The sequence below is a fragment of the Podarcis liolepis genome, assembly GCF_965112155.1.
Source record: "Podarcis liolepis genome assembly, chromosome: 14".
Lineage (NCBI taxonomy): Eukaryota > Metazoa > Chordata > Lepidosauria > Squamata > Lacertidae > Podarcis > Podarcis liolepis.
Genome location: NC_139569.1, coordinates 36,866,662 through 37,010,840, shown reverse-complemented (window position 1 = coordinate 37,010,840; position 144,179 = coordinate 36,866,662). Strand labels below are relative to the sequence as shown.

General features: G+C 44.3%; 3 protein-coding genes across 9 annotated transcripts; 2 read left to right on the top strand and 1 right to left on the bottom strand.

Moving 5' to 3' along the window:
• Positions 1-70,690: 70,690 nt before the first annotated feature.
• Positions 70,691-103,728, bottom strand: WDR93 (WD repeat domain 93). 5 transcript variants are annotated; one of them, XM_083475342.1, is made up of 19 exons: positions 103,607-103,660; positions 102,592-102,759; positions 101,049-101,377; positions 100,408-100,618; positions 98,571-98,635; positions 96,697-96,775; positions 94,490-94,662; positions 92,843-92,884; positions 91,644-91,731; positions 90,387-90,570; positions 84,366-84,436; positions 84,042-84,128; positions 82,090-82,221; positions 81,058-81,265; positions 80,159-80,219; positions 78,888-79,044; positions 74,926-75,079; positions 72,589-72,708; positions 70,691-71,305 (listed from the first exon to the last, which is right to left on the bottom strand). In XM_083475342.1, the coding sequence occupies exons 3-19, from the start codon at positions 101,313-101,315 to the stop codon at positions 71,287-71,289; spliced, it is 2,118 nt and encodes a 705-aa protein (XP_083331468.1). In that variant the 5' UTR covers positions 101,316-101,377; positions 102,592-102,759; positions 103,607-103,660; the 3' UTR covers positions 70,691-71,286. The 5 variants fall into 5 exon arrangements, with proteins under 5 accessions (XP_083331468.1, XP_083331467.1, XP_083331470.1 ...); XM_083475341.1 differs by lacking the exon at positions 102,592-102,759 and having other exon boundaries at positions 103,659-103,728; XM_083475344.1 differs by lacking the exon at positions 102,592-102,759 and having other exon boundaries at positions 94,490-94,659; positions 103,659-103,695.
• PEX11A (peroxisomal biogenesis factor 11 alpha) lies at positions 96,931-116,621 on the top strand. Of its 2 annotated transcripts, none has more exons than XM_083475379.1 (3): positions 96,931-97,233; positions 108,282-108,397; positions 112,729-116,621. In XM_083475379.1, exons 2-3 carry the CDS (start codon positions 108,301-108,303, stop codon positions 113,283-113,285), a joined length of 654 nt encoding a protein of 217 aa, XP_083331505.1. In that variant the 5' UTR covers positions 96,931-97,233; positions 108,282-108,300; the 3' UTR covers positions 113,286-116,621. The 2 variants fall into 2 exon arrangements, with proteins under 2 accessions (XP_083331505.1, XP_083331504.1); XM_083475378.1 differs by lacking the exon at positions 96,931-97,233 and adding an exon at positions 103,806-103,945.
• A 5,918-nt stretch (positions 116,622-122,539) lies between these two features.
• PLIN1 (perilipin 1) lies at positions 122,540-143,816 on the top strand. 2 transcript variants are annotated; one of them, XM_083475351.1, is made up of 9 exons: positions 122,557-122,729; positions 123,703-123,766; positions 126,618-126,822; positions 127,974-128,056; positions 129,328-129,580; positions 133,125-133,279; positions 137,105-137,248; positions 140,974-141,219; positions 143,288-143,816. In XM_083475351.1, the coding sequence occupies exons 2-9, from the start codon at positions 123,722-123,724 to the stop codon at positions 143,690-143,692; spliced, it is 1,536 nt and encodes a 511-aa protein (XP_083331477.1). In that variant the 5' UTR covers positions 122,557-122,729; positions 123,703-123,721; the 3' UTR covers positions 143,693-143,816. The 2 variants fall into 2 exon arrangements, with proteins under 2 accessions (XP_083331478.1, XP_083331477.1); XM_083475352.1 differs by lacking the exon at positions 140,974-141,219 and having other exon boundaries at positions 122,540-122,729.
• Positions 143,817-144,179: the final 363 nt, after the last annotated feature.

Genomic DNA, 144,179 nt, shown 5'->3' with positions numbered 1-144,179 from the left:
GGTGGGACTTTACTCGGAGCAATGCCATTACAGTGGTACCACGGGTTACATACGCTTCAGGTTACATACGCTTCAGGTTACAGACTCCGCTAACCCAGAAATATGACCTCGGGTTAAGAACTTTGCTTCAGGATGAGAACAGAAATTGTGCTCCGGCGGCACGGCGGCAGCGGGAGGCCCCATTAGCTAAAGTGGTGCTTCAGGTTAATAACAGTTTTAGGTTAAGTACGGACCTCCGGAATGAATTAAGTACTTAACCCGAGGTACCACTTTATCTGAGAGGGGGTACCATCCATCTCTCTCTGTGAATATTGAATAAAATACCATGGTAATAACTTATTGTTTTCCCATTTATGGCTGCCAGCCATGAGGGAGGGGGATTGGATTCCCTGAAGCCTGGCACCATGCCTACTCAGACCTAAGTCCTGTTGAGCTCACTGAGACTTGCTCCCAGATAAATGGCCATAAGATTGTCACCGTCGCGCTCTTAGTTTTGGATTGCGACTTTCATGGCCTGTAAATCAGGTGGTCTGGCTTTCAAAGTGAACCTCCTAGGGAAGATTTTTGTCCTGGAAAGTGACAAATCTTTGAAAAGGAAACGCATAAAAGCAGCTCTACACACAACTGGTAGAAATCTCCTGCTGATTAATGAAAGGTGATTGTTGTCATCCCTTCCATTACTAGAACGCAGTGCGTGACGTTTTGCTGTTGTTGCCTGGACCAGCGCGGGTCTAATGAGGGGAAATGAGAGAGATGGTGGCGGCTCCTTAGCAGGCAATTAATTGCTTTTAGAAAGGGATCCAGATTCTTGGTGAAAACCTCCAACATTTACATTTCTAAATCAGCAAATATAGCCAGAACGGCAGCCCTAATTGCAATGTGCTCCAGGCGCTGGTGTGACTACAGCTGCACACCCGTTCCTCAAGTCCCACTGGAGCAGCCGCTACATATTCCAAGGATTTCAAGAGCAGGAGAGAAAAGCGGGAGACTGAGCTTTGTGAAGAGGGTGCAGTTGCGGCAGGGCTATTAAAAGCCTAGTTTTGGGGTCGCCTGCCAATCTGCTTCCACTCCAGGCTCAATTTATTCTTTCTCCACCATAGCTGTTGACTTGCTTTCAAAACACAATTTGCTTTGTGCTCTTTTGCAAGGCAGGCCTGGGCCCTGATCCATTCCAAGTTGTCTGTGCCACAGTGACAGGAACAGAAGAAGTCTTGTTATCGTCAGTTGTGCCATTGGACTATCTATTTCAGCATTGCCTACACTGACTGGCAGAAGCTCTCCCAGGTTGCAGACAGAGGGCTATTCCAGTCCTGCCTGGAGATGCTGGGAATCAGGTTAGCTACCTGTTCTAGATGGGGTTGTAGTCTCTCTGAAGAAACATGGGATGAAGTCTAGGGATCCTTCTGTATCCATCTCTGACCTCGGGGTCTTTTATCAGTTCCAGCCATTCCTTGGGCCAAGATAGCTTGGCAACTGTGGTCTTGGTAAGCTTAAGAACGGAATAATGTGTCAGGGAACTGCCATCAGTGTCGGAGGGAGAGAGCAAGCTCCAGAGGGATCCCAGAGAGCGTCCCGGGATTGGGAGAGGCAGCCCATCTTCTGGGGAAGGGAATCAGCATAGCTCCAGTGGAGAAGGGGGGCAGATGGGGGAATCAGAGAGGCGGTCACATGACTCGTTGCCGGGGACCAGCGGGGAGAGGAAGGGTCCTCCGCTGCCTACGCCCTCCTTGCACAGAAGGCTTCTGCGCAGGGAGAGTAGGAGGAGACTGGGCATCAAAGAGCTTCTTTGCTGGAAGAAGTTTAAGAAACGCCCACTGATGGATTCTGCCAGCGATTAAGACAGCCACGGGTGAGTGGCTGTCCGGACAGGAAAGGTTCACTCAGGCAACCCAGCCAGGTGTTGGCACAGGCTTACGCACGAGCAACCCCTAGAACCATTACATAATGCAATGCATTTTGTTTTTCGTTTTTATAAATTTATTTATTTGGTTTTCACATAAAAAATTTACAGTCACATATCCAACATAGATCATAGAAACAAGATTCCAGACAATCTCCTGGTCTTCTCTCCTCCCTTTTGTGGGCCCTATTTTTAATCGTTTCTTCCTGCATCTTTTATAATAATTTTACCTTTCCGTTGTATCCAAAATTCACCATTAAACCACAACTGTTATTCCAATCCTTCTAACAATTTTAACTGTTTACGGTTTTTAAGATAAGTTATAATTCCCCCCCATTCCTTATTAAAATTTTGGTCTTTCTGATTTCTGATTCTTCCGGTCATTTTAGCCATTTCGGCATAGTCCATCAACTTCATCTTCTCTGGTTGGGACTTTATCTTCTTTCCTTCTCTGAGCCTATAACATCTGCGCAGCCGTGGTTGCATACATAAAAGGTCTTTTCTGCTCCCTTGGGATTTCGGCAACTAGAATTCCTAAAAGAAAGGCTTCAGGGTTTGTTTGTTTTTTAGAAAAGGTTATTTTAAACATTATTTTTTTTCCAATTCATAAGATATCATTTCCCCAAATCCTTTTACTACCTTACATTTCCACCACATATGATAAAAGGTGCCTTCGTAATGCAATGCATTCTGTGTGGGACCGGCTTCCCCTGGGCTTAGTCTGGAAGCTGCAGCCAGTGCAGAATGCAGCAGCTAAGCCTGCGATGCATCCTACTTTATATAAGGGAGACCTTTTCAACCTTTTGGGGTCCACGGCTCCCTAGACCAACTACATTCTTTCTGCAGCACCCCTGTAGGGCTCAGAAGCCCAGTTGTGTCACCCCTTGCCTGCAGAGCTGGCAGCCTCTCGCCCTTTTTCAGAAACTCTCCCTTGCGGAGGATTCCTTCAGCCTCTTCTCTCTCCTTGGGAGTCCTCTGGGCAGCTGCAGCTGCCACCCTGGTCTCTGAGCTGGCCCCCTTGCCCCAAAGAGAGGTGCCTCCTCACACTGCGCCACAGAGGCCTGGGAAGCACCCATTGGCCAGCCCCAGAGCCTGCTGAGCTTGTAGCCAGGGCTGCAGCAACAAACAGCTGTGCAAGCCTTTGGGAGGCAAAGATGTGAGAGGGCATCAGAGGAGGGAGGGAAGGAAAGAGGGACAGAGGCCAGTGTTGCCCACAGCACCTCTGACCGCCATTCAAGGCATCCCTGGTTGAAAACCACTGGCATAAGGCATTCCTCTCTTGCAGCAGTTCTCAACCTGTGGGTCCCCAGATGTTGTTGGACTACAACTCCCATCATCCCTGAGCTCTGGCCTTGTTAGCTAGGGGTGATGGGAGTTGTAGTTCAACAACATCTGGGGACCCACGGGTTGAGAAAGGCTGCGTGTTGGAAGGAGTCCTTTGTTTGAAGCCACCCTCTATTTGTAGGGCTCCCGGGGTCTAAGTTTGGCATGAATAAGTGTGAAGTGTTTAGGCAATACCTGCAATACAGAGATGTGACTGGGGGAAATTTTCAGTGCCTTGAGGGTTAGGCTCCCCTGCCTTAAAAGGGGCTTTCCCCATGACTAATACAACCAGAACGGATGGTGTAAAAATATTAAAAAGTTCAGATGAAAGGGAGGCAAGCTTGAAGCAATGATGTGGTTGCTAGCATTATGTTGACTTGATTGATAGCTGCTGTTTTTGACATTTCATTATGTGATGTCAACTATTTTAATGACTTTTCCCTTTTTTTAAAAAAAATGACTTTTTGTGGCTGCCTAGAATTGCTCTCCTGGAGGAAAGTAGGGGTGTAAATGTATTTGCGTGGGCAGGCGGAGCCCCCCAACCCCAGGCGACCCCCGAGTGGAATAATGACTCAAGACAACGTGCTACGGGATTAAAATTGGCCACAACCTTATTAAGTTTCAGGTGTAGGGAGACCTTGGCTCAGGCATTGGGCGTTTATCCTTCCCAGTCCCCAGACAGGGATCTGGGAGACATCAGGGTTATCCAGAACGTGTGGGGATTGGGCTGGCTCTGGAGAACATATGTTCAAGTAGAGAGCCCGCCCCCTGTTTTGCCACCATTGGAGGGGAGAGCAATGACAACCTCTTGGCGTATGGCCAATGCCACCCCTCAAGACCCCCTTAACGGGGAACCCTGGGATCACCACCACAAGGGGGGCATGGGTCACCGCTTCACCACCACCCCATTTAGGGAAGATAGACTAAAGGATTCCACCCAAGGCCTGAAACCACCAAAGTTGTGACGTTTTGCTACGGGAAACGCAAAACCTGCCAATGCAGGGAAATTCCTTTCCGGCCCTTCAGCAGCGACCCTGATGTAGCAGCATCTGCGTACCTGTGGAAAAGAAGTTAACCTGCAAAAAGAGACTTAAGTGAGGGAGGGCAGGGTGGGAGAAGCTCTGGAGCCAACTGACACTTTGCAGGTAAGATTCACCTTCTGTTGTGTGGGCAGGGCGGTCCCTCCCCTTACCTGGCCAATCCCCTGGTAATGCCTCCCCAGGCAGGATTGGGTGATTGGCTGAGGTAGGCAGAGACCTCCAGGTATCCAGCCTGGGGAAGATGAAGCCAGCCCAAACTACCAGGGGCGCACTGGGATTTGGGGGTCTGCGTACGACCATACAAAAGGCACCCCCCCAATTGATGTGGGGAGCCATCACTATTGGAATAAATGAATTAAATAATAGAATTAATAACCATCTGTTTAATTATCGTTTAGTCATTCACCATCACTTTTGTAGGCATTTGCACAATTTTCAATTCAGTGTGTATATGTTAAAAAAAAACCTGAATTGCTGAGGAAAAACTACAGAAACCTCCCCCCCCCCTCCCCGAGCTTGCCCTAGCAAAGAAGCATTATGCATTTGTTTTCAGCCAGTGTTTAGGACTGAATTAATTTCCCTCTAGCTTTTTTGATATCCTTTCAAGAGTATCAAAGCCAGTGGTGTCAGTCATATAGCTTTTTTCCCTGTGATAAACACATTTCCACCTTGCAACTCAATGGTCCAGACATACAAAAGGTAAAATTAGGCCCATTTGTCAAAGCCAAACTAGAAATGTAGAATTATATTAATGAATAATGCATAATAGGCAATAATGATTTCTGCAGACCCTCGAGGGACAGTCGTATCTCATTGCTGTCCTTCTCACTGAAGGAACAGGAATGAAATTGAACAGGTTAAACTTATGTTCTTCTTACAAAGAGGCCTAGTGTCCAGGTAACCCTAGTTTTCAGGTAATCCAAGCCAAGGCATGGTTTTAGCTATTTTGCTCCTCCTCCAATCCTGCAGCTGTGAGCAGTGCCATGGTTTGGTACAGCATTACATCTGGACTGTTTGTTTTGTGAGATTATTTGCACTTCTGTGTGCTTTTCTAAGAAGACTCAATGTTCTCACCCTTTCTCATTGAGGGATGGCTTGTATCAAATTTTCTGGCACGCTGACCAAAGCTGATGAAAGATCAGATCAATATTAATAATATTTCTTAAGCTACAAGCTTGCTCTAAACATATACTAGACATCAGTGAGAGTTCTACCAGGAATTCACTTCTGCCCACCTCTGTAGTTGCATGGAAGCAGGTATATTTATTTATTGTATATATATATTCCAGCTTTCTTCTACGATGCACCTAGTTCACACTTTCCAAAATGATATGCAAACTGAAACACAGCTGTCTTTCTAAATTCGCAATTCTCTGACTTTTGCAATTCAATTCTCCAACCATGTAGTGTGTCCAAAAATGCACACGCTATAAATGCAAATATTTATGAAAACAACATACAGAAATGCATTATATGTTAGGAATCTGCATTGCAAAAATGTGTATAGGGGGGGTTTGCAATGAAATGCTGATGGCTTTTCACGAGGACTCTTTAAAACTGAACAAAAAAATTGCAAACTGATGTGCAGAACTGCATTATACGTAGGGCTGCGTCTGAAGACCGGTAGGAAACTTCAGCTGGTGCAGAATTCAGCTGCCAGGTGGCTCACTGGAGCAAGACGGTTTGAGCATATTACACCCATCCTGGTCTGACTGCACTGGCTACCAATTAGTTTCCTGGTCCAATTCAAAGTGCTGGTTTTGACCTATAAAGCCTTAAATGGCTCAGGACTGCAATACCTCAAGGACTGCCTCTTCCCATATGAACCTACTTGGACCTTAAGATCATCTTCTGAGGCCCTTCTTCATGTGCCTCCTCTACTTGAGGTCCGGAGGGTGGCAACATGAGAACGGGGTCTTCTCTGCAGTGGCTCCCCATCTGTGGAATGCTCTCCCCAGGCAAGTTCGCCGGGTGCCTTCATTATACACCTTTAGGCACCAGGCAAAAACATTCCTTTTTAACCAGGCCTTTGGTTGACCTGATCAACACTTTATACTCTTTAAAATATGGCTCTTTTGGGATAGGCATTATTGGGTGGTTGTTTTTATTTTTATTTTATATATTGTGATCTTTTTTTGGGAACCGCCCTGAGTCTATAAATTCAATAAATGAAATGAGAACAGAACTTAAAAAGGAGGAACAGAGAGAAGCCAAAAACTGAGAGATTCACAAATCTCTAGCCCCAGGCCACCCAGTAAGGTCTGCGGCTGCATCAATATTTGAACTTTGGTCTCCCCACTCCCAGAGTGACACTCTAACCACCATGCCACACTCAGTGGATCTCCTGGGTTAAATATAATGTGAGCCTTAATCCTCTGACTCAGAGCTCATCTCTGGGGAGTTATCACTTGGATAAGTTGTATTTTAGGATTAAGCCTCCCCGTTAATGTTAGGACCTGCAAATAAACTCAGGGCTCACGCTTTCCATAAGGTGAAGGAAGGCAGAGCAAGAGAATGGGTTAAAAAAATAAAAAAACACCCTATAGAAATAAAACATGAATGGAATTATGGAGGCAATAAACATTATGAGTCATCTTTCCAATTCTGGCAAAAGGCTGTTTCGAACTGGCACATTTGATCGCGAGTGAGATGCCTTTAAAAAGAGAGTGAGCTTATGAATATGCATTCGCAGACTCACCACCCTCTTCTCATAGTTGAAACAGAAAAAAAAGTTTTTATCACAGCAGAGGAAAAGGCAACAACTCGGAAGCGGAACGAGTAATGATTAAGATTGTGCAATTAAAAAGACCCTTGAAGAGACCCCAATATAAATTGGCTCCTGTGAGACTACTCTGGTCTTTAAAGGACACCTGCGTTTTGAACTTTGGCATGCGAAGGATGCAACATTTCATCATTTATTGATGGGAAATGCTCCTGATCAGAGGAATGGCTGCGATTTGAATTTCTCCCTGGGACACGGGTCTGTCTGAAGATGGCAAGTTCACCCCATGAGAATGAACATGTCACACATGCCACAGTTTCTGGCTTCCTTTGGCACAGCTTAGAGGGCTTATGACAGAGGTTGCCAATGCAATGCTCTACAGATGCCATTGGACTACAACTCCCATCATCCTTGACCGTTGGCTATGCCAGCTGGAGTTGATGGGAGTTCAGTTCAACAACTGCAGGAGGTCTGCAGGTTCAAAGGGAACACCTGGAATTCAGAAACACCTGAAGGGCACCATATTGGATGTCCCTGCCTTATGCCCTATGCAGCCCGAGATATTTTGCTGCCTGAAGCAAAGGCCTTCTCCCAGTCAAGACACAGAAGGCAACAGCAGGGTCAGGATAAAGTACCGGGGCAACTGCTACTGCCCACCCCTGCATCTGCTGCCTGGGGCGACTTGCTCACTCTGCCTAATGGCAGGGCCAGCTATGATGGTTCCAAGTTAACACTGTTAGAACAGAATGCAGTCACACTCACGCTGAAAACCTCCTGCAGTTTGGCTTAAGGCTCTACTCCAATTCACACCTATTAGCTGTAATTTGCTATTATTTTTAGGCCCTGTTGCTGAGGTGCAACCAAAATCCAATAAGGTATGTTAAAAGCGTGTCCAATTTAGCAGCCGTTCTATTCTTATTACTTCTCCCTCTATTATCTACAACGGAAGCAATCCAACAGCATCGGAAGCCAAACCAGTTAATCCACTGGCGTGTCCCGCCCCCGCCCCCCAATTCTTCTTCTTCTCTTTTTAAAGCATTAGGGAACATAAATTAATTGGCACTTTAAAAAATGTAATGGCGTTTTATCTATTTCCATTTCTCCTAAAACCGCATCCTGCAGTGACAAAATAGCTCACAATGGCACGCTCCGAGCCCCCTTTTATAGCAAGCTCTTGGCTGTTCTTGACTTGTGAATTAAGCACAGTGTGAATTGGGTTTTCAGGGAAATCCCAAGCAGAGACGATGATCACGGTTGAGTTTTGCTCATATAATGAAGGGCTACCTTCTACACTTTAGTCAAAGCAATGGTCCAAGAAAGGTACGGTTCTGGGAACGTTTTGCTCAGAAGTGCGTCCCTCTGGGATCAGTGTGGTAAGAAAGAGGCATCAGGGATCCATTTGGCATGGAAATAGGGGTGCTTTGAATATTCTCCTCGTCCACATTTTTCTACAGGTCATGTCCATCCCTACCATTAGGCAGGATGAGATTGCTGCCTCAGATGGTAGACGCTCAGAGGTGGCAGTGACAGCTTCTCACAGACATCCCTCCTGAGCTTCTTGGGCACGTCCCACAGGGACATAGGAAGCTGCCATGTACTGAGTCAGACCATTGGTCCATTTTCCTCAGGACCAGGGCTTTTTTTCAGCCAAAACTCACCGGAACTGAGTTCCTCTACCTCTTTGGTGTGTTCTGGCACCTCTTTTTAGCATACTGGCAGCTGTATAGTGGCACGGCAGGCATAGCTGTGTGTCGGAGGCTTCGGGCTGCATGCCGCTCATGGCTTTGTGTCGGAGGCTGTGGGGCAGTGTGTCAGAGGTGATGCTGTAATGTGGCTGCATGGGAGAGCAATGGGGAGCAGCAGCAGCATTATCACGTGGGGGGGCACGTTGGCATCAGATGCTGAGGAATATAAAATTCAGGATCCTTAAATACACACACACACACAGAGACACAATCTCCCCCTCCAATTTTTAATAAATCTTAAAATATTCCTTAATGCAAATTTTTAACTACAAGTTTTATGTCAATCCTTTGCAGAACTCAGACCATATCCAGTCTTTATTGAGCATTTGTTGTGATTTGCAAATTGCTGCATAGATGTGAAGACCTGAACTTAAAACTGGGGGTGGGGGGGGTTGGAAACTGAGAGATCCAAAACTGAGAAATCTGCCCATCTCATCTCATCTCATCTGTCCCCCCAACCTGGATACGCTACCCACTCTGCAACTGTTTGCCTGCAAATTGGCATGAGGGTTCAGCTTCTATCTTGTGGTGCTCACCAGGAATGTCCCCCCCCAGTGGTACCCAGGGTGGGTGGGGGCAGCCGCGATGGCACCCCACCAGGATTGTGCTGCCAGGGGCGATGTGCTCCCCCCGCACCCCTCTTCCTCTGCCACTGCCCCCTCTAGCAGCCCTCAGTGGCAAACTCTGGGAGCCTTCCAGGGAGCTGACAGAGGTGCCTCTACTGATGGTTGTGGCAGTTCTGTAAAATAAATAATAAGTATATATATAAAAAAGACGAGGTCCATAACACGTACGACCGATCCTTGGGAACAGCTACAGCAAAGGACGGCCAATGCAATGTTTTTCTCTCTCCCCCCCCCCAAAGCAAAGGAAGTCATAAACACTTCAAGCCCATCATATGCTTCATTAACTCGGTGGCTTCAGAAAAGAACACAGGGGAAGGCAGGGAACGAAGGAATAGGGCAGAGGAGAGGTCGGGGAACGAGAGGAGACGAAAGCAGAGGAACATCAAAACTGACAGAGGAAAGATACAAAGAATACTGTAAGCACTGAGTCAAGACCAAGTTTGGGAGGTGCAAGAATATGGCAATGATCTCAGGTCTGCTGCCACTGGTAGACCAGGCTGAGCACTCTTGCTGCTGTCCCGGAAATTGCCCTGAGATCTACAAGTAGGTCCCAATCTGCATTCTTCCCACCCCTGATTTACTCTAACATCCTGCAAGATGGTGCCCTTCATGGCCATGCTGTATTGGAGAGTGGGGGAGCTGATGGGACTTATAGTCCATAGTGTCTGGAGGGTACAGTGGTACCTCGGGTTACGAACACTTCAACTTACGTTTTTTCAGGTTACAAACGATTGTAACCCGGAAGTAAGTTGTCCAAGCTCTTGGAGGCCTCGCCGCTGCCTGGAGGCAAACCCAGACACTGGTGGGGCCAACAGAGCTCTCTGAGGCCTCCGCGAATGCCGGGAGCAAAGCCCCAACATCCACGGGGCCTGCAGAGGCTCTGTGACTGGGCTTCAGCCGCAGGAGCTCTCTGAGGCCTCCACGAATGCCAGGAGCCAAGCCGATTGTGACTGTGGAAGAGGACCCTGAGCCCCCTCCAAACAGTGAGTTTGGAAATAAAAAAATTTCCCATCTAAAATACTGTCTTATTTATTTTATAGTACAGTACATTAATTATTGCCTTCATTTTATGGATCAATGGTCTCGTGAAACAGTAAAATTTGTGTTGAATTGCTGTTTTAGGGGGTGTTTTTCATCGTCTGGAATGGATCGATCCACTTTCCATTACTTTCAGTGGGAAAGTCCGCTTCAGGTTAAGAACTCTTTAGGTTAAGTACAGACTTCCGGAACCAATTAAGTACTTAACCTGAGGTACCACTGTACAAGTTTGGAGAAGGCTGCTCTGCATTGACTTGCAATGGCTCTCCAGGGTCTCGTCTCGGACAAGCCGCCTGTCTCAGTCTTACTTGGAGGCGCCAGGGATTGAACCTGACACCTTTTGTGCACAAAGCATGTGCTCTACTCCTGAGCTGTGGCTCTTCATACTTGGTAACAGATGGGCAAATCTCTCTATTTCAGTCACTCTCAGTTTCTCATTTTTCCAGTCTTCAGCTCTCTACATTTCCACATCATTTTGCATTTTTTTTAAAAAAAAAATCCTCATGAAAATCCATCACAAATTTAGTGCAAATTCCTCCTTGTATACACATTTTTGCAAAGGAATTTCTCCTAACATAATGCATTTTTTAAAGTTATTTCCTCTAAGAGATGCATTCTTTACTCAAGTAAAGTAACTTTTGCTCATATTTCTTGTCTGGAGAAATGCATTGCAAAATTCTGAGAAGTGTGAATTTTCTAGGATAGCTGTGTTTCTATTGATGCATTGTTTTCAGAAATTGCAAACTGAGTAGCTTTGTCTTTAAATGTGAACTGAATCAAATTTCTTCCCCGTCTCTATGCACCACACAAGGGCAAACCTGGATTTGCCACCAAGAACATCCTTAACAGAAAGCTGCAGGCAAACCATTCATTTGTTCATAAATTCATTCCATATACAGTGGTGCCCCGCAAGACGAATGCCTCGCAAGACGGAAAACTCGCTAGACGAAAGAGTTTTCCGTTTTGGAGGTGCTTCGCAAAACGAATTTCCTATGGGCTTGCTTCACAAGACGACAATGCCTTGTGAGTTCCTGCTGGTTTTTTTCCCTTTCCCCCCTCTTTTTCTAAGCCGCTAAGCTGCTTATCAGCTGATCCGATCAGCAGATAAGCCGCTAAAAAGCCGCTAATAGCGCTAATAGCGCTAATCCGCTAATCTGTCAATGGGCTTGCTTCGCAAGACGAAAAAACCGCTAGACGAAGAGAATCACAGAACGGATTCTTTTCGTCTTGCGAGGCACCACTGTATGCATCTTGCCTTTCCATCCTAAAAACAGGACCCTTTAGGCAGATAAGAACCATTGGTAAAACTATCATTTAAAACAAATAGCTAAGAACAAACACCAGCAGCAATAATAATTTAGCCAAGTATCCTCCTGAAAGGCATGTATCAATAAGGCCATATATTTAAAGTACAGTGGAACCTCGGAAGCCGAACAGAATCAGTTCCAGAAATCCGTTCAACTTCCAAAATGTTCAGAAACCAAGGTGTGGCTTCCAATTGGCTGCAGGAAGCCACATCGGACATCTGGGTTCCAAAGAACGTTCGCAAACTGGAACACTCGCTTCCAGGTTTGCAGCGTTTGGGAGCCAAAATGTTCAAGTGCCAAGGTGTTTGGCTTCCAAGGTACGACTGTGCTATGTTACCACTTGGAATTGTCATAGCTTGCCCTAAAGAATCCTGGGATCTGTAGTTTTTTTAAGGGTGCTTGGGTTGTCAAGAGACTCCTCTTTCCCTCACAGAGCCACAGTTCCCTGGGAAGAGGCAGGAGTGGACTTTGGTTTTCAAATGTGTGTGTGCCAAAATTCAGAGCCCCTGCCTCACACTTTCTGCTCTGCTGAATTCACTACGTCATAGTTGTGATATCCTGAAGCATCCCCTAGACTTGGCACCCAGTGTTGGGAAACCACTGTGGCACCCAAGGATCACTAAACCACTCCTGGCACTTAGTGGCACTGGCTAGGATGGAATGAAAAGGTGAATATTCACACTAAGTGTCTCGGGAAAACATTTCTAATCCCCTCCCAAAAAATCATTATTTTAGACTGACTCTCAAAACTGCAACCCTATCAAATATTTGCATCACTAATAGAAACTATTTGGTATTTATTATGTGTAGCCTTTCACTTGCACATGTGTGAATGAGTTTGCCAAGGCAGTGCTACTGCCTAATTCTCCTGGGAAGCAGCCTGATTCCAGGATCTCCACTTTTTAACGATGAACGCTGCCTGCTTATTCTTATTTTTATAGACACCTGAAGGAGAAAGGTGAGAGAGAACGATACGGAATACAGATGAGTTCTGCAGGAGAATTTGCAATATTTATTAAGACCTTCCAGTATAATGTACTCCTCTAAGAATACTCCAGAAACTAATAAATGTGCTAGGCAAATGAGTGATGTGGACAGAGGAAGAAGGAAAGCATCCTGCCTAATTTGCTCATGGTTTTACTGAGAGCTTTCACAAAATGGGGAATGGAATTATCCTGGGTTAGGTCTTTTGCTTGTGGAACACGTGCAATGGCAAAATAACGCCAGAAACGATTTTAATAAAATGAAATGAAATGAATACATCTTATTTTTTCCCAGTATTGGAGCTTAAAATGTTAGATATTTTAAAAACGAATTGCTGTTTTGTTTTAGACTGCGATCCTATGGCCCTTGAGAGGGAAAGCCATAAGATACAATGGAGGTTTCTCCCAGATTCATCAGAAGCTGTCTTATACAGAGTCAGACCCATTTGTAGGACTAACGGAGATGACAGGAGGTTGGATGCAGGTGAGCTGTGAAGAAGCACGCTGGCAAGCATGCTCCAAGCAAGCTGCCGACTAGCTCTGCCAAAGCTCCTTTTATTAGAAGTCAACAATTGGAAACAGAAATGAAACCACCCTGAACTTAACGTATTTTCATCTAAGCACATTTCCAGCATTAGCAAATACTGTATTTTTCGCTCTATAAGATGCACTTTTCCCCCTTCAAAAATTAAGGGGAAATGTGTGTGCATCTTATGGAGCGAATGCAGGCTCCATGGCTTCAGCGATAGCAACGCAAAGCCTCCGAAGCGCAGAGGGAGCGCTCCCACCGTGCTCCGGAGGCTTCGCGTTGCTTTCGCTGAAGCTGCCTGAAGCCTCCGGAGCATAGCGGGAGCGCCTGCTGCGCTCCGAAGGCTTTGAGTTGCCTTCACTGAAGCCTGGAGAGCAAGAGGGGTCGGTGTACACCGATCCCTCTTGCTCTCCAGGCTTTGCTTCGCTGGAGAGGCGCTGCACAGTTTTCCCTCCCTGGGCAGCGCCCCTTCAGTGAAGCGGGAGGAGAAATGGAAGGGGCTCCGTTTCTCCTGCCACTTCGCTGAAGGGACACTGAGCAGAGAGGGGGAGAATTTTTTCCCCTGTTCTCCCCCTCTAAAACAAAGTGCGTCCTATGGTCAGGTGCACCCTATAGAGTGAAAATTATGGTACATGTGTCGGCAGGTGTTTCCCTAAAATGTTCCCCCCGAAACTTGATTACATCTTTGTCCCCGGTCATGCTCCAGCCAAGAGATATGTCTAACAAACAAATTGTGAGAGGACCAAAGGTCAGGGGGAACTCCTTGTTTTCTAGCCAAGAAGGTAAAATGTCAGGGGAAGCAAGCGCAGCGCTCCTTGACATACTGTTGTACGTCTGGTGCGAGGTTTGTCTTCGCAAAGCAGAGCGTTACCTCCGCTCCCATTGGTCCATCCAGCTCAGTGTTTCCCAAACCTGGGTCTCCAGCTGTTTTTGGACTACAACTCCCATCATCCCTAGCTCACAGGTCAGGGATGATGGGAACTGTAGTCCAAAACCATCTGGAGACCCAAGTTTGGGAAGCTCTGCCCTAGAGCTTCCACTTCCCACACCATACAACTACCCAGCTTGCTTTTCACCTTCCCCACCCCATTTCTGAAGCCATTTCTCTGTTCTATTCTGCAGCCCCCCCTTTGTACCACTGCTTTCTCCTTCAGCCCCACGCCTCCCATGCCTCCTTGGTCACTGTGAGCCGAGGATGCGGGAGTTACATTCTTCTCATGTTCCTTGTAGACTCCATTTGACTTTGATTCAGTGGCAGCAACTAAAGGAGGCAAGGCAAAATCCCGCTACCCTGCAGGTTAAAAAGAAAAGAATGCCCATTGTTTATCATGACAAATATTTTTTGCTTCAGTTTACGGGCTAGCAAAACAACTCGGGCTTTTGCAAGAGTCTGCTGCCAAGCAGTTATTAGGCTTGGAGGCATACGTCTTGTTTTGTTTGCAAACTGATAATTTGCTCTACGAGAGGAAAAATACACCCTTCCGCTCTGCCAAAATGAAAATAAAAAGCTCTGTGATGGCCTGTGCATTGAAGGCAATAATCTATGGCCAAGCAGTAATTTGGAATCTGCAGCAGGTTTTTGAGGATCTAGGTTTTCAACAATGGAAAAAGAGGAAAAGTGATGGATTTTAAGTAGCTTTCGCACACATGGGAAAATGAGAGTGAGTGAATGGACATATGCTTTGCTTGCAGAAGGCCCAGTTTACTCTGCAGTGTCTCCAGGGCAAAGTGAGGCAACGGTTAAAGTCATATATTATAATGCAATTTTGCTACCTTTTTAAGAAGTTTGGAACTTCAGTACAATATTCATCAAAGTGTAAAATTCAGTGGAACGTTCTGTTCCACACAATTTGTAGAGACTGAGGATGATAACAAACATTGGTCCTACACTGAGTAGACTTATTGAAGTTAAAGTACACAACTTACTTGGGTCTATAAATTTCAATCGATCTACACTGAGCAGAGTTAGTTGGCAATACAATGGTACCTCGGGTTCGATACGCTTCAGATTACATATGCTTCAGGTTACAGACTCCGCTAACCCAGAAATAGTACCTCGGGTTAAGAACTTTGCTTCAGGATGAGAACAGAAATCATGCCCCAGCAGCGGTGCAGCAGCAGCAGGAGGCCCCATTAGCTAAAGTGGTGCTTCAGGTTAAGAACAGTTTCAGGTTAAGAACAGACCTCCAGAACGAATTAAGTTCTTAACCTGAGGTACCACTGTACTCCCAGATTCCTCAAGCATGCATTTTTAAAACATCTAAATTCATGGAGAATTCAAATGAGAATAATTTTGTAAACAATGTTGCAGAGCAACTCTTATTTCAGTCTTCTAGTCTGATCAGCTCTCCTCAGAAGGCTTTTAAAAAACCTGACACTTCCTGCATATTCCTTCCTTAAAATAAAGAAAAAAATACATCCTATTTACTGGAAACTAATAAGGGCTTCAGTTAGAGGAATTTTTTTAAAAAGGAAGGAAAGGAGATATTTTTATATGGGAGATTTTATTTTTATTTTTTTTGGAAGATTGCTTTAAAAGAAACAGTTCTCTAATTTGAAATGAATATGCTAGTTCTGCACCACCAGCTGTTTATAAAGTCTTGATTGAGGGCCTGACAATACGTAATTGCTTGTTCTCCCTAATATATGGTGAGACATATTATTTTCCTGACTTTGCATGTATCATTGATGAAAAGCCTGGAGACTGAAGGCAAAATGTTGATGGCTGGATTTGATTGGTTTAAGATAGCACACTTTCACAACAGCGCCAGATCAGCTGTCTTCTGTAATTTAAGCGCCTCACTCTAGCCAATTTCATTAAGAATACTAAATTGCAAAGTGAAAGGATGGTGGAGTGGATCTTGCAGGCTGTTCAAGGGGCGTTGGTGAGATTTAGACGGCATCTGCGCTAAAGTTTAATAAAATCTATTGGCAGAAGGAAAGAAAAAGACTTCATCTGCACTATGCATTTAAACCAGTACCTCCTCCTCCTTTTTCTTTGGCGATCACTCGTAACTGAGTAAGATTGTCTTCCATAAACATAGTTTTAACAGTGAGTCCGTAAGTGACTGAGGAGGCCAATTCTGGATTCACACATCCTTCCACAGTGGGGACATAGGTTTCTGGGCGGGAGTTGATCATGGTGAGGGTGAGCCAAGCATGCCTTCCTCTTAGCGCGTTTCTCCCTTTCGTCCTGAGTTCGAACGTCTTCAAAATGCATAACACCTTTGGTAAAGGCTGTTATCCAATTGGAGCATTCACAGGCCAGTGTTTCCCAGTTGTTGGAATTTACTTTTTAAATATTTGCCTTGAGAGAGTCTTTGAATCTCTTTTGTTGACCACCGGCATTACGCTTTCCATTTTTAAGTTCGGAGTAGAGTAGTTGCTTTGGAAGACGATCATCAGGCCAGGACACAACATGACCAGTCCAACGAAGTTGACATTGAAGAATCATTGCTTCAACACTGGTGATCTTTGCTTCTTCCAGTACACTAGAAAAATGCAACCTGGGCCGCTAATAAAGATAGTGCAACTCGTACAGCACGTTGGCGACAAATATTCACACAGTTGTTCAAAAATAATTTTACACCATTTATCAAATATGTGAGAAAGAGACAATTACATACAGAGTGCAAGGAAGACTTACAAACTACCTAAAATAAAGTGAACTTGCAATATCAGATTTTACTAGGTTCTTACAAATTCTTGACTCAGTTTTTCGTTTTTTTTCCTAACCCAGAAATAGTACCTCAAGTTAAGAACTTTGCTTCAGGATGAGAACAGAAATCGTGCTCCAGCAGCGCAGCGGCAGCAGGAGGCCCCATTAGCTAAAGTGGTGCTTCAGGTTAAGAACAGTTTCAGGTTAAGAACGGACCTCTGAAACAAATTAAGTACTTAACTTGAGGTACCACTGTACATTTGAACTGAGGGCTTTCTATCATACTCTTAGTCAGTCTCCTTCCACGACTCTTAAAAGGAAGCTAGTTTTGTTTTTTTCATTTCCCCTGATTTTTTTTCTTTTCTGACCCTTTCCCATAGGCTGCAAAGTTGTAACAGACAGTAAAAGTGGGTGTGAGGGAGCAGCGGAAGGGAGAGGAGAAAAACCCGTAAAACAGAAGCAATAAAATGATTGTGGTAGCCAGAGGTCTCACCCTCAATGAAGCTGCCAGATCATCCATCAACACAATAGCAACACTGAAGTGGGTTTTTTTTATTATTATTTTTAAGAAAACTATAGCAGCCGATCTCTCTGAAGTATAAATGAAATTACCTGCTGTCCAGCTGGAGGATATATCCTTCTGGTCTACTTTGTGGCACACTGGACACCAGTTTGTATGATTTGATTGTAAGTCACCTGATGCAGGGACATTTTTTAAAGCCCAATTTGTCAAGAGACCGTGGCAATTGCGGTTTGCTTCCCTCCCCTTCCCCGCTCTTATTTTATTTCCCCCTTCCCCTTCTTGAGTTCACAACAACAACAAGCTTCAGAAAAGCAGTCTCTGGACTCAGCTATGCAGCTACAAATAAAACGTTTTAAATCTGTTTTGTAAAGTGCAATATACAAATGGGACACTACAAGGCAACACTGAGCTACACCAAATTCAATGTATTTTCAAAACTTTTTTAAAAAGCATTTTCATAGTGTGTTTTTTTATATGTGTGCAGATTCCACCTCTCCCACAGGTACTTCATAAGTTGCTACCTTCCTTATAAACCATAATTCTGGGCCTTTAACAGTTTCTTGACAGTTTTTTTTTTAAAAAAACCAATAGGGGTGAGTTTCCCTGTCATGGAGACACATTGTTGAAACAAAAACTCACATTGATGTGTGCCTGTTATATAGCTGTTGGGGGCCCTTTGGTCATTCTGTCAAGAAGTGGGACCCTAGACATCTGCCCCAAAGTCCTAACTTAACAAGACCACTGACCATTTATTGAACTTCCTACCCATATCAGTCCCCCAGGACCCTACATTGTTAGTATTTGGGGGAGTTCATGAGCCCCCAAAGGCTTGTGCGCAGCTCAGTTTACCGACAGCCCATAACTTGCCATGCAACTGAGAAAATAGTGTGCAAGCACCGCATAGCAAAATCTGTCAGGGTTTGGAGCAGAACAAACCTAGAACATGAGGTTTCTAAAGAGGAGTGGGTCTAAATTCCCCCAGAAGATTCCCCACATTGCCAGTGATCCAGAAGAGCTGTTGGAACCAGACAGCTCTGTTTTAGGGGTAGCAATAATAAAAATAATATTCCAACACAACACTAAAAACAGAATAAAACATCAAACACTAAAAACTTCCCTGAACAGGACTGCCTTCAGATGTTTTCTAGAAGTCAGATACAGTGGTACCTCGGGTTAAGAACTTAATTCATTCTGGAGGTCCGTTCTTAACCTGAAACTGTACTTAACCTGAAGCACCACTTTAGCTAATGGGGCCTCCCTCTGCCACTGCGCGATTTCTGTTCTCATCCTGAAGCAAAGTTCTTAACCCGAGGTACTATTTCTGGATTAGCGAAGTCTGTAACCTGAAGTGTCTGTAACCTGAAGCGTCTGTAACCCGAGGTAGCACTGTAGTTGTTTATTTCCTTGACATCTGATGGGAGGGCATTCCACAGGGTGGGTGCCACTACCAAGAAGGCCCTCAGCCTGGTTCCCTGTAACCTCACTTCTTGCAGAGAGGGAACCGCCAGAAGGCCCTCGGGGCAGGACCTCAGTGTCTAGGCTGAATGATGGGGGTGGAGACACTCATTCAGGTATACAGGACCGAGGCTGTTTAGGGCTTTAAAGGTCAGCACCAACACTTTGAATTGTGTTCAGAAACATACTGGGAGCCAGTGCAAGTCTTTCAGGACTGGTGTTATGTAGAAGTCACCACACCAGCTTTGTGGGTTGCTAGTTGACTCCCTCATGTCCACAGGAGCAGAGGAGGCAGTGAGCCAAACAGGAACTTCTGGCCACAGCTGTAGTGGCTATCCCGTGACACACAAGGAGGGGGCAGAAAGCATGGAAGCAGTTTCCTGAGAGCCAGGAAGGGGCGGAGTCTCCAACTTCTATATATAGGGAGCTGGTGTCCGCAAACGTGACATGAAGGTTGGCAACAACAATCCCACTGCGTGGGAATCCCATGCAGAAGACCGCTGTGCCTGGGGACCATCAGTCAGGTTGCACATCCATAGCAGGGGCCAGAGGAAGAACGACCGCTGGGAGGAGCACAGAGAGAAGGGAGGCCATGGTGCAACGGCAGCAGCCCAACCAGATACCTTCATCTGTCTCAGCTGCAACAAAACATGTCTCTCCTTTATCAGTGTCTACAGCCACAGCAGGCACTGTAACTCTCCTATGGTCGGACTTCACTTCCAAAGGCACACTCCTCCATTGTCTCCAGAGACAGATGGAGGCCAACAACATTTTCAGTTTCTCTTTCTCTCACCTTTCCCTGTCTTAATTTCAGCTCTTCACAATTCCACATCAGTTGTTGTTGCTGCTGCTGCTGCTGCTGTTGCTGTTGCTGTTGCTGTTGCTGCTGCTACTGCTGCTGTTAGTCCTCATAAGAATTCATTAGCATTTCAGTGCAAATTTCTCCTAGCAGACACATTTTTGCAAAGCAGTGTTCCATAATATAATAACATTTGGTACATGATATTTCCATCAATACAGGTTTTTCTGCCCTGGTGGGCATTTTTGTACATACCGTTTGACTGGAGGCCTGCATTGCAAAATTTTGTAAATTTCAAATTTGGATAGATGGCTATGCTTTGGTTTCACATATTCTTTTGAAAAGTGTGGATTTAGTAAGTTCGCCTTTAAATAGGAACTGAATTAAATTTCTCCCCCTTCCAAGCCATATTTAAGGTCCTGTTCTGAGGTGCTTCAGGGCTTATGTAAGAGCACCAAGCCCTAGCCTTCCTGAACCCGGGGAATAAACAGTATCTTAGAAGCTGAGGAAGAACAGAGAACTGGATTTCCAATAGGCCTGGATGACTCCCCCCCCCCCCATAAGAAAAAGGTAACAAACAACAGAATGAGTTATGCAAGAGAACCATAACAGTGACACTTGACATCTGATAAAATAAGGTTTTATTAATACTATGGTACATGTGTTATAATCCAGTGCACAAGGAACTGGATTGATTACAAAGAGGGAAGTAATTGAGCTGGAGTTCATTAAGGGCTGAGCACACGGCGGCCCAATGACCTCGTAAATGTCAGTAAACAAATATAACGTGTCTTTGGTTTCAACACTATTTTTAATTCCGCAGATTTCATTGTCCAGCCTTGGAACATAATCACATCTCTGCTGTAGAAGGATATGTGGAACAGGAATTAGAAAACCCAAAGGAAATTAATTTGCACATCCATCAAACCAGCCCAAGGAGAAATGTCATAAACCTTCAGATGGGTAACTATCCGCTGAGTGTCCCATTGCAATAAGCCTGTCCTCTCTCTTGGTTTTACCAAACTGGAAACGACGTCTTTCAGACATCTGAATTGCAATGAGGGACCCACAAAGAAATATAGGCTAATTAACCTGCCTATGTATTTGATGTGTATCTTTTGCTATGCAAAACAGGCAGAAGAAAATATTTCTTCACACAGCATAGTTAAGCCATGCAATTTGCTCCCACAAGCTGTGGTGATGGCCACCATCTTGTGTGGCTTTAAAATGTGGTATTCCAGGCCTCCTTAGCTGACCCTCAAGACTGTCCCTAAGCCACACCCCATCCCATGGCCACATCCTCCTCTTCCCAGGCCAGTGTCAGTTTGCATTTCTTAGTACAGAAATTATGGATCTGATGTGCAGAGATCTTTCCTGTTCTGCTTAGTTCAAGAAGGTTCTGGAGGCTTCTCTGTGTGAAAGAAGCCAGCAGAAGGTTCCTGATGTTTGGGTTATTCCTTCAGAGAAGCTGAGTACAGCTGGTTTCAACTGGTTCTCTTATCTCTTCTGTCAAAGGTCATGCTGACTCTATAAGTAAGGCCAGAAGGAGCCTGGGTTTTACTTTCTCTTTCTATCTCTTTTCCTTCTGGTGTGGTGTTCTGTACACAGTATGCTTAGTGTTAAGTTTTAGTCTTGTTACAAGTTTGTAAGTTAGGTCTGCTGCAACTGGATTTCTTATGGACAGTGCCAATCCTGAATGTATTGGATTTGTGACCATTATGCTCATTTGCCTTCAGTAGCAGTAAAGCTCTGCTAGATGTAATACAATTGCCTCTAGTCTATTTTGGGGAAACTCTGCAATGTGTTTAAGTTTTTCCCTCCTCTGGACAACAGCCACTGGTCCTGCTCCAGTTGTCCCTTTTCTAGGGAGACGTGTCCGTGAACTGTATAATATGGTTACCAGATTTTTTTCAATGAATCCGGGGATCCCCTTTTTTTTCTTTTTCTTTTTCTTTTTCTTTTCTTTTTTTTTTTTTTTTTTTTGAAGCTGTATGGAAGTGAGAGCTGGACCATAAAGAAGGCTAATCGTAGAAGAATTGATGCTTTTGAATTATGGTGCTGGAGGAGACTCTTGAGAGTCCCATGGACTGCAAGAAGATGAAACCTATCCATTCTTAAAGAAATCAGCCCTGAGTGCTCACTGGAAGGACAGATCCTGAAGCTGAGGCTCCAATACTTTGGACACCTCATGAGAAGAGAAGACTCCCTGGAAAAGACCCTGATGTTGGGAAAGATGGAGGGCACAAGGAGAAGGGGACGACAGAGGACGAGATGGTTGGACAGTGTTCTTGAAGCTACCAGCATGAGTTTGACCAAACTGCAGGAGGCAGTGGAAGACAGGAGTGCCTGGCATGCTCTGGTTCATGGGGTTGCGAAGAGTTGGACACGACTAAATGACTAAACAACAGCAACAGGGAGTCGGTTGTGGAGATGGTGAGGCAAAAGACCCTGGGCCCAAGCACACATGCATATTGTGTAAAGGTGCAAAGCCCTTCCTTCGTTCCCTGTGAAACATAAACGCACAGATGTTTTTTTAAAAGAAAAAATGGGCAACGGCGCGCCATGTGCCCATGACTCCCAAGCCTTCCCTGTTCTCCTTCCCCCTTTGTTTTCACAGATCAGGGGAGGCTCGGGAGTCACGGGCGGACGGGCGTTGCCCAGGAGGGGCCAGCCTGGTAGTGCAGTTGGCTCTGGCTGGCTTCAGGAGCTGCTCGCTGCCATGGCGCAGGAAAAATGGCGGGCGCCACAGCAGCCAGCAGCTCCTGAAGCCAGCCAGAGCCAACTGCGCTAACAGGCTGGTTCTGGGCTGCTGAGGCTGCCGCTGCCACGTTTCCCGGGGACAGATTTGCAAATCTGGGGACATTCCAGGGACAGAATTTGTCTATAGACAGATCTGCAAATCCGGGGACTGTCCCCGGGAACCGGGGACGTCTGGTAACCCTACTGTATAATAGCTCTTCCTGGCCTCAGTAGAGAGATGTGTCTGTAGGAGCCTCTCACTTTGCATGGCTGGGATGCAGCCTCCTTCCTGTACAGATGTGTCACATGTATTGCACCACCCACCTTTGCCTCAGGCCCTGCCCACCACTGACGTGCAGTCTTTGGAAGGCTGCTTGCAAGGCCTTGGGCTGAAAAGCGTTCCCCATCCCTGCTTCTCCCACAAAGTAGAAGGGAGCAAGGAACCTGTCTGGAGGCAGCAAGTGCTACTGATACCAGCTGACACACACCATCGATTTAAGAATGCAATAAATTACATTATAGATTGGATTATGGATTATATATTAAGCTACCCACGGAAACAATGGCATTTCTATTGGGTTCCTGCCAAGGGCAAATTAATTACCACGAAAGGGGGAAAAGCTCCATGCTAACAGCTAGTAGAACTTCAGTTAAATAATAGGGAGGGGGGAATATGAATTTCTTCAATGCAAGAAGCTGGAAGAGAGAATAAGTTGGCAAGTCACACAGCAACGGCTGAATTAGCAGAAGACATCATTTTGTATTAGAACATGTATTCAGCTGCAGCTGAATCCCAAGAAAGCAACTGACATCGAAATTCACATATGAAATAATGCATTCAATGAGGATTTGGAGAAATGGGTTTGTAGAGTTTGTGCCTATGAAAGTCAGATTTCACTATGAAACCTGAGTACTGAAATAAAATAAAAAATCAAAGAATTCACTGACCGCCCTCCCCCCCCAAAAAAAAACCCTTTTCAATTTAACATGTTGTGCTAAGGGTTTCTTAAGTTCACTGAGGGCTCCCAAATGCTGTGAAATTACAGTTGCTATAGGGATAGGATATCCTATGCCCGGGGTCAGTAACCTTTTTCAGCCGTGGGCTGTCCCTCAGACCATGTGGTGGGTCGGACTATATTTTGGAAAAAAATAATGAATGAATTCCTATGCCTCACAAATAACCCAGAGACGCATTTTAAATAAAAGGATACATTCTACTCATGTAAAAACATGCTGATTCCTTGACTGTCTGTGGGCCGGATTTAGAAGGTGATTGGGCCGCATCTGGCCCCCGGGCCTTAGTTTGCCTACCCCTGTCCTATGCATCCTATGGCTGTTATTTAAGGAATATGGATGAGGTATGGTACCCAGCTTCCTGTGGTTAGTGCCAGCTTCACCACTGCCCTGAAAATGGATGGCAGTCAGTAGAGGTAAAGGTAAATGACCCTGGATGGTTACGTCCAGTCAAAGGCAGCTATGGGTTGCACTGGGACAGAGCAACGGGAGCTAACTCCGTCACTTGGATTTGAACCGCCGACCTTCAGATCAGCAAACCCAAGAGGCTCAGTGGTTTAGACCACAGTGCCACTCACCCCCTATGGCGGTCAGTAGCAAAATGGTAGAGCCAAGACCTGGATTTGTCTGTTCACTTGAAAAGGCACATGGAATCCATGCAACTGAAGCTACCATTCCACGTTACAAGTACCCAACTGGCAACCCATAATATCCCCATAGAATGAGAGAGTTGGAAGTGACCTTGAAGGCTGTCTAGTCGACAAATGGCAAGGATTATTTATTTATTTATTTATTTAGACAATTTATATACCACTTAATCGCAATCATCCCTAAGCAGTGTGTAAATTCTTAATACAATAAATAGAAATGTGAGTTAAAATCATTCAATCACACTGCGGTCTGCGTTTTGTTAGCCCAAAAATGGAAAATGAGTGAGGTCCCAACTAAAGAAGAATGGCTGCTTAAACTGATAGAATATGCACAGCTTGCAGATTTGACATATAGAATAAGAGAACAAGAAGAATGTACGTTTAAAGAAGACTGGAAAATGTTTACTGAATATATGAAGGGTTGTGCTTATTTTAAAACACTGGTAGCAATGAGATAAATTCAACAGTGTAAATAAGTTTTGATGGATGTAACAATGGATTACTGAATGGTTTGGTTCATGTAAAATATGCAGGGATGTGTGGTATGCAAAATGAACCACGGAAAGAGAAGAAGGGAAATCATTGATTTAAGGTTGTTTAAATGAATATTTTGAAATGTAAATTAGAAAATTTAATAAAAATTATATACAAAATAAATAAATCATGAAATCAGAATCCAGTTAAAATGCATGATGATTAAGAAAAAAAACATATTCAGCTTTTAACATGGAGAGGGCGTGCCTGACCCCAAATGGAAGGGGTTTCCATCAAAGTGGTCCCACAATACTATTCGACCCCAAACTTTTAATGACTGCAAGCAATGACATTGTATAGCTGTATTGGAACACTCCCAAGTGACCAACTGTTTCCTTCAGGGGGAGTACGATTTTGTCAAGCGCAGGATGACGATCACTCCCTTGGGTAGACAAAATACCCACAGGAATGGACTGAGCGATTTGTTTCTAGTATGCGGTGAGTTTGCATGTGCTTCCAGTTGTTCAGCATTAATATGAAGTTTAAAACAACAAAGCAAAATCTGCACAAATATTCATAAATATAGGTTTTCACAAGAGTCATATTTCACTATGTATTTTATCTTTCTAAGCATGCTTTATCACAGAATAAGTGTTTTTGACATAGTCCGGCTCATCATTGGAGCCAAGTACTGCATTGCAAAATGCAGAGGTGCAAAAATCTGAAAGATAATTATGTTATGGTCAACACATTGGCCAAGGATTGAGGCCTCAGCTCAGTTTACACCAGAATTGCAAGTCAAATCCCCCAAAGACCTTCTAACTTCCCACACAGCCATCTAAAGTACCTCTCTCTCAACTGCATTGGCCCTCAGTCAATAAGGTTTCACTGAATTTGAAAGCAATTCCCCTTTGCTCCCAATTTTTGGCAAGTTCTAATACAGTGGTGCCCCGCAAGACGAAATTAATTCGTTCCGCAAGTTTTGTCGTCTAGCGAATTTTTCATCTTGCGAATCACGAAATCCCATAGGAATGCATTGAAAATCAATTAATGCGTTCCTATGGTGAAAAAAAGTCCAAACAAAGCCAAATTTGGTACAACAACAGTTTATTAACTGCTCTTTAAAGTCACACATACTGTAAAGAGCAGTTCAAAAATTGAAGGGAAAATAAATTAACTTTATAAACAAAACATGTCTTTGTTTTTAGACAAAGGAAACAAAGTCGCGAGACGTTTTCGTCTTGCGAAACAAGCCCATAGGGAAATTCGTCTTGCGAGGCAAATCGAAAACGGAAAAACCTTTCGTCTAGCGAGTTTTTTGTCTTGCGAGGCATTCGTCTTGCGAGGTACCACTGTAAAGGTAAAAGAATGAGGTACTGTCCAACGGGTTTAGCTGGAGTGCTTGGAACTGAAGGGGGCTAACATTTTAGTCAACAGATCCAATACGTGTTGTCACATGGTAGGGATGGAAGGCTCTGTCAATTTTGGTTCTCCCAGTTTCTCGTTATTCTTCTCTTAAATTCAGTTCTCTACATTTTGTAGCAATTTGCATTTAAAAAAATTAATCTCGTGAAAGTTCATCACCATCTTAGTGTGAATTTCTCTTGCTAAACACGTTTTTATATGCAGGATTGACTAATGTACATATTTTTGCAAGTGGTTTCCCCTAATACAACACATCTTGTATGTTATTTTCACTAATAGTTTCATTTTAAGTAGACTTGCCCCAATATATGCATTTTTGTAAACAGAACTGTGTCGCAACATTTGGATAAGTGCTTATGTCAAAGGACAGCTGTGTTTATGTTCATATATTGTTTAGGAAACGTGAATTTTGATAGATTCAGATTTAAATGTGTACTAAATTAATTTTCTCCTCCATCCATGTGGGGTGGACACCATGCAATTCTAAATACAAGGGCCTTTTTAGAAATCCTTAAAACTGGTGGAGATGCCATATTTTGAAAAATGAGAAAGACCTTCCAGTCTTCACCCAGGAAATATCACCCTTTCAAAAGTGTTTACTGAAAATTGTTCTCATTCAGAAAGCTATAATTTTATCTCAGATGAAATCTTTACTGAAGAGGAACCATAGAAATTGTTGTATGGAGAAATACCTGACTGACAAGCAAACAGTGTTCAGTGTCTCAATGATAATGACAAACCATTCAGATATGGTACTTTTTACAACAGTCTTTGCTAAAAACAACAACAGGAAAAGCCCAAACATGCATGTATATGCTCTGAAATTATTTTGTACCAAGTCACTCCACATTCTGGATAAAGTAAAAATGAATTCTGCAACACTATGCAGATAAAACAAATTTGCATGTTTCCTTTTATTTAATAATCATTAAAAAATTCATATAGAAAGTTACATTTGTTACTCAAATTTACTGTATTTTTCTGTGTATAAGACGCCCCCATGTATAAGACAACCCCTATTTTTTAAAACCCAAAATTAAGAAAATGCACTATGCACTATCCGTGTATAAGACAACCGCTTATATTAAACTTCAAAAATTTAGGAAAAAATATAGTCTTCTACATGAAAAAATACAGTATATTTCAAGTCAACAAAACTGGTGACTTCCCGATATCCAAACATTCATGTTTATAACCCAGATTATGTACAATTGCGTTTTAAGGCTCTATTTTATCTAATTTCATCCTCGCTAACATGTTTCTTAATATATTCTGCTAAAAAAATCCACCTGAAAATTCATTAGCTTTGTAGTGTGAATTTTTTCAGGTGCACCCATTTTTGTATGCAGTTTTCCTCTAACGCAGTGTGTTTTTGAATTTCAGTTCTGCTAACATGTGCAATTGTTTGCACAGTTTACTCTGGCATGTGCATTTTTGAACACACGCTTTGGTTTGAGAACTTGCATTGCAAAATTCATAGAAAAGCAATTTTCGAAGAATGGCTGTAAATTAGGCAAGCTGGTCTTTCAATGCAAACTGAATCAGATCTCTCTCTCTCTCTCTCATCCCTAGTTTTAAGCCTTCTAAAACTAGGACCTGGCACTGTTTTTTCAACAACTTAGCCTTGTTCTGCACAGAGATCTCCCTGGCTTGGCTGTGGAGCTTGGTTGTCTGTAACCGAAGCTTTACAGTCAAGTCCACACTTGAGTTATCGAAGGTGAACAAGACAGGATGTCAGCGTGTCGCCACCTCCAGAGACACAATACACTTTGACAGACAACTTCAATTTCCCAAAGCGCCTCGCTTGCTGGCAAAGCTGATTTTCACTAACACCGCCAGTCCATGCTACTAGAAAGCGGAGGGGGTAGGGAGAGGGAGGAACCGTTTTCATCATCTTCTGAAAACAGGTGGAAATCTTTCCAAAGTAACTAGGATGAATGTCAGAGGAGCAGCACAGTCCAAAATGAGAAACCACTGTCACTGGGGGCCATTAGCCCTCCGGCGCTATGTACTAATAGTTAAGGTTTAACTGGAACACAGTGTGATTGAAGCGTTCCAGAAAGAAGCCTGAAGTCACAATCAAGTTACTCTCTGTAAAGACTGCATGCAAATATTTGAATGAAAGGAATCAAATTCTGTTTCAGAGACAGTCGATTGCACTGAGGGTTCCTCCATCCACCAGCATTCCTATTACTTTCAGCGCAATTTTAGCACGTGTTTAGTGCTTCATTTTGTTATCTGATTATTTCAACCAGTCGTATGCGGCTTAATCACCATCGCCTTTAAGAGGCGCGCAGGGGACTCAATGCAATAAGGCTTAAGAAATAAGTTTAAGGAATAAAATCAGAATTCAATAAAAAGCCTGCTGAAGTACAAAATGTATCCAAGAAGCAGAAGAATGTCAAGACGAAAGGGGATCGTCTGTCCCCAGCTGGGAGTATCACAATATTGGGCCCAAAATACTGAATTCTGGAGATATGAGACATGTATATCCACTAGTAGTGGCTCCCTGAAAGACCTCAGGGATCGAGCAGGGATATAAGGGATATAAGTTGGGAAGGTTGCTTGGAATTCGTCTGCCTCGGGAGACAATTGAAGAGTGCACCTTTGAGGGCAAAGTCAAATTGTTGAAGAGTTACAGTGCCTGCTGTGGCTGTAAACGTAAAGGTAAAGGGACCCCTGACCATTAGGTCCAGTCGTGGCCAACTCTGGGGTTGCGGTGCTCATCTCACTTTATTGGCCGAGGAAGCTGGTGTACAGCTTCCGGGTCATGTGGCCAGCATTACTAAGCCGCTTCTGGCAAACCAGAGCAGCACACGGAAATGCCATTTACCTTCCCGCCGGAGCGGTACCTATTTATCTACTTGCACTTTGACGTGCTTTCGATCTGCTAGGCTGGCAGGAGCAAGGACTGAGCATCGGGAGCTCACCCCGTCGCAGGGATTCGAAATTCCGACCTTCTAATCGGCAAGTCCTAGGCTCTGTGGTATAACCCACAGCGCCACCCACATCCCTGTTGCGGCTGTAGGGCCTTGTAAATTCATGCAAGAACCTTGGACCTAGGGCATTAATGTATGGGCAGCCCGTGCAGGCTGTTGAGAACCAGGGTTATGTGCTGGGCGATAGCTGGTCTCCAACTACAGTCTAGCCACCAAGCTGGAGCCTCTGGATCTGGTGCAAGGGGAGCCCCATGTACAGCACATGGCAATAATCGAGTCACCATGGCCTGATTATCCAATAATGGCTGCAGTTGGTATACCAGCCATAGCTGGTCAACGGGACTCCTAGCTACTGAGGTTCTCTTAAAAGCATTTATGTAGTGCTTCACCAACCGGGTGCTCTCCCAAAGGTTTTGGACAACAATTCCCCTCAGCTCCAACCAGCTGTCATTGGACATTGCCATTGCTACCACCACCTTATCTGGACACACATGTTTCTATTACCCCATGATTCCCCCTGAAAACAGCAGGAAAGAACTGTAGGCCACTACCTCAGATTTCTTTTTATATTTATGTATCTAATTTTTATTAAATTTTCTGTTTTACAATTTAGAATATTCATTTAACAAACCTTAAAATATCAATGACTTCCCTTCTTCTCCTTCCATGGTTCAATTTGCATAACACAAATCCCTGCATATTTTAAATAAACCAAGCCATTCAGTATTCCATTATTATATCCATCAAAACTTATTTACACAATTGAATTTATCTTAATACTTCCAACGTTTTCAGCCAGTACCTCAGATTTCATCTCTTTACTCTTAGAATTTTTCAGGTTGAGGCAGCTGCAAACAGATTTTTTTTCCTGGAATCAAATAACACAGAAAACATAGAATAATAGAACTGTAGAGTTGGAAGAGATTCTGATGAACATCTAGTCCAACCCCCTGCAATGGAAGGATCTCAATAACTTCAGTAAGTGCTAAACATGCACTATGTTCCATTAGTTTTCTGGAAGTAACATTTACCGTATTTTTTGCCCCATAGGACGCACCGGCCCATAGGACGCATCATGTTTTTTTTGGGGGGGGGGGAATAAAGGAAAAAAAATTGTTTCCCCCCAGGCGCTTGTGGGGCCGGAAGCGGGGAGAAGCGCTCTTCTCCCCGCCGCCCGCCTTCAGATCGGGTCCGGGGACAGCGGGGAGACGCGCTGCGCCTCCCAGCTGTCCCCGGAGCTTGCGTGGCAGGCAGCGGGGAGAAGCGCTCTTCTTTTCCCCTTCATTTTTGGAGGGGAAAAAGGGCGTCCTATAGGGCGAAAAATACGGTATGTCATGTGAAAGTTCAAACACAAAGGATTAAACCACAGAGCCTAGGACTTGCCGATCAGAAGGTTGGCGGTTCAAATCGCCACAACGGGGTGAGCTCCCATTGCTCTGTCCCAGCTCCTGCCAACCTAGCAGTTCAAAAGCACGTCAAAGTGCAAGTAGATAAATAGGTACCGCTCTGGTGGGAAGGTAAACGGTGTTTCCGTGTGCTGCTCTGGTTCGCCAGAAGCAGCTTATTCATGCTGGCCACATGACCCGGAAGCTGTATGCCGGCTCCCTCGGCCAATAAAACGAGATGAGCGCCGCAACCCCAGAGTCGATCACGGCAGGACCTAATGGTCAGGGGTCCCTTTACCTTTACTTTTTTTACAGTTAGGAAAATATCAGGAAAGCAGGAAAACCTGTCGAACGGATGCTGTTTATATCTGGGTTTCCGTGGTTCACCATCCAAGGATCACCAGGCCACACATAATAATAATAATAATAATAATAATAATAATAATAATAATTTATTTATACCCCACCCATCTGCCTGGGTTTCCCCAGCCACTCTGGGCAGCTCCCAACAGAATATTAAAAACATGATAAAATATCAAACATTAAAAACTCCCTAAACAGGGCTGCCTTCAGATGTCTTCTAAAAGTCAGATAGTTGTTTGCAGTGGTACCTCGGGTTAAGTACTTAATTCATTCCAGAGGACTGTACTTAACCTGAAACTGTTCTTAACTTGAAGCACCACTTTAGCTAATGGGGCCTCCTGCTGCTGTCGTGCCGCCGGAGCACAATTTTTGTTCTCATCCTGAAGCAAAGTTCGTAACCTGAAGCACTTTTTCTGGGTTAGCGGAGTCTGTAACCTGAAGTGTATGTAACCTGAAGCGTATGTAACCTGAGGTATCATTGTATTTCCTTCACATCTGATGGGGGGGCATTCCACAAGGCACATTAAGTTCTCCCAGACCTCTCACCTGGCCATTGGCCTCTCTCTTTCAATCGGCAGCCAAACATCGAAATTCTAAGCCACCGGCCCACAACAAGCAATTGGCATCCTTAATCTTGACTGCCATCATCTAATGCCTTTCTCCGTGCCTATTGTTCCCAGATTTGCCTGAGCTTGATGGACAGGAGACTGCTGGCTGGGGAGGGGGAGGGGAACCAATTTCCACAGAATTTGGCTTTAATTATAAAACCTGCGTAGCCAACTGGAAAATTAAGAGCTGTCTTTGTCTTGGATTTATTAAAGCTGAAGTGGTCTTTGCAAGATACCTCCTAACAGGCAGGCAAACCAGAGATAAATGATGGGCTTGGGGAAGTTCTTGTTTTACTCCGTACAAGAACGCAGTAATTAATGACATTGTTGTGGGCGAGGAACAATTGTCGGCGAACGGCTGTCATAACACTCAAATTAGTCTGCTGAGTTTTTAATTAATGTGAGCTATTACTCCCCCCCCCCCATTTATATCCTCCCCTAAATCACCATGTTTGTTTATTTGGTTAAATAGATGCTCTCATTTCATACTAAACCTGCGCCCTCTTACTACCATGGATATGTCATTTAAAATATTGGAAGGGTCTTTGCTGCTTCATTTCTTGTGACTTAGATTTGTGTGGTTGAGGAATACAGGGTTCGAGAACCTGAAGTCCTCCAGATGTTGTTGGACTACCATTCCCATCACCCCCCAGCCACTGACCATCATTGATGGCTGATGGGAGTTTAAGTCAAGTAACACCTGGAGACCCCCAGTTTCCCCAATCCCTGGAACAAGGTCTCCTTTGTAAGAACAGTGCTTAAGGGAGAACTGACCCATGAGCAGCAATTTGGGATGTGTGAGGATTGAGGGGGACACGGGTGGAGCTGTGGTCTAAACCACAGAGCCTAGGGATTGCCGGTTAGAAGGTCGGCAGTTTGAATCCCTGTGACAGGGTGAGCTCCCGTTGCTTGGTCCCAGCTCCTGCCCACCTAGCAGTTTGAAAGCACATAAAAGTGCAAGTAGATAAATAGGTACCGCTCCAGCGGGAAGGTGAACGGCATTTCCATGCGCTGCTCTGGTTCGCCAGAAGTGGCTTACTCATGCTGGCCACATGACCCAGAAGCTGTCTGCGGACAAACGCCGGCTCCCTTGGCCTATAGAGTGAAAAACCTGAAAAATCAAAATAAAAAAGAAGAAGAGAAAGAGAAAACATAATCTGAGTTTTGCAATCTGGAGGGCGGCAATTGCTGTTTTCGACACCAACAAAGAGCTTAGCAGAGAGATGGTTCTGCTTGAATTAGCCTTCCGGTGTCATCCTCTTCCTGCATTTGGTTTGTCCAATTTCTGCTGCTGGCTCTCGAGAAATTTATTTTGGAATCCATAGGCGGCCAATGCCTTCGATTAGCCCAAGCAGAGCGTCACAAAATAGCAGGTGAGCTTTTGACTTTCCTAGAAGGCTTTTTCAGGCTGGATGTTAAGCAAAGAGAGAAAGAAGTGAGGGAGACAGTGAAGCTGGCTTTGTCTTAAAGCCATAAGGTCTGCATTGGTCTTAAGATGGAGAGTCGGAAGAGGTACCAGACTTGATAGATTAGAAGCTATGCAGGTGTCAGGTTACATCTACGGAAATTGGAATGAAGAAAAAGAGAATGTCCGGTGTCTGAAAACCGATTGCAAGACTTTCCTGATGAGTGATTGGCTTCGCAGCTTATTGATTCTTCCAAGCTCCCTCTATCAATAGCTTCATTATTTCAACAGGCAATCAGGCAGAAGGCCTCAACAACAACATCCCCCCTCCTTTAAGCTTCTGGGGCTTGTTTTAATTATAAGACGGTAACTTAAACTTTCCTAATACCCTAGAAACATCTCAAATACAGTCATACCTCGGGTTACAGATGCTTCTTGCGTTTTTTAGGGTTACAGACGCGCCGAAACCTGGAAGTACTGGAACGGGTTACTTCTGGGTTTCAGCGCTCGCGCATGTGCAGAAACACTAAATCGCGTTTTGTGCATGCGCAGAAGTACTGAATTGCAACCCGCGCGTGCGCAGACGCAGCGCTGTGGGTTGTGAACGCTGCAGGTTGCGAACGTGCCTCCCGCACAGATCACGTTCACAATCCGAGCATCCACTGTACAAGTTTTTAAAGATCAAATCAAATTCATTTATTTGTTTCTAGTCATTAAAGGGAAAGGTAAAGGGACCCCTGACCATTAGGTCCAGTCGTGACCAACTCTGGGGTTGCGGCGCTCATCTCACTTTATTGACCAAGGGAGCCGGCGTACAGCTTCCGGGTCATGTCGCCAGCATGACTAAGCCGCTTCTGGCGAACCAGAGCAGCACACGGAAACGCCATTTACCTTCCCACCGGAGCAGCACACGGAAACGCCATTTACCTTCCCACCTATTTATCTACTTGCACTTTGACGTGCTTTCGAACTGCTAGGTGGGCAGGAGCAGGGACCGAGCAACGGGAGCTCACCCTGTTGCGGGGATTCGAACTGCCGACCTTCTGATCGGCAAGCCCTAGGCTCTGTGGTTTAACCCACAGCGCCACCCACGTCCCACCTTCTAGTCATTAGGCCATGACAAAAAGAAACCAGTTTAACAATATAAAAGTTTTTTTAAGGCAACAGAAATAGAAACTAACTTGGACACAAATAAGCTACAACATGAACAAACTCGGAATGCTTATTTCCTTGGCAAATCACATCTTGCTAGCTATTTAGGCAGCTGACTATTAGGCAGCTGACTATTCTCCAACCCAAATGCCAAGGGTTTCTTTTGAATTCCCTTCCAGTATGTAGAAAGACAGTTCAATACAATAAGCAAATGAATCATAAAGCATCACTCTCCTGTTGGAAATAAACGAGCCCTGGTCCTAAAATATGGAGACCTCTAAAGCCCATCATTTTCACATCCCCTGTTTCACATTGGGTAATTCCTTCTCGCTGCTCGTGCAACATACTGTCATTCCGAAGGGAACCTGAAATGTCAGCGATATTGCTGGCTGCAACTGGAGCAGCTTAAGTGATCCATGCAGTCACTATATAACGTCTGACTTACAGATCATGGTGCCGCAGCTCTAAATACAGAGTTAAAGAGTGTGAGATTTCAAGCTCCCTGGGCAAGATAAGTTATCTCCAGTACAGGTGGCGAGGCAGATAATTTGCTGCATTAATTTCTGACTCCGGAGCCCTTATTAAAACATATTTTTGCAATAAAATCCCAGGTGACGTGGGGCTGACTCAACACCAGTAGGCATCTGCCAGCCACATGCCAGTCAACAGCAAAGAGAGGAAATGGACACATTGTCAATTTTACATTGAGGGGAAACTGGAGGCAGCGGCCAGCTATTTTCCTTTATTATGATTATTATTTTTAAATGGGTCATGCCAAGAGTGGGTGATTTGGTTTGATTTGTTCTATTTCAATGCAGCTTGCAAACCATAAATAACAATAGCATAACAGAACATAATAGAACATCACAATTACAGCATAGACCATATAAAATAATTAACAAATCAACAAAACCATTACAATCTACAAAAAACCCCACATTAACTAAACAGCAACTAAAAAAAATAAGCTAAACATCACAACTGCAGTGAAAGCAATACAGTGGTACCTCAGGTTAAGTACTTAATTCGTTCCGGAGGTCCGTACTTAACCTGAAACTGTTCTTAACCTGAAGCACCACTTTAGTTAATGGGGCCTCCTGCTGCTGCTGCACCGCCACTGCACAATTTCTGTTCTCATCCTGAATCAAAGTTCTTAACCCGAGGTACTATTTCTGGGTTAGCGGAGTCTGTAACCTGAAGCGTATGTAACCTGAAGCGTATGTAACCTGAGGTACCACTGTATTCTGTTATTAACGGATCAATACAGCATTTATAATCTATAAAGCAATATTAACAAAATAGCAACTAAAAAAAGAAGCTAAGCCTGTTAAGTTCATGCACATAGTCTCCATGCCCCCAGGACTCATAATCTTTTTAAAATAATATTTTTATTAAGTTTTCAACAAAAGTAACCAAAAAAACAAAAAGTAACAAATGTAATAACATCCATAAACAAAGAAAATTATACATAAAACCACATCACGTCCATAAAGTGGGATTCTCTGCATACCATGACTTCCCTCCCCCCTCCAATTCCTGGTTCCCTAAATTTCTTATCAACTGCATATCATTTCATAATCTTTTACTCTACTCATGATGCCTGTTGTTAAGCCAGCTCAGCCAGACACTGGACTCAGCTACGTGTGTGTGTGTACACACACATCATTTTAAATGTGTTATTAACATGCAACACGAGATGGCACTATAGAGCACAAAATGTTTCTATGCAATTTTACATAGAGCTTCTTTTCCTTTGTTATAACAATTTAATTTATCACTTATTTATAGCAGTTTTTCCTGTGTGTAGATCCACCCACTGGGCTGACTGGGCAGGGGACCATGCTGGAGACAAGGGTGCATAGGGCTCTGCAACTGTTCTGGCCAAATCTCAGATTCCGAACCCGATCAGGGTGGTTGAAGTCTGCCAAGGATTCAGCCAGAGCAAGCTGAGACAGTTCTGGAATGTCTGAGGTCAGCTCAGGTCCACCTGGAGCAATCCAGGTCTGTCAAAAGGGAGGTGGTACAGAAGTAAGGACGAGAAAAGGCAAGAGAAAGAAGGCAGTTTACCTGCAGCTCCTTCTCCCACACTCTCCCAACTGCATGTTTAAGACCCCAATTAAGCACTGTGAAAGGTCCCATTTCAGTTCAGGGCTCAGGGAAAGGCTGGCCTGGCCTCAAATTGGATTGAGGATGCTCCAAAGTGCTGGACTAGGTCCAGATCAAACTGAAGTGGGGCTCTGTTCAGCCCTAGTGTGTAACCTTTTTGCCCCATGAGCCACAAGTTTAGTTTTTTTAAAAAAAAATTCTCTTCAAATAGCACCTGACTTGACCCAAAGATACCAGGTCAATTCTGTGTCCAGGGCAGCTGTCTACCAGCTCCATCTGGTACGCAGGCTGAGACCCTACCTGCCCGTAGACTGTCTCGCCAGAGTGGTGCATGCTCTGGTTATCTCCCGCTTGGACTACTGCAATGCACTCTACGTGGGACTACCTTTGAAGGTGACCCGGAAACTACAACTAGTCCAGAATGCGGCAGCTAGACTGGTGACTGGGTGTGGCCACCAAGACCATATAGCACTGGCCCTGAAAGACCTACATTGGCTCTCAGTATGTTTCCGAGCACTGACCTTTAAAGCCCTAAACGGCCTCGGCCCAGTATATCTGAAGGAGCATCTCCACCCCATCACTCAGACTGGACATCGAGGTCCAGCTCTGAGGGCCTTCTGGTGGTTCCCTCCCTGCAAGAAGGGAACCAGGCAGAGGGTCTTCTCGGTAGTGGTGCCCACCCTGTAGAACACCCTCCCATCAGATGTCAAGGAAATAAACAACTATTTGACTTATAGAAAACATCTGAAGGCAGCCCTGTTTAGGGAAGTTTTAAATGTTGATAAATGTTTTAATCTGTTGGGAGCCGCACAGAATGGCTGGGGAAACCCAGCCAGATGGGAGTATAAATAATAAATTGTTGTTGTTGTGTTGTTGTTGTTGTTTTTGAAAATTGCCACGCTCCACAATTTCACATCAATCTGGGGAGTAGGGATGGAAAGATCAGTCACTTTTGGTTTCTCTGAGTTTCTTGTTTTTCCAATAATGATTCCCTTTGTGTGTTATTTTAACAAACATACGCATTTGTATGCATACTTTACCCTGGTATATGCTTTTCTTGCACACATTACTTGGCTGGAGAACTGCACTACAAAATTCAGAAATGCGCAAATTTGGGTGTATTTCAGTACGCCTGTTGTTTCGGGAAGTGTGCATCAGGTAAGTTCACCTTAAAATGAAAACTGAACCAGATTTCACCCCCATCGCTACCTTCAAACTAGAGAATGCTTAGATGAGAAGCCCCCCTTTTTTTGGAGGGGACTTGAACAGTATTGGAGGGGGCTGTCTAGTGTGGCTAATGCTTGCCAAAATACAGGAAAATAGGATCAGAGGTTTTTGTTCGGGGCACCTTTAAACTTCTATTTGTGATGATCTAAAAGAGATTAGATTAGATGTATGGAAGTGAAAGCTGGACCATAAAGAAGGCTGATCTCCGAAGAATTGATGCTTTTGAATTATGGTGCTGGAGGAGACTCTTGAGAGTCCCATGGACTGCACGAAGATCAAACCTATCCATTCTGAAGGAAATCAGCCCTGAGTGCTCACTGGAAGGACAGATCCTGAAGCTGAGGCTCCAATACTGTGGCCACCTCATGAGAAGAGAAGACTCCCTGGAAGAGACCCTGATGTTGGGAAAGATGGAGGGCACAAGGAGAAGGGGATGACAGAGGACGAGATGGTTAGACAGTGTTCTCGAAGCTACCAGCATGAGTTTGACCAAACTGCGGGAGGCAGTGGAAGACAGAAGTGCCTGGCATGTTCTGGTCCATGGGGTCACGAAGAGTCGGACACGACTAAACGACTAAACAACAACAACAACAACAACAACAAAAGAGATTAGATATTCCCTGTACAAATGCTCCACCCTGGCATTATAGTGTTATGGTGAGCTTAGAGACATTGCTTTTGCTCGTAACAGACATTTGTCTGCAGCATTTAAAAAATAATAATGTGTGGATTACTATGAAACACTTTGAAGGTCCCGGTTTCTACTTATTTTGCATTGTGCAAATCCCATTACATAATTGACAAGCCCCAAATGCCTCCAAGGTACCCCACTTCAGCTTGGGATTCATCTGAATTCAATGCACAACCTTATTAAATATGTTTTTCATCTCAGTGCATGCATTTCTGAAGGTATCTTTCCCTAAAATATGCATTTTGATACATTTATTGAGCTGAGAAGCGCGTTGCACAATTCAGAAAAGAGCAAAATCTGAACTGCACATACCGTATTGGCCCGAATATAAGCCTCACTTTCCCCCCAGATTCTGACCATGAAAAGTTAACGTGTGGCTTATATTTGCAACCTTACAGTATGCAGCCAGAAGCACGGGGCAAACAGCGCCAGGAGCACGGCAAAGTGGTGTCTGCCCTTTGCATAGTCCCCCATCCTCTCCCCCAAGGCTGGGAGGGGAGAGAGCGAGGAAGGGGATAGGCCGCTGGCAATGCAGTGTGGCTCCTCCCTGGCCAGTATGCAGCCAGCAGCAGCGTGGAATGGAGCGGCTTATATTAGGGTATTTTTTCTTTTTTTCTTTTAGGCCCTTCAATTTTAAAGGTGCGGCTGATATTCGGGTGCAGCTTATATTCAGGCCAATATGGTACCTGATGGAGAGTCTCCACCCCCATCGTTCAGCCCAGACACTGAGGTCCAGTTCCAAGGGCCTTCTGGCGGTTCCCTCCCTGCGAGAAGTGAAGCTACAGGGAACCAGGCAGAGGGCCTTCTCGGTAGTGGTGCCTGCCCTGTGGAATGCCCTCCCATCAGATGTCAAGGAAATATAGTGGTACCTCGGGTTAAGAACTTAATTCATTCTGGAGGTCCATTCTTAACCTGAAACTGTTCTTAACCTGAAGCACCACTTTAGCTAATGGGGCCTCCCACATGATTTCTGTTCTCATCCTGAAGCAAAGTTCTTAACCCAAGGTACTATTTCTGGGTTAGCAGAGTCTGTAACCTGAAGCGTCTGTAACCTGTAGTGTCTGTAACCCAAGGTACCACTGTGAACAACTATCTGACTTTTAGAAAACATCTGAAGTTAGCCCTGTTTAGGGAAGTTTTTTATGTTTGATGTTTTATCGTGCTTTTAATATTCTGTTGGTAGCCGCCCAGAGTGGCTGGGTATAAATAAATTATTATTATTATTATTATTATTATTATTATTATTATTATTATTAGTCTGGAAGGTATGGACCAGGTCCGTTTACATCAGAATCCACAGGAAGTGAATTCCTCAAGCGCTTGAGGCTGGGTGTCAGGGAGCAGCAGGATGCTGACAGGTGAGCACCGGGAGGAGGGCTGGAGCCTGACTCAGAAGAGGGGGGGTGGTTTGTGGAGTCGTGTACCATCTGGGAGGCAAGAATCAGAGGCAGGGAAAGCTTCAGAGCTTGAGGAAGAGGAGGAAGTGGTAGGCCAGGCAAGTGAAGGGCTGGGTACTTCCCCACCCTCTCCTGCACCACTGTCTCCCAGAACCAGGAGAGAATTGAAGCGGGGAGAGCAGAGGCAGTTTCCACGCAGCTGGTGGAGGGAGAATGGTACCCGGCTGCTGCTACTGCTCCATACAGCCCGGACCTGGGAGTAGCTGCCTAGATGCTAGACTGATGTGTGTGCATATCCAGAGCTGTAGAAGCGACTGTACAAGTTTTACCTTTGACAATAAAGAGTGAAGTCTCTGCTGTGTACATTCCTTTGGCTGGAAGCGCCCTTGACACTGGGGGTTTAAAAAGGGGGTCCCATCAGGAGAGACGTGGGGTGGTTGTGGAGAAACCTTTGCCTCGTGAGCCATGGAAGCTGAATCTTCAACAAATAAACAGTATTCAAAAGCTGGTGATTGACACAAGTGACTGAATCCATCCTTATCTTTTTGTGTACCGTGCAACCCAAAACAAGATTAAAACTGTCTGTTCGTATTATTCTGAAATTCAAGAAACCTCTTCCATATTTATTTATTTCAATCTAATTTGGGCAACTCATTTTCTTTTAATGCGATTGTTCACCTCAAATTCTGATGACAATCAGTGGTGACAAATGTTTATTCTCTTGCCTACAGGAAACCCATCTCCATAAAGGAAATCATCATACATTACTGATGAGAATAAACTCCTTTCAAACACGCGTTTGTCTTAGCCAAACTGGATTGGAATCACAAGGACAGGAGTGCTGTTTTAAACATCCCTAGATGTGCTATTGAAGCACATCCAACAGGAATAGCCTTGTGCATACCACAAGAATCATCACAGGACCCAGGACCCTCAGATTAAACTGAACGTTTGAATATTCAGGACAGACAAAAGGAAGCAAATATTCACATAGTACATACTGGTAATTATCTTCTTCTTCTTGGGTGATCACTCATAGCTGAGTAGGATTGTCTTCCATAAACACAGTTTTAAAAGTGAGTCCATAAGTGACAGTGGGGGCCAATTCTGGACTCACACATCCTTCCTTCCATAGTGGGGACATAGGTTTCTCGGTGGGAGTTGATCATGGTGAGGGTTTGCCAAGGGGCACCTGGAGAAGACATCAAATTATGAAGGCAGGGTCCAAGTGGGTTCATATGGGGAGAGGCAGTCCTTGAGGTATTGGGGTCCTGACCCGCATAAGGCTTTAGAGGCCCAAGCTCCTGTTCCCTTTACAAGCAGACAGGAAGTCCCCCTGCAAGGGAATGACAACGTGAGGTAGAAGAGTCAGTAAAGTTAAAATCAATCAAAGCCAAGGGCACATCTAGAAACCAGCATATCTCTGTAGGCATGAACAGGCCAAGAGTTACCTTTTTAACTTTGAGACTCTCCCCCCCCCCCCACCAAAGTTTATTAAATCAAAGCAAATTAAGCAGGTCGTTCAAGCCAACAACTCGTTTCACTCTGTGGAATAAGCGGATTATGTGCACCGTATTTTTGTCTTCCTATATAAGGCAAGCATTCTAAGGGCCCAAAAAAGTTGGCACAAAATGTCACCAGGGCAATTAGGTTGTCTCTCTGCTGGCTCTCTGACAGATCTCAAGGTGTCTGTCTTGAGCTGAAAAGGACTTTCTTGATAAGGATAACTAGAGTTGCTTACGGAATCCACTTCAACCTGATTCCAGCCTGAATTTTGCAGTTCTGCATGTGTGACATCATTTTCACATAGGAACTTGATGATTCAGAATCCATTTGGATTCTGAATATTTCTTAGAATTTTTTCCAGGTTAGAATGTTGAAATAAATGTTTTGTTTATTTATTTTCCCCTTTGTTTACTATTGATGGGTTGATTATTATCATATAATTGGATTATTTAGCAAAATGACAATATGGGGTAATGGTGTAATTCGAAGAGAATGCAGACCCAACAACATCTGAGGGGCACAGGAGAGCAACCCAGTCCTGAAGACATTCTTGCCCCAAGGATCTTGAAAGAAGGAATTTTCCGAGTTACAGCCTCTTTCAAGCTCACTGTTTCTTGCATGGTAATATTGTGACAATGCAATTGTGGGATATACACACATGTACTTTTATGGAATTTGCACATGAGCAGAATTCCACCACGTATGTTCCAAAATCTAACTCCCTAACTCTAATTAATAACACTGATCTGTTCCTCAAATAACTCCTTGGTTCAACCTGAAGCATGAAAATATCCTCCTGTTATAGAAAGGAAAGGCATACATGATCAGTTCAGAATTGTGATTAATCAGTCAAAATTGTGATTAACCAGTCAAACATTCTATTGCATCAACAAAGGTCATAGCAGGTACAGAATCTCTCGTGGAGAAATTAAATTCATTTCCAGAGTACCACAGGTGTACACACAAATGAAGAAGAAGAAGAAGAAGAAGAAGAAGAAGAAGAAGAAGAAGAGGAGGAGGAGGAGGAGGAGGAGGAGGAGGAGTTTGGATTTGATATCCCGCTTTATCACTACCTGAAGGAGTCTCAAAGCGGCTAACATTCTCCTTTCCCTTCCTCCCTCACAACAAACACTCTGTGACGTGAGTGGGGCTGAGAGACTTCAGAGAAGTGTGACTAGCCCAAGGTCACCCAGCAGCTGCATGTGGAGGAGCGGAGACGCGAACCCGGTTCACCAGATTACGAGACTACCGCTCTTAACCACTACACCACACTGGTTCTAATGACCAAAACATACCCCGTTTATGTGTCATCAACTCCTTTATCAACCACTGTCCTGAGGGTAACATTGCCCCCTCATATGTAGTGTTTTACATTTCCCCAAATGACAGTCATGTGATAATATAGGAGAAAATAAAATGGCCCACGCAATGACATCATTGGGGGTGGATGTCTAAACCTGCCCCCAGCTCCTGTTGATTTGGGTTTAAGGCCAATCAACTGTGGCCAAGATTACAATCTGTTTACTGTGTCCTGTGAGAACTAAGATATATCTCTTTGTATAGCCATATGTAAGTAAATTGCTTTATTGTTGTGCTAGCCAAAAGCCCTGACAAATCGAAAAGCAGAACACAAGGATGGGACGCATTGCATACAACTAGGGCCGTCAAGCCATAGCCATATGTGTTTTGGTTGAATGGACAGCAGATCTCTGAGCTCACAAGTATTTTTCAGTGTTGCTTCCGAGCCCCATCCAGCATTGGCATGTGGCCCCCAGAAGCAAATGTGGCCCCCAGGCTGTAAAAAGTTCACCACTCCCCACTCTAGATGTTTCAGGGGAGAGAAGGATCTTATTGTGATGATGGCTTCCTCTCTGTCTCTTTTTTTCATTCGATGTTCAAGAAGCGGCACCCATTGAAGCTGCAGCAGCTCTTTAAAAAGAAGTTGAAAACTGTTGTGGGGTGGCAGTGAGCCAGAGCATAGCTCTAGTCACAGTGTCCCTCCTTAGTTTTCCACCAAATGCCTATGGGGTGATATATATATGTACCTAAACAGCATTATGTCATAAAATGAGCATTGGCATAACGAAAGCACTCATAACGATGACATCCTGAATGAATTTCGCCTAAATATTTCATGGCTTCCCCTTTGAGTTATGAACTTCTTATATACGAAACAGCCAAAGAGTCTATAAATCATCCCGACCTGTCGTAATTTTGGGAAAAAAGAAGTGGAAAAATAAATAAGTAAAAATTGGAGAAAACTTAACATGTAAATTATCAAACCACTTTGTCATCTGGCCAGTACGTCTATAACTATTAAAGGTGAGCCATTCATTTAAGTCTGATATTATATTAATTTTGACGTTGTATGTCATCGTTGCGCTACTTTTTTACAGCTTCTGGCTTAATGGAATGAAACAACTTGGAGGATCTGGCTGTTTGTCACAGTTGGCATCTATGCATGACCTGCCAAAAGTGAGTGCTTGGCAATGCGTGGTGTGCATTTTGTAATTCATTGAGGTAGTTGTCGATAAACATTTGCTTTGGAAGAGCGATGCACCACAGAGAAGGCCGACGGGAGCAGGGGACGCGTGACCATCAGGCTGCAATTGGTATAAATTACATACCGTAGAAAAGATAAATCCTGACTAGAGACGCTCAGCAGCAATATCTGCTCTGTGACATATCAAACGCCAAGTCGCTCTGCAGACCTTGGGAAATTACAGATTATGTTATTTACAGTTCTCTCGCGGAAAGTCTTTGGTGACACCAGTACAAGCTATAATGAATAGAATTCCAGAAAATGCTCCGTTACAAAGAAGGCTTGGGTCAGTGTGAGGTTTGCATACAATGGAATGAAGGAGGTAAAAAATACCACTGTTTTCCATTCAGGTTCTGAAGCCTGAAAGGACAGCTGAAAGGGTCAAGCAGGTTTCTTTGTAATATAATTACTTTGGCTGGCCAGTTAAGTACAGTTGTACCTTGGAAGTTGAACAGATTCCGTTCCGGAAGTCTGTTCGACTTCCAAAATGTTTGGAAACCTGGCCACCAGGCCTCCATAAGTTGGTTTTCACCATAAACGTGACGTCGCCCGATTCACTCGAAAATGGTGACGAACAGCTACAAATTGCCCCTGCAGCATTTGGCGGTGCAATCGCCACATTTCCCAGTAGGTCAAAAAAGGAGCCCTCAGCACCATGACCTGTAAATGGTGACAAACACCTGCAAATTGCCCCCTGGGACTTTTGCGGTGGAAATGCAGGTAGGTCTAAAAATGAGCCCTCTAAGGTAAGGACGGTGAGGGCTCATTTTTTTTGGCCTACCTGGAAACACAGTGTTTGCACCGACAAATGTTGCAGGGGGCAATTTGCAGTTGGTTGGCACCATTTCCTAGTGAATTGGAGGACGTCGGATTTTGGCGAAAACCGTGACAGGGCACTGAGGGTTCATTTTTTGGCTTACCTGGAAATGTGGCGCTTGTACCACTAAACATTGCAGGGGGTTTACGGTGCCAATCATCTGACGTCTTCCGATTCACTTGAAAACGGTGCCAAGCACCAACAAATTGCCCCCTGCAATATTTGGTGGTGCAAACGCTGCTCTTTCAGGTCGACCAGAAAATGAGCTCTCGGCATCCTTACCTTGAGGCTCGTTGACATAATGAACAGTATTGGCATTTAGGCACAAGTTGCCTTTCGGGATATTCTGCCTAGGTTCTTCCAATGTAGGGAACACATGGAAATATAAACACCATCTCCCTCGTTTAGTCTCTCACTAGATTGCTTTTCATAACTTCCTAAGACAGTGACGGAGAACGTGTTGGATGCCACCTACTTACCTGGAGGCAGTATGCAAATTATTTCAATCTGTGAGCTCTCTGCTCAAATCAGAAGAGGCATGAGGAGTTCCCCAGTTCTATTCCGTTATTATCCTCCGGTTTGCTCTGCTGGGCGTTCCACTCCTGCATTCTGGTTTACATGATCTAAAATAAATTCCTGAACTGGAACACATAGAGTTTCCTGCAGTGCTTGAGCACCCTGCCACGATGATCAGTTAGATTTCTGGGTACCAAAGGCAGAGCCTTTTTGAAGTGGCACCACACCTCTGGAATCCCCATTGTGCATGCCCCGTCACCAGTTCAGTTGCTGCCTGCAGCAGAAGACGAAATGGTGGGTTCACAATTCAATGTGCAGAACATGACAGGACTGGCAGGTGAATCTTATTCCGTACATCAGAATGGGACACTGTACCTGAAGGCAGAAAACTATCTTAGAGCAGGCTAGCTGAGGAGGATTCTGGGAGGAACTATGGCCATCCTTGGCACTGTCCTCCTGAGGCCATTGTCTCACTTTGCCAATGAGCTGCCCTGCCCTTTCCACCACTGGCACAGTTGGCAGCAAAAGCAAACAAACAAAAAAGTCCCAAGTGAAAAAGAAAAGACCCACACGTGGTACTGCCAGATATGTGGTAAATGTGCTGGCAATGATACTCTTCTCAGCAGCTACCTCTTGGCTGCTGTTGTTGTCCCCACATTATGTTGGAAGCTGAGGTGCAACTCAGCTTGCTCAGAAGGGTGTGCATGAAGTTAAGACAAAGTGGGGGACCTCCAGGTGCCTAAACTGTCTCCATCTCTTTGGTCTCTGTGCTGACTTATCCATTGAAGGCAAAGTGATGTGTTAAGCGGGATACTCTCTCACTTCTGCCTCGCCTCTCATGCTTTCTCTGGACCTCAAGTGAGGAGGTATCTTCTGACAGCAAAGGGGCAATCAGGGCTTCTTTGTTTCACCACCAAGTTAGTCAGCTGTTACTGCAGAATTCTGTCCTACAAGGAATGTCCTGTAAGTAGCTACATGTAAGGTAAAGGACAAAGGACCCCTGGATGGTTAAGTCCAGCTGAATTCAACTATGGGGTTGTGGCGCTCATCTCACTTTCAGGCTGAGGGAGCCAGTGTTTGTCCGCAGACAGCTTTCCGGGTCATGTGGCTAGCAAGGCTAAACCGCTTCTGGTGCAACGGGACAACGGAACAGAAGCCAGAGCACATGGAAAAGCCATTTATTTATTTTAGTTATTTATTTCATCAGTTTATACACCGCCCTATACCTGGAGGTCTCAAGGTGGTTCACAAACAAGACCACAACACATAAAATCAAACCAAAAACAATAACCCAATAAACCCCCCCCCCGAAAAAGAGCCACTTTCTAAAAGGGTGTTGGATGTCAATAAGATCAACCCAAGGCCTGGTTAAAAAGGAACGTTTTTGCCTGGCGCCTAAAGGTGTATAGAGAAGGCGCCTGGCAAACTTCCCTGGGGAGAGCATTCTACAGATGGGGAGCCACTGCAGAGAAGACCTGTTCTCATGTTGCCACCCCTCTGGACCTCTTGACGAGACGGCACACAATGGAGGGCTTCGGAAGATGATCTCAGGGTCCAGGTAGGTTCATATGGGATTTACCTTCCGGCCACAGCAGTGCCTATTTATCTACTTGTGCTGGTATGCTTTTGAACTGCTAGGTTGGCAGGAGCTGGGACAGAGCAACAGGAGCTCACCCCATCATGCATATTCGAACTGCCAACCTTATGACTGGCAAGCCCAAGAGGCTCGGTGGTTTAGACCAGAGCCCATCCTGTTAAGTATAATTGCTTAATTGACACTGAAATGGAGAATGCCTGTGTGTATTGCTGAGAAAGGTTTAACGTGGGGAAATTCCCCCGGAGTATACCAAGTGCTCTCTGAGCTCCTCAAAGGGTTGAAAATTCACTGTTAGTTGTTCTCTGGTAGCTAACATGTGAATGTTTCACTTTAGGCCAAGTGAAATGGGAAGCAGTTGAAGTGGAATCTCACCATCATGGAAGTGGGGTGGCTGAATCTTTGTTCTCGGGCTTTGTGGGAGTAAGGATGTGTAAATGACCCTCTCCGGTGAGTGAATACAGCTCCAGGCAGAATGGAGACGGCAAGGAGAGCAGACCTCTGATTTTAGATCTGTTTGGAGTATTTCATATTTTATAAGAAGCCGAGCCTGTGCTGGACTGGCACATGATCTTACTGATATTTTGGGTGTATCATTTACTGTTTTTTGTCCCGTTTTGAAGAAAGTTCTGCAAGTAAAGCTTTAATTAAACATATGGGCCCCGACAACGTTTCTCTTCCAAAAGGAGTCAGGTTTTTATGCTCACAGTTGCTTCAAGATGCACAATATTAATGTCTGCACTATGTCCTTCTTACAAGAAGCCTCAGCTTTCTTGTTTTATGACAAATCTCTTCCAGTTGAAGGTGTGCTCCAAGCAAGGATTCATTTCACTAAAGTTCTGCATGCAACAGCAGAAGTTAACACAATACAGTCATACCTTGGTTTTCAAACAGCCTAGTTCTCAAACGTTTTGGCTCTCAAATGCTCGAAACCCAGAAGTGACTGTTCCGGTTTTCGAACATTCTTTTGGAAGCTGAACATCCGATGTGGCTTCTGCAGCTTCCAATTGGCTGCAGGAGCTTCCTTCAGCCAATCAGAAGCCGCGCTTTGGTTTTTCAATGCTTTGGAAGTCAAATGGGCTTCCGGAACGGATTCTGTTCGACTGGCAAGGTATGACTGTACAGAGTCATCTGAGAGTGCTCAGAGGCAGGGTGGGGGGAGAGAATGATGAGTTGACAGTAGGAGCTGCCCCCCTCCCCAATTGCCTTGGAGGTTTAGCTGAAATGCCTCCACAATTCTCAGCCACCCAATGGAGGGGCATGTGTCTGTTTATGCAGGGATGTTCATGCTCAGAACCAGCTTCTCCCACTACAGCTAGTCTCAGTCTTTTCATGCTCACTATAGCAATCCTGCACTCTTTAAATATAAATTGCTTGGCTAGCGTGGTGCCATTTCCCTGTAGTTTGTCAAGATTTATATCACATTTTAACATTCCGCATTCTGTCCTGAATTGACCAATTTTTCAGTATTCTATAATCATCTCTCCAGGAAATGGCGATTACCTCTGCCTGCTTTCCTGCTGTTCCTCTGAAAATGCTGCCCCGCCCTCTATTCTACTGCTGCTGCAGAGAAGGGAAAAAAATCCCATATAGGGCCCTGTTGACTTCCTTCCTTCCTTGCTTTCTCTTACTTCCTCTTATGTTTATTTTTTATCAGTTTGTTCACTTGTTTATTTAGATGCAGCCCCTCCAAATGCTCCAGGCAGGTTGCAAATCTTTGATTAAAAACCTTCCAAAATGACCGTTCCCTGCTTAAAACGGGGGGCGCCCATTGCGTGGACGCGCGCAGCCCCTAGATCTGGAGCGGCTCCAACAGCATAGGCTTGGTTTGCCTTCCCTCAGGTGGGATACCTGGAGGTCTCCGCCTTCCTCAGTCAGTTGTCCAATCCCACCTGGGGGAAGCGTTGCCAAGGAGACCAGGCCAGGTAGGGGAGGGATTACCTGCCCACACAATAGAGGGAGGATCTTACCTGGGAATCCTCACTTGGCTCCAGAGCTTCTCCCACCCTACCCACCCTCAGTTAATGTCTTATTTGCAGGTTAACTTTTCTTCACAGGTTTTGCAGGTTAACTTTTCTTCACAGGTATGCGGGCGCTGCTACGTTAAGGTCGCTGTTAAAGGGCCGGAAAGGAATTTCCCTGCATTGGCAGGTTTCGCCTTTCCCGTAGCAAAACATCACAACTTTGGCAGTATCAGGCCTTGGGCGGAATCCTTTAGTCCATCTTCCTCTTTGCGGCGGCGATACCAGGGTTCCCCGTTAAAGGGGTTTCTGAAGGGAGTCTTTGACCATACGCCGAAAGGTCGTCATTGCTCTCCCCTGCGGTGGCGGCGTAACGGGGGCGGCTATCTCTGCTTGAACATATGTTCTCCAGAGCTGGCCCATCTCCCCCCCACACACACTGGATAACCCTGATGCTCCCTAGGTCCCCGGCTGGGGACTGGGGAGGGAGAACGCCCAATGCCTGAGCCAAGGTCTACCCTCATTTGAAATTTAATAAAGTTGTGGCCAATTTAATCCCATAGCACGTTGTCTTGAGTCGTTATTTCACATGACGGGGGGGGGGGGACCGCGCGGGATCTGGGGACTCCGCCTGTCCACACAAACCTAAACACTACTAAAAACAAGATCCAAAAATCAAACTAATGGCAGATAGTGACAACATAACCTAGCTAGATGATTTAAAAACAAAACAAAACCTCAGAGACTGTGTGCAACTAACTAGGCTTCTCTTCGCTACCTTTTGGGAAATGAAAAGGAAGGAGCCCAGAATCCATCTTCCCTAGGTCAGTCCATAGCCTTGGGGCAAATGCAGAAAAGGCCCTGCTCTGTCTCAGTTTCATTAGTCATGGGTTCTTTGAACTGAGCCTACCCTGCAGATCTTGACTCAGCACATGTCTAGATGAGGGCCGAGAAACTGTAGGTCAAGGACCAAGAATCACTTGTGCTGTTGACCAAAGGATTGGAGATTTTGCCAATTTGGAATTGCGTTGCACTTCCCTTGAGCACTTCATCAGAGACTCTGATTGGTGTCACCCCATTCGCCAAGGTTTGCATTGTTTTGTTTGTTATTATGTTATAATGTTATGTATTTTATACTGTAAACCACCCTGTGATTCTTGGATGAAGGTGAATGAATGAATGCAGTGGTACCTTGGCACTCAAAAGACTTGGCTCCCAAACAAATTGGCTACTGAACGCCGCAAACCCGGAAGTGAGTGTTCTGCTTTGCGAACATTTTTCAGAAGTCGAACGTCCAATGCAGCTTCCATGGCTACTGACTGAGTGCAGGAAGCTTCTGCAGCCAGTTGGAAGCCATGCCTTGGTTTTCGAACCATTTCGGGAGTCGAACAGACTCCCAGAAAGGATTAAGTTCAAGAACCAAGGTGCCACTGTATGCCCAACACTGTATGTGTTGGGGGTTATTGGGTTGTTGTTTTATTATATTTGCTGGTTTTATATTCTGATTTTATCCCGTGAACCGCCCTGAGACCTACGTGTATAGGGTGGTATATAATATTAATAAATAATTGTAATGCAAATAATAATAAATAAAGTTAGGTAGCGGGGGGGGGGAGCTTAGGAACATAGGGGGCTGCCTAATCCTAAATCAGACTACTGGTCAGGCTACAGTGTCAGGATGGGGCCCTCTCCAAGCATACTGCTTGAGCCCGCCCCATCCTTCTTGTTTAGCACCATGGGACTTGTGACAATAACAAATTAAAGGTTTTTGGAGTAAGTTTCAGATGACCTTTCCTTCACAAAGAATTACCTGTAACTAAAGGTTTTGTGTCAATGCACACACTTTGCATGCAGAATGTCTCAGGTTCAATCTCTGGCATCTCCAGCTGAAGGAATCTGATTGTGCTGGGCCCGGGGGTAACCCGAGAATCCGGTCCAGAATCTGAAGGTTCTGCTGGGAAGAAGGGTTTGGATTTGATATCCCACTTTATCACTACCCGAAGGAGTCTCAAAGTGGCTCACAATCTCCTTTCCCTTCCTCCCCCACAACAAACACTCTGTGAGGTGAGTGGGGCTGAGAGACTTCAAAGAAGTGTGACTAGCCCAAGGTCACCCAGCAGCTGCATGTGGAGGAGCGGGGAAGCGAACCCGGTTCCCCAGATTACGAGACTACCGCTCTTAACCACTACACCACACTGGCTCTCATGGGAGACAGTCTAACAGGGCCAAGGCAGGACACGAGGCAGGAAACCAGGCAAGGACAGGTACAGGATCTCAGGCAGGATCTAGAATACACAATGTTGCTCCCACAACCTGGGGCAGGGTCCAACAACCTTTTATCTTTGTTGGGGTAACGGCCGGTCCTGATCCCCCGGTGACTCACCTCCCTGTTTCGCCCGAAGGCGAGCACTCCTCCTGTGAGCACTCAGGTCTCTCCTTCTCTCAGACCTTAGTCTCTGCAGCTCAGGAGACGTCAGTGGGTTACTCTTCCCAGGGGCTGCCTCAGCCTTCCCCGACCCAGCCAGTAGTGGAGCAGCTGTAAGTGATGGCTTAGCTGAAGGCAATGAGGTAATCCCCACATCTGGAGTCAGGGCAGGCTCAGGCCCCTGACTCGGCTCAGCTGGTGTTTGTTGCAGGGGAACCTGTGCAAACTGGGACTCTTCAGGACCAGGCCCCAGACTTGGTTCAGATGATGCCTGAGGCAAAGGATCAGGTGCAGATGGAGTCTCCTCTGGTTCTGAGTCCAAGCCCAAGTCCCAGGCCATCACACTGGTAAGAGGAGATAGAAAAGACCTCTGTCTGAGGGCCTGGAGAGCTGTTGCCTATCAGAGTGGGAATACTGGGTTACATGGACAGATAGGCTGACCTAGTAGGAGGCAGCTTCCTATGTCCTCACTAGAGGCGGAGGAATTTGTCACTTTTGTTTCTCATGTTTCCAGACTTAAATTTAGTTCTCTGCATTTCCACATCAGCTTGTTGTTGTTGTTGTTGTTTTAAAAAAGTCTTTGTAATTCATCAACATTTTACTACAAATTTCCCAATTATACATTTTGCATGCACTTTTGCCAAATATACACTGTTATGCAAAGCATTGTTTCCTTAATAAAATGCAATGTTGTGCCTTATCTTCACTAATATATGCATTTTAATGCACAATTTAGTACATGCATTTTTGTGCGTATTGCCTGGCGGGACAACTGGGTTGCAAAATTCAGAGAAGTGGGATTTCGAAAGGGCCGTGTTTCCGTTTGCAGTTTCAGGATGTGCAAATTGGGTAAGTTCTGCACTCATCCTCCATAACGCTCCTTTGACACTGCAGTGCTTAGAGTGGGTACCAAACATAATAATTAAAAATGCTGCCATTGTTTCTGCATTTAGAAGAAGGTCACTGCACCACTGCTTTTTTAAATTCCCAGAACTGAAATTTGCACACAGTTCAAAATGGCACAAGGAGTTCTGCTTTGTCTCCCTAAAGAAAGGGTTGTATGTGTGCGGGACGTGTGTGTGTGTGTGTGTGTTTCTTCCCACTAAGGAGATTGCCTCTGCTTAGTAATTACAAAATAGAAATGTCACTGCTGTCAAATGAGATAATACACCTCACGCATCAAGACACACACTGCTTAAAAATCAAAATGAGTAGAATAAAGAGGCTGCCGGGTGAATATGCATTGATTAAATTTACAGGCATTAATCACTTTGAATCAAAACTGAATCCCGTCAAGGAGGTGGTAAATGTGCAGGGAGAGATCAAAAAAATGGAAATGATCCCCCAACAAGGCTGTATTCCAATCATTACTGGGAACAGCTTTGAAAGTCACTTCGTTCAAGATCAGCCTGGGCTTTAATTTCATGTCCTTTATAATAGGAAACCCAGCTGGTGAGTGCCAGGGAAACTCCTGGGGTTTCCAGAAGTAGAAAAATATTTTTAAAAAACAAAAGCAAAATGGCGGGGGTGGGGGATTTACAGGCACAAGGGTTGACAGAGGCACTCCACATCCCCTCAAATATTAACCTCAGATGAAAATAGAGACATATTCTACATCATGGCCCCGGCACATCCCCCTCAGAGCCAAGCAATCGCAACAGTCTTTTTTTGTGACCCTCCTCTGCGAGAGGTCAAGAGAACAGGCCTTTTCTGTGGTTGCTCCCTGTCTGTGAATGATACCCCCAGAGAAGCTCCCTTGGCGCCGTCATTACATATCTCTAGGCACCAGCCAAATACATCCCAGGCCTTTAGCTAATTAAACAATCTATGGCCTTTTCGACTGGATGGGGTAGGTGGGTATTGTTTTTGTTTGTTGCTGTGGTATGTATTTTTGTGTTATTTTATTGTAAACTGCCCTGTGATCCTCAGATGTATAGAAATGTAATTAATTAATTAAAGCAGTTTCTAGACTGTATTATTATTATTATTATTATTATTATTATTATTATTAAACTAATTAATCTCTGCCTCAGTGTTCCTCATCTGTATAGTGGGTATATGTTTTCTAGTTGTCACTCCCCAGCACAAGGCTCCCTGCAGAGTGACAGCACATAATCAAGTACAGTGGTACCTCAGGTTACATACACTTCAGGTTACAGAAGCTTCAGGTTACACACTCCACTAAGCCAGAAATAGTGCTTCAGGTTAAGAACTTTGCTTCAGGATAAGAAGAGAAATCAGGCTCTGGCGGCGTGGCGGCAGCGGGAGGCCCCATTAGCTAAAGTGGTGCTTCGGGTTAAGAACAGTTTCAGGTTAAGAACGGACCTCCGGAATGAATTAAGTACTTAACCCGAGGTACCACTGTAATGTATGAGAAGGACCATTGCTCAGTGACAAGAGAATCTGCTTTGCTTGCAGAAGGCCCCAGGCTCAATTTCCAGGTATGGCATCCCTATCTTGAAAGATTGGAGAGTTGGTCCCAGTTACTGCAGGCAATACTGAACGAGGTGGACCAAGGATCTGTCTCATTGTAATGCACTGTCTTCTGTTACTATGGGGGCACTACTACAAAGGAATGAGTTTGGTGGCAGTGGTAGGAGCCCCATGCACTGGCTAGCCACTCATCTAGGTGAACAGAAAAAGCAGCTCTCTAAAACGGTGTGTGATGCAAACAGATGTGTGTGTGTGTGTGTGTGCGTGTGTGTGTGTGTGTGTGAGAGAGAGAGAGAGAGAGAGAGAGAGAGAGAGAGAGAGAGAACGCTCCTTATGCTATTAGTAATTCCATTCCTACTAAGGGAATGGGGAAACTTAAGTTATACCATTCACAGGTTGCAGTCGTATATTATTATTAATAATAATAACTTAGTTCCCAAATGTTTTGGCTCCCGAACATCACAAACCCGGAAGTGACTGTTACATTTTGCGAACTATATTTGGAAGCCGAACGTCCGACGGGGCTTCCATGGCTTCTGATTGGCTGCAGGAGCTTCCTGCAGCCAATCAGAAGCTGCGATTTGGTTTTTGAACATTTTGGAAGTTGAACGGACTTCTGGAACGGATTTGACTTACAAGGTACGACAATAATAATAATAATAATAATAATAATAATAATAATAATAAATACACAATTACACAATGGCAACTCGGTGAGACTTATTTCCGAGTAGACAGACACCCACGGGGCTGTGCTGCAAGTTCTTTTGCATTTGGATGAAGCCGCAGTTGTAGACAAGAGCCGGGAATTGGCATCATGATTTATTGCATCCGTCCCACCGCCGAATCCGATTTGCACATATGCCTCTGCAAAATGCTCACCTTGGCAGCCATCCCATTTCCACCCCAGCCTGCCAGCCCCACCTCAACTGCAAATATAGCTAAGGACATCAACAGCCGATGGAATTTGCAACATCGAGTTAACTGTCTCATCCATCTCCCTCACCATATTTTCATATCTTGTCCTGGGGTTCTTCTGCTCCCACCTCCTCTTTCTTCTTTGTAAATGCGTTGGGGGGGGACATTTGTAAAATATTTGTCAAAAGAGCAAAAAAACGAAAGGCCAGTGGGCACAGATAATAATATTTGTTCCCCACCGACAATGTACTTGAATGTACAAGTGGAGGCAGAAAGAAAAATGGAGCTTACAGCTACATTTCGACAACAAGAGAAAGACAAAAAGGAATAGGCCAAGGAAACAAAAGGTGCATCCGAATAAATGCTGTTGGGCTCATTGCACTAGACAATTAAAGCCATATCAGAACACTTTAAGCAATTACAGTGGTACCTCAGGTTACATACGCTTCAGGTAACAGACGCTTCAGGTTACAGACTCTGCTAACCCAGAAATAGTACCTCGGGTTAAGAACTTTGCTTCAGGATGAGAACAGAAATCGCGCGGCGGCGGCAGCAGGAGGCCCCATTAGCTAAAGTGGTACCTCAGGTTAAGAACAGTTTCAGGTTCAGAACGGATCTCCGGAACAAATTAAGTACGTAACCAGAGGTACCACTGTATGGCTTCCCCAAAGAATCCTGGGAACTGTAGTTTGTTAAGGGTCCCGAAAGTTGCTAGGATGAAACCCTGTTCCCCTCATGAATCTACAATTCTCAGAGTCCGCTGGGATTGAGGAGTGCTAGACACCCCCCCCCCCAATCTGTTGCAGAAAACACAACTGTATGGAGGGACCTATAAGACCCTTCCTTTAAGGAAACCTGTGTTTCCTTCAATGCATTATTGCATATTTCTTTCTTTGATATAAGTTCTTTATTTTAAAGTTATTGTGACTCTTTATATAGGATCTGATTGTTACTATTCGTGTTTGATGTTTTATTATTATTGTTGTTGTGTGTGCTGGAAGCCGCCCAGAGTGGCTGGGGCATTATTATTATTATTATTATTATTATTATTATTATTATTATTATTATTATTTCAGGTTCTGTTGGACCACAACTCCCATCAGCCCCAGCTAGCATGACAAGTGATAATGGGAGTCTTAGTCGTAGGATGGCCATGATCCTACTTTTAAGGTGGGTGTTTACACATCTTCCTATTAGTCATACCTTTCAATGCATTTTCCCATCATTTTCCAAACCAAAGTATTAGTAGTAGTAGTAGTAGTAGTAGTAGTAGTAGTAGTAGACTACACCACACTGGCTCTCTACTATTACTATTATTATTATTACTAGTAGTAGTAGTAGTAGTAGTAGTAGTAGAGAGCCAGTGCGGTGTAGTGGTTAAGAGCGATAGACTTGTAATCTGGGGAACGGGGTTCGCGTCTCCGCTCCTCCACATGCAGCTGCTGGGTGACCTTGGGCTAGTCACACTTCTCTGAAGTCTCTCAGCCCCACTCACCTCACAGAGTGTTTGTTGTGGGGGAGGAAGGGAAAGGAGAATGTGAGCTGCTTTGAGACTCCTGAAAGGGAGTGAAAGGCGGGATATCAAATACAAACTCCTCTTCTTTTTCTTCCTCTTCTTCTTCTTCTTCTTCTTCTTCTTCTTCTTCTTCTTCTTCTTCTTCTTCTTCTTCTTCTTCTTCTTCTTCCTAACCCTTCTTTTAGTTTCTTTTAGATTCTTCCTATAGTCTTTTAGATATAGGTAAAGGTAAAGGGACCCCTGACCATTAGGTCCAGTCGTGACCGACTCTGGGGTTGAGGCGCTCATCTCGCTTTATTGGCCGAGGGAGCTGGCGTACAGCTTCCAGGTCATGTGGCCAGCATGACTAAGCCACTTCTGGCGAACCAGAGCAGCGCACGGAAACACCGTTTACCTTCCCGCCAGAGTGATACCTATATATCTACTTGCACTTTGACATGCTTTCGAACTGCTAGGTTGGCAGGAGCAGGGACCGAGCAATGGGAGCTCACCCCATCGCGGGGATTCGAACCACCGACCTTCTGATCGGCAAGCCCTAGGCTCTGTGGTTTAACCCACAGTGCCACCCGCATCCCTACACACAGTATACAGGGGTGGATTTAGGATAGTGGGACTGGTTCAGGCGCACTGTGCATGAAGCCTCAGGGGCAGCACAACTATGAAGTAGAATGGAAGGCGAGAGGCAGGAGGACACATTTTTGTGTTGCGTCACTGAGATTTGAGACTCCAAGAGCCACCTCTGCAGTACACTGTATAGATTCAAGGGGATCTGTTGAACTAAGGCAGCAGTGTGCATTCATCTACTTGAAATGCATAAACCTGGTAGGTTTATCGAGCTCATTGTTAACTAAAGTGCTTGCACCCGATTCAAAGGCCACTCCCTTTTCATTTCCCTCTGTATAGCATAAGAATCTTGGTGCTTCCCTGCAGAATGCATTTATTTCACTTCCTTTTTAAACCAAATCCCTTAATAATCAACATTTTTGAAAAACCCTCTTAATTAATAGAGTTGCTAAAAGCCACTCCGGCACACGGAGCAAAACACAACAAGAGACATTAGTTTGGCGGAAATGTAATAATGCAATCACACACAAATTACAGCGTGGCTAGAAATTATAAGCCACAGCTGGTTTCAATTTGTTGTTTTGACCTTTAACTGAAAAATGAATTTTAATTGGCAATTGGCTTCGACAATGTGTTTGGTTTCCAAAGCAATATCGGAACGCAACGGTTAAGTGGTTTAAATAATTGAGGTTCAGCCTAGTCTAATCTTTTGAGGTTCAGTTTAGATCTTGAGCAGGGGGCGAAACCCTTTTTCCTGCGGTCTTTCCAACAAGAGGCGCTCTCAGAACAAGGTAAACAGCATGGCAGTTAGGTCTTTAGGTATAAGAGAAGCGACTGGATCGGCATTTAGTGGAAGAAGGGCCAGAGCATGGTTTGAGTTCAATGGTTTGCCAACAATATGAGAAACATCAAAAATGCTTTGCCGAAACCCAGTAAGCTTGCCACACTCCCACCATAAATGTACGTAGCCAAAAAATGTTAGGCTACACCAGGGTTTCCCAAATTTGGGTTTCTGGGCTACAGTTCCCACCATCCCTGACTGCTGGTTCTGCTAGCTAGGGATGATGGGAGTTGTGGTCCAACAAACCGTGTTCTCACTAATAGAGAGCACATGTTACGGTAGGGTCTAGCAGGCCACCCCACTGTTGCTGGGCTGATCTGTTTGGATGGCCACAGGCTGTGATTGGTTACTTGTGTTTCTGGGGAGAATTTGATGTATCCAATTTGTGGGTTGGGCTAAAAAGTTTTAAATACTGGGCAAGCAGCTTTGAGCATCCTCTTTTGCTGTGTGCACTGGCTCACCCGCCCACCGAACCTGAAATGGGGATTTTGCTCTTGACCTTGCTATGCCTGTCATGGGGTCGCCTACTTTTGGGGCAGGGGCCTGGTAGGAATTTTGTCCTATGGCTGATTGGCTGGAGCCATTTGGTTTTTGCCTACTGCGTAGCAAATCGTCACAACTTGTAAGGTTTGCGGGTAGGCATTGGTTAAAAAATTGGCTGGTGGAGGGGTAAGTGCCTACCCCTCCAATGCTGGTGCTGCAAGGGAATTCCGTTAAAGGAATCCGGGGGCTTGCCATGTTTTCGTCCAAGTCCCTGGCATCGGGCTTGGGCCGTGCAAGGCCTCTGGGAGCATGTGGGGAGAGGTGAGGGTCTGGTGCCCAGCTTCATTTCTCCCCAATATTGTTTTCCCTGACTGGCTTCCGCTGAAATCCAGATGTCAGTTCTGTCCCTGGGCGGGGGGATAGATAGTCGGAACCAATGCCTAAGCAACCACTCACAGTTGTGTATTTAAATAAAGTTGTGGCCAAAATTATGCCAAAAACCTTAAACAAAAATTACGTGTGATGTGTGAGTTATTGGGGTGGCTTGGGGACCTCAACACGCAACAGCTGGAGATCCAGCTGGGCTATACCATTCATACACCAATTCTTGTCTTCCATCTTCCACCCCACATGGTGTCAACTGAAGTAGGTTCACTTCACCCTGCTGCATGGCAGGGATGCTGCTGCCATGTTTTGGGTTTTCCCTCAGGTTCTAACTTGTATCTGGAGTCATCCTGGCAAAAGAAAAAAGAAGAAACAGCACAGCACAGCAAAACAAGCAGGCAGCAGCAACCACACAAGGAAAACAGTCATATTTCTTCTCCTCCCCTCCCTTCTCGTCTTCCTACGGAGTGAAATGCTTCCCTAGTGACACAGTTTGAAGTGCGGACCAGGGTGTTTTCCACCACAGCTGTTCCTTTGACTTTTTATCTTGCATTGTGATTTCTTTTTCTCCTTTTCAAAGGCCTCACTACAAAGAAGTCTATGTAAACTAATGAGAAAAATATTACATCCCCCATCGTCGGGGAAGAGTGACAAACCGATCCCATTATTTTTCTTGCGGACTCCAGTCTCCCACTCCCAGCGCACGCTTTCCCTGCATTCCTGAGCAAAATGGAATGATTTTATTACCCGTGTTCCGCATGAGTTCCAGGATCTCATCAGTTTCCGAAATGCTACCACACGGCCTTCTCGGGAACATAGATTAACCTGCCTTTTGCTTCGAGAGGGGGAATAATGAATACATTTTTTCCCCTTTGGCAAACACAGAGTTTTAAGGCCATTTGGTAAAAGACCTGTAGTATTTATAAAATGTGAGTGCTTGTTGGCTTTAAGCAAAGCCTAGCCAGCTCAGGGTCTGAAGGCCATGCCATGGATTATTTCAGGGAGAGGTCAATGTGGTGCTTTTGATATGTTGCTGATGATAATTCCCATCAGCCTCAGCAGAGTCAATTGTCAGGGATGATGGGACTTGTAGTTCATAATGATGGGAGCATTATAGTCCATAAGGCCTGGAGGCAGTGGCATAGCGTGGGGGGTGCAGGGGGGGCCGGCCGCACCGGGCGCAACATCGGGGGGGCACACTCGCACTCGCAGCGCTAAAATCCACGGGTTAGGGGGCGCGAATTACTTGCCTTGCCCTGGGTGCTGACAACCCACGCTACGCCACTGCCTGGAGGGCACCATGTTGATTACTACGGCTGTGAATACCCCACCTGTTTTGATTCAGGGCCTGTTCTGGTGCTCCAAAGTGGCCTGAATTTAACCTGGAATGATTCAGGACCAACCAACCTGAATCTAAACTCCAAATCAGACAATGGTTTCTTTTTTTCTTTCATTCTCTATGCTAGTCTGAAAGCAAAATAAAGTTTGATACCACATTCTCCTCCATTCTACTTTTATCCACTACGGATTTATGCCATGAGCTGCAGTCTGTAAGGTCAACTAGGGTATGGAAGATGAGAGAGGGATGTTAATTTTCTGCATTTAAGGTCTTATGCTCTTTTACTCAGATGATGATGATGATGGTGATAATTTTATTATTTATACCCCGCCCATCTGGCTGGGGGGCTCCCAACAGAACAATAAAAACAGAATAAAATTTCAAATATTAAAAACTTCCCTAAACAGAGCTGCCTTCAGATATCTTCTAAAAGTCAGATAGTTGTTTATTTCCTTGACATCTGTTTTTTTTAAATGATATTTATTAAAGTTTCAAAAAAGGTTACAAAAATAAGAAAAAGAAAAGAAAAGAAAAGAAAAAATACAAAATACAGAAAAATAAAAACATTTAAAAACAAATCAATCTTTCCATGTCTTGTCTTTCATTTACTTGTTTCCCTGACCTCCTCACACCTCCCTTTTTTGTATTCCAGTTCAGTTAGTTAATTCAGCAAATCCTTTCCCTCTTTGTTTTTATCCTAATCCTTTAACTTAATATATTGTAACTTTGGATTCTCACCTGTTAACAAACCATTTTTACATACTCCTTTGTAACAGTGCTGCTAAAACCACTTAACTTCATTCTGACATCATTCTAACATTCATTAATTTTGCAATATTTCTGTAAATAGCCTTTAAATCTTCTTCCACCGACTCTTCTGCCTGGTCTCGGATTCTGCCAGTCATTTCCGCCAGTTCCATGTAGTCCATCACCTTCATCTGCCATTCTTCCCGGGTGGGTAGATCTTGTGTCTTCCAATACTTTGCGATGAGTATTCTTGCTGCTGTTGTGGCATACATAAAGAAAGTTCTATCCTTCTTTGGCACCAATTGGCCTATTTCCTTGACATCTGATGGGAGGGCGCCACTACTGAGAAGGCCCTCTGTCTGGTTCCCTGTAACCTCACTTCTCACAGGGAGGGAACCGCCAGATAAATATAATATAAATATCAATAATTATCAATAAAATAAAATAGAATCAGAGATAAGAAAGCTCATTTGATCTGAAAATTTTTGTTTATGCTACAATACAGATTAAGGAGAAATAATTCACACTGAAGCATGCTTTCATGTTGCAATGAAGTTCAGATAATCAGAAACATTAGCATTAGGGTGTTTTTTTAAGTAGACAAACTTTATTTTTGAAAAACAGCTTTTCCAGCCTTCTTGTGAAAAATTTCAAATCACATCATGAAAATTAATTGTTGTGGTAATGTTTGATTCAATACTTAGCCTGGCCAAATCCACAAGACATTGCTGAGACATTGTAAACCTTAAATGATTCTTAAATGGCTTAGGTTTGCTAAATGACCTCTCCCCAGAAGCTACTGTTGCTGGAATTTTTAATAGTATTCTTAGGATGACACAAACAATTGGAAACAGGTCACCAAGTCTGTACTCTGTTAACAAGTTCAGATCTAATGGCTTTAACTGTGCATTTACAACATTTGCTTTACGTACGGAGGGTAAATGTTGCGTTTCTTTTCCAAAATCATCACCATTAAGGTCAGCAGGATATTGCTCTGATGAAGATTTCCTCACTTTCAAACATGGTGAGAGATAAGTATCTCAAATGAAAGATTGTTTTCTGGTGTGGAGTCTACTATTTCTGCAAAGTACTTTGCAGGTTGCCCCTCAAGCAAAATGTGTTGTTTCACAAGATTGGAGGATTCTGCAATAAAATTCATTTTGTGAGTCAGGCGACATATAAAGAACTCGAGTCACTCCTTTTCTGTGACTCCTCTACACTTAGCACCTGTTCCAGTTTAGGGAAGTTTTTAATGTTTGATATCTTATTGTGTTTTTAATATCCTGTTGGAAGCCGCCCAGAGTGGCTGGGGAGGCCCAGCCAGATGGACAGGGTATAAATAATAAATCTGTTGTTGTTTTTGTTGTTGTTACTATTATTATTCCTGAAGGATGGGGTCTCACCTGGAGAGCAGTTCAATGAGTCCTAAATGTGTTGGGATAAACCATTAAATACTAGGCCATCTTCTCCCAAGAAGAATACAACATTGATGATGCATTTTAAAAAGGTTGTTCCATTTCACAGCTTCAGTTTTGATTATTCTTCTAAGATGATGTCAGCTCCTGTCTCAGACAGCGGGTGCCTTTCTAGTAACCACCAAGCTAAGTACTGTAACAGTCTCTGTGACTATTGCCTTTTTCATGTTCTGAGATCTTGTAGGAAAGTTTCTGCCGCTTCCCATTAGAATCCCTTGTTGTTGTTGTTTAGTCGTTTCGTCGTGTCCGACTCTTTGTGACCCCATGGACCAGAGCACGCCAGGCACTCCTGTCTTCCACTGCCTCCCGCAGTTTGGTCAAACTCATGCTGGTAGCTTCGAGAACACTATCCGACAAAGACAACAGGCATTAGAATCCCAGTCTTCAGCAAATATCAGTGCAGATGTAGAGGCAGAAGTGCTAGTCTTGACTGTTTGGTATCAAAACAATTGACGTGGAAAGCAATATAAGGCTATATCTGTTGACTTCAGGCAAGCCACTGTGTTAAATGCACTTCTCCATTAGTGCTTTGAAATTTCAGTATGTATTTGCAGTGGCACTGTTGAGATGTGACTAGCCCTTTTATCTGCTGTAACATACTTCATGCTATAACTGATCTCCCTCTGTTCAACTTTAAAAATGCTCTCCGGGCTTCACCATTCTTTCTGTCAGGTTCAGCCTTGTTTGTAATCAATATTACAAATGTAAGTAGAAATCGTAGCACCTAGCTATGCTTGCTTGCTCAAAACAACAACAAGAGAGCCCCTGAAAACTTTGCCTTGTTGCAAGTTGGCCGAAATAACTTGAGTTGTGCTTTAAAATTCTCCGTTCATTATATCTGAGCAACACCGTTTCTCAGGTTAACCAATAATTCCAAATTAACAGGACAGAGATGAAAAATTAGCCAGTCTTAACAGGGCCAGATTTAGGTTTGACGAGGCCCTAAGCTACTGAAGGTAATGGGGCCCTTTATATGTCCAGGTGTCCTTTGTCAACAACAAATTGCCGCTGTTTTTTGTGTTGAGTATATGCTATATGGTAATTTATGGACCTAATGGGTATCTAATGCCATTTTATTTGTTTTTTATCTTATATTTTGGAAATGTATGTTTTTGAGACTACAATTCCCATCATCCCTGACCACTGGTCCTGCTAGCTAGGGGTGGATGGTGGGAGTTGTAGTCCAAAAATAGCTGGAGGAGACCCAAGTTTGGGAAACATTGGCCTAAATTAAGAGAACTCCTGGTGAGTTTCGGCACCTCTTTTTCTAGAAAGATAACAATGCTCAAGCCTACATATACCTTCCTCTTTTGTGTCATTTTGACTTCATAAGCAGCGGCACTCACATCTGAACATGAGAAACAGAGAGAATGCTATATTGCTTTACAGCCTCCCCCCAAGTGGTTTATAAAATGCCGATACGCTTATCAATGAAAAAAGGATTAATGCAGCATAATAGGGAAGCATGACAGAAAAACATTTAAAACAACAACAACATATAAACTAATTGGTCCCAACAAAACCCAGGTGATATTTTCTAAAACACACTGAAAAGATAAGGGACTGCACCAGGTGAGCTTTGCTGGGTATTATGAAAGATGGAGACAAACTACACTTTCTCTGTGCCGTGCAGAATATGATATACCTCTGTAATTTCAAGAACTTCAAAACTGAGAACTAGTGCTTGATGTTATGTTTTTCTTCTCTCTCCCAATCAATTTTCCTTTTCTGTTGTGTCTTTTATATTGTAACCCTGAGGGCAAGGACTATCTTATTACTGGAGACTCCGGCTAAACATCAGGAAGAACTCCCTGGCAGTAAGAGCTGTTTGACGGTGGAACAGATTCTCTTTGTAGGAAGGTTTTTAAGCAGAGATTGGATGGCCACCTGTCATCCATGACTTAGTTGAGATTCCTGCATTGCAGGGAGTTGCGACCAGCGTCCCTTCCGACTCTACAATTCTATAATTCCATGATTCTGTGATTCTATGATTCTATGATTGTTAAGAGCCTTCTTTAGTTGAAGAGTGGGATAAAAATGCTTCATATCAACTGAGAAATAATATTCTGACCTAAGACAAATGGCCCAAGAAATAAATAACACCAGAACTGTCCAATTCCCCCTGCTTCTGCCCTTTCTGAAACGATCACACACAATTTCACGTTCTGTCATCACAATAGCATATTGCTTGTGTCATTTCAAAACCGTGAATCCCACCTCCTTGCCAAAATGCTTATCTTTTCCCCTTCATTCCTCAATAAACCATAACAGAAACTAAGCCAAACATACCCCACTGTTTTGCTACTTGAGCCAGGAACGGCAGGAACCAAGGAAAACATTGGCAAGTTTAATTAAAAACTTAGCAATGTGGTTTAGAGTGGGCCATAACAGTGCAGATAGCATTGCAATAACCCTTTCCCATATTAAATATGGCTTCAATATTGTTCAACAGAGAGTAGGTCATTAGCACAAGTAATCATCCCTGCCCAGTCAGGGTTAAGGGGAATTTGCTATAGCTAGAAAGGTTGTTTATATAATATTTCTTATATTTAATTTAATACCATTTCAGCACCGTCCTTTGGCCCAAAGTACAAAACAGAATTAAAATCAAGGGGGGGGGGAGAGAGACAAAAATAAATTAAAAAATCAAATCGCACTGAAAGACAACAATTAAAAGCAGCAGCTACGATTGTACACATACACACAAACACATATACACATAACAGGTAAGTGTGTGTTTTTCCCCAAAAGGTCCTCCCCTGATGTCAAAATGAGAGCACAAAGGAATTTCTACCCGAACAGACAGGATAATTGGAAAATGAAAATGTGCGATCAAACCTAAAGGCACATACAGTCGTACCTTGGCTCCCGAATGCCTTGGAAGTTGAACGTTCTGGCTCCCAAATGATCAAAAACCGGAAGTGAGTGTTCCGGCTTTTGAACATCTTTTCAGAAGCCAATTATCCAATGGGGCTTCCACGGCTTATGATTGGCTGCAGGAACTTCCAGCAGCTAATCAGAAGCCGTGCTTTGAAAGTTGAACGTTTCAGAAGTTGATTGGACTTCTGGAACGGATTCAGTTTGACTTCCAAGGTACGACTGTACACTTGAGCTTAAGTGGTTTCTGAACAGCAATTACAAAAGATACTTAGGGTGCAGTAAGTGAACAGAACTGAACAATGTGCAATGTTCTGTGTACAATGGCATTTCAAACATGATCCTTCCATTCCAGATTGTCCTTAAAGATTTGGTTAAGTTCATGAAGATTTCAGAAGGTTTTGCTGATTTTCACAGCCTTTTTAAAAGGATAATTGTGACAAAGGCAAAGTTAGAAGCTTGTTAGCAGTCTTGCTGATTTTCAAGACCCTATTTGCTTTCGATGTGGCAAAATGATGTTAGGGCAGGGAAATTTGGCCTTCCAGATGATGTAAGATCTAGCTCAGCGACAACTGGGGGGCTAAAGGTTCCCAACACCTGTGTTAGGGGGACACTTGCAGAGAACAGGCAGGTTTGCGGGAAGCCCCTCAAAGCCCTTCCCTCACCCGGGTTCTCCATGGCAAGTCCTCCCCACAGCTGCTTTTCCTGCCAACCCAGGGAACTCATTTGGCAACTAAAGTTTGACAAAGCTCTAATTTGGTTTGCTATCCCCTTGCAGGCAATTACATGGTTTTAACAAGGAAAAACCTCAGTAAATATTATGCCGCAGTGAGATGTGTTACTGAGAAGCATGGTTCGGCTAGAACTCTGCACGTCCCCTGGAGTTATGTAGCTATTTTGGCTGCGATCTGAGCAGTTAGTGTGGTGCCACTGCAAAGCAACAAAGCAGCATTTGTCTAAGCTGGAAAATCTGCTTTAGCAGCTAGGAATGGGATTGCACAGCAACATCAGTTGAAATGTGTGTGTGTGTGTGTGTGTGTGTGTGTGTAGCCCAATTACACCCTGGAACTCTGCCATATTTAATGAAAGTACTTACCTCTCTCGGAGTATGGATTAACTCTGGCAAGAACAAGAGGCTTCCTTCCAGCAAGCCATCTTCCACTAGCAATCATATGGAGTCTAAGTTTCCATTTTCTGGGCTAACGTCACCACTTTTCTTCAATGTGGGGAACTTTGGATCAGTGTCCTAATTAGCTAAGGAACCATCCATGACCATTCAGTTATTCTGTGTTGTTATGCTTGCTGACAGTTTACCTGTGTCCATGGGCAAATGTCTCTTTCAGCCATATCGCCAACATTATTATCTATTGTCTTAGTTCTAATGCCCGTCAGGAAGATTGTTTCCTATAAATGAGCAGCTCAGGGATCCCCAAAAATGTGCACTGCATGAGTTTAATGCTTGCTAGGCTGCTCCATGTTTTCCTTCAAGTCTGCTTTACTCCATGGATGACTCTCCCCCCCCCCCCCAATAATCTTTATTAGTTTTCCGGTTACATACTCCACATACACATACTGTAATGTGTTGCATTTTACATTTATACTTGCTCCTAAGCGCTGACTTCCCTCCTTCCTTCTTCTGGTTTTTTATATCACATATAATTTTATCACATTATTTTCATCCATTTTGTATATTGTTATTCATTTTCCATATTTGTCCATATATCCATAAACAAATAAATCCTCCTGTTTATACAATTCTTGTTGTCTGTATTCATTTACAACTACTGTTAGTTATATTAATCTCCTTATACATTTTGCTTATTATTTTCATTATCCATCACTTTTCTTAATCTTTCCCATTATGAGGTTTATTTCCAATTCTACTGGTTTCACTATTTCATCTTATCTTTCCTATATACGACATAAATATTTCCCATTCTTTTTCAAATGTTTCCTCGTCCTGTTGTCTAATTTTCCCAGTTAATTTGGCTATTTCTGCATATTCCATTACCTTCTGTCGCTATTCTTCTACTGTTGGTATTTGCTGTTGTTTCCAGACCTGGGCTGGCAATAACCTTACTGCCGTTGCTGCATATAAAAACAATTTCTGGTCGTTCTTGACTCCATGGATGACTCCCTTTAACTTAGCCAAATCCCTTCTCCTTGCCTCTCAGGTACGGTTATTTTCTTCCAATTAGTCGGGGCCCATGCAGAAATTACAAGCCTGGAAAGCTCTTTGGGTTTCTGAACCACATTAAAAAGGCTTTGAAGGAACCTAGAACAGGAATCTGGTTATGGCTCAAGGCCAACCTATTCCTGGTCGCTTCATCCTGGCCTAAGCCTGTAAATTTCTTTCTGAAAACAGAGGCAGCTGGGGCTGATTCTCTCTGCTGGAGGAACCAGCCACCCAATCAACTGGACTGCTGGCAAAAATCTATATATAGCCTCAACCTTGCACCATTAGATCATGGTGAAATTTTGGGAAAGGCTTCTTTTTGCACTCCCTTCCTGGTAATCATTAGCATCTCGCTTCTCTCTCCAACACTTACTTATCTCATTCTCAAAATGTTGCTGTCTTTCAATCCTTGCATTATCCAAACCAACATCTGCATTCAAGCATTGAGTGCTGGTTCTACAGAATCCATCTCACTGCACATGCAGCAATTCTCCATCCTCCGATTGTTTCTATCACTACATTAGTAACTGTTCCAAGTATAAGTATACGGGTCACACACCTGGTTTTGGGTAGCCTGTACAATAGCTTGCAACAACTAGCCATCTCCCTGTTTTATGCTGCTGTACTGGCACTTCAAGCTTCAAAGCTGTTTTATACAAAATGACAGACAATGAGTAACTAAATATTTTATTTGTATTTATCTCGACATTTGTTGATTCTTGCCAAATCCTTCAAGTAATCAAGACAGTATTGGTAATTCTAAATTAATACTAACATAGTGCAATAGCCACTGTGGCGTGAAACTGTCTCCAAATTCAAGATCTCCAAACATGATGTAATATGGGTTCATGTTTTCGTGTGTACAGAGAAACATTAAATCAGTTAACAAAGGTTTCCTAATCATGAACACTAAAATCCTACTCTGCAGGTCTTTTAGACGGGCAATTACAGGAATGCCCTTTAAAAAGTATCTCATCAATCATTTCTGCAGTGCTTTGTAACTGCCAGACGACCTTCTTGGGAGGTAGAACACAATTTAGAATGACTTTAGCTTTTATACTTGTCTCATGACAATAGAAAGGAAAATAACCCTATGTTCTAGCAGTACACGGAAGCAACTACTATAATAATGCGCTATCCAAGTGAAAACACAACCAGATTTTTCAAAAGGCTGGAATGTACAAGAAAATCATGTGTGCATCTACTAACAAAATAATTACACTGCAAGGAGACTCCTCTATAATGTTCAGAGGGGAAATGGATTTTAAAAGTCTCTTAAATGAAGCTGCACTGAAAAAGCCAAATCACAAACCAGGAGTTCAGATTCTGTTCCAGATAGGTGGGTTGGAGAACCTTAAATGGCAATGCTGGGATCTCAGTTTAGCTGTGCTGTTTTTTAATAACAAAAAAAATCCCTTCCATTTGTGTCTTGCTGACAAATGGGTGTGCGTGAGTAGTTCAGAGAATGCAAGAAGCTTGCAGTAACTGGGCTTTTGCTGCCTTTCTGCAGCAGTCCATGCAATGCAAGGTACTCTGTTATCTCTGCGCCTGGCAGATAGTGTATTCTGTGTATATCATGGTGGAGGGACTTTGTGGAAGCATCTCCCAACTCCCTATGCTTCGACTGGCTCCATTCATGCTTGGCTGACATGAGAGTGGGAATTCGCAGTGCTTCCAAGGACACTTGGGTACGGATGGTACAGTTGCTTGTCGTGTGCTTTAGAGCAGTGTTTTTCAACCTTTTTTGGGCAAAGGCACACTTGTTTCATGAAAAAAATCACGAGGCACACCACCATTAGAAAATGTTAAAAAATTTAACTCTGTGCCTATATTGACTATATATAAAGTAATTCTCTTGAATAGGAATCAAATAAACACAAAGAAAGTATTTTATAATTACTTTATTATGAAATAGTAAGTAAACAGAAATATGAAAAATTATAAAATACTTTATTCAGTGCGCAACCAGGGCCTGTTTGGCTGAACACAAAGCCGATATTCTGGCTGGAATCGAAGAAAGACACACACGTAGCTCTTCGTCAAAAGCTCTCAGTCTCTCTCTGTATTTAGTTTTTATAGCAATCATGCTTGAAAAGCTCATCTCACACAGATATGTAGTGGAAAATGGGAGCAATGTCAAAACAGCTTTGTTTGCCAGAAGGGGGAACTCCTTTGCAGTATCCAACCAAAAACTGTCCAAAGGTAGATCAGCAAATCTTAGCTTGAAACCACGATTTTGTCTCAGTTCAGTTAGTTCCTCCTGCTCCTGTAAAGTCATGTCCTTTCCACCAACTGATGCTGAGCTATAAGGGTCCCTAACCCAGTCAAGGCATTCAGTGGAGACTGAAGAGAAATAAAATGACAACTTCTCCGGTCCTCCTGGTGACTCGAGTCGCGACGTCTTCTTCTCTCCGCTGCTGCGCACATTGTGCTCAGGCGGGAAGGAAGTCGGAAGATGATATCCTACTGTGATAGATCAGGCTGGAGTCTGAACCAATCATAGCCCGGACATCAGAAAAGTGGAGGGTGTCCCCCTGAGGAGCGCCAATCGGCGCCCCTGCTGGCCGAGGGTGGGGTCAAAAACCCCACCACAGCCCAGTCCGGCGCCCACCTAGTGGGCGAAAATTTGAATTTTTTTTTTTAAATCTTTTGAATTTTTCAATTTTTCCCACGGCACACCAGGCAACATCTCACGGCACACTAGTGTGCCACGGAACAGTGGTTGAAAAACACTGCTTTAGAGTATTTCCGTTTTCTCCTCACCTTCTGCACTAGAAATGCATAGTATCCCAACGTATGTCCCCTCCAGACCGTCCTCATATTGTGCATTCATGATGACTTGTGTGCATGATGGTATCAGAGAAGTTATCCGCAATTCCACTGTCGATACTGTTTGAGAACTGCTTCATTTGCAATTAGTGCATGTCCTGTAGCTCTCTGCTAAAATCCTGTAACGTTTATGCTACAAATGTTCGGGGGTGGAGGGGTTGTCCCACTTTTGTTGGATTACAGCGCAACGAGTGTCCCTCCAGGCAGTAATAATGTGGTAACAGGGAAGCATCGCAGAATGATGCTTATAAATCCACTATTAATGATGCACCTATTATTGCATCAATGGCATGTTGCAGAACACAGCCACAAACAAAAACCACCTGCATCACATTGATGATGGCTGTTGGCTTGCTGTACCCATAGGACTACCAAAGCCAGGTTAATAATAATTGATTGCTACAATTATATGCTGATGTTGGGGGAGGATCTCCCTTAGGATGGAAGCCAAATTGTCCCATAGTCGCCCTAAGAGACAGCTTAACAACACACCAGAGGCCTGCGGCTTATTCACATTTGTGGATTAAACTTTTAAGATGGTTGTCAGGAGTATTTCCACATCAACACACAAGATAAATATGCTGATGGTTCGTCTGCATTTTAAGGAAGACTCCTGAATCAGCTGCCTACTTTGGCTGTGGCAATGCAGCGCTCTCTAGTGGAAAGTTATGCTGTTGACATTCTGCTCGGAAAAGACCTCTTAAACTCATAAGCAAGATTGTCAGCTCTCACAAGTACTACCCAACTGGATCGCTGATATGCGGATTCAAGTTCACCAAAGCTTATTCCACAGTAGGTTTGTTAATGTCAGAGCTTTTTAAGGAACCCCCGAGCCATTTTGTGAAAGGTTATTGCAATCCCAAAGAGCAAGGTGTTTCAGACTTACATTCCTAACCATGGTTTAGCACAATGTGAACAAACATAGAGAAGCCTTGAGATAACGTGCTTTCTCCCTCTACCCTAGGTTTGAAACAAACTATGATGTGCCATTTCATCCTATTAAGTGCAAATCCTTGTTCTGAGGCTCAGACTAAATGCCAAACTCTAATATGCCTCAAACCAGGATGAGAGACAGGTATGCAAAGAAAAGAATGAGTGCATCATTCCAAGGCTCCTCTTCATTTGTCCACACAAACCGTGGATTGCCATTATGTTTGAGCCACCTTGCAGCCTGTGGGACCCTAGGCCAATGAAGAGCGCTCCACTGTGATTTGGAAATACAACTACAGTGGTACCTCGGGTTACATACGCTTCAGGTTACATACACTTCAGGTTACAGACTCTGCTAACCCAGAAATAATAACTTGGGTTAAGAACTTTGCTTCAGGATGAGAACAGAAATCACGTGGCGGCCCCATTAGCTAAAGTGGTGCTTCAGGTTAAGAACAGTTTCAGGTTAAGAACGGACATCCGGAACAAATTAAGTACGTAACCAGAGGTACCACTGTAACTGCCAGTGGGAAACAATTGTGACTGTATCTCTACCACTAAAAGTACCTGCAAATAGAAGCAGCACAGACCACATTTTCTTGCTCCTCTGCAATTTATTTGCATGTAAGGTTCCCATATTAACAAAGTGAACATAGTGTCTTTTGATATTTATTTGCTGTATTGTAGTAGCAGTACTGTTCATTTTTAAGATGTCAAATACTGGTAGGTGCCATGCAAGAATTAAAAAGCAATCAAACCTAGGCCCTATCTATAGGTTCAGGTTCTAAGCAGATGAGGAGGCGGTGATGGAAGAGACAGTAGACTTAGCGCACTTGCAGAGATTTATTCAATATTCTGTAGCACCACACATTCCAGTTTCCCAGTATCTTTGCCTATGTCTCCTGTATTTTGCTCCACTTCCCCCTTGCCCTTCTCTGACATTAATTAATTACATTTTAACAAGGTTTGCCCTTTAAGCTTGACAGTCTATTCCCGTTTTGGAACTCATTACCTATTGGGTTCAGAGCCTGAAGGCTTGTGATGGTGGATCGGGTGCTCTTTGAAAGGATCCAAAAAAAGGTTATGGGACAAAATAGCCAAGTTACGCTCGCAGCCGGAATTCCTCAAAGCGCAGAATGTAATTCATTGGCTCATCACTGAGTCCTCTGACTAGTGTGCCGGCCGATGTGTCATGGCTCTTCAGTATCCCTGGGAAAGAAGTTAGAGCACGAATGCAGAATTAACTGCTGATTTAATAGCTGCCATATGCAAGGCTGGGAGGGAAATGTATGCAGGCACACCCACAGTCGCTATACCATTTAAGCTTTCCAGAGGTCTCTGGGCTGGAGCAAGTGCAGTGCATTGGAGCTGGAAGCAAGGAAGAACCCAGAGTAGGGTTTTGCAGCTAGAAGTTGGCTGCACTTTTAGGCACTGTGCTCACAAGGGACAGGAAATGGGTTTAGCTAGGGCTGCCATATGTCTGGAATTTCCCGTACATATCTGGACACAACTTTTGTGTCCGGATTTTCACTTAATGAAATATGGCAACCCTAGTTTAGCACAACCCTTCATGGTAACCCAAGAGCTGCCAATTATCCTACAGGACTCAGCTCAAAGGTTTTGATTTTATCATTTGAAGTCCTACACCTCTGTTTTTGGGACGCCGGTGGTGCTGTGGTCTAAACCACAGAGCCTAGGGCTTGCCAATCAGAAGGTTGGCGGTTCGAATCCCCACAACAGGGTGAGCTCCCGCTGCTCGGTCCCTGCTCTTGCCAACCTAGCAGTTCAAAAGCACATCAAAGTGCAAGTAGATAAATAGGTACTGCTCCGGCGGGAAGGTAAAGGGCGTTTCTGTGCACTGCTCTGGTTCGCCAGAAGTGGCATAGTCATGCTGACCACATGACCTGGAAGCTGTATGCTGGCTCCCTCGGCCACTAAAGCAAGATGTGCGTCGCATTCCCAGAGTTGTCCATGACTGGACCTAACGGTCAGGGGTCCCTTTACCTTTACCTTATCTCTGTTTTTAAGTTTAAATGTTTCACTGTGCTTATTGTTTCAAAATGCTTTCGATGGTTCTTAAATATTTAAAAAATGTGTCCCTCTAACTTCCTTTTGTATCACTGAAGTGCTTGCCCTAAACGGCCTTGGCCCAGTATCCCTGAAGGAGCATCTCCACCCCCACCGTTCAGCCTGGACACTGAAATCTAGCACCGAGGGCCTTCTGGCGGTTCCGTCACTGCAAGAAGTGAAGTTACAGGGAACCAGGCAGAGGACCATGAGACACAGACATTTTTCTAACACTAACTGGTCAATAACATCCTTCCTAGCAGGAGGCAAAAAGGTAAAAAGCTCCTTATGACAGCAAAATAACCTGCTTTAGGAAATCGCCTGGACTGGCAAAGGATGGATAAGCAGCTGTCATTAAGATGACAGGCATGGGTTGATGAAAGATACAGCAACACAAAATCAGCCTCTGAGAGTGACCAACTCACCTAGTCTCCTCTTCCTCTACCTCTTCTTGTGCCTCTCCCTTTGCTAAGGATTTTGCACAGTTCTTCAGCAGGCTCCAGCACTCGGGCATCTGTTGGCTAATTGTGGACAGCCGCTGCAAGCTGGCAACGAGACAAAGACAGAGATTCCATCTCCCTGGGCTCCTGCCTGAGCCCACTTTGCCATGCCTCATTCACTCAGTGCCAGATGGTTAAGTGATAAGGAGTTAAGTCAAAATGGTGCTCCCCAACACTGTAAGTAAGGCTTATCCTTCGTAGTTCTCACTTTCAAGTTCTCAAAGTGATTCACATTCGTTCATTTTTATAACAGCCACATAAAAGTAAGTGGTCGAGACAAATGTAAAAACAAGACATATAAAAACTTTTATAAATAATGCAATTAATCCTCATCACCTCCTCATACCATTTAAACTGGTTTTGGTTGTTTCATATTATTGTTGCATTGGTTTTAACATGCTGTCAACTACCTAGAGGACACAATTGGATAAGCAGTATAAAAGCATGAGTAAATAAAATTACTATTACTATTATTAATTCAAATTATATCTTTCCTCTCAAAGGAGACCAGGACACCAGTTTAGGCCAATTTAGCCCTCAGAATAGGGAATACTCAGCATAAGGAAAGGTTTCATGGTGCTCATCTGTGTGGATCATGTTGTACTGCCATCTGATGACATTACAAACAAATTGCACCCTGTGGAACGCATTACAATAAATGCAGTATGCAATCTTCCCTGAAATTGGGGCTTGATACATAGTTTATCCAAGGAGATCACAAGTCTTCTCTACTGCTGCACCCAAAGTATACAGCAGCACCTCCGCCCAAAAGCATTGACCTGTCAAGGCAGGTACTAATCTATAGGCATATGGGTGCTATTAAATCTGGAAATCTTGGGACCTGGGGTACACCCCATTGCTCCATTAACAGTGGCCACTATCCTGTGGATTGTTTATCTCATTTGCTTCCCCTGAAACATCCTGAAGCAATTAACATCAGCTTTTACATCAGCGATAAAAACGTTTATGAAAACAATTTCAAGTCCAGTGCAAAGAAAGGCTGGGATAAAGCCTCTCCTCCTCACGGAGGGGAGGTCTTGTGGGCGGGACGCAATTTCTGCGTCACGCAGGGGGCATTATGCCCCCTGCCCTACTCACCTGGCTGGCACACCACGCCCACAGGTAACCGCCCAACCAGGGGGCGTGGTTTGCGGTTTAAGATACCGCTGCACCAGCCGTTCCGCCTCACTTTTCACCTTTTCGCCGCGAGTCACCCACCCACTGCTCCCTTAGGGCTTAGCTTTTCGCTTGACTTTGCTATGGACCTTTTGGTTGGTCGCCCAGATTGCCCAGGGGGCCTGGTAGGAATTTTTCCAACTGGTATTAGGCCTTTTGGTTTTTTCGCCTACCTCGTAGCAATCATCACAACTTTCTTGGTATTTGGCGGTTAGGCATTGGAATGTGTTGTTGGTGTGTGGAAGGGCTAGGTGTGGCCATCGCCTACCCCTTCAAATTTGGGTATTCCGTTAAAGGAATCCGGCGGTCGTGGATCCTGTCCGATGCCTGTGTGGCGGGGGGCCATGGCACGACCCTCGGTGACATCAGGGGAGAGCTTATAGTTGTATTAGCATCAACAGGCTCCACCTACTTGTGAATAAACCCCCCTTTAGGCTCACCCCTTTCCAAGTGGGTGGAGTCAATCTGTCGTGGTCCAATGCCTAAGCCAATACCTTCTCACTTGCTGTAATCAATAAAGTTGTGGCCTTTTCTTGCCCATTAACCTTATACACTGTGTCCGTGTGTCTTTATTTCACAAAGCGGGGATCGGGTCCTCGAACCACAAAACTATCCACATAAAATGCTTGCTGGGAACAGAAGGTCTCTAAGAGGCACCCAAAAGTCAATAGAGACAGCACTTGTTGGACATGGAATGGGAGAGAGGGCAGGTGTTGTTGCTATACTATAAGCCTAAATCCCAGAACGGACATCCTGATTATATGGTATCTGCCCTCCTGCAGACTGGTGAAGCAACTGGTTGGGTATGCGATGGGTGAGATTATATTCCAGGTATCCTGGGCCCCAAGATGTGTGTAGATGTGCATGTCTGTATCAGCACCTTGAACTCAGCTTGAACAGAATATATGTTTTCCTTATGTCCTTGGTGCTATGCCAGAGGAGAGTCGGGATGCACCAAGTTTGTTTGAGAGTCTAACGCAGTTAGGCAGAGTGCTGATCTCTCCAGAGAACACTCCCGCTCCGGTCCCCTATCGCAATCACATGAGCAAAAATGGCTCACCAGCTCCAGGTCTTTTTCCGACTTACCTATCTTTTAGGAAGATGTTACAGCGCTTGTCCCAGGGTAGGACTGCTACGGCTAAGGATTCGGGTTGCTCTTCGGCTTTCAGGGCGAAAGCCTCCATGAATGGGTAAGTAGTGAAGTCAAAGATGAAAATAGTTTCAGTTTGCTGCTTGACCCCTGTGGGCAGAAAGAGAACAGCTTGCTAAGAGAGAAATACACACACACACACACACACACACACACACACACACAAGCTGGGATGGGCACTATTTTTCTCTTTTGGGGGCTGTACTCCCGTGGGAGAAATTTGTTAGGAGTCACATGCCACTAATGTGTTATTGTTTTTAAATCACATACAGTCGTGCCTTGGAAGTTGAACAGCTCAGCTCCCGAATATTTTGGCTCCCGAACGTCGCAAACCAGGAAATGACTGTTCCAGTTTGCAAACTATTTTTGGAAGCCGAACATCCGACGGGGCGTCCACGGCTTCCAATTGGCTGCAGGAGCTTCCTGCTACCAATCAGAAGCCATGCTTGGGCTTCCAAACGTTTTGGAAGTCAAATGGACTTCCGGTACAGATTCCATTTGACTTCCAAGGTATGACTGTATTCTACTGTTGAAAGTAATTTGAGTCTTTGTGGTTGACAGTGACAAACAGACAAACTCATTCATTCATTGATACGATAAGCTTATCAGCTTGGCAGAGTGGTTCTTGGTTCTTGCCTCCAGGTGCAAGCAACAAAGTTCAATAAATAGGACCAGGAAACTTCTAGAGAGGAGAGAAGACACAGGGAGATTCCACATTAAACAGCGGGTGTGCTGGATCACTGCAATAGGATATCTGAAAGTCCGCTGCCTGCTAATTGATACATTTCTCCCTTGGAGATTCCCTCAACTAAAAGGAACCTGATAAGAACTGGAAAGAACCATGTGGGGGCGGGCAGGCTTTTTTGTGTCACTTACAAATGTGACGCTCACTTTCACTTCCTGTGAACCAAAAAAGCCCAGCAGTCTCAAAGTGAGCACATTTTGCATACAGAAGGCCCCAGATACAATCCCTAGCATCTCCAATTGAAAGGATCAGGTAGCCAGTAATAAGAAAGGCCTTTGCCTAAGACTCAGGAGAGTCATTGCAAGCCAGAGAAGACACTGCTGGACTAGATAGGTCAGGGGTTTAACGGTATATGCCACCTTCATTTGTTCATGAGGTTACAACAGTGGGAACTGTTAATTAGCCAGGAATTAGACCAGAAAGGAAGTCACTCAGCTTGTAAATTGCTGCATGCAAGCTTCATTGCCTCAGAAACAGGGTGGGAGGGTTGCTTGCAATTTAACTGGCAATATTATGAACTACAATCTTGCACATGCACGGCATGAGTCTTCCATCGAGAGATGGGGAACCTGTGGCCCTTGAGATGCCATTGCCCTACAATTCTCAGCAGTCCTGGCTAGTTGGGGCTAATGAAAGTTCCAGCCTTGAACTATATGGTCAAAGGCAGCTGGAGTTGGGCTTTGTGCATGCTCACTGTTGAACCAAATTGGCCACATTTCAGCTGAAACCATTGACTTGGCAATCTAATTTCTCCTACATGACCTGGCGGCAAGGCAATGGGGCCGCACAGGAAATTTTACATACCACAACAGTCTACAGTGCAGATACAAAACAAAAAAAGTTGCAAATTTTGGAAGGGGGGTTCTGTAATTACAGAGGTTTTAGTAGAAGCATCTGGTTGGCCACTGTAAGAACTGGATCCTGAACTCAATGGGTTCATTGGCCTGATCTAGAAGGCTCGCTTTACATTCTTAAACTGATTTTTGTGAACCACCCATCAATTAAAAAATTCAAAAACTCCAAATCGCCAAAAGAGAGGAAATGCTTCAGCAAAAGAGGACCAAAGAAAGCAAAGATTTTCAAATGCTAATTGAGAGAGAGAGAGAGATATGCAAATTTAGAAGCAATTACTGTAATTTAAATAGAAATATATTGCATCATATCAGGGAAGACTCTGGGCAAGTGACCTGTGCCCTTGCTCTGTTTCCTGTTCAAGTATTAACCACTATTGGGCAGCTTCAAAGCTCCTGCCCTCACTTCTTCTGTTTTCACCATTAACCAAACTTTAATTGGGCAGCCCTCCAAATAGAGGACTCCTTCAAGTTGAGGTCTGACCTCTGAAAAGTAGGGCGCATGGCCACCCCATCTGTCTATCAGATCTTGGCCTTCTTCCCATATGTATGTTGTGTCAGATACTAGAGATTCCTGAAGAAAACATAAGCAATCCTTTTCTTTTAAACAGGATGTAAGAAAAACAGAATGGTAGAAGTGGGGGAAGGGAAAAGGAGAGAGGACATTCTGATTAATAATGAAGATGATGATGATGATGATAATTTTATTATTTATAAATGGCCTCAGACTTGTATACCTGAAGGAGCGTCTCCACCCCCATCATCCAGCCCAGACACTGAGGTCCAGCGCCAAGGGCCTTCTGGCGGTTTCCTGACTGTGAGAAGCGAGGTTACAGGGAACCAGGCAGAGGGCCTTCTCAGTGGTGGCGCCTGCCCCATGGAACGCTGTCAGGGAACTGACATCAGAGCGAGAGGCGAAGGGGAGGCTCCCAGATTCTGCGGGCGAAGGACCCAGCACCAGGGGGAGAAGCAGCTCGGTAGAGGAGGAAGGAAATCAGCGCAACACCAGTGATAAAGGGGGGCAAATGGGGGAAGCGGAGGGAGAGCTCCGGGATTCTTCTCTGGAGATCAGTGAGGAGAGCACAGGCCCTCCACTACCCACGCCCTCCCTGCGCAGAAGACTCCCGCGCAGTGAGAGGAGGAGGCGACTGGGAGTCAGACAGCTTCTATGCTGGAAAAGGTTTAAGAAACGCCCACAGACAGATTCTGCTAGCGACTGCAGTCAGAACAGTTTAACCAAGGCAATTAAGCCTAGAAAGGCGGCAGTTTACGCACAAGTAACTCATACCCATTACAAATGCCCTCCCATCAGATGTCAAGGAAATAAACAACTATCTGACTTTTAGAAGACATCCGAAGGCAGCCCTGTTTAGGGAAGTTTTTAATGCCTGATGCTGTATTGTTTTTCATATTCGGTTGGAAGCCACCCAGCCAGATGGGGAAACCCAGCCAGATGGGTAGGGTATAAATAATAAATTATTATTATTAATAATAATAATAATAATAATAATAATAATAATAATAATAATACCCTGCCCATCTGGCTGGGTTTCCCCAGCCAGTCTGGGCAGCTCCCAATAGAACACTAAAAACAGAATAAAACTCCAAACACTAAAAACTTCCCTAAACAGGGCTGCTGAACAGTATTATGTTCTCCAGCCTCAATTCCCCCATCTTCCCAGGTCAGAAGAAGACTCAGTGGGAGGAGGCATCGCCCAAGAAGCAACTTTCCCTCTGCCCTCATAGAGTCCAGATTGCGTGGCTCTTTACTTAACTCCTCAGACTCAGTCACATAATAGGGGTTGGTGGCTGTAGAATCGGACAACAGCCCTTTTGAGAAACACTGACAAGCACCTCAGAGGTAGCAAGTTATCTGCAGGTCCAGACTAGCCAGCCTCCACATGGCCTCAACATGCTACTGAAACAACAGCTCTCCTTGGGCAAGTTTCAGCCAGCATCTGCCACTGCTACCTGTCCAGGGTCCTGAAAGGCCATGCTTTGCCTTGCCTGTTGTAATCCTGCATAGTCTCTTTTGACTTTGCCCTATCAGATGCGGCCCTGCAATGCCAGTAAGTCCCTTGCTTCAATCCAGCATCTCCTGGATTGGGCCAAGCTAGGGCACAACAAGCAGGCATCTTAAAGAGTTTTCTGTGATGCTGCACAGAACACAATAGAAAGACATTTGCTTACCACCTGAGGCATGTTATGGGGTCTCCCCACTTCAGAGAAGGGGCTTGAATGCCTTCAAGTGCTATTTCTGAGTTTTGAGTGCCTGCTCCCTTTTGTATCCAGGAGATCGTACCTTGGAGGAGCAAGTATTGGCCCTGAGTATCCACAGAAAAAACGGGCTGCCAGGAAGTTGCCACCTTGTAGGAGGGAGGCATGATGAACTGGGAAATATAATCTTCTGTGGTGGTGTCCATCAGAATGACCGTGCCATCCCAGAAGAAAAGCAGCACCTGGAACAATGAAAGTTCATCACTTATGACAGAAACCCACCTAATGAACTGATAGGGTTTCTATAGCTACTTTCTTGGATGGGATCAGCAGTAGGTCTTAGCATTTCCCCCGGTAGGTTATGATTCACATTCGCAGGCACAGCTGTGAAGAAGATTTACAGTGGTGCCCCGCAAGACAAATGCCTCGCAAGACGGAAAACTCGCTAGATGAAAGAGTTTTCCGTTTTGGAGGTGCTTCGCAAAACGAATCTCCTATGGGCTTGCTTTGCAAGACGACAATGTCTTGCGAGTTCCTGCGGGGTTTTTTTCCTTTCCCCCCCTTTTTCTAAGCCGCTAAGCCGCTTATCAGCTGATCCGATAAGCCGATAAGCCGCTAAAAGCCGCTAAAAGCCGCTAATAGCGTTAATCCGCTAATCCGTCAATGGGCTTGCTTCGCAAGACGAAAAAACCGCTAGACGAAGAGAATCACAGAATGGATTCTTTTCGTCTTGCGAGGCACCACTGTATTCAGGATTTTAACAGCGCAATGTAACAGGGCCAAAGCCTACCAGCCTGGCTTCGTCCTTCCCTCAAAATCCAGATGATGAAAGAAGTAGGGCTAGGCAGAAGTAGAAATCCCACTTCAGCCAAAAATGTATTAATTGATGCTGAGAAAACTCAGTTTCTTAGCCTCAGTTCTCCACATGGAGAGAAAAGTAGTTCAACTCAATATAAACTGCAGACAGATGATCACTACTGTTGTTGGACTGGACAGCCCCTGTTAGGGCTACTGACCTTTTGATTTTGTGTGCTTTTAAGTATACAAGCATAGTTTATGTGGATAGTGGGTTTTTTTTTAAGTCTGACAACTACTCTAGGCCCCAGTTTAGATGTGTTATGGCTGCCCACATACTTCTATGGGTTAGCTGTCTATACAGCAACCATACTCTACCCACAAGAAATTGTAAGTCTTAACTGAAAATTTCAATTTCGTGCCCAGATACCTTAATATTGGTGTGTTAATCTAACTAAAACAGTATCTCCTCTCTCCAGCCACACCCACTATACTGATTTCACAATTCTGGTATTCAGAAGCTGCAGAAGACATTATGGGAGGTAATCAGAAAACACTCACTGTATCAGGTAAGGAAGAAATGGTTGCTATAGCAGTGATGGTCTGATTGGGAGTCTCAGGCCTAAGAAAGAAACCCAAGTTTGTGTTACTCTTTGTGCATTTCTTCTTTGGGCATCTTGCGGGGAAAGCACATCAGTGAGAGCAGAGAGGTGGATTCGCATAACTATTCTGGGGAAATGGTTTGGTTTTGCTTCATATTGCAAATGAGGCCAACAGAGTGTTCTACAATGTTCAAAAGTCATTGCCTCCAGCAGACATAGCCTGATGTGTTCTTTTCTTTTCTTATCATTTTTAAACAATACAAGTCTCAGAATTCCACTTTGGTTTCATTTCTCAAAAAAAAATCCCGAAACACCCCCCCCCCCAAAAAAAAATTATGTTGTCAGTCAGGATTGCTGGGTGAAATCCTGCAAATACATCAGGAATTTCCTCTAAATGCTTTAAAACTCTGGGAGTGGAGGTATTCATTTTAATTAATGAGAAACTGGACTTCCACATTTCACCCAGTTCCTTGGCCTTCAGGATTATCTTGTTAGAGGTCACCTAGTTTATCTATATCTGCTCTTACCTACTTGTGCTCTGTTTCCCTAACAATACCCCCTTGTATCCCAAGTGGCCTTCCCTTGTCCCTCTGGGTGGTATTTTCCAGCCGCAACTATGAATTCCAACTCTCAATACTCTTTTGGAACCAGAGTAGTCCCAACCAACTCCAATAAAAAGAGGACTATAAAATGAAGTACCCTCTTCTTCCAGGAAGTACAGGAGTGGAAGACAAGGTATGCAGCCCTATTTGTCCTTGGAGGGCCTGGGCTAAAGAGTCCTCTCAGTAGGAGAACCTCTCCCACCCTTCAAACAAGGTTCTGGGTCTGTAAACAGCCAGAATCCTGCCTCATCCGTACCCCAGCAGCTTGGTGTCAAATTCTTTGGCCCCCGATGTGATCATGTGGAGAGACCCATCTGTGCACAACACCAGAAGCTTCACTTTGGTGCTCGCAAGAACTTCACTGGAGCCAGGCGCTTTCTCGCGGAGTGAGGGTAAACATGGCATGAACTGGATGCTTCGTATAACGTATCCATCAGGGAGCACAGTCACAGACAACGGGAACCCTAGGAAAGCATAAACATCACAGAGGGAGAACAGGAATGACAGCAGGATCCTCCTGGCCAAGATAAGACACATGGTTTCTACTAGACTGGCTGATAGGTGGGTGGGTGTGACCTCACATCTGAGAGCCACACTTATCCAATGCTTGGATTTTGCAATTTGCTGGCCAGCCCACATCTATCACATGCTGTAGCATATTAGAAGATGTGTTTCTTTATATTTCTTAGTTTACCCACTTGTTTCCAGGCACAATTCAAAGTGCAAGGTTTTATTTATTTAAAGTGTTTTTTATCCTGCTCTTAAGCTAAAAAGGCTCCCAGAGTGGCTGGCTTATCGTTACATGAGATCAGTAAAAACAAGAAGGGGGCCCACCTACAGCCTAATAATCTAAAATACATGATACGAAAGGGAAAAGAAAACTAACAAAGCCACGCACCAATTCTTAAAGTTACACAGGAGTTATTATAGTGGCTAGCTGGAATGGAAACAGTTCAGGGAGAAGAGAAATCAAACAAAGCTGGTCTCCTGTCAGAGCTGATGGAATGGCCCTGTTTTTCCCCTCACTCTACTGAAGCCTGACCTACAAATCTTTAAACAACCTGGGCCCAGAGTACTTGGAGGTTCATGCCTGTTCCCACATGGATTGGCCCAAACATTAAGATCTCTAGAGACCCTGCTCAGGGTGCCACCACCACCAGGACGTTTTTCGTTGTGGTGCCTCATTTCTAGAACTCCCCTTTTTTAAGTCACCAAGTGCCTTCGCTTATGGAACGCGAGGGAATAGCCCCATGGCAATCTCATGAAAGCTGGCAAGGAAAAAGCTCACCAATAGATTTTTCCCAAACCGTAATAGTTCCATCTTCGCAAGCAAAAGCCAGGTAACAGGAGCAAGGTGTGACGGCTGAGTACGTGAGTGGAGAGGCACAGGGCCAAACCATGTCTGGTTTTGGATCAGAATCTAAAAAGGAATGAAACAGCCTGTAGGAAGGAAAGAGACAGCGCCTTTTGCATAGTGCTACCCTTCGTTTAGGGACGCGGGTGGCGCTGTGGGTTAAACCACAGAGCCTAGGACATGCCGATCAGAAAGTCGGCGGTTCGAATCCCCGCGATGGGGTGAGCTCCTGTTGCTCAGTCCCAGCTCCTGCCAACCTAGCAGTTCGAAAGCACGTCAAAGTGCAAGTAGATAAATAGGTACCGCTCCAGCGGGAAGGTAAACAGCGTTTCCGTGTGCTGCTCTGGTTCACCAGAAGCGGCTTAGTCATGCTGGCCACATGACCCAGAAGATGTCTGCAGACAAACGCCAGCTCCCTCGGCCAATAAAGCGAGATGAGCGCCGCAACCCCAGAGTCGGTCACGACTGGACCTAATGGTCAGGGGTCCCTTTACCTTTACCCTTCGTTTATGCACTGTTTTCCCCTTGTGCCTGAGAGCACTGGGGTGACCAGCATGCTGAATCCAGCCTCATATTGGAAAGTGAACGAGGTCCCAACTAAAAAGGATTGGCAACTTAAGTTGACAGAATATGCAGAACTTGCAGATTGAACGTACAGAATAAGAGAGGAAGAAGAATGTACATTTAAAGAAGACTGGGAAACATTTATTGAATACAGTGGTACCTCAGGTTAAGAACTTAATTCGTTCTGGAGGTCTGTTCTTAACCTGAAACTGTTCTTAACCTGAAGCACCACTTTAGCTAATGGGGCCTCCTGCTGCTGCTACACCGCCACTGCACAATTTCTATTCTCATCCTGAAGCAAAGTTCTTAACCTGAGGTACTATTTCTGGGTTAGCGGAGTCTGTAACCTGAAGGATATGTAACCTGAAACGTATGTAACCCGAGGTACCACTGTATATGTAAAATAACTGTATACAGCTGAAAACGCTGGCAGCATTAAGATAAATTCAACAGAGTAAATAATTTTTGATGGATGTAAAATGGAAAACTCATTTGTATGGTTATAGTAAAATATGCAGGGATGTATGATATGTAAAATGAACCATGGAAAGATAAGAAGGGAAGCCGTTGGATATTTTAAAGTTTGTAAAATGTTTATTTGGAAATGTAAAATTTAAATAAAAAAAATAAAATAAAAAACGTATTAAAAATATTATAAATAAAAGAATCCAGCCTCCTATGAGTTGCTATTTGGCCCTACATCTTTTTTCACACCAAGGGGGTACCATGCCCATCTGACTAGGTTGCCCCAGCCGCTCTGGGTGGCTTCCAAAAAAATATACAAAACACAACAGTATACCACACATTAAAAGCTTCCCAATACAAAACTGCCTTCAGATGTCTATGGGAGGGCATTCCACAGGGAGGGTGCCACCACCGAGAAGGCCCTCTGCCTGGTTCCCTGTAACCTCCCTTCTCGCAATGAGGGAACCACCAGAAGGCCCTCGGAGCTGGACTTCAGTGTCCAGACTGAATTATGGGGGTGGGGTGAGAGGTTCCTTCAAGTATTCAGGGCCGAACGGCTGTTGTGGACCCTCTTATATCATGCCAAGGGTCAGAACCACATTGCCAGACAGATTAGGCTTATGCCAAAACTGGCATCTCTGACCAGCAATATTGTATCATGGGAACACTAGACATTACAGTGGAGAAAGCAACATGCGGATGGGAGCCCAGAAGTGGCAGGAGCAGGAGGCAGAAACTCAGCTTAAAAATGCCACAGCTCTGTTGCAGATATGACCAGAAGAGTCTTTCTGGGATGGATCATGAGGAGGTTTGACAATGCACATAAAATTGCAGCTGTTACTTGCACACTGCATTACCAATTTTCTCCTTTGCTGGGCGACTGAGAAAGTAGTAGCAGAGGTTGTGGCTCCTGCTCCAGTGAATGCTGAGAGCAATGGGCATATCTGGAGAACAAGAGAAAGAGAAGGAAATAAATAAAGGGCCAAGAGGGAAGATAGGCACTTCAGAACCCCAGCAGCTCCCCTCTCCCCAATTCTGGGAGCAAAATGAGAAAGCCAAAAACAGAGGTGGGTGGGCCATGCAAATTTCAAATCCCAGACACAAAGTTCCAGGTTCCCCATCTAGTTTTGTTCAGGCTTGCCTCTCTAATTCTGCAGAAGGAACTTCCGCAGTACAATTACCTGGCTCAGCTCTGAATTCGGTTCCAACAGGCAAAGTGCGGCCAGGCAAGTGAAAATGGAACATAGCATTGCTGAAATGGCGGCCAGGTGCGGGGGGGGGGGGAGAGAGAGAGAGAGAGAGAGAGAATAAATCATTTTAAAACATATAGGATATATATAAAGGTTCAGGGGGGGGGGAGATAGTCAATGACACTGGTATAAGTAATGTTTGTGCTAAACCACCACAAAAAGCAACAACAAACATTGCAATGTGACTTCCTGTTAAAGTATACATTATACTAGGGGCTGCCACCCCTGCTCACTCCACATGTCCGTTCACCTACCTGCCAACCCCCACACCTGGCCGCCTCCTCCTGCCTAATAATAATAATAATAATAATAATAATAATTTATTTATACCCTGCCCATATGGCTGGGTTTCCCCAGCTACCCTGGGCGGCTTCCAACAAAATATTAAAAATACAATAAAACATCAGGCATTAATAACTTCTCTAAAACAGGGCTGCCTTCAGATGTCTTCTAAAAGTCAGACGGTTGTTTATTTCCTTGACATCTGATGGGAGGGCGTTCCACAGGCAGGCGCCACTATTGAGAAGGCCCTCTGCCTGGTTCCCTGTAACCTCACTTCTCGCAGTGAGGAAAGCACCAGAAGGCCCTTGGAGCTGGACCTCAGGCTGAACGATGGGGGTGGAAACGCTCCTTCAGGTATACTGGGCCAAGGCCATTTAGGGCTTTAAAGGTCAGCACCAACTCTTTGAATTGTGCTCAGAATCGTACTGGGAGCCAATGTAGCTCTTTCAAGACTGGTGTTACGTGGTTCCGGCAACCACTTCCAGTCACCAGTCTAGATGCCTTTGCATCTGACCAAACCCCATTCCTTTTACACCTTACCCACCACCTCACCTATCCCCCTCACAGCTCAACCCACTTCTCCTCACACATTTTAAAGAAGGGGGAGGCACTTCAGAGAGTAGTTTTCTGAAGCGTCACCCTCCCTACATTAAACTGTGCTGCAGCTGCATTTAACAGAAGGGGAGGGCACTTCACAGACTGGTTTGCCATACTGCTCTGTGAATCATCTCCCCCCCTCCCCCGCCCCTCTGTTAAATGGCTCACCTGGGCTGCCTGCTGCCTGCACTTCTCACTCACCTGCATGCCGTCCCGCTGGAGCTGGTGTGGCCACCTATCAGCAGCCACGTGAACTGCAGCGTGACGACAGCCTTACATTCCTATGTATATAGAAAGAAATCAAGCCACTGATTAATAAATTGTCCCGTGAACCCAGGGTGGGCTGGAGGTGAATCTTTCCAGATTTACTATTTTAGCAGAAATAAACTCTGTGGGTCTTGCTGCTCCCAGGAGCATAACAAGTATAGAAGATGGAAATAAATGTTAGATGTAATTCAACCCCCCCCCCACTCACCAGGGTTTCTCCTCCTTGATCTCTAGCTCATCTTCTGTCTCCAGATACTGTTAGAAGAGGTAGAAAAGGCAATACAATCGGCTTTCAGGTTGAAAGCCAAGTTCCCAAAAAACAAAAAATTTGTAGGAGACTGCCTAATTATATTTAAAGATAAGGAAATAAAAAACAAGATTCTACACAAGAATAGAGAGAAAAGATTTAACATTGGAGGGAATAACATAATAATTTTCAAAGACATTCCTGTTAGGCTTCTAAAGCGCAGAGACTCCTATAAAGAATTGGTACAGATACTCAAAAGAAATAATATTGAGTTTAAGTGGGAATTTCCGGAAGGCGTCTCCTTTACATATAGGAGCAAGAGACAAAAATTGACAAATCCAGGAGAAACAGACAAATTTTTAAGGAAATATAAAGAACTAAAACCGCATAGAGAGGAGGGCAGAGGGGGGGGACAGGATTGGGGGAGGACTCGGGGGGAGCGGGGGGCTCGGGGGAGGAGGGGGAGGAGGGAGGAGGGACTGAAGAGGAAGCATAAAAGGAATCAATAGTTGTTTTTTTCCCTTCCCCATAATTAAATCGTGATGGCACTAAGGGTGTTTAGTTGGAATGTTAATGGGATGAATGATAAAGGAAAAAGGAATCGAATCGAGCATATTCTGAAGAAGGAAAGTTTGGACGTCATCTGTCTCCAAGAGACACATATAGCGAGGAAACACAAAAGAACTCTGATTAATCAAAGACTGGGGAATGAATTTATATCCTCAGACCAGAGTAAAAAGAGGGGAGTGGTTATTTATATAAATAAAAGAATTGAAGCGAAACATCTATTCAAAGATGAAGAAGGAAGGATATCAGCAGTACAAATAAATTGGCAGGGAGAAAAGATAATAATAGTCGGAATATATGCGCCTAATGTAAATAAGTCAGAATTTTATGGGAAGTTGGAAGAAAGATTATCTGACTACGCCGACCAGAAAATCATACTACTAGGAGATATGAACGGCGTGGTGTCGCTAGAACTAGACAGATTGAGGGATACAAAGAGTAAAGATGGGAAACTGCCTAGAACTTTCTTCTCCCTGGCCCAAAACTGCAATTTAGTAGATATTTGGAGGTTCAAATATCCTCTAGAAAAGCAATATACCTTCCATTCAGAACCTAATGATTCATCATCCAGATTAGACCAGATATGGATTTCGAAAGAGCTAGTCCCAAGATCAGCACGGGTGGAGATCCAGGCCAGAACAATTTCGGACCATAACCCAATAAAAATGGAATTGAAAGGGCAAGAAAGCAGATTAATCAGATGGAAACTGAAGGATTATCTGCTGGATGACCAAGAGGTAGTAGAAAAGGCCCAAAATAGACTAAAAGAATATTTTGAAGATAACCTAGGCAATAATACAAAGTTAAAGGTGGTATGGGATGCAGGCAAGGCGGTGATGCGGGGTTTTTTTATTCAACAGAGTGCAATCAAGAACAAAAAAAGGGAAAAAGGGAAAAAAGAAATTATGCAACAATTAGCAGAGAACGAGCAGAAACTGATTAAAAACCCAAAAAATAAGAAAATAAAAGAGAATATCAAAGTCTTACAAGCCCAATATACAATGCTGATAAATAGAGAGATAGAATGGAAAATTAAAAGACTGCGACAGAGGAACTTTGAACATGCCAACAAAACAGGGAAGTTATTAGCCTGGCAGCTGAAAAAAAGAAAGGAACAAAATACAATAAACAGGATAGTGGTGGAAGGAATAGAGATAAACAAACCCAAAGAAATAAGGAGAGCCTTTATGGACTACTATGGAGAACTTTTTAGAAACATAGAAAGGAACCAGACGAAGGAAATAGAGAGATATCTTATAGCTAAGAACATCAATAAGATCACCGCAGTAGACAAAGAGAAACTAAATGCCCCAATTGAGGCGGAGGAAATAAAAGCAATAATAACAGACTTAAAAAATGGGAAAGCCCCAGGCCCAGATGGGTTTACTAGTAGATACTACAAAGAGATGGAATCGGTCCTGCTGAACCCACTACAAGAAGTAATGAACAACATTTTAAAGGAAAGAGAAATACCGGAGACGTGGAAGGAGGCATTGATTACATTAATTCCAAAGCAGGATACAGATTTAAAGCAAATTAAAAATTACAGGCCGATTTCCTTACTAAATATAGATTATAAGATCTTTGCGGGAGTCTTGGCTAGAAGACTTAAAGTCATTTTGGTAAATAGCATCCATAGAGATCAAGCCGGTTTTTTGCCGGGGAGGCAAATGAAAGACAACTTAAGAAATATCATAAATATTATAGAATATCTAACAGAAAGGTGTGACAAACAAGGTTTACTGTTATTTGTAGACGCTGAGAAAGCGTTTGATAACGTAAATTGGGAATTCCTGTTGAAGCAATTGGACCACATGGAAGTAGGCACTGAATTCTTTAATGGGATAAAAGCAATATACACGGAACAAAGAGCAAGACTGATAATAAACAATGTAGAGACGGAAGAATTAATAGTAACTAAAGGAACAAGACAGGGATGCCCATTGTCCCCACTGTTATTTATAATGATATTAGAGGTTTTATTGAATTCCATCAGAGACAATAAAAGAATTAAAGGGATCAGGGTCGGCCAGCATGAATACAAAACTAAAGCTTTCGCAGACGACCTGGTTGTAACAATGGAAGATCCATTGGATTCAACGAAAGAGGTACTCAGAGAATTCGATCAGTTTGGAGAAGTGGCAGGCTTTAAATTAAACAAAAGGAAGACAAAAATATTAGTTAAAAATATGCAGGCAGAAGAAATCGAGGAACTACAGAGAGAAATAGAAATAGATGTAACAAAGAAGGTGAAATACTTAGGGATATGGGTAACGCCAAAAAACATAGATTTATTTAAAAACAATTATGAAATGGTTTGGAAAGGCGTTAAGAAGGACATAGAAACGTGGGGTCGGCTTAGACTGTCATTCTGGGGCAGAATAGCCACAATTAAAATGTCGGTATTACCAAGAATCTTATTTCTCTTTCAAAACATCCCGATTATCAAAGGTACAAAGATATTTAAAGCCTGGCATAGAGAGATTTCCAGATTTATCTGGCAGGGGAAGAAGCCGAGAGTAAAGTTTAAAATCTTAACGGATACTAAAGAAAGGGGAGGCTTCGCCCTACCTGATCTGAAAATATACTATGAGGCATCTTGTTTATGTTGGGTTAAGGCATGGATAAAATTAGAAGACAGTGAAGTGTTAGACCTAGAGGGCCACGATAACCGATATGGGTGGCATGCCTATCTGTGGCATGGGCGGAAGAAGGGCCACAAAGGATTTGGGAATCATATATTTAGGGGCCCTCTGTTGGAGGTTTGGGAAAGGTATAAAGACATGCTAGAACCCAGAACACCCCAATGGTTATCTCCGTTAGAGGTTATGGCTATCAAAAAGATTAATATGGGAGCCAATTGGGCAACCTATGAACAACTGTTAACTAAAGAGGAAGGAAAGTGGAAAATAAGGCCGTATGAACAGGTTAAACCTCTAGTACACGATTGGCTGCACTACCACCAGATAAATGATATGTTTAGGAAAGACGCCAAAGACAAAGGCTACGCCGACAAAAATTCCAGATTTCAAATCGAGATTTTGGGGAATAATACAAAAATATTATCAAAAATGTACAAGTACTTACTGGACTGGAACCTAGCTGACGAGGAGGTCAAGGCGGTAATGACGCACTGGGCCAGAGATTTTGGTCGTAACATTTACTTAGAAGAGTGGGAAAAACTCTGGAAACAACATCTTAAATTTACAGCCTGTGTGTCACTTAAAGAGAACTTAATGAAAATGGTTTATCGTTGGTACCTGACTCCGGTTAAACTAGCCAAAATGTACAGATCCTGTAACAAATGCTGGAAATGCAAGGAAAGGGAGGGGACTTTCTACCATATGTGGTGGGAATGCCGAAAGGTCACAGAGTTTTGGGAGAGTATATATAATGAACTGAAGAAAATGTTAAGATACACCTTTGCTAAAAGACCCGAGGCGTTTCTACTAGGTTTGGTAGGAAAGGAGATAAAGAAGAAAGATTACAAATTGTTCCAATACGCAACAACTGCAGCAAGGGTCTTAATAGCTAAAAACTGGAAACAAGAGAGCGTACCGACAACGGAGGAATGGAGATCCAAACTATTAGATTATGTGGAGATGGACAGGATGACAGGTAAAATCAGATATGCAAAAGATCAGAGATTTGTTAAAAATTGGGAAAGTTTTACGAAATATCTGGAAAGCCTAATCGATGAACAGACAACACTAGTAGGTTTCAGAGGTGCTCTGTAAGAGGGAAAGGGTAATGCCAAAAAAAAGGGAAGAATGAGAATGACTTAAGGCATTACAATCATGGAAATGCGGATATACTGTTTACTGTTATTTTGGACGATTTGTGGAATGACTGAAGGAAGTCTTTTTTCTTTCTTTTGGTGAATTGATATGAATATTGAAACAGCTTATTCTGTGTTTTGAGTTTTGGAAACTAATAAAAATTATGCATGAAAAAAAAAAAAGATGTAATTCAACCCCCCCCCCCCCACTCACCAGGGTTTCTCCTCCTTGATCTCTAGCTCATCTTCTGTCTCCAGATACTGTTGGAAAGTGCTGCTAAATATTGCCTCCTGCCGCTCCCATTGGCTTTCCTTGAGCATATGGTTGTATCCCAAGCCAATCACACTGCCATCATCACTCTTCATTAAGGCTTCATAAGGATGCTTAAATGTGCTTGCTGAGTTTAAATGTATACAAGACAGTGTTAGAATCGGTCATTGGGTCCTTGCCATGAAGAATCCTTGTCTGATACGCAGCAGGAGCCAGTCACAAAGGGCTACCAGCCTAGACAGGAAACCTGTTGCAAATTTGCACATTGTATTCTCATTTTTTAGAGAGAGAATCCTCCCCTCTTAATGCCCTTTAAGCAGGGAAGGAGAAACAGTAGGCACCAATTGAAAACATTCTATTTTCTTTCGGTGCACTAAATGCTGTTCAGTATAGCAGACCGGGTTCTGCAGGGATTGTAAAGACAGACCAGCTCTGGGCTCTGATGGCCTCTGCTGGTCAATGCTGGTAGTGCTCTCCATTTCTGACAAAGGAAACACTCCCTGCAAATGGTGGAAGAGGCGCTTGAGAAAGTTGGAGGAAGTGCATGAAAAGTCTTAATATTTATGCCCCCACCTCCTGCAGGCTAAGGAGGTGCAATGAACATGCCTTGCCAAATGACAGCACACCCCGAGTTCCCATTTCATTCAAACTCCCCTTGCTATTTTATTTTTTTAGATTGTGTGCCTGGAGGCGGGGGCTTTCTTTAAAAAATAAAAATAAAACTGTACCGCTCTAAACATGCTTTACTTATCCTTTGTGTAAAGAAGGTGGACAGAAAGAACTTTTTCTCCCTCTCTCACCATACTAGAACCTGCAATCAGCCCATGAAATTGAACAGTAGTAGCACATTCAGAATGGACAAAACGAAGTATTTCTTCAGTGTGCAAAGTTAAGACAATGAAATTTGAATGACAGAAATTGCTTTAGAAGGGGGTTGGACAAATACATGGAGGGCATCAGTGGCAACTAGTCACAATGGCAAAATTCAAATCCCAGGACCAGAGACAGCGTACCACTGAACACCAATTGTGGGGAACCACAGCAGGAGATGGTTGTTTTATTTATGTACATTTTAGTTGGTCCTAATACATGTATTTATCATACTATTTTTACATTTTGTATTTTTACTGTTGCACTATTTCAACAAAACACAGAAACAGAAAAGACAGGTAAACAGAAGAAGGTAAGGAGAGTTCATACGTGCAAATGGTTTGGGTGATCTGATCTTCAGCAACAGAACAGGGGGAATCAGCCTCGATTCAAGCCTGCTTAGAAGCACTTGAGGATCCTGTAATGAAGCAGAGAGGCAATTCTAAACAATTCCACTTCCAGAGTCCACTTCCCATCTCGCCCCATACACTGAGATTTCCCGAAGCCAAGCAATTTCTGGCTATCCTCTTTGGAATGTTAACCAATCACTTGATACAAAGACTGGGGGACCTCCTCTATCCTACAATAAAAGTGGCTGGACTCCAAAAATAGTGCATGTGTCTCATAGTGTCACTCCAGGTCCAAGACACAGGACAATGCATGGTATAAGCATTGCACTCATCTAAAGCAAAAATAGGGGCCAGAAATTAAGGCTGCAAAGTCCAAACCAGCCCTGGAATGGTTGCTGGCTGCTCCCCCCTCCCCTACGAGTTGTCAACCAAGAAGCAATAATGGTGTAAAGGAGTAGCATTTAGGAATATGATCTTCAGGTTTGTTGCAATTCTGCCTGTCTCACAGCAAATAAATGGTTAATTATTTCATAAGAGGCTTCCTTTACAGATAAGCTGCAGCGGGAATTGGCTGACTTCCACCTTGCGTGGTCTACTTTTTTTGTTTACTAGCATTTCCATGATCCAGTGATGTGTGTTGTGTTTTTCATACAAGATGGCATGTTCAGAATCTCTCAATAGTTACGGCATAACTCATCTGTGTTAAAGGACCCTGGGCACATCAACCAACGCCCTTCACTTCAAGAACAGTTATATCACCTTAACAGTCATGGTTTCCTTCAAATAATGCAAGGAACTGTAAAAAAAAGGTAAAGGTAAAGGACCCCTGGACGGTTAAGTCCAGTCAAAGGCGACTATGGGGTTGTGGCGCTCATCTCACTTTCAGGCTGAGGGAGCTGACATTTGTCCACCAACAGCTTTCCAGGTCATGTGGCCAGCAACATTCTGGCACAACAGGACACTGTGATGGAAACCAGAGCACACAGAAATGTTATTTGCTTTCCTGACGCAGTGCTACCTAATTATCTACTTGCACTGGTGTGCTTTTGAACTGCTAGGTTGGCAGGAGCTGGGACAGAACAGCGGGAGTTCACCCCATCATGGGGATTCGAACCGCCAACCCTTCAGATCGGTGAGCCCAAAAGGCTCAGTAGTTTAGACCACTGTTAGACTACTTACCACCTCTTCAGCAACCAATCCTTGGATTTCCGGAGCCTTCTTCTACAGAACCAGAAAAGGCAGCAATTATTATATACACACTGGAGTCCCTCTAACATACGTGATGCAGGATACCCCAATTTCACCTAGGACCACTGCAGCTCCCTCAGCTCAACAAACCTTTAAGACGTGCTCATTCCTGCTCCCAGTGAAAGAAAAGGAAAACACACAGGGAGCAGGTGGTAATTCCTCCTTGAAAGAGGAGGAAATGGGGAACATGCAAGCCCATTTCTGAAAGGTTTGCTTGTGCTAACGCTACAAATGAAGGGGCAGCACATTCATGGGTTTGTGGATCTCAGCATTTCTTTATCTGTTATTTTATCTGCACACCAGTCAAAGAGAAATATTTTTTGATCAAGTGGTTCATACAAATAAATAATTTCCAGGCATGCCTATCCACAATAGAAAGACTACTTGCTCGTGAGAAGAGAACTCTGAAACATTGTCATTTGGCTTCACTGAATACAAATTTTCTGCCTCTGACAAAGTTTGGAACGTACACCTGTGTATAAATGGTATCGGGACAGAAAAGAACTACAGTGGTGCCCCGCAAGACGAACGCCTCGCAAGACAAAAAACTCGCTAGACGAAAGGTTTTTTCATTCGCGATTTGCCTCGCAAGACGAATTCCCCTATGGGCTTGCTTCGCAAGACGAAAATGTCTTGCGACTTTGTTAAACCGTTTAAACCGTGCTTCGCAAGAAGAAAAATTCACTAGACAGCAAAAATTGCGGAACGAATTAATTTCGTCTTGCGGGGCACCACTGTAAAGACAAAACTCTCTTGAAGAACCTCAGTGGAAATAGGGCGCCCATTTCCCTTCAAATGATGTTGGACTCGGTAATGTTCATTACTGAGTTATTTGCAGATCACTCTCCTTCCCAGGCTGAGAGGGAAAATGGCGAAAACAGGATATTCAATGGGACGGTGTGATTTTTGCAGCTGCTTTTAAAGTAGCAAAACAATGAGGCACGGGACGGAGCAATGGGGAATTTCTGAAACAACAATGGGATATTAGCTCCGCCCAAGGCATGATAGAGAACAGCAACAACTGGGAAAAGATAGACATAATATTTTACAAGGACAGGATAATTGCCACACACAGGAAGAACAAGGATATAGTTTGAATGCTTCACCTGCAGGTTTATAAATCATTTGATGTGTTGATACGAATGGAAGTCGTTAACATTGCTATTTTGACTGTAGTGTAATTGAAATTAATAAGATTTTTGGAATGCAGAAATAAAGTAAACCATCAATTCTAGAATGCGGGGGGGGGCACCTAAATTATATAATTTGGCATCTGAATGATTGCTATTAGTAATTGTATTATAATTTTGCATTGTTATAATCAGGCTATTATTGGATTGTTGTAACTGAAAACTAATAAAAATTATTATCAAATTATGTCGGACTAAAACTCCCATTGTCCCTGAACATTGGTCATGCTGGCTGATGGAAGTTGGAGTCCAACAACATTTGGAAGGCCACATTCATTCATTTATTCATGTGTTGATTCATTCATTCATTCTAATGACAATTGAAAGGTCATGGAGGGGAAGGGCACAAAAAACTTTTGAGGGGCTAGATATGATCCATAGGAATTACATTTTTTTTATCCACCTCTACCCCAGCCTTCTCTGGCAGGGTTGCCTGGTTAACTTTCATGTCCTTGGTGTTTGCTGGAGTTGTAAGTGCGACATTCTGGGCATTTTCTGTTTCTTTTAGCCAAGAATCCTTAGGCAATCGGTAGATCTCCAGCCAAGCCTCCGAGCCGCCTGCTGTGAGGAAACAGAAGAAAACAGATGAAGCAATGGGGAAGGAGAAGAAAGGTCTCTTAGTCGAGCAATCTTTCTAGTTTTGCTCCCTAAAAGGCAAATTCCTGCTTACTCTTGGCCACTTATACATAGTATGTCAGGAGATACAGATATATAGGCATGTAAGTGGCTCTTAAAGTTTTGAAGCATATGAAGAAGGGGGGAGGAATCTTACCAAAACACACAAAAAGTCACACACATTCAAAGTATCCATTACCCAATATCTGAAAGCGTCCTATTTAGAAACCTCAAACCCTATTGAGAAAGTTTCCATGTCAGTGCCATAGCCTGGATTGTGTCACAAAAACTCTGCAACTAAGTCATGCAATATGCTGATGCAGTTACTTGCCAAAATTCTGGTCCTTTACCATCCAGACTGATTTATTCTTTTTGTGATAAAGTTCATACATGTAAATACATTCTACAAATATACCCAACAGTGTAAAAAAAACTATGCTGAGGATCAGAAACCCCGACGGTTTGATAAGGGGTGTTTTCTAAAGCTTTTTGAGGATGCTTCTTCTAATAGTTTTATATTAGCAGAGTCGTATATTCTCGGTGAAAGCCAAAGGAAATGGAATCGACCTCTGTAGGGAACAGAAACAACTTCCTCACCATATGCGTGACTGACTTACAGTGCAATCCTATACATGTCTACTCAGAAGTAAGCCCCACTGAGTTTAACGGCACTTACTCCCAGTAAGTGGATAGGGGTTTGCAGCCTTAAGGAATGAACAGGAAAGGCCTGTTGTATCCATATACCAGAGGTAGGGCCTTATTTGTGGTGACCCCATATGTCTAGAATGTCCTTTCTAGAGAATTCCATGAAGGCCCTTTCTCTAACTGGTCTTCAGTTAGACCTACCAGCCGTCAGTGTGGTGGGACAGAACCACCCCCCAAACAGCAGCATTGTTGCAGCTTGCCTTGAAGGGGCTGAGGCAGGGCAAAACTGAGTATAAGCATGTGCAGATGTACCAGTGAGAGCCCCAGATTGCTTAGAAACTTATTATTATTGTTATTGTTATTATTATTATTATTATTATTATTATTATTATTATTACTATTATTATTATTATTATTATTATTATTATTATTATTATTATTAACAATAATAATAATAAAGCCCTTTCACATCAATTTTATGCAGGTGCCATATGTTTTAATTCAGCAGCAGGGAATGTGTGGCCACCCATATGTTGTTGGACTTCAACTTCCATTAGCTCCAACTAGTGTGGCCAATAGCCAGAGATGAAAAGCGTTGTAGTCCAAGAACATCTGAAGGCCACCGGTCCCTTCCTCATATTTCAATTGATGAGGCTTTTTTATTGAGATGTATTGTGATTATAGAGACCCGGGTGGCGCTGTTGGTTAAACCACAGAGCCTAGGACTTGCCAATCAGAATGTCAGCAGTTCGAATCCCCACGATGGGGTGAGCTCCCGTTGCTCAGTCCCTGCTCCTGCCAACCTAGCAGTTTGAAAGCACGTCAAAGTGCAAGTAAATAAATAGGTACCGCTCTGACGGGAAGGTAAACGGCGTTTCCATGCACTGCTCTGGTTCGCCAGAAGTGGCTTAGTCATGCTGGCCACATGACCCGGAAGCTGTACGCCGGCTCCCTCAGCCAATAAAGTGAGATGAGCGCCGCAACCCCAGAGTCGGCCACAACTGGACCTAATGGTCAGGGGTCCCTTTACCTTTACTTATTGTGATTATAATGACTATTTCTGTAAGCTATCTTCTGAGGACTTGGTCCCCCTTTTTTTAAAGCTATAAATATGTATTTGAAAAGTTACTTGTCTGCGGAGAGTGGTCTGGATTTTTTATTTGGAAGATTAGACCGAGTGGGTGCAGTATCACAAAACGAACTACCCAAAACACATCGTGGTAAAAAGAGAGATTCCAAAGGGAAACCTGAAGGATATAAAAATATAAAAAGTGCCACACTCCAGCCTGCAGCTTGCAACTTGTCTGGCTAAGTTTGACAAATGTTGAAACTTGCCTTGCAGCAGAAAGCCTGCATAATCAGCCCCGCGAGAGAGTTCCAGTGCAACACATGTATTTCGCTTACTAATATCTTCCTACCAAAAAAGAGATAAGAAGATGGTAAATATATATTCTGAAATTAGAGCAGGCTGGGCTTGTGGAAGCTGGAATGCCAAGTCGGGAAACCTGATCTGGCAGGTTTGTTGCAAAAGAAGCTCTTTTGTCATTTATGTGTTTGACTCTGAGCACACCACCTATCATTAGAAGACTCTGATGAAGAAACCTTGATGTTCTGCCATGTAAATGCACAATAAAGCATACGTGGCTTTATCACATTCATCATTGCCTCCAGAGTTCAATAGAAGTAACTCATTTTAACAGTTGGACTTGGCTGCAGATAAGGACTACACAGTGGGGAAAGCTGTGCCTATTGATTTTCCGCCTGCCGCTGGACGGTTGATGAACGCAGAGGACCTCATTCAGGAAGAAAGCTGGCATCAACAGGAAGGTGGACCATCAAAACACTCAGCCCAGAAGTGACAGTTCTATGCAGGTAATGCAGAGTATAGGCTGGCTGCAAGAGGCTTGGAAGGATAAGTATAGTCAGGGCTGACACATCCAGTTTTGCTGCTTGAAGCAAAATGAAAAAGCAGCACCCCACCCTCTCCGCTGCTAGTGGAGAAGCAAGCCAGCGCCGATTTCCAGTGAGATCTCACCAAAATCTGGCGAGATCTCTCACACTCTGCGAGATCTTTCAAAATTTCAGCAAAAAATTGCCAGAAATTGGCAGCAGAGGCAATGGGGTGAGACTTTCTGCTGCCCAAAGTGGCTGCTTCATCTTGCCTTGTAGGTGGGCCAGCCCTGAGTATAGCAGATATGTAAAACCTTGAAGCAGCACCAGTCGGGACTTTTAGCATGCACGCATAAAGTCAACAATAACTGCTGACATAGTACAACCAAAATTAAGTCCCATTAATATTTACGGGAAAGGATATGCTAATGGTTCAATTTTATACACACATACTAAGTAGCAAGCAACAACAACAAAATCCTTCCAGTAGCACCTTAGAGACCAACTAAGTTTGTTATTGGTATGAGCTTTCGTGTGCATGCACACTTCTTCAGATACACTGAAACAGAAGTTACCAGACCCGTCTATATAGTGAGAGGGTAGGGAGGGGTATTACTCAGAAGGGTGGTGGGAATGGGTGATTGGCTGATAGGTGTGGTAAGCCTGTTGACGACCGTTAAGGACTGCAATTGGTCTTACAGGAAAAAACAAGGGGTGAAATGGCTAAAATTGGCTTTATCATGTATGTATCATGTAGCAAGCCCTCCTGTACAAATCCTGTACAAAGTCAGACCTACTTTGGAGTAAAGATGCATAGGACTGAGTCATGCATCTCTTCCACTGGCATCTGTGAGACTTCTTATGGTTTAAGTTTGGCCGCTGTTGGTCATTCACATTTAACCTCATTTTACATTCAGACCGAGCCAAAGCATGTTTACTCAGATGGCCTACTGAGTGAAATGGGACTTGTAAGTAAGCAAGTCCAAGTAAGCATGCAGAAAGTTGGGGCACTGTTTTAGAAACACCACTGAAAATATAAACACCACTGAAAATACAGGTCTTACTTCCAAGTAAAGCATGACCGTTATCAGGCTGTATATCAAATAGTATGGGGAAAAGATGTGTGTGTGTGTGTGTGTGTGTGTGTGTGTGGTGTGTGTGAATAATTATACATATGGATGGATGGAAGTGCCTTTTACTTAGAATTGTACCAATATGGGTACAATATGGGCACAATGGATTTGGATAACTGGGTTTTCCAAAAGCTGAGATTCAGATAACCAGTAACTATAAGAGATAGATATATAGCGGGGACTCACCACTTCATTTATGGCTTTTATAGACAGCAGATTCTCCTTGAAAAAGTAAAAAAGACGAGCAATACCTGGAACGCAACAACAGAAGAAATTGCACTAGGATACCTTTTCTTTCATGTTCATTAGCACATCAGGTTTCCTCTTTTCCATTATCCATTAAATGACAAGTCTTATAAATCATCAGTTTTCCCTTTGGAGAGTTCGGAGAGGTGTAAATACTAATTCCTGCTCATCCATGAAGTTCGCTCGTGACCTTGGGCCAGCTACTATCTTGTAGCCTAACCTACCTCATAGAGTTGTGGTGAGGGTAAAATAGAAGCGGGAGAATCGTGGATGCTGTGCCTTGAGTGCCCTGGAGTAAAGGCAAGATATAACATCTGCATAGCTGAGGAGCAGCCCTGCTCCTTTGAACCCTAGCATCTCATGCTACCCGGCTTGCTGCTTACCTGTGAACATCTCTTACCTGTGACCATCAGCAATCCAGCAAGTCACCAACTGGAGAAGCAATAGCAAAAGGGGGTGGGTTTTATGTAGCAAAGGGATTGCTGTAGTTAAGTGGCAGAGAATCTGCTCTGCATGCAGAAGGTCCCAGGTTCTATCCCTGACAACAGCTGAGATTAACTTATCTAAGTTAGCCATGGTCATTCATCTCAGTGGGTTTACTCTGAGCAGGACTAACATTGGCTATGATCCAATAGAGATGGTGCTGTTTTGAAACACAATGGAAAGGACCGGTGCTGTCATGCTAAAATCCCAATTCCAACATAGTATGGAACAGGCCTCCTGATGAGATGGTATCTGCAGTTTCATAAGGGAAGAAACATTATTTCAGTTATCCTGGTCCCAAGTTGTATAGCGATTTCTGCACCAAAACCCGCACCATGAACTTAGCTTAGTAGCTGGCAGCCAGTGCAATTCTTCCAACAGCAGGGGAACATGCTGGTGGTATCCTGTCCCAAGTTCAGCTGCTGAATTTTGCACCAGCCCAACTTCAAGGACAACCCTACATAGAAAGCACTGCAATGAATTGCAGTAATCCAGCTGGAAGGTTACTACAGCATGGAGAACAGTAATTGTACTATCTTGGTAAAAGGGAATCCTAGCCACTGAGGTCACCTGAGCTCCAGTCACAGAAATAAATCCAGGAGCACCTCAGGGGAAGTATATCTATAGTAGGCAATTGATCAATTATCCAGACTGGAATTGGTCAGGCAGTGCACCTCCATCTTGCCAAGATTCAGATTCAATTTGCTGACCCTCCTCCAGCCTACCATCAAGCCCAGGTGCTGGTCCATGGCTTACACAGCTTTCCTAAATTAGATGATACACAAAAAAATAGAGCTGGGCATCATCAGCGCACTCATCACACCTTACTCTCTTATTTGAAAAAGAGAATGGTTGCTAGCGTGGGGGCAGTTTCTTGCAAAATCCGAGTCATGCACCAGTTCTGGCACAGAACTGGCTGAATGTGGGTATCCAAGTAGCAGGACAACTCAGACATATGACTACAGAGCTGCTTCAGTTGCCAAAATTAAGCTGAAAAAGACAATAAACAACATAGTCTCAGGCAGGATTTGTGCTTCTTAGTTGTCATTAAAGCACAGGGAGGTTTTCAGAATACAACCAGGCAACGAGAAAAGGCATGGGGCCACCATGTGATCCTGAGCAAGCCACTTTCTTCCTTTAGTTCTCCCTTCTGTAAAATAGAAACTATACAGATCCCTCTCACAGGGTTGATAGGACAAACATAACAGAGGCCTGAGCTCCTCATAAGACAGGTGGGATAGAAAATAGTGTAGAAAACATAATTAATTTGCAGATGGGTGTTAAATATACTTACCCAGCTCATCCACTGAACCAATGAGATAGGAGCTACTGCCAAAGTTTGAAACCTTGATGGCACAAATCTCAACGTTGGCTGCCTCCCAAGCACATACCTTCTCGCATGTGGGCTTTTCACATGTGGGTATGCTGAAGACAGATAGTCCCATAGAAAAGCCAATGAAGATGAATTCTCCAGTGGCTACCATGCAGTTTGCCCTTCCTTCAACCTGGGAATATGGAAAGTGAAGAAAGCACAATGCCCAGCTCAGCAATTAATCCCATTACATGCATTAATGCACTGCTGATAAATATTAGTGTTATTTTCAATGCTGCCATATTAATAACCACACTAGCCATTTTGCACACATGTTAGTAGCCTGTTAAATAACCACCACAGTCTGTGCTTACTGCAGTTCATTTCCCTCTTACCTCACCATCCCACCCACTAACAATCATGTGTATATTATATGCCTACCACCTCAGAAAAACACTTCATACATATGGTGAAGTAGTTTCTAGTCCACAAAAGCTTATGCCATAATAACTTTGTTAGCCTTTAAGGTGCCACAAGACTCTTTGTTATTTCCTACTGAATTCATTGGGAAGCTACGGCTAAGTAAGAAGCAATCATCCCACAATTTGCCCGGGAATGAGTACCTGGAATTCAGATGAAGGTGGGTACTTTGGGGGCGGAACCTTCGGCTGCCTGGTTTCCTGTAATGGTTGCGGCCCCTCAACAATTTCCCAGGTCCGCTCAAGCAAAAGATTCACCAGTTTATTGATCATCCGATAAGGCTGAGGCAAAGAATCAAGGTACTCATATGGATCTTTCAAGTATATGTCCTCTTCTTCGTCTTTCTTAATCCAGTCCTTTTCAGTGGGTGAAGGTATGTCCAGGGGCTGCTTCCGGAGGAAGACGGGCATTTTTGTGCCACTTCTATTGTCCCTCTACAAGCAGTTTGGCAGCTTTGAATATTAAGAAAGCCCTGTAGTAAAATATAATCTGATTATTGATCAGGTATTTCCCCCCAATCAAAAGCCGTTCATTATGTTTTGAGAAGCAATACCTGCTTCATACCACGGCAACCAAAAGGGAGAGGACAGCACTATGGTGCTGAGGTCCAGCATTTGGGCTTCCCATAGGTATCAAGTTGGCCACCATGAGAACAAGATGCCTAACTAAATGGGACTTTCATCTGATCCAGCATAGCTCTTCTTATGTTCTGCTCTACCAGAACAGAATTCAGTGTGACTGTGTTCCTCACTAGAAAGCAAATATGCCCCTGACTCCTCAGAAGTAAAGTTCAGGAGAGTCTTGCTTGATAAAACTCCTAGGATCTAGGAGTCTTGGTTGACCACAAACTTGACATGAGCCAACAGTGTGGCGCGGCAGCTAAAAAAGCCAATGCAATTCTGGGCTGCATCAATAGGAGTATAGCATCTAGATCAAGGGAAGTAATAGTGCCACTGTATTCTGCTCTGGTCAGACCTCACCTGGAGTACTGTGTCCAGTTCTGGGCACCACAATTCAAGAAGGACACTGACAAACTGGAACGTGTCCAGAGGAGGGCAACCAAAATGGTCAAAGGCCTGGAAACGATGCCTTATGAGGAACGGCTAAGGGAGCTGGGCATGTTTAGCCTGGAGAAGAGGAGGTTAAGGGGTGATATGATAGCCATGTTCAAATATATAAAAGGATGTCACATAGAGGAGGGAGAAAGGTTGTTTTCTGCTGCTCCAGAGAAGCGGACACGGAGCAATGGATCCAAACTACAAGAAAGAAGATTCCACCTAAACATTAGGAAGAACATCCTGACAGTAAGAGCTGTTCGACAGTGGAATTTGCTGCCAAGGAGTGTGGTGGAGTCTCCTTCTTTGGAGGTCATTAAGCAGAGGCTTGACAACCATATGTCAGGAGTGCTCTGATGGTGTTTCCTGCTTGGCAGGGGGTTGGACTCGATGGCCCTTGTGGTCTCTTCCAACTCTATGATTCTATGATTCTATGAAAACAGATAAAACAGTGCTCTTCTACTAGGGATCCCCAGCAGATGTTATTCAAAGGCATGCTGTCTCCAACACTAGACTAATAACTTTATCGTCCAAATGGATACTCAACTGGGTGAAACCCTGGATCAGTTGCTTTCCCTCAGCTTAACCTACCTCACAGGGCTGTGTGCAGGTGTGTGTGTTTTATAATCACCTTATACACTAAAGGGCTCCAGAGAGTGTAGATGGTTCCTCCTCCCAGTTGGATCTGCACAACCACCCTATGAGGTAGATTACACTGGGTGTGCCTGTGTAAGCAGCCCAAGGTCACACAATGAGCTTTATGGGTACGTGAGGGATTTGAACCTGGATCTCCCTGGACCTAGTGTCATAATAAAAATTATTATTATTATTTATTTGTATCCCACGTATCTCACTGAGTTGCCTCAGCCACTCTGGACAGCTTCCAACATATATAAAAACAAAATAAAACATTAAAAAAAAACTTCCCTATACAGGGATGTCTTCTAAAGGTGTTTTACACACACACACACACAGAGAGAGAGAGAGAGAGAGAGAGAGAGAGCTTTTTTCCCCTTAAAAAATGTTTAGGGGTACTCTCATTTTGACACAAGAAAACCCCCATTTTATAGTTCAAATTGGGAAAATTAAATACAGTAAATGGACAAAAGTACAAAGATTCACAAAATGTTTAGGGGTTTGTGTCCCCCCCACCCAGAAAAAAGTACTGTAATATATAATTTATACTTTTCAGATTTATACATTTTCACTGATTTCAAAACTTGACTTCCTCCCCTGACTTCTGCAGTTCCTTAAATTTATTTTTAACATCTTCTGCATATCCACATTAACTTAATTTGTTCATTTATTCATCTTCTTTAAATATATACACTTATGAAATTGCAGGTTATTGCAATAATCCCGCCAATGTTTTTAATCTCTTTACAATTTATCTGTAAATATTCAATAAACCATTCTAAAGGTTATATAGTTCCTCATCTCCACTCTTACTCTCAAACCAATTGGCGCCATTAAAAAAAAAGTGCATGTGAGGAAGATAAATGTGTGTGTGTGTGTGTGTGTGTGTGTGTGTATACACACACACACACGGTGCTGAGCTCCAGAGACATGTTAATGAATCTTATTAACTGATTTCACAATAACAAATCACAACCCCTTACTCCGCTTTCCAAACCCCAGCCCCGCACCTATACACGTGTACACACGCGCGCGCACACACACACACAAAGCACCCTGCACCTGTTTCCGGAAGTTGACACGTTGCCATAGTAACCCAGACCCGGAAGGAAGGAAGGCCAGCCGTTTTTGAGAGGCTGGGCGATCTACGGGCGGGGAGGCGGGGCTAACTCTGACCACGCCCACTCCCCGAGAGCCAGCTGATCGCACAGGTGGCGCGTTGCGGGAAGTTCCGTGTCGGGGTTCCGAGCTGCTTGGCCGCCGTCCGGCGTGGGGTTTGCCGCCGCCTTTGCAATGGAAGCGTTTGTGCACTTCACCAACCAGACCCAGGGTCGAGATCGGCTCTTTCGGTGAGGAGGGAAGGAAAGAGGCGAGTGGGTGGGCGGGCTGAATGGCAGGTGTCCTCCAAAAGTTTTGTTTTAGTTTTAGCTTCATTTTGCATTTATTGCTAAAGGCACTTTTAAGGCGGTGTTCAGTTATACTTGTCGATTTCGCAAGCCTTTCCCACCACACCAAAAATAGAGAGAGAAGCAACTGTGCAATCCTATATACTCGCCGTGCTTTTTTTCTAAAAGTTTAGGGGTACTCATTTGGACTCAAGAAAATCACCATTTTAGAGTTCAGATCGGGGGAAATAAATACAGTAAATGGACAAAAGATTCACAAAATGTTTAGGGGTATGCGCACCCCCAGGAAAAAATACTGTATGCTCGGTAGTAGCTCTCATTGAAATCAGAAGGACTTACTCCCTGGTAAATTGGGTTGTAGGATCTCTGCCTTAAGTACTGCATACAACTTCATAGAAATGAAATGCAGCCAGGGACATCCCTCTGAACCAGGCATAGTCAAACTCGACCCTCCAGATTTTTTGGCTACTACAATTCCCATGATCTCTAGCTAACAGGACTGGTAGTCAGGGATGATGGGAGTTGTAGTCTCAAAACATCTGGAGGGTCGAGTTTGCCTATGCCTGCTCTAAACCATAAGGGGTGCTCAGTTTCCAAAATTGCAGCTTGACGCTTGCGGATAATGCCACCCCTGATGTTCAGGTTTCTAAAATACTGCTGAGGCAAGAGCAATGTACCCTGAGGAATGCATCCAGGTAATTAAAATGATTCCTGGGAGCACAAATTTGCCAAACCACACAAGAGGCCGCTCTGATCTTTGCCACTGCCCATGTAACAGCTCTGTCCAGATTGAGGATTGCCACAGAAACGGTGACAGTCAGGTGTCTCTGAAATACAGTTGATAGTGTGGTGTAGAGAAGGTCCAAGGTTCGATTCCTGACATAATTTTTTTTTTTTAAAAAAAAGATATTTGTACTGCCCTTCATCCAGGGATCACAGGAAGGTTTACAATATAAAAACACAAAAAGCTATGCCATAGTAAAAAACAAAAACAATATTTCCCCCCCCCCCCATTTAAAAGACCATAGATTGTTTAGTTGGCCAGAGGCCTGGGCAAAGAGGACTGTTTTTGCCTAGCACCTAAAGATATGGAACAAAGGTGCCATGGGAGCCTCCACAAGTGGAGGGGGCCACCACAAAAAAGGCCCATTCTCATGTTGCCACCCTCCAGATCTCTTACAGAGGAGGCACACAAAGAAGGGCCTCAAATGATTATCACAGTGTCCAGGTCAGTTCATATGGGGTGACTCTGTCCTTAAGGTATTGCGGTCCTGAGCTATTTTAAGACTTCTTGGTCAGAATCAGCACTTCACATTGGGCCCGGAAACTAATTGGCAATCAGTGCTCTCATGCCAGGATCAGTGTGATATGCTTAAACCGTCTTGCCCCAGTGAGCAACCACATAGGGCTGGGAATGTCCCCTGCCTGAATCCCTGGAGAGGCTGCTACCAGTCTGAGTAGGCAGTAGATTATTATGGAATCATAGAGTTGGAAGGGAACCCGAGGGTCATCTAGCCCAACCCCCTACAATGCATGGTGCCTTTGTTCCATATCTTTAGGTACCAGCCAAAAACATTCCTCATTTCCCAGGCCTTTGGCAAATTTAACAATCTATGGTCTATAGCTGTCCCTGGGCAGGTTCAAACCATCAACCTTCTGGTTAACAGCCAGACCCATTGTACCAACATACTGAGCTCGATGGATCAGTGTTCTGACTCATGGAACAAACATAAAATACTGCCTTCTACTGAGTGTAACACTGGAGCTAGGAAAACTGAGGTTCAAATCAAGTCTCCACCCCCATCGTTCAGCCCACACACTGAGGTCCAGCTCCGAGGGCCTTCTGGCAGTTCCCTCCCTGCGAGAAGTGAGGTTACAGGAAAACAGGCAGAGGGCCTTCTCGGTGGTGATGCCCGCCCTGTGGAACGCCCTCCCAGCAGATGTCAAGGAAATAAACAACTATCTGACTTTTAGGAGACATCTGAAGGCAGCCCTGAAGCTCACTGGGTGACTTTGTGCCAATCACTAGTTCTCAGCCTAGCCTATCTCATTGGGCTTTTGTGAGGATAAAAATTAGGCATGTATTGTCTGAGCTTCAGGAGGCGGAAGTGGCTTGTAAAAGAAATTGATTATAATTATTTTCGAAACTGCAGTGCTCTTGTCAGCAGCAGTTTAATGAACAGCTGATCTCTCGATCTCTCTTCTGTGAAAACCCAATCATGTGAGGACCAGCAAAGCTAGTTATGTTTAGCCTGGAGAAGAGAAGTATTCACATATCTGAAGGGCTGTCGTGCAGAAGATTTGGCAGACTTGTTCTCTGTTGCCCTGTGTGGTGGATGACCCTTGCTCCGAAAAGCGTGGTCAAAATTAAAGGGTTCAGGAACTCAGACCAGACCGAATTTCATCAAACCATGCACAGACTTTACTAAAACAAAACTATACAAGAGAGGGTGGGGAAGCAAATCTGTTATGATTGCATATATATGAGAAGCTTTTTGAACCAACATGGAAACCATAACCAACTATTCTTCAAACTTCACACTCCTTTGATTTTTGCAAGGCTGGTCTCCCGACAGAAAATGTACACATCAATGCATATATCGGGGGAAAGTGTGCATTAAAATACATTCATTGGTGAAAGTAACACATAAGCATGCAATACAGTGGTACCTCAGGTTAAGTACTTAATTCGTTCCTGAGGTCCGTCCTTAACCTGAAACTGTTCTTAACTTGAAGCACCACTTTAGCTAAGGGGGCCTCCTGCTGCCGCCGCACCGCCGGAGCACAATTTCTGTTCTCATCCTGAAGCAAAGTTCTTAACCCGAGGTACTATTTCTGGATTAGCGGAGTCTGTAACCTGAAGCGTATGTAACCCGAGGTACCGCTGTATATTGGAGGGGGAGGGAACCGCTTGCAAAGATGTGTGTCTTGGTTGGAACGGCATACAAAAACAGGTAAAATTCACGTGGAAAAATACTGGTGGATTTTTATGAGGATTAAAAAACAAAATAACAGCCACAAATTTCCGGAGAAATGTGGAGGACTCAACCTAAGGCTGGAAAAAATGAGAAAGTTAATAGAAGTCAAAAAGGACGGGTTCATCCATCCCTGGTAGTGCTAGAAAAACAGGAACGCAGCTGATGTGCGAAGCAGCCGAAGGGAGAATGCTGCCTCACTTAGTCATAACTCAGTAATAGGGCAAATTCTTTGCACACAGAAGGTGCCAGATTCAGTCCTTGGTATCTTTGGGAGGTGCTGAAAATGCTGCTGTCTGAAATTCTGTAGAACTGGTGCCAGGCAGCCTTTGCCAACCTGACGCCCTCTAGATATTTGGGAGGAAACAAAGCACAGTCCCTGGCTTAGAGTCGCACCTCAATCGGGGGTCATGGTTTGTTTTCTAAACAGTCCAGGAAGGTACATCATTAACCTTGGTTTAGCACCATGTGTGAACTGGGCCAGACTTTAGGAAAGAAATGGGAGTCAGGGAGATGCTTGCATGCTCCAAGCCAACACATTTCAAGAATACCTGCTCTTACTCTTGGGTGTTTGCTAATAATATATATTTTTAATTTATATATTTTGATTCATTTACATACCACTTAATCATTTCTAGGTGCTGGACATAAAAAAAAAAACAACCCACAGAAAATGGGTCAATAAAACAATACAAAGTTAGAAGGAAACCAAAGACCACCTTTCAATGCTTGCTGGAACAACAAGCCTATAACCAATAACCGTGTGTCTGAGGTTGAGCAAGGAGGCTGGCTGTTTCATCTCAATTGGGAAGGAGTTCCACAGGCACTGAAAGAATGGCTTCTAAAAGTTATGAGCCATGGGATACCATCAAGGGACTCCACAAAGATCACAATGAATGGGCCATGATATAAGGGACCCATATGAGCAACCAGTGTAAGTTTTTAATCACCAATGCTGTGTACTGGCGGTAGTCTGTCCTCATCAAACGCAGCATTTTGCACTAGCTGGAATTTCTGGATCAGCCACAATGGTCGCCCCACACACAGCATGTTGCAGTAATGGATTCTTGATTATAGTGTGTGTGTGTCCTTGTGTGCATGTTCACACTGCTTGAGTTGCCTCCTAAACCAGGAAACATAATTGTGTGCGTAAGGATATTTTGTGAGCAGTCGCCCCGAGGAAAAGGATAGTTCTGCCCCTTTGATGCTTCTGCCTTAATTTAATTGTGGGAGAGACAGTCCGGTCCCTCTGCTTTTGCCTGTGATGTGAATTGGGTTCTCTGTGTTTTTCCTCCCCATTCCAGAGCAACTCAGTATGCATGCATGCTGCTTAGCTATATGTTAGAGCATAAGACCAGCCGAGAGGAAGTGATAATGAAGCTCAAAAACCTGGAGGCGAGCATGCGCTCCGGCCGCAAGTGTAAGTATGTTTTCTTATAAGGAAATACCAAAAGAGAGAGAGAGAGGCACGTCTTTTGTAGGCATAATCTGGGGATGGGGAGCAGAAAAAAGGACCAGTTGCAAATGCACAAAAGCAATATATAATTGAAACAGATCACAAATGATGATGAAAACAGTAGAGCCTGTGTTGCTGCGCTTGAGCTAGTTTGGAGTCCTGTTAATTGAAATGAGAAGAGCACATGCTTATAATTCTTCATCAGATCTATCAAAAATGGTCTGTTGTAGGGGTGGGGGACCTTTGAAAGCCCAAGGTCCACATTCCCTTCTGGGCAACTTTATGGGGGCCACATGGCAGTGGTGGGTGGGGCTAGAGGCAAAATGTATGTAAATGTTATCTTTGTACCATAAGCTAGTTGGTACACACCCACACAACCCCACTCCAGCCAGCCAAGCACAAGGCATTATCAGAGTTCAAGGACACGTTCCAGACAGGCAAAAACAACCAAGGGGGGGGGGTGCAAAGCAGGACCAGTGAGGGGTATGGTCTGGGGACAGTATCAAAGGCTAATTAGAAAATTTTGGAGGACTGCATTCAGCCAATGGGCCTGAGATCAAACACAACAGAGGTTTTTGCAAGGTTTTTTAAATTAAGTAATTTGCATTAATTATATGTGTGATTTCATTGATGTAGACATGAATGGACATAGTGACTCAGGCTGCATTTCATCCACCCTTATACCTGGAAATGCTCCATTTGAGGAGGACATGCTTGCAAATAAAATCCTATACATCCTCCTTTGCTTTTGCACAGTTTCAGCATGTCACCTTAATTGGCTTTTAATAAATAAATTGCTCAACATGTAAGTAAGCAGTGTACACTGGGGGGGGGGGGATCCAAGTGGTTGAAATAGTTTTAAAACCCATGACTGATTCCCAAGGGCAGATCTTGCCTGTTGGCTTCCTTCTAAAACTGTGTGGGAAAGGGGGATGCTGTGCTCGCCATGAAAATGTGCCCTGTTCCAGAGATCTGAGCCCAATTCTTCCTGTATACGTCTTATCTCCTCCAATATGCAGCGTTATCTGGTGGGCTGTTGGTACCCAGTGTGAGGTATATTGATGGATCTTGGATTAAGTTCCTATACCAGAAGCATCCATGTCTGTTGACTGGGTGCTGAGGTTTGAGGGTTTTGTTGTTATTTTCAATCAAACAGTGTATAACTTTTATGAAATAGGAAAACAAAAAATGAAAGCTGCTTTATCATTTGCTTGTTGTTGACACGTCCACTTACCGTACCTTTAACGGTCAGACGGCTTTTCGACCTAGCCTCATCCCCATTCACAATCTGGCAGTGACGGCTTGGCGGGGAGTGCCCAGCCAGCAAGTGTGGTCTCCTGGAGGATAAATTGAGGCCTGCCCAGCCTCTTCACCTCGTTCTCCTTGGCGGAATACTTTTTGTGCAATAGGTGTGCAAGTCTACCCATCTCATCACCTTTTGTATTGCTGAAGCCATGTAATAAATCTGTTTTGTTTTTAAGTACTCTTCTGCTCTGGTTCGCCAGAAGCGGCTTAGTCATGCTGGCCACATGACCCGGAAGCTGTACGCCGGCTCCCTCGGCCAATAAAGCGAGATGAGCGCCGCAACCCCAGAGTCGGCCACGACTGGACCTGATGGTCAGGGGTCCCTTTACCTTTACTTTACTCTTCTAAAGACCCTAACTTGCATTATGTGTTGCTGTTATATATTGTTTGCTTGCCTGCAACCATATCCAAGAAGCTGATATTTAGAAGACCGTAGGACCCTGTCCATCCAGCCAAATGATGGAGTGTAATTGGGATAATAAATGCAATTAACTCCAGCCAGTTCCAGGTGGGATTTTGTGGGTGGGGTTCACTCACAAACCAGCAAATTCAAGATGTGCAGTTAAAGTGGATTTGGCACTCTTGTTTTTTTTTTTTTAATGATATTTATTGAAAAAAGAATTTTTTTTAAATTACAAAGAAAAAAGACAAAAACAGAAAAAGAAAAAGAAAAAGAAAAAATAAAACCATCATTTTCAAATTCTCCACTTTCATTACCTTCTTTCCATGACCTCCTCCTCCCATCTCTTGTATCTTGATTAATAATTGTCACAGCAAATCCTTTCCATAATTCATAATATTCTTTCATTACATTACCTTACTCTATTTTCATCTTATCTTATAAAAAACCTTAAAGCTTAAGACTTAAATCTTATTTTTACCAGCTTCTCATAACCATTACCTTTTAACCTAATTCTTTAAACATTTTTACAAGAGCCAAGTAATTTCATTTCAACATTTTTCCAATCTTCATAAAACATTTCTAATGATAAAAAAGAGAATAAAAACAATCCAATCTTCTTCCAGCGTCCCCTCCCCCCGGTCCCGGGATTGTCAGTCCTTTTTATCCCATTATTCTTGCACATTAACCTGGTGATTTTATATCCGAGGCCTTCAAATCTCTTCCATGTCCCTTCCGCAGCTCTTCTTCATATTTTCCTTTCACTCGTGGGAACTCCAGCTTGGTAGTGTTTTTGACCCTTTTCAACAAATCAGCCCCTTTCCCATAGTCCAGACTAGACTCCATGTGGTATTTTAAGACATATTTCAAATTCCCTCCAAAATTGGAAGTCCCAACAGCTCCAAACCTCTGACGGCCCATTGCCAGACTCGGAAAGTGCAAACATCCCTGCATAGGGGGGGTCAGTCCAACCCCCCATTTCCAAATCAATCCAAACGTTGTCTTTCCAAATCTGGTTTTTTCCAAGTTCATTTGTCAAATCCAAAGGCTCATTTTCCTGCTGGGCCAAAAGTCCCTCCATCTCTGGCGCCCAAGATTCTGCAACATCCTCTTCTCTCATCTGCTCTGTCAGGACACACTCCTGTTTAAGTTCCAGGGTGGGCTCCATATAATTTCCCACTACCTGTTCAAATGTTCTGGCCGCATTAGTCATCAAATCCGTCTTCTGACTTAACTGATCCAATAGGGCATTTATTTTACAGAAAGCACCCAACAGTGCTTATGAAAACATTGTCCTGCAAGGTCACAAGTCCTTTCCCACAGTTGTAATCTGTGGCAGCTGCAATCTCCCTAGAATTGGTTACAGTTTCACAGTCCCCCTCTAGAGGGAAAACTTCTGGTTGTTCTTTCTTTTAAGGACAATAGCAACAAAGTTTCTTTTTTAAAGATATTTTGTCAATATTTGTTCCTTTAAAATGCGAAAGGAAATAGTGGAATCACAATGTTACTCTTCTTTTAACTATCTGTCAAAAACATTTGTCTCTGGTCAATGAGCTTCAAACGTCAATTCTGACACCCCGCTCCAGGGTCAGGACGGTGGAAAGTTACTTTACTTTAAACTCACTTCTGCAGGTTTAAACAGTCCAAAAAAGATCCACCTTCTTCTCCTGCTACCGAAGGGGGGTTCAACGCTTTTAAATGGTGAAAACCGATCCTTTAAAAGTGATTTTCTAAGCTCTAGTGTACGTTATCTTTGCTTTCTTCTGACTACAAGGAAGCAGAAGTCTGACTTCCTGTTTAGACCTTCCCGTTTCACTACCAAATTAAGGTGAATTTTTAAGTCCGATTCCTTTCTAATCGCCCATTCTTATTTGCAGACCAATTGTTCAATGTTTAAGTACTCACGGGAGATTATTTTAGATGCCAAATTGTCCCAGGAAAAAGGCAGTGCTCTCCGGCAACAGCTATGCGGCTTCGCTCCACGGAAAAAGCAATTGACTCACAGCACCGCGCCACTTCCCCCTCTTCGCTTCGGAGCCCATTAGTGGGTTCCTTTGCGGGTTGGGGGGCGCTAAGGGTGCCCGCCGAGTCCCACGGTCACAGGCTTCATCCGCCTGTGATTTCTAAAAGGGTCCCCGCTTCACTGCAGTGGAAAGGACGCAGAGCTGGTCCCTCTGGTTCAGAGGGAGTCCGCCATTGCCGATGGCGCCACCCCGGAAGTCTGGATTTGGCACTCTTGTGCAACCAGCTGGCTTCGTGTGCGTGTGTTTTTGTAAGCACTTTCCTTACACATATGTACATTCACACACACACACACACACACACACACACACACACACACAAGATACATATATTTGTGGTAAGGAAAGTAATGGGGAAATCCCCTGAAAAGTGGGGGGGGGGGTAGAGATAATTGCTTTACATTATGTCTTACAGTCACCCCCACAAAAACATCAGAATGTATGCTCAGTGAACGGTGGCTGTCGTATAATCTCCTGTGCAAACTTTGAGCAAGCAAATTGGGATGAAAGCTCAGTAAACAGGCTGTCTGGAAACAAGGCCCTTCTAACAATTGTGGGTTCTTTTGCAGTGTTCAGGCTTGGTAACATGCTGCATGCCTTCGTTTCGGCCAGACACACCTCCCAGTTGCCAGATTTGGTTCCCCGCTGCTGCCTGACTGCTTCCAACCTCAACCGTGTCCTGTACTTCATGTGCGACACTGTCTTGTGGGTGAAGAGCGTGGGGCTCATCTCGGATATCAACAAGAAGAAGTGGCGCAGCCGGGCGACCAAATACTACTACTATTCCCTGCTGATAAACCTGGTCAACGACTTGTACGAGCTCTGCTGGCGCATGGAGCAGGCCGCACAGAAAGAGAAGCTTCAAGGGGATTCATCTCGGCTCCAGAGCTTAACTTCTCTGGCAACTAATGGCCTGCAGCCATTTCTCCTCCTCCTCTACATCACACTGAAAAAACATCCTCCTTTGCTTCTGGACACGGTGAAGAACCTTTGCGATCTCTCTAGTCCGTTGGACGTGCTGGGAATCTACAAAACCAATCCTGGAATCATTGGGCTCTGTGGCCTTATCTCCTCCTTGGTGGGGATCCTCACCATCGCCGTCCCACAATTGAGACTGAAGCATTGATTTTTGACACTACCCTGGTGGCTTCCATTTTGCAGAGCAGTCCTTTGGATATCAAGCCCAATTGGGTGGGCTTCCTCTGTCCTGTCAGCGGACTTGTTCTCTGCCACTGCCTTCGTTTCCGCCTCTTTCCTCATATGGTTTTGCCGCCCTTCGATGGGAGGCGGCATCAATCAGTGATGGCATCAGAAAGAGTGTGCCGGATTTATGTACAAGCTAAACAAGCTATAGCTTAGGGCCCCACTCTCTTGGGGGCCCAAAAAAAATTTAAAGGGGAAAAAAACCACTGGGTGTACTTTGATAAAATACATTCTTTGTTATGTGCAAATGGCTTTAGATACCTATTAGGTCCATAAATTAACATATAGCATCTATTCAACACAAAAAAACAGCAACAATTTGTTGTTGACAAAAGACAGCTGGACATATAAAAGGCCCCATTACCTTCAGTAGCTTAGGGCCTCATCAAACCTAAATCCAGCCCTAGGAAAGACTGAAGGAAATGACCTCGGAACTATGTAACAAAGAATGTGAAATTGTACAGTCAAGATTTGGGTCTGAATGTAGAAAAAAATGGCCCGCGGCCCGCATGAGACTTTGGCTGAGGGCAGTCAGCGGGTTATGTCCAATGTAGCACTAAACAGATATTCTGATCTCCCCCTCTGCTCCCCTGCTCACCCTTGAAACCTATTCTGGGGGCTTTCCCTAACCCTCCAGAGCAGATTTGGGAATGGTGAGGGGGGGGGGTGTCGAATCCTCTAGCCCTAATCCTTACACTGAAGTCTTGTTGAATACCACCCAGTTTATCTTTCGCTGGAGAACTGAAGTTGGTTTGGAATCATAGAATCACGGAATTGTAGAGTTGGAAGGGACCATGAGGGTCATCAAGTCCAACCCCCTGCAGTGCAGGATTCTTTCGCCCTTGAACCCATGACCCTGAGATTAAGTCTTGTGCTCTGCCAACTGAGCTATCAGAGGGGTCCCATCTCAGGCTATGGGCACTTTCACACTAGTTTTGCAAGTTTTTTTGTTTTGTTTTTTAATTGTTCAAAAACTTGCCAAGCTGTTTGACTAGAGGCTATAGTGGGAAAGCAAAGCCTTGTAAAAAAAACCCCAACAACAACAAGACTGTTGTGTGTACAACTTCATTTTATCCAAATGCTGCTTCCAGTCAAACAGAATATATTAAAGTGCAAAACCTAGTTTACCTTTTGTATAATGACATGAGTATGCATACTATGAGGAAACCATTTGACTCTTTGGAGAGTGGGGAACTTCTCCCCGCACCCAAAAGATGTGAAGGCATGGGGGAGGGGGGAGACAGAAAAATGTGTTGTGGGAAACAGTGTGGCTACTGACTCTTGATATGGACTCTAAAAAAGGTAAAGGGACCCCTGACCGTTAGGTTCAGTCACGAACTACTCTGGGGTTGCAGCGTTCATCTCGCTTTACTAGCCGAGGGAGCTGGCGTACAGCTTCCGGGTCATGTGGCCAGCATGACTAAACTGCTTCTGGAGAACCAGAGCAGCGCACGGAAATGCCATTTACCTTCCCGCCAGAGTAGTACCTATTTATCTACTTGCACTTCGGTTGGCAGGAGCAGGGACCGAGCAACGGGAGCTCACCACATCGCAGGGATTTGAACCACTGACCTTCTGATCGGCAAGGTCTAGGCTCTGTGGTTTAACCCACAGCACCACCCGCGTCCCTTTATGGACTCTATGACTGCCTAAATACAGTTATACCTTGGAAGTCGAACGGAATCCGTTCCAAAAGTCTGTTTGACTTCCAAAACGTTTGGAAACCAAAGCTCGGCTTCCGATTGGCTGCAGGAATCTCCTGCAGCCAATCAGAAGCCACGGAAGCCCCTTCGGACGTTTGGTTTCCAAAAATAGTTCGCAAACCGGAACAGTCACTTCCAGGTTTGCGGCATTCAGGAGCCAAACCTTTCAAGAACTAAGCTGTTCGAAAACCAAGGTACAGCTGTATGCAATTGCAGGTATCCAGGAATTCTGTACATGTTCTTTATAGGGCTACCTCGTGGCCCGTATTTATCCTGGCCAGTCTGCAGATTCTCCCTCCCAGCCTCCTAACATATAGGGATGCCAAGCCTAGCACAGAATATGCCTTACTGGGTGAATGATTTGTTTGTGTTTCCCTGCCCCCTCGGGGGGGGGGCATGTGGGGGTGCAGTATATGCATCTGAATTAAGACACAACTTGCTTTACAACAAAAGGAAACCATAGGTCAGCTGTAGTTGGAGAAAGGCCCGAGGAACAAGCTGGGTGGCTTGAGAGGGCAGAACATTGTGCAATGTTGCCAGCAATTTTGTAAGATTCTGAACAAGCAATCTTAGTGTTAACAGAGCTTCGTGGTTCTCCCCTACACACACACACACACACACACACACACACACACACACACAGACACACAGCTTCCAGGGGGCAGTAGGTTTTGGTTTGGTTTTGAAAATTAAGGGTGTAATAGGATACATTAAGAGCCCGGCTCTTTTGGTGTAGAGGATGCAAGTTGACTTTGGAGTTCCATTTCCAACTCAAGCATGCAGGTTTCTGAGTTTTAGCAAGTCATCAATTTCCTCCCCCCCCCCCAACCTCCCACTTTGCAGAGTTGTTGTGAAGCAATTCAGTGTACATCTTCTTGGAGGGACGGGCAAATGAAATAAACAAACAAGAGTCTAGGTTGTCTGGTCTCAGAAGGTGGTGGACCCTGCATGACCCTTGACGTCTTTCCAACCCAATGATTCTAGTTTTCCTGCTTCTTACTCTCTTAACATTTTGTAACTGTTCCCTTTTGCCAAGGATGCTTTTGACTGCACCTTTGAGCTCAACAGACATAAACTCATGACACAGAAATGCATCGTCTTCTTGTGTTCAACAGAATTCTGATGAAAGCAATGAGATGTATTTCTGTCTCATGAGATTAGGGCTGTTGGGCAATGCTAGCAGGTGCCGTCAGAATCGCCCTCCAAAAGAAGATACTGTGTTTAAAAGGCTCATTTTTAAGACACTGAAATCTGGGAGTAGACTGTTGGGAGCTCATACATTAGGATTTCTAAAAGCTATGAAATTAAGCCATATTTGTGACTTGGGACAGGGTGGAATCCTTTTCTTGGTGCCTTTTAATCTTGCATATTGGGAATTTTTTAACGGTGTTTATATTATAAGAGATTTTAACTTATGCTAATGTTTTGAATATGTTGTAAGTTGCTTTGTGACCTTTTTCTGCAATGAGCAACTAACAAGTTTAATAACATGAATTTTAAAGAGCACCCATCACCTTGAATATCACACTATCTGGAATAAAAGCTGCTATACTGTACTTTCAAGAAAAAAAGCAATTGCAAACTTCTGAGTTTGAATTTGAGTCTTGTGTTTGGTTTGCACATGGTGAAAAAAGTCACTGATAGAGAAACTGGTGTTTGTTCCCTTCTGAAAGGGGAAACCAAGAATGGAACCTTGCAATGTGTACTTCACTGTTCAGCTATAAAACTTCACCTAGCTGCTGGCTTTGCAGCCTAACCAGACCTTAAGAGGAATGAATTCCTGTGCAATCTCTCAAGAACAATCCGATTCAGCAAGATGTCTGTCAGCCTCCAGACTGTCACATCAAAAAGCAGATCCCCTGCTGCTTCCAATTTTTTATTGCTTCTTGTAAAACATTTCTTGTAAAACATTTCAGCCTTCTTTCAGCTTTGCAACATACATTCAAAGGTGGTTGGAACTGAATAATGTAGGTCTGCCTTTCTCAACCTTGAGTTCCCAGATCTTGTTGGACTACAACTCCCATCATCCCTCCCCACTGGTCCTGCTAGCTACAGATGATGGGAGTTGTAGTCCAACAAGATCTGGGGACCCAAGGTTGTGTAAGGCTACTTTAGGTGGTAAAATGTGGTTTAAGCACCAGCTCACCCCTATGAATTCAGCCCTTGGAACAGGGATGGAGAAGCTGTGGTCTTCCAGATGTTCTTGAACTACAACTTCCATCACTGCTGACCAATGACCATGTTTGCTGGGTCTGATGGGAGTTGGAGTCCAGCAACATCTGGAGGGGCCACAGGTTCCCCATCCTAACTGTTCTGCAGCTTTATTGATAAACCGTGATGTGGCACCTAGCAGCGCTCCTGTGAAGCTCTTGAATTTTAAAGCCTATTCTTCAGCTGTTTATATTCCACTATTTGAGTTTAGCAGGTCTCACTACATCCATCTCGCAGAGTGTTCTGCTCTTGTCTCAAACAGAACAAGAGAACGGTATAACAGCCAGTGTTTGCATGTTGGATGGGAAAGAAGCAGCACATCATTCATTTGAATAGTTCCCTTCACATGAAAGGGCCATGGCTCAGTGGAAGAGCGTCTGCCTTGCATGCAGAAGGTTGCAGGTTCAATTCCCAGTACCTCCAGGTAAAGGTAAAGGGACCCCTGACCATTAGGTCCAGTCGTGACCGACTCTGGGGTTGCGGCGCTCATCTCGCTTTATTGGCCGAGGGAGCCGGCGTACAGCTTCCGGGTCATGTGGCCAGCATGACTAAGCCACTTCTGGAGAACCTTCCTGCCGGAGCGGTACCTATTTGTCTACTTGCACTTTGATGTGCTTTCAAACTGCTAGGTTGGCAGGAGTAAGGACCAAGCAACGGGAGCTCACCCCGTCGCGGGGATTCGAACCACCGACCATCTGATCGGCAAGCCCCAGGCTCTGTGGTATAACCCTCAGCGCCACCCGCATCCCTATCCAGGTAGGGTTGGGATAAAACTCCCTGGCTGAGGCCTGCAGCTTCTTCTGGTGTTCCTGTAAACTTAGCTGGCGAGCACTTGCAGGACTGTAGGCAAGGAGAGACAGTGAAGGGGTAACTCTCATGTGCTTGGCATTAAATTTATTCCAGGTCCAAATGTCTCCCTGAGGAAGGACTTGTTCTGAACCATGTTGAGCCCAGAATAAATTTTGTTTTCAGCCCCTAGTTTATTTTATTCATTTGTACTTTCCCGGTTTTGCGGCTGGTTGTCTGACAGGATTGTGGCCAAAAGGGAGAAACGAGAGAGAGGTGACAGCTTGCCCTGGTGAACTCTGAAATGCAGAACATCTTCAGGGGAAAAGATTAAGGGTGCAACCTCTCCCCGCACTCCAAAAGATGAAGCAGCAGCAGCCTCATGGAGGGCTGAGAATGCTCAGTGGCCATACAATACTGACCAACGGTTTAATAATAATAATAATAATAATAATAATAATAATAATAATAATAATAATTTATTATTTATACCCCGCCCATCTGGCTGGGCTTCCCCAGCCACTCTGGGCGGCTTCCAAAAGAATATTAAAATACTATAATACATCAAACATTAAAAGCTTCCCGAAACAGGGCTGCCTTCAGATGTCTTCTAAAAGCCTGGTAGTTGTTGTTCTCTTTGACATCTGGTGGGAGGGTGTTCCACAGGGAAGGCGCCACTACCGAGAAGGCCCTCTGCCTGGTTCCCTGTAACTTGGCTTCTCGCAGTGAGGGAACTGCCAGAAGGCCCTCGGCGCTGGACCTCAGTGTCCAGGTAGAACGATGGGGGGGGGAGACGCTCCTTCAGATATACTGGACCAAGGCCGTTTAGGGCTTTAAAGGTCAGCACCAACACTTTGAATTGTGCTTGGAAACGTACTGGGAGCCAATGTAGGTCTTTCAAGACCGGTGTTATGTGGTCTCTGCGGCCGCTCCCAGTCACCAGTCTAGCTGCCGCATTCTGGATTAGTTGTAGTTTCCGGGTCACCTTCAAAGGTAGCCCCATGTAGAGCGCATTGCAGTAGTCCAATGGGAATGGAATAACAAGAGGGAGGAAGAATGGCGTATCCTGGAAATGGGCAGGGCTGGCAGAAATGCTGAACAGGAGCCCTCAACCCTGCACTTGACACTTCCTTAATGGCAGTCCTGAAGATACAATCACCCACAATGCTTTGATCTTATGGTAGCTATTTTAAATCAGAAATAGCCAGTGCGCTTTCTTTTTTCCTTTAAAGAAATGTTTGGGGGTACTCTCATTTTGACTCAAGAAAATCACCATTTTATAGTTCAAATCGGAGGGAATAAATACAGTGGTACCTTGGTTTGCAACCATTTTGGATTGCAACCATTTTGGATTACAACCACGTCAAACCCTGAAGTGGGTGTCCCTTTTTTTTGGATTACAACCCATTTTTTTGGATTACAACCCGTTATAATTTTTTTGGAGGCCCCATTGGCGAAAACGCGCCTTGGGTTACAACCTGTTTTGGTTTACAACCGGACCTCCGGAACAGATTACGGTTGTAAACCAAGGTATCACTGTACAGTGAATGGACAAAAGTACAAAGATTCATACTATGTTCATACTATTCATATTAAGGGTATGCGTACCCTTGAGTCTCTCCCCACCCCCCGAAAAAAAGCACTGGAAATAACTACAGTGGTGCCCCGCAAGACGAATGCCTCGCAAGACGGAAAACTCGCTAGACGAAAGGGTTTTCCGTTTTTGAGCTGCTTCGCAAAATGAATTTCCCTATGGGCTTGCTTCGCAAGACGAAAACGTCTTGCAAGTTTGTTTCCTTTTTCTTAACACTGTTAATACAGTTGCGACTTGACTTCGAGGAGCAACTCATAGAACGCAGTGTACATAGTAGCCTTTTTTGAGGTTTTTAAAGACTTTGGTGATTTTTGAAGCTTTTCCAAAACTTCTTTTGCAGCCATTTGGTAAGTTAAGGTTTTAAAACTTTTTTGGGGGGGTTTGGATTTTGGGTTGGGGTGTTTGGAATTCAAGGACTTGGTGTTGGGAAGGGGTTTGCAAGAATCTGGAAGCTTGTGGGTTTTTTTCTGCATTTTTATGATTTTCTGTGACCATTGGGCCACTCTGCTGTTTTTTTAAAAAAATTCTGGGTTTGAATTTTGAAATGCTCTTTACAGTATGTGTGACTTTAAAGAGCACTTAATAAACTCTTGTTGTACCAAATTTGGCTTTGTTTGGACTTTTTTTGACCATATGAACGCATTAATTGATTTTCAATGCATTCCTATGGGAAACCGTGCTTCCGAAGACGAAAAATTCTCTAGACGAAAAAAATCGCGGAACGAATTAATTTCGTCTTGCGAGACACCACTGTATCCTGTGTGGTCTGTGGATGGGAGTCTGAAAGTGTAACAAGGTGGGGAATGGGTGCTACTTGCTTCAAAGTGCAAAGCCAGGATTTACGGCTGCTGTGCATTTTCTTTCTGTGCATGTGTTTCATTGGGCTGAAAACCAAGTGGTCTGATTTAACCCCATTTCAGTCTAGGACAAGGAGCACTTGTGCTGTGGGATGGTGGCTGGTCTCTCTCTCTCTCTCTCTCTCTCTCTCTCTCTCTCTCTCTCTTGTCATCTATGCCAAGCAGAGTTTCCTTTGCCAAGTGCCCAGCCCGCTGTTGGGGAGCAACTGCTGCACTTTGGACTTCTGTCTGCGGAGAGGAATGATTAATTCCCAGACCTAAGGAAATAATTTCCACTTGGTTGCAGCAGCCTTGCTTCTTCACCTATATTTGTGGCAACAATGGATTTGAGGAAGGAGGAGGAGGAGGAGAAAGCCATACAGAGACACGGGCTGGTTTGAAGGGCCAGTTGACGCTGGAAATAAAGTCTAGGCCCTGTTGCCAAAATGCCTGGTCTGAGACCACTGGTGGGTCCCATCTGCACTATGCATTTAAAGCAGTATTATACCACTTGGAACAGTTTTGGCTTCCCTGCAAAAAAATGGGGGACTGTAGTTCGTTATGGATTCCGGAGAACTGGTAAGAAACCCCTATGCTACCATTTGCAGAGTGATTTAACAATCCATTTTCACAGGAAACTCTGGGAATTGGAGCTCTAGGAGGGCAATAGGGGGTCTCCTACCAGTTCTCAGAACCTGGAGCAAACTGCATTCCCCAGGATTTTGAGAGGGAGGAAGCCATGGCTGTTTAAAGTGTTATACAAATAGAAACACTGGCTAGAGCATGTGCTTCTGAAGACAGCTTTGTTTAGGGAAGTTTTTAGCATCTGATGCTTTATTGTATTTTTAATATTTTGTTGGAAGCCACCCAGAGTTGCTGGGGAAACCCAGCCAGATGGGCAGGGAATAAATTATTATTATTATTATTATTATAAAAAAATTCCTTCCAGTAGCACCTTAAAGACCAACTAAGTTAGTTCTTGGTATGAGCTTTCGTGTGCATGCACACTTCTTCAGATACCTGGTTGATGGACTTCCATTTCATGCGGCTCAATGTGGTGCCTTCCATGGTTCCAGTAGTAGATAGGTAGCCGTGTTGGTCTGCCATAGTCAAAATAAAAAAATTCCTTCCAGTAGCACCTTAAAGACCAACTAAGTTAGTTCTTGGTATGAGCTTTCGTGTGCATGCACACTTCTTCAGATACCACGTGTATGCACACGAAAGCTCATACCAAGAACTAACTTAGTTGGTCTTTAAGGTGCTACTGGAAGGAATTTTTTTATTTTGACTATGGCAGACCAACACGGCTACCTATCTACTACTACTATTATTATTATTATTATTATTATTATTATTATTATTATTATTATTATTATTATTATTATTATTATTTCCAGTGCCTATACTATAGAGACATTCATATTAGCCTCATCTCCCAACTACTCCATAAGTACTCCCATCATCCCTAGCTAACAGGACCAGTGGTCAGGGATCATGGAAATTGTAGTCCCAAAACATCTGGAGGGCCGAGTTTGCCTATGCTTGGTTTGGACGAATCCCCAGCAGGGCTGGCAGCACAACAGCAAGAGCAGGGCTCAGATCCGCCGCCTGAAGCAAATGGCTTCACCTTGCCTTATGCACGGACCACCCCTGTGCTCAACAGCAACAATATAATTCAGCTCTTACTACTCCTACGTATATTCATAATCACACTGTCAGCCATTGATATATTACAAGGCACAATCAGAATGCAATTTGAGCTTCAGGTGCTTATGGAATGTAACCAAAAATGTACACATTAACTTGAGCACTTTTTAAGCAAGGAAGCCAGAGACAGAAAGATATCCCAGAAGAGGAACTGGCAGTGCATCCCCTGAAAGCACCTGATTTTTTTTTAAAAAAAGGTTTAGGTGCTTTCTGAAGATCTGGAGACTCTGACCCAAGGGGATATAATTTGTCCCTTTGGATGTGTGATTTGCTTCTTGCATATTTGGCCATTTGAAGATCACAGTTGGGCAATGTTTCGGGCATCCGTCTGAGTTTTACAGAATCCAAGGAAGCTCTTTTGCCCAATTTCCACAGCAGCTTGGCAAGACCCCTGACCCTATTAGCTGGAAGGTGGGGCTTGCTTGCGTTACTGTCTGGGGCAAGACTTGCCTCTGTCAGAGTTGAGACAGCACTGCTGCATGTTCTCCACTTCTGGCACCTTGCTAAAGGCGGTTTGACTTGTGAAGCCGGTGAGTACCGTTCTAATTTAGTTATTGCAAAAAGACACCTATATAGAGGAGATGCTGATATATGTGACTTCTGGAGACTCTTTCCTGGAGCAATGTAGATTAAGGCTGCAATCTTTTCAGGCTCCCCAGAGGCATTTGGTGGTCCACTATGAAAACCGGATACTGGACCATATGTGGCTGTGGTCTGATCCAGCAGAATTGTCTTACTTTCTTATGCTCAGATGCATCTTTTTATTTAGATATTCCACTAAAAAAAAAAAAAAAAAGATGTCTGAGAACTTAGCCTGTCACAAATTCAGCACTGAGTGGTTAAAAAAAGAAAAGAAAGGTAAAATGTTGATTGTACCAAAATTCAGGAAGGAAGCAAAAATTGTGAGCAGGAATGGGTGAGAATTTTTTATTCGCTTTGCATTGCATTTCACTTACTGAAATAACATGCAAAACGAAACACAGCTTTCCTTCAGCGTTCTCACTGCTCTGTATTTTGCAGTGCAAGTAATGGGTGCAAAAAAATATATCTATTAAGACAGAATTAAAATGCATGTATTTTGTAATTGTTGTTATATACTGGAAATCAATAAAGCTATATTTATTTATTTTTAAAAAGAAAGAAAGAAAGAAACCTGTCCCTCCCCAAGGGCTGCTTTTGATTCTATTAACAGGGAATAACTGCGACTTTAAATTTCTTAATGCATATGTAATGTGTACTTGAGAGCATGAGAAAAAAATAAACTGTGTTTCCCACATTGTGTGAGGGATAATTGCACGTTTATTGCATGTGTAATTATATGTAAAGATCCCCAAGACAGCTGTTTTCCTCACTGAGTCCTGGCACCCAAAGCCGCTTTTCCTGTGTCAGGGTTGAAGTTCCAGGATTGTACAAGCTTAGACTCTTCTGAGGGCTTCCGAAGAAACCACACGGGAAGAATCTCTTGCCTTTGCGCTGTGGATTAATTTGTTCTTTGCACTTTAGTTTACAGGCTAATGCAAGGATGGCAGCCAAAAGCAAGCAGCTAATGCAGAACGGAACCCCTAAGGTAAGTGCGTGGGCAGAAATCAAGACGGAGAAACTTGTTCCCTAAAGAGAGAGGATTTATGACGGCTCAGTGCATTTTGAAACACAGCCTCCTTCAGAAGCAACCTTGAACTTTCCAAGTCTGCAGAATGATTGAAGCAGCTTGCACAAATGTTGCTGCTGGCCTGACAAAGCTCCAGTCACTTGTGGGACAATTGTTGTTCCTAAACTGCCCTCAGACGCAGGTGGCGCTGTGGGTTAAACCACAGAGCCTAGGACTTGCCGATCAGAAGGTCGGCGGTTTGAATCCCACCAATGGGGTGAGCTCCCGTTGCTCGGTCCCTGCTCCTGCCAACCTAGCAGTTTGAAAGCATGTCAAAGTGCAAGTAGATAAATAGGTACCACTCCAGCGGGAAGGTATACAGCATTTCCGTGCCCTGCTCTGGTTTGCCAGAAGCAGCTTAGTCATGCTGGCCACATTACCTGGAAGCTGTACGCCGGCTCCCTCGGCCAATAAAGGGAGATGAGCACCGCAACCCCAGAGTCGGTCACGACTGGACCTAATGGTCCCTTTACCTTTTAAACTGAGGCATCTGATCGAGACCTGTATTTTAAAAAGAGCTTTAAAAATATATTTGTAAATGTTTGTATCTCTCATGCCAGGCAGAAACCAGCTGGCTAAGTGTTTTGGCAGATGTTCATCTTCCTAAACAGGGCCCCTCTGATCTATAGCAGTACTTCAGGGTTGTAAAAGGAAATTACAGGCTGGGAGCAAAAGGTCACACTGACCATACAAATTACAGAATACAATCAAGCTGCAAAAAACACTAATTAAGAGTTGGTAAATAGTAAGTTTTATTGTTTAACAGAAGACTCGAGCCATATTTTCATAAGGTTAAAGGGCAAGAGCTAATAGGAACAGCAGCTGGCTAGGAAAAAGAGTTGTAAACTAAAAAGGCTGCTTTCGAAGCTGTTTTACTGAGTCCTTTTTACTTTGAAACTGTTCCTTTTCTTCTAAAAATCTATCTATGTTATGTATTAAATATATTGGCTTAAATGTAATTATGCAAAGGATCTAGAAAGTAAGAAATGTTAGATTCTTATGTTAGATTCTTATTTCATTGATGGTGTGTGAGAAGGTGAACCCAAGATCTCTGTTTAAGATAAAATTTAATTAGCCATCTGTTTTGGAGTGAATAGGGCAATAGGGCAAAAGGTGATCTGGTAATTAAGGTGCCTGGTCGAGGCAAATGTAAGATATATGGCTACTTGTCTGCCATTTATGGATAGAAGGAAATATAGCTCTTTGTCTCCCATAAAAGGTACCGTATTTTTCGCCCTATAGGACGCACTTTTTCCCCTCCAAAAATGAAGGGGAAATCTGGGTGCGTCCTATGGGGCGAATGCAGGCTTTTGCTGAAGCTTGGAGAGCGAGAGGGGTCGGTGCGCACCGACCCCTCTCGCCCTCCAGGCTTCAGGAAGACATCCGCAGCCTGGGGAGATCCCGCAGGGCTGTCTAGGCTGCGGATAGCAGCCTGCTTCCTGGAGCGTCGGGCGCCCTGAAAGCAGAGTACCCGGCGCTTCGGGAACACATCCACAGCCTAGGCAGCCTTGCGGGAGGTCCCGCAGGGATGTCTAGGCTGTGGATAGCAGCCTGCCGCCTGGCGCGAGGGGCACCCTGAAGCAGAGCGCCCCCCGCGCCGGGCAGACATCCGCAGCGTGGGGAGCCTTGTAGGAGTTCCCCGCAGGGCTCCCCACGCTGCGGATAGCAGCCTGCCGCCCGGTGGGCGGAGCGCCCTGAAGCAGAGCGCCCCCCGCGCCGGGCAGACATCGGCCAGCCCCACAAGCTCGGGGGACAGCAGGGAGGCAGAGCGCTGCCATCCCGCTGTTCCTCGACCTGGTTTGGTTTCCCCAACCTGCTTTGGGGGGGGGGAAATAAAGGGGGGGGAATTTCCTTTATTTCCCCCCCAAAAAACTAGGTGCGTCCTATGGGACGGAGCGTCCTATGGGATGAAAAATACGGTAATAGGAAATGGGTGTATCTTTTATGATTGGTTCTAGCAAACAGCCAATAGGAATTTCAACCAGGCTGATTGGACAGAGGCAGCCAAAGGAGGAGCAAGGGGGCTGGGCTGAGGAAATATAAGTACTGGCCATCAGGGCTGGAGTGGGCAGAGCTTTGGTAACCATATACCACTGTGTCTCATTTATTTGTCTGACAAATAAATTATTATTTTAATTTCTCTATTGCTGCGTTGAATATTTCATTCCAGCTAAGCATTAACCACAAGCAGGGTGCTACAAAACTGCCCTCAACCTTCTACATCCATCCATTCATTCATTCATTCATTCATTGTGTTTACCATATTGGCCCAAATATAAGCTGCACCCGAATATAAGCCACAAATTGGGGGAGGGGAGAGAGAAAAAAGGAAAAATACCCGAATATAAGCCGCTTTTTTCCTCGCTGCTCCTGGCTGCATACTTGGGGGGGGGGGAGCCACGCTGTGTTGCCGGCGGCCTTTCCCCTTCCTCGCTCTCTCCCTTTCCGGCCTTGGGGGAAAGGATGGGGGACTACGCATGGGGCGGGCGACACTTTGCTGAGCTCCTGGCGCTGTTTGCCCAGCGCTCCTGGATGCATACCGCAAGGTCGCAAATATAGGCCACACTTTAACTTTTCACGGTTGGAATTTGGGGAGGAATGAGGCTTATATTCAGTCCAATACTCTATTTACTGCCTTTTCTCCAATGAACTCAAGGCAGCGTATATGACTGCTTCACAACAACCCTGCGAGGTAGGCCAGGGTGAGTGTGTGAGGAATTGAACCTGGAAGCCTTCCCAGTCTTAGTCCCTTACCTTCCTTCCCCAGCAGGGAAATGATAACGCATTGCAGAGGGTCTTGCACCTACCGGTGGTCAATTCAGCATGCAGCAACCTCCAGAAGGCATATTCCGTCACCAAAGAAGTTCATCCCCTCATGGCATCCGTGTGTGGGGCTTACGAGCGAGGCCTCCAGAATGCCAGCTCCATAGCTGCATCGAGCGTGAAGCCTATGGTGAAGAAGCTGGAACCTCAATGTAAGTCAAGAGTGGGGGGATCTCTGGCCTGGGGGGCAAATGTGGCCCCCCAGGCATCTTTATCTGACCCCTGGAACTCTCCCTCAGCCACACCCCCAGCTTTGCACCCTGATGCTTCTTGCCTGGCTGTAATTTGGCCTTGAACCTTTCTAACACCTCTTGCTTGGTTGGGTAGAGGATGGAGAGGAGTGTATGATTGGGAGTAGAAACTAGCCCTACTGTACAAAGGGGGAAGGGACGCAGGTGGCGCTGTGGGTTAAACCACAGAGCCTAGGACTTGCCGATCAGAAGGTCGGTGGTTCGAATCCCCGCGACGGGGTGAGCTCCCGTTGCTCGGTCCCTGCTCCTGCCAACCTAGCAGTTCAAAAGCACGTCAAAGTGCAAGTAAATAGGTATCGCTCTGGCAGGAAGGTAAACGGCATTTCTGTGCGCTGCTCTGGTTCTCCAGAAGCGGCTTAGTCATGCTGGCCACATGACCTGGAAGCTGTATGCCGGCTCCCTCGGCCAATAAAGCGAGATGAGCGCCGCAACCCCAGAGTTGGCCACGACTGGACCTAATGGTCCCCTTTACCTTTATGAGATATAGCAATTATACCCAGGCACCCGGGTCAAACAAAAGCCTCCTGTTCACAGTATGCAACAGACCCTCCAAGTGTTCCTATTTTCTCCCGGTTTCTGATTTGATCCCAGAATGTCCCAGGTTTTCTTAGGATGTCTCTATTTTCATTGGAGAAATGTTGGAGGGTATGGAGTTATTCAACTCCCAAGCCATCTCAAGACAATCCTGTATACGGAAGGTGTTTTTAAATGTTTAATGTTTTATTATGTTTTTATATGTGTTGGAAGCTGCCCAGAGTGGCTGGGGCAACCCAGTCAGATGTGTGGGGTAGAAACAGTAAAATTATCTTTATGGAATAGGATGTCCCCATTTTCATTGGAGAAATGTTGGAGGGTATGACGCAGAGATGGAGAATTTGGATGTTGGACTTGGAATTTGGCTTGTTTGGAAATCGTTAAGTGTGTGTTGTGCATGGACTGATTGAATCAACCAATTTACAGCTTGCTCCTTCTCCCTGGAGCAATTTACAGCTTGCTCCTTCTCCCTCCCTCGCCCTAGAACCGTGTTAGTATCTGTATCCTCTTTGATTCAGTTGCAGCAGCCAACATCCTGACTTGTCGAGGTCTGGACCATTTGGAGCAGAAGATTCCTGCCCTCAACCAGCCAGTGGAGAAAGTAAGTTATGAGACTGCTTTGCTGGATGAACCCTGAAGTCTAGGTAAAAATGTAGAAAGCCAGCTCATGTAAATGTGGTTAAGATGCACCTCTTTGCCCAGCCTTTGACAGTTAAGATATTTTGTTATGCAGGACCCACTTCTTCTTTTGCCAAATAGTTTTTATTCATTCTCCAGATTATAACCAATCAATAGCATTTACATCAAATTTACTACATTTTTTTTCAAATAAGATGACTTCCCATTCTTCTTCCCGTTCTACTTCCCCCTATTTACTGCTTTTTCCCCATTTTTTATTTGTTCGTTTGCTTATACTTTTCAAGTTTATACATTTCATTAATTTTATACATGCCACTAACTTTACAATCATTTTGACATTTCAAAACTTCCTTCCCCCTCTTTCTGCAGTTCCTTAAATTTGTTTTTAATACCTTCTGCATATCCAAATTAACTTGATTTACTCATTTATTCATCTTCTTTAAATATATACTCTTATAAAACTGCAGGTTATTACAATAATCCTTCCAGTTTTTTTATCTGTTTATAATTTATCTGTAAATATTCAATAAACAATTTCCATTCTTTTGTAAATTAAATAAATAAATTGTTATCTTGATTTCTTCTGATTCCGGTAAGTTTTGCCATTTCTGCATATTCCATATGTTTTTGTATCCATTCTTCCTTTGCTGGGACTACTGCTTCTTTCCATCTGGGGGCAAGAAACATTCTTGCCACTGTAATTGCGTACATGAATAAGTTTCTATACATTTTAGGTAGTTCTGTCCCTATAATTTCCTATTTACTGCTTTATATTCCAATTCACATTTCAACCCTTATATCTAATCTTGAACTTCACATCTTCCAATTTAATTCTTTCTCCTTCTCCCTCAGCTGTCTAGTTTTCAATTCCTGCCCGTATACTTAGCAGTATCTGATACAGCAAAAGCAAAAACAAATGTGGTCTCCCAGTTCCTTGCCTCTCCCCCTTAAATCCTTACTTGTTGTTTCTGTACTAATTCTTTCTTTGTTTTCATCTTGCATGTGTGTAGATCTGGGACACACTTCTTCAGTTGAATCTATTCTGTTGTGTTTCGGCCATTATAAGAGTTCTGTGTTTTACCTTTATAACTGTAATAGTTTTATTTGATTTCATGACAGTATACATTATGTTGTTGTAACCTGCCCTGAAACATTATAGTGACAGACAGGTAAGCACCCTTTTAAAAAAAGTAAAATAACAATCTTCTTCTCTGTTATCTCCTTCTGCTTTAGGTTACATCTGATCTAAAGGACTCCATCGTAACTTACATGCAAAGTGCTATGCGCTCAGTTATGCACACCTTGGACCGAGTCATGGGACTGGGTGTCAAAAGCTGCAAGCAGCCCAAGGGTAGCTTGAGGGACGCAGCAGAGTATGCCAGGACCAGTCGAGTGAGCCAGCTGGCTGAAGCTGGAGTAGACGCAGCCATTGGCAAACTGGAGAAGCTGGTGGACATCTTCCTACCAAAAACTGAGCATGAGTCAGGTTAGTTAGTACAGGGACAGACTTTGGTAATCTTTCGTAATATGGCGCCCTGTGCCAGGCCAAAATTTGAGATCTTCTCAATTAGAGATCTTCTCAGTCTTGTAAACCCGTCGGCTTGACGCCCTGTGTGGGGAAACTGTCTGCACCACTCTAAATTCAGCGTTGCTTAGTACCATTACAGTGGTACCTCGGGTTAAGTACTTAATTTGTTCCGGAGGTCTGTTCTTAACCTGAAACCATTCTTAACCTGAGGTACCACTTTAGTTAATGGGGCCTCTGCTGCCACTGCGTGTGATTTCTGTTCTCATCCTGAGGTAAAGTTCTTAACCCGAGGTACTACTTCTGGGTTAGCGGAGTCTGTAACCTGAGGTGTTTGTAACCTGAGGTACCACTGTACCTGATTTTGTGGGTGGGTCATAGGGTTGCCCTATTTTGAAGAGCAAAAAAGAGGACGCGTTTGCCAACTTCTACTTTTAACTATGGATCATTAGGATGATTCTCATTTTACATGCCCCCGAAAAAGACGACGCGTCCTAGAAAAAAGAGGACATATGGCAACCCTAGCTGGTGTTAGGTCGTGGATATGCCAAAAGAGAACAAAGCAGCCCCAGTGTTGCAAAAACAGAGGTGGTGGATTTGTGGTGGATTATCCACCCATCTTCCCCATGTTAAAGGTAAAGGGACCCCTGACCATTAGGTCCAGTTGTGACCGACTCTGGGGTTGCGGTGCTCATCTCGCTTTATTGGCCAAGGGAGCCGGCGTATAGCTTCCAGGTCATGTGGCCAGCATGACTAAGCTGCTTCTAGTGAACCAGGGCACCGCATGGAAATGTCGTTTACCTTCCCGCTGGAGCGGTACCTACTTATCTACTTGCACTTTGACGTGCTTTCAAACTGCTAGGTTGGCAGGAGCAGGGACCGAGCAACGGGAGCTCACCCCGTCGTGGGGATTCGAACCGCTGACCTTCTGATCAGCAAGTCCTAGGTTCCGTGGTTTAACCCACAGCGCCACCTGCGTCCCCATTGTTGCCAATCCCCAAATAGAAACAAAGAAAACTGCTTTCTACTGTTTAGAAAGTCCACCTAGCTTGCAACGACTTTCACTAGGGGTTCAGGCAGGGCTGTCTCCCAGGCCTACCTGTAGATGTCAGGGATTGAACCGGAGACCTTCTGCATGCAAAGCAGATGCTCTTATCACTGGGCTACATCCCTTTCCTACTACGTATCGCATATGGGAATTCAGTAATTTCCACAAGGTGGCACTGGAGATGCTTCTGTTTCCAGTACTCGGGGTACTTCATGGAACTATTTGGATTCAAACCACAGTTTATTATTTCTTTTTAACAGAAACTCATACTGCAAATTGCTTAACATGTCCCATCTGAAATTAATAAAAAGAACTGAGGTAAAATGGCCATTCAGACAGAGTATTATTAGCTGAAATTACATGCACCAGTTTTTTCTGCTTAGCAGCAAGTCATTAGGTAAAGGTAAAGGGTTAAACCCTCAAACTAATTAAAAACTAGGAGTTGTGTCCAATATTATCACTTGGATGATGTAAAGGTCTTTGATTCTAGTGCAGGGGTCTGCAACCTTTAAGACAAAAAGAGCCACTTGGACCCGTTTCCGAAGAAAAAACAACAACTGGGAGCCGCAAAACCATTGCGACATTTAAAACAAATATATCTCCGGAGCCACGATCTGACAGCGGGCGGGAAGGTGACGTTGGGACGGTGCGTGACTAACGCATGCACCGCCCCCATGCGACGTCACAGCCAGTACAGCGCCCGCCACAGTGAGGAGTGTCGGGGTGCACAATGCGCCTCCTCCCCTCGCTAGTATCCGCCCCAGAGCCGCAGCAAAGATGTAAAAGAGCCACATGCGGCTCCAGAGCCGCGGGTTGCAGACCCCTGTTCTAGTGGAACCTCCTATCAGCAGAATGGGGAAGGCAGGCAATGTTTGCATATTCACTCTCCCCTCTGCACCCCCACTTTACCCCCCTTTCCTCCAACCTGCTCCAGAGAGGGGGAGTTTACCCTTCAGGGCATCATGGGAGTTGGCATAGGGCTGTAGAGGGGAGGGTGAATCTGGAAAAATAGCCGCCATCCCTGTTCCACTGATGGGAACCTCCACAGAAACAATGGAACCTTTCTTCCAGTACAAGGACATCATTGGTTTCAAGACAATCCCTTATAACTGGACACCAAAAAAGACATTCATGATTAACCAGCAGCATATGATCTAAATTATTTTTAACATGAGTTGTTTTTAAAACTGTGGGTGACGGTAAGGATGCGGGATAAATTTGATTCCGTTCACATTTAATGGTGAACCTACCTAATTCACAGTTTCTGAAACAAGGCTCTGGTGCTCTGCCACAACAAATACACTTTTGACAACATCTACAACAGACTTTTTGCAGTAAGGAAAGTGACTGGGAAATGCAAAAAAAGAAGAAGTGTGAGATAAACAATCGATTGAGAGAAAGATGTAGAACTTCCAAGCAAACAAATAAAGATGGATGCTCAGTAAAGGATGGACATATTCTAACCTCTATGGAACTTTGTGCAAAAAACAGATTGTCCAAAGGGAGCTAGAGGGAATGAGAGTGTACGCCCTATGCCAGTTTTTATGTGAACTGCCCTAAAAAGCTGGGGGAATTAATGAATGGGCAAGATTATGCAGATGTCATTCAACCTTATGCATGTCTAGCTAGAAGTCAATTCTTTCAAGTTCAATAGGACTTATTCCCAAGAAAGCATGTGTAGGATTGCAGCCTAAAATTTCTTTAACCTTACTTTAAAACTGTCACCTTTGACAGCTATTGTGGAAGTGTAAGGTGTAGCTTATACTCACACCAAACTGTCTTGCCATTCTATTTAATTTTTGAGAAAGCAGGCCTCAGTCTGCTACTTGAAAGAAAATTGAAGCAGAAAGAGGAGAGATTATCTTACTTATATTTATAAAGATGGAACTAAAAAGAGAATGTGGGTTTTTTAGTCATCAGCTGCCTATAACCTGGCCTGTTTATTAGTAGGTAAAGGTAAAGGACCCCTGGATGGTTAAGTCCAGTCAAAGGTGACTATGGGGTTGTGGCGCTCATCTCGCTTTCAGGCAGAGGGAGCTGGTGTTTGTCCACAGACAGCTTTCTGGGTCATGTGGTCAGCAGGACTAAACCACTTCTGGCACAACGGGACACCATGACCGAAGCCAGAGCACACAGAAATGCCGTTTACCTTCCTGCTGCAGCAGTACCTATTTATCTACTTGCACTGGTGTGCTTTTGAACTGCTAGTTTGGCAGGAGCTGAGACAGAGCATCGGGAGCTCACCCCGTCTTGGGGTTTCAAACCGCCAACCTTCTGATCGGCAAGCCCAAGGGGCTCGATGGTTTAGACCACAGCGCCACCTGGGTTCCTGTTTATTAGTAGGGATGCTCTGATGTCTTAGAAAGTGCAGAGGCATTTAACCTCTTTGTCTAATATCGCTGGTCTTGCTCCTTGATTGCATGTATATTCTCATCTCCCCACATTTTTCTTCTCTAGTGCACAAGCCTCCGGTCAGGTGTGAGTTGAGCACCTTTGGGAGGATAAGATCTTTAGCTGTTACTGCTTTCCACCGTGCATACAAAAAGACCACCCAAAACATCCAGCACGTAAGAGAAAAAGGGCAGGATTTGGCAACGTGGATCCCAGGTCTGGTAAGTGTCTCTGCCTGGAATTCCCTTGGCTAAAATGAGCGTGGTTGTTGTACCAAGTGTTGGATTAGCACGTAAAAGTTTAATTTAGGGCTTAGCATGTAATGGTTTAATTTAGGGCTTAACTACACATTCATTTTCTATTTTAAGCATCACTCATAATAACTTTCCCCATGGCTCCCACTGTTCTAGGACCGTTTGAATTCCCTGCCCAAAATTAAATGAGCCATCGTCAGGACGCAGTCGTAAAAATCATAACGCCTTTGTTTCTTTAGACCATATTTCCTTCTCGATTCTTAATGCTGTCACTGTTCTCATGAGGACTGGAAAAATAAAAATAAAGTAAACAAACAAGAAGTAAACAGAAATGAAGCTCATCTGGTACATGTTAACCGTGTAACTTTAAGAAAGAACCAAAACACTCAGAACTACTACTTCTTCTTCTTCTTCTTCTTCTTCTTCTTCTTCTTCTTCTTCTTCTTCTTCTTCTTCTTCTTCTTCTTCTTCTTCTTCTTCATTTACTGCTCCTCATCCTCCTAGTATCACAGGATGGTTTACAATATAAGAATACAATAATATGCAACATAATAACAAACAAACAAAATAACCCATCCACACACAGTTCAAAAGACCATAGTTTGGTCCTTGGTCTCTTTTGAAGATGCTTTCTGGCAAGAGTGACATCAGGAGATTCCGAGGGCCTGGGGACCCTGGACCTTAGGTTCTCCACCCTTGCTCTAACCATTGCACTACACTATTGGCCTGCATAGAGAAATAATTTGACCTACATTCCTAAGTCAGCCAATTCCTAACTTTTCCTAATTTATTTTTAGGATTATATAATAGTTTCCTGTGTTTCCTTTTAGTGTGGGGTTCCGATCTCTAGTAAAGACTTTATCTCTGGGCACTAGGTTCACAAATGAAGATGAAAAGGCTGGTTTATTTTTAACTGGCTCTGTATTGATTCATGACTTTGATTAACATCCTTCCTAAAGCCATGAACTCTCCCTCATGGAGTCATGGGAGCATGGGTTTTGAACAGGAGGAGGAAGACACACAAATTATCCCCCTTGGTACCTCCTTTCCAACATCCTGTTGAGTTTGTGCCTGGGAACCATCACATAGCTACTTCCCCTCCCAAGGTCTTCTCCCCCCCCATGTATATCTCCCAAGGATTGGGTCCTCCTGGCTCCAGTCCAAATACAGAGAGATGTGTTGGGTACCCAAGATTAAGTAGAACATGTTGTGGTTCCCTTGAGCTGGGATTTGCATGTGCAGCTTCTGGAGGAAGCTACCAAGCACTCTTAAGAGTGTTTTCACTCTTGAGAGCTTGTGTGGTGTAGTAGTTTAGAGTGATGGACTAGGACTGCAGGGAGGGAAACCCGGGTTCAATTTGCCCCTCTGCCACACTCAGTTGATGGGCTTAGGCAGTGGTTTTTTTCTTTCTTCTAAAAAAAAAATAGTAAAGGTAAAGGGACCCCTGACCATTAGGTCCAGTCGTAACCGACTCTGGGGTTGTGGCGCTCATCTCGCTTTATTGGCCGAGGGAGCCAGCGTACATGTGGCCAGCATGACTAAGCCGCTTCTGGCGAACCAGAGCAGCGCACGGAAAAGCCGTTTACCTTCCCGCGGGAGCGGTACCTATTTATCTACTTGCACTTTGATGTGCTTTCAAACTGCTAGGTTGGCAGGAGCAGGGACCGAGCAATGGGAGCTCACCCCGTCATGGGGATTCAAACCACTGACCTTCTGATCGGCAAGTCCTAGGCTCTGTGGTTTAACCCACAGCACCACCCACGTTTAGGGGTACTCTAGTTTTGACTCAAGAAAACCACCATTTTATAGTTCAGATCAGGGAAAATGGACAAAAGTACGAAGAACATGTGTTACCTCTTATTGCACAGCTGACAGCTCACAGTAACTTCCACATTGGCATGAGGTTGTGTGCACTAACATCTTCCCGATTCCTCTGCTTGCTGTTGGTGTCTGTCGCCAGATGTCGTCCTTTCAAAAACCATGAATTTACATACACTTGAAGGCTCAAAGGAGGGCCTACCAGTTTTATAAACATTAAGTTGGCTACAGGGTTTAAATGCAATGAAGCTCTTGTTGGAGTCAGTATTAAATTCATCTGAGAGAAGCCATGTTCACACTCACTTGTTGAAATTGGGGTGTTCTTGATTATGTTTAAAAGAGGCAGAAGAGATGATGGAATCTTCTTTTCTGAAAAGTACTCTCAAAAACCCCTGAGGATTTATCTATCAAGAAGTTCAATTCTGTCGCACGAGTTCATTGTTTCTGTTTTGCCAAAGGTTAAAGGCGGATTATCTGGCCAAGTTTTACAATCCAACATGGGGTAGCAATGGAACAGATGATTCACCGTGCTAGAGAAGAAACTAAAATTTTTAACAACTTTAGTTTTTTCTCCCGTTAGATTCACAACATGTTTAGGGGTATGCGTATCCCTGCGTACCCCCCAGGGGGAAAAACCACTGGACTTAGGTCATTTGCTATCTCTTAGCCTAATCTACTTTATAAGGTTGATGAGAAGATAAAGTAGAGCGGCCACATGACCTACTTTACAAAGGAGAATCCGCTGTTTGAAGGTCTGCATGTTATTTAGGCCTTTCTGTTTGAAGGGCTGCCCAAGCCAAGCTGGGTTAAAAGATAAAGAACTCTAAGAAGGGAGAGCAGGAGGGATCTTGAAGTCCACAAAAACATCGGTCACCTGGGCACAAGTTTTCCCCATTAAGGTGAGGTGTATTGTATTCCTACTTAAGATACAGTACTTAACCACCAACCTTTGTACCTGGTGACCTTTTCCTGTAGCATGAGTCATACTGGGAGGTGGGGAAGAACTCCTTTTAGCTGCCCTGGTGGGGTAGCGAAATGCTTAAAAGTGAATAATGTGTAGCAAATTATTTTATTTATGGAAAGTGTTCATTATGAGTACATAAAAGCGTTCAAATATAAAAATAACTCTTTGTATTCAATTTATACATTTCTGACACCAACCATTTACAGACAGTTAAAACACAGAGAGACACCTGAGCTTGATGATGGGGTTCTAGATGCTTGAATGAGGTGTGTTTGCCAGCCAGGGATAGCTCAGTTGGTAGAGCATGAGGCTCTAAGTCTCAGGGTCATGGGTTTGAGTCACACACTGGGCAACTTTCCTTCATTGCAGAGAGTTGGATTAGATGATCCTTGTGGTCCCTTCCAACTCTATGATTCTATGATTTCTACAATACATAGAAATCACTGACCCTGTCAGGGGACTGCCATTGGAACAGGGGAGGGAGGCAGGGGGGGGCTTCCAGTGTGGGAAAAGCCATACTTCCAGTGGAGAAGAGAGGGAAGGGGCCAGCCAAGCGAGGAAAGGGCTCGAGGATGCTGCTGAGAGCCCCAGCGCCTCACCTCGCCATGCTTGCTAGGAGGGATGCACGCCACTTCCGTCACCCAGCTTGCGCAGAGGGGTGAAACGCAAGGAGGGGAGGAGGAGGCTTGGGGTGTCGAAGTTCTTATGTTGGGGGAGAATCCAGAAGGGGCTACTCCCGAATTCTGCAAGTGACGAAGACGGACATGAATTTTGTAGATCTGCACTGTAAATAGTTTTGCACCATAAAACCTGTAAAAGACAGGTCGGAGTCCTGCCTGGTTACTCACGAGCAACCACCATGAGCATCTGACAGACCCTTTGAAATTTATACTTTGATGTGCCCAAATTGACAAAACAATCATTTCTCACCCATGTCCAATTAATTTTAATCCGCATGCCTTCTTTGGGCCTGGAAACGCATGGACTCTTCACCATCTTCTTCTGTGCAGGTTGTCTTGGCCCGACAGAGCTCAAAGAAGGTCCTGAAGATCATCATTGGTGTTCAGAGCACAGAAACCGGCTGGCTAAGCAAGAAGGTTCAGAAGGTGCCAAAGAAAGAGGAGGAAACCAAGAAAGATGACACTGGGAGAAAGGTACAACTTTTGAAATCATTATTCTTGGACTATGTGCGTGGTGCGTGTGTGGAACATAGATCAATGACAGAAACCATCCTTTGCAAGCAGAGGGTCCCAGGTTCAATCCTTGCCATGTCCAGGTAGGCCTATAGGAAACCGCATAGAAAAATGTGTTTAAGATAAATTTGCACTAAAATACTAATGAGATTTCATGGGGATTATTTTTAAGTACAAAATGCTGCAGATATGTGGTGGATTGAATTTAATTTTGGGAAAACGAGAAACTTAAAGAACTGAAATGAACAGATCCTTCCACCCTTATGTAGAATAATTACTCCCCACCAAGACTTTCATCTTGCTTAAAAGAAAACCTCAGGAACAAAGAAGAGTAGTTTTTAGTGTTATGCAAAAGGGGTGCAGCTTTCCAAATCTTTCAAACTCACAGAGAAAACTTAAAATGTGGAGATATATAATACAGCGGTACCTTGGGTTACATACGCTTCAGGTTACATACGCTTCAGGTTACAGACTCCGCTAACCTGGAAGTTGTACCTCAGGTTAAGAACTTTGCTTCAGGATAAAAACAGAAATCGTGCTCCGGCGGCGCAGCAGCAGCAGGAGGCCTCATTAGCTAAAGTGGTGCTTCAGGTTAAGAACAGTTTCAGGTTAAGAACGGACCTCCAGAATGAATTAAGTACCGTATTTTTTGCACCATAACACTCACTTTTTTCCTCCTAGAAAGTAAGGGAAAATGTCTGTGCGTGTTATGGAGCGAATGCCTGCGGGTGGCGGGGGGGATCTGCTGCAGTCGTGAGCAGAGGATCCATGGTTCCCCTTCCTTTCCTCCTCCATGGTTACAAAGCATGGATCCACATGGATCCTCAGGATTTTTGCATTGGGCTACTCCAAACTCACTGTCAGATCACATGTCTGTGGCCACAGCATGAACCACAAAAATCATATATCCACTATTTCGTTTAGAATATTTTTTGTCTTGTTTTCCTCCTCTAAAAACTACGTGTGTGTTATGGTCTGGTGCGTGTTATAGAGTGAAAAATACGGTACTTAACCCAAGGTACCACTGTATCCACCAGAGTTCTGTTCTACACTGGAGAAGCAGAGTTAGCTTTTTAGGAGATTAGCTTTGGCATGTAAATAAATGGTGTTAACCTGTTGAATCCAGCTGTTTTGGGTTTGAGGTAGCCAGGCATTTTGCTTTTTTCCTCCATTGGGTGAAACTGGGGGAGTCAAACTAGAGGCCAAATTTCCACAGGAAATTCATCCTCTATCCAAACAGCCAGGGGAAGGAAATGGCGGGAGCTCTTTCCCAAGGGGACATGGCATTAAAAAGCCAAGCATGGGGTCTTTGATTATATCAAAGATCCTGGAAATTCTGATGTTATTACTATTATGACCTTTGTTCAGTGGTGGGGACTTTCAGGAAAACTTTAAATTTACAATTTTTCCATTGTCCTAAATTAATGGAGTTCTGATTTGACATGTTTACCCAGAGAAAATTGAATGTGCTACTGTGTATTGGGAGCAGAAGGGTTGGGATGTGGGAGAAATGTGAACTTATTTTTGTTAACATTTTAATGAAAAACTACCTAATTCACCCTTCTGCAAACCCAGTGTGTGAGCTGACACACAGTTAAGCTTTTAAATTTGTACTGCTCCTAATTCTGCAATTCAGTTTGCCAACCAACCAATATATACAAAAACGCACATATTGAGCGGAAACATGTGTAAAAATGCATAGGTTAGTGGAAACAGCATACAAGAATGCATCGTAGCAGGAAAAAATGCTTGAAAAAATGTGCATGTTACTCAAAACAGAATTAAGAAATGTGTGGTTCGAATCCCCACGACGGGGTGAGCTCCCGTTGTTTGGTCCCTGCTCCTGCCAACCTAGCAGTTCGAAAGCACGTCAAAGTGCAAGTAGATAAATAGGTACCGCTCTGGCGGGAAGGTAAATGGCATTTCCATGCGCTGCTCTGGTTCGCCAGAAGTGGCTTAGTCATGCTGGCCACATGACCCAGAAGCTGTACGCTGGCTCCCTCGGCCAATAAAGCGAGATGAGCGCCGCAACCCCAGAGTCGGCCATGACTGGACCTAATAGTCAGGGGTCCCTTTACTTTTTTATGTTAAGAGAAATTTGCACTAAAATGCTGGAGCATTTTCAAATTACTGCAGAAACGTGGTAATATTGGGAAAATGTGAAACTGAGAGAAATTGAAATTGTCAGATTCTGTGGGAGAGAAGCCATCAATTCCCCTAAAGCCTGTGAGATCACACCAGCCAGGGCAAAAGATTGGCGAGGGGGATAATTTTCTTTGTTGCACACCCTGACCTGGTTCAGTTTAAAACCTCATTGATACTACAGTGGTACCTCGGGTTACATATGCTTCAGGTTACATACACTTCAGGTTATAGACTCCGCTAACCCAGAAATGGTACCTCGGGTTAAGAACTTTGCTTCAGGATGAGAACAGAAATCGTGCTCCGGCGGCGCAACAGCAGCAGGAGGCCCCATTAGCTAAAGTGGTGCTTCAGGTTAAGAACAGTTTCAGGTTAAGAATGGACCTCTGGAACGAATTAAGTACTTAACCCGAGGTACCACTGTACCTGGGTCCCATTGACACTAGTTTTTCATCCTTCTTGGGGTTACGTCAGGGGTACAGTAGAATTTGGGATCAATCAGATCCAAGATGTTCTCAGATTTACACATGGCCGACCCTGTTTCTGGTCCTATTGCTCCACAACCTAGACCTAATGATGCTTAGCACCCTTAACAAACTACAGTTCCCAGGATTCTATGGGGAACTGGTGACCTGGAAACTACAACTAATCCAGAACGCAGTAGCTAGACTCGTGACTGGGAGTGGTCGCCGAGACCACATAACACCAGTTCTGAAAGACCAACATTGGCTCCCAGTATGTTTCCGAGCACAATTCAAAATGTTGGTGCTGACCTTTAAAGCCCTAAACAGCCTCAGTATACATGAAGGAGCCCTAAAGCCCTAAACGGCCTCAGTATACCTGAAGGAGCGTCTCCATCCCCATAATTCAGCCCGGACACTGAGGTACAGCGCCGAGGGCCTTCTGGCGGTTCCCTCACTGCGAGAAGTGAGATTACAGGGAACCAGGCAGAGGGCCTTCTCAGTAGTGGCGCCTGCCTTGTGGGACGCCCTCCCACCAGGTGTCAAGGAAATAAACAACTATCTGACTTTTAGAAGACATCTGAAGGCAGCCCTGTTTAGGGAAGTTTTTAATGTTTGATGTTTTATCGTGTTTTTAATATTTTGTTTGGAGCCGCCCAGAGTGGTTGGGGAGGCCCGGCCAGATGGGTGGGGTATAAATATATTATTAATATTACTATTAGTAGTACAGTGGTACCTCGGGTTAAGAACTTAATTCGTTCTGGAGGTCCGTTCTTAACCTGAAACTGTTCTTAACCTGAGGTACCACTTTAGCTAATGGGGCCTCCTGCCGCCGCCGTGTGATTTCTGTTCTCATCTTGAAGCACAGTTCTTAACCTGAGGTACTATTTCTGGGTTAGCAGAGTCTGTAAGCTGAAGAGTCTGTAACCTGAAGCATCTGTAACCCAAGGTACCACTGTAGTAGTAGTATTTAAAGTGATATGAAACCACTTCCAATGAATGGTGCAGATGTGGTCACGGGTACTCATATGGGAAAGTCATGCTTGCTCAACCAAGATCCTTGGCTTTATTTTCTCCTTCTAGACAGCAAAGCAAGTTGAGGCACAGAGCTTGGTGGGTAGTGTGTCTCAGAACCTGCAGACGTCGTGCTTCTCCATCGCCTCAAGGGTGAAGGATGCCCCTGTTACTGTCTGGAATGCGGCTGGGCAGCTTCTGCAGGTCTCTCCACAGAGGGCCATGTCTGAGGCAGGGGACAAAGTGGACCTGTTGAAAGAGACCTTTCATAATATCACAAGCAACCTGCTGGGAACATTCTCCTCCTATGTACCTGTAAGTCACATCTCCCTCCTGTAGGATAAGAGGTGGAGTGGTGGGCATATTTGGAGTTTGGATCTGCATAATTGGAGTGGGGTGTGTTGCAGCTTGAATCTTTGTGAACCATTTGCCTATGCACAAACTAGCTTGTCATTTAGAATGGGGAGGGGGAATCTGATTCATTTCACATTTCAAGGTGGACCTACAGTGGTGCCCCGCAAGACGAATGCCTCGCAAGACGGAAAACTCGCTAGACGAAAGAGTTTTCCATTTTGGAGGTGTTTCGCAAAACGAATCTCCTATGGGCTTGCTTCGCAAGACGACAATGTCTTGCGAGTTCCTGCTGGTTTTTTTCCCCTCCCCCCCCTTTTTCTAAGCCGCTAAGCCGCTTATCAGCTGATCCGATCAGCAGATAAGCCGCTAAAAGCCGCTAATAGCGCTAATAGCGCTAATCCGCTAATCCTTCAATGGGCTTGCTTCGCAAGACGAAAAAACCGCTAGATGAAGAGAATCACAGAACGGATTCTTTTCGTCTTGCGAGGCACCACTGTACCTCTAACTGGTATTTTTCCAAAACAATGTGTGAACCAAAACACAACCATCATTTGAAGTTTGCAACCCTCCGAATGTTGCAGTGCAGCTCTACAGCCAGGTAATAGGTAAAAAAATGCAGATAAATGCATCTCTAGCATACAGCAATGACGTATATTATACGTACAAAAACGTATCAGGGGAAATTGCTTTGCCAAAATGTATATGCTAGGCAAAATTGTGTACAAAAAATTGTCTTTGGGGAGACATTTGTGCGAAAATGCTGATGAATTTTCATGAGGACTTCTGTTTGTTAAAAAAATGCAGACTGATGTGGTAACATGGAGAACTGAATTGAAAGAATGAGAAACTGAAATTGACATAGTCACCATTCTCTATCCATCTCTCTCACAAACACACACAGAAACAGATTTGCTGGTTGCCTTAGGTCTTTTCCCTATGTGTCCAGGCCACATGGGAGTAGCTTTCCTGTGATTCTACCCTATGTGGATGTAAATACCACAACCACCTGGATGTAGCTCATTGAATGGGTCTTCCCACGCTGCTGACACACACCCCCCCACACCTTTGGGCCAGGGATATACTGGGTAGAAAGGCACTGCTTATGCAGGTGCAATGGTCATGCGCATACAGCACAATGCCAAAGGTTGAAGACTGTAGGATGTGGCCTATATCTGTGCGGGCTGCTGCCTTTGCAGAGATCTCTAAAGCAGTGGTGTAGAACCTGTAGCCCTACAGATCTTGTTGTACTTCAGCTCCCATCAGCCTCAGCCAGCATGACCAGTGGTCAAGGATGATAGGAGCTGTAGTCCACCAAAATCTGGAGGGCCACACTTCCTCACTCCTGCTCAGATGCCACACCTGTTGTTGGCATCAATAGTGTGCCCCAGTATCTTAAGTGTTGGGAAACTGTGTACGTGCAGCTACTCACACAGAGTCAATTAAGATTTGGCAGACAGCCAGAAGGCAATCTGAAGGAGTAAGTCTGCCTGGTGATAACAGAGACATGGAGACAACTGCCTGGTTGGTCAAGCTCTCTCAAGGGAGTGATAATTAATGGCCTACTAACTGGGAGTTCAGTGTTCAGAGGTTTAGAGTTCTGTTTGTCAGTGTAGGAGTTGTGAGTAGTGTATGAGAGAGGTAGCAAAAGATCTGTGTTCTGTTCTTGTAAATAGTCCACTGTATATAATAAACACCTAACTACAAGTTCCTGGTTCCTGCTTCGTCTATCCTGTCTGCAGACAAGTTGCCAATTGCTTCCGTGGATTCTGCCTGTACTCTGCTAGGTCTGGCTAAGGTCCTGCAACTAGTCAGAGAAGTGGTGAAACACCAATAGGTTTTGCCAATAGTAAGAATGTTTGTGCAAAGTTCTGTCTTAAGTGCTTGAACCCATCCTGCAGAAACCAATCTCCAAAGGTTGAGTTGGGAGGAATTTCCTGAAAAATTATAGGATCTGGGTTTACCCATCCAAAATTCACACCTCTCTCTCTTTCTCTCTTTCCATATGCACTCTCTCCCATCCCTGGTTTAGCTTCCAAAGATCTCGGTGAAACAAGAGGAGACTGCAAGCGTGCCTGTGGCTAATTCTGAGTCAAGTCAAGACCAGGAAGGTACCCAGCCTGTGAGCACAGATGCTGAGGAGGAGAAGAGGGGGCTCGCGTATCAGCTTCTAGGAATTCGGCGGTCTAGCCGAGGTCACCATCCCCTCTCCTTCCTCAATCTGGATGAGCCCCTTCCTCTTCAGCCAGCCCCCTCCCAACATCTGAGCCCAGCCTTTGAAGCTGAGTATGCAGGATCCCGCAGATCTGCCTTCTCCCCTTACAAGGATTGGGCTGGCAGCAGGAGAATGAGCGAAGGGCTGTGCCGCCCCAGTTCGCAGGTTGTGTACACCAGGGCTCATACAAGCCTCCATAGCACCACCTTCAAGAAAGACTAAGCCAATAAGAGGCCCAAACCCTCTGCTTAATAACTTGTTCAGTCTCTTGAGTCTACTGCCCCTGCTGGCTTTGCAAGCTGTATAACATTAGAATATATCAGGTAGAGCCCGACCTCCTCAAAAAGAACATTGTGGGGTGAGGAACTGACTCAACCCCTAGCAGTGTGTGACCGGGATAAGGACCACAGTACGTGAGGCTAGTAACCCATTTCCCCACACCAGAGAAAAAATATTCTCCTCCAAACCTTCTATTCCTCAGCCAGTGATGAAGAGAAATAGCTTTGACAGTTTTTATCAGGGCCACAACCTGAGGAGTTATGTGTTATCACTCCACACTGTGTCATAGTCCTAATCTTGTATTTAAAACAAACAAACAAAACAAACCTCCAGACACGTTAAATCAGGAATGGGGAATCTGTGACCCTCTGGTAGGGATGGGTGACTCTGTCAATTTCGTTTCTCTCAGGGTTTTTTTTAGTTCCGTATT

Excerpts from the sequence above, each read along its gene's own strand:
- WDR93 (XM_083475341.1), bottom strand. The coding sequence starts at position 101,315 with ATGCCCGTCTTCCTCCGGAAGCAGCCCCTGGACATACCTTCACCCACT. Across the intron at positions 82,222-84,041 it reads CCCAGCAAAGGAGAAAATTG|ATTCTGATCCAAAACCAGAC; the intron begins GTAATGCAGTGT and ends ATTCCTTTTTAG. Across the intron at positions 81,266-82,089 it reads GGTTTGGGAAAAATCTATTG|GGTTCCCGTTGTCTGTGACT; the intron begins GTGAGCTTTTTC and ends ATGCTTTCCTAG.
- PEX11A (XM_083475378.1), top strand. The coding sequence starts at position 103,890 with ATGGAAGCGTTTGTGCACTTCACCAACCAGACCCAGGGTCGAGATCGG. Across the intron at positions 103,946-108,281 it reads GGTCGAGATCGGCTCTTTCG|AGCAACTCAGTATGCATGCA; the intron begins GTGAGGAGGGAA and ends TCCCCATTCCAG. Across the intron at positions 108,398-112,728 it reads CATGCGCTCCGGCCGCAAGT|TGTTCAGGCTTGGTAACATG; the intron begins GTAAGTATGTTT and ends GTTCTTTTGCAG.
- PLIN1 (XM_083475351.1), top strand. The coding sequence starts at position 123,722 with ATGGCAGCCAAAAGCAAGCAGCTAATGCAGAACGGAACCCCTAAG. Across the intron at positions 128,057-129,327 it reads TCAACCAGCCAGTGGAGAAA|GTTACATCTGATCTAAAGGA; the intron begins GTAAGTTATGAG and ends CTTCTGCTTTAG. Across the intron at positions 141,220-143,287 it reads CATTCTCCTCCTATGTACCT|CTTCCAAAGATCTCGGTGAA; the intron begins GTAAGTCACATC and ends TCCCTGGTTTAG.